This window comes from Callospermophilus lateralis, unplaced genomic scaffold (assembly GCF_048772815.1).
Source record: "Callospermophilus lateralis isolate mCalLat2 unplaced genomic scaffold, mCalLat2.hap1 Scaffold_43, whole genome shotgun sequence".
Classification (NCBI taxonomy): domain Eukaryota; kingdom Metazoa; phylum Chordata; class Mammalia; order Rodentia; family Sciuridae; genus Callospermophilus; species Callospermophilus lateralis.
This window is the reverse complement of record NW_027514380.1, coordinates 7509871-7654049: the sequence shown is the minus strand read 5'-3', so window position 1 is coordinate 7654049 and position 144179 is coordinate 7509871. Positions and strand designations below refer to the sequence as shown.

Below are 144179 nucleotides of genomic sequence, written 5' to 3'. Positions count from 1 at the left end.
TTATATATAAACATTCCAAAATCTGAAATACTTTTGGCATCCAAGCATTTCAGAGAAGGGACCACTCAATCTGTATATGAATCCTTGTGTCACTTGACACAGGGTCTTTGCAGGTAGACATGCCTGGAGCCTCTGAGCCCAGGACACAGCCTGGCCATAGCAGGGTTCCTTACATGCCTATGAAGAACCTCTATGGTTATAAGAGGGTAGAAGAAGAGCTATAGGGCAGGGAGTGTGGAGGAAGGGGTATTAGGGCAAGACCATTAAGAAGAGGGAAGAGGAGGTTGGGAAGCTTTTGAGACGAGCAAAAACACAAAGAGGAGATGAGGTTCCTTTCTTCTTTTATCCCCATATCACAGTTCTGTTTATTCTGGGAAGCAACCAGCTGCAACTCCAAAATAGATAAGCTGAGAAACGGCTCTAATGACAGAGAATGCTTCTGTAGGAACCAAGCTCAGAACACCCCTTTCCAAGGGATAGGAGCACAGAAGGGCCAGGAGAGGCGAGATGCTCCTGAGAGTTCTTTCTACTCCCACCCGCCCTTTCCCACTTTCTCTCCTCAAGGCAGTCCTGGTTTATCTTTCCAGAGCTCCAGGGAGCAAAGTCACTCCTAGAACACAGGGAGCCTGGCCAGCTGGTACCTCACAGGGACACCTTGGCCACGCAGGACAGGTGATGTCTCCACAGACCTCAATCTCCTTCCCAAGCAACTTTTCCGAGAGCAGGAGAGAAGATGGTTTGTGGAGCACCTGAGTTAATAGTTTATGTGTGTTGAGTGCACAAGAAATCACAACAGATGGAGTTCAATAGGAGAGGCTTTTTCAAGAGTATTACTAAGAAGCCAAGACTTGCTGGGGGGGGGTATTGAACTCCAACCACAGAGGAGCAGCTGGGGACTTAGAGCCAAGGGCAAGGAGGGGGAACCAGGATGGACAGTTACTAAGAGGACCTTAGTTAAGCAGCAATGATAGCAGGGTGAACAGGGTTAAGCAGGTCAAGGATGCGGTCTGGTCAAGAAGAGGAAGTTAGGACATGGAGGGCATCCTCATCAGTGGAAGGAAAGTAGAAAAAGCAGTGTGTTTGGGGACATAGCTCTTTCCCTTCCTCACACCACATGAGCATCAGCTCTAATGAGTCCCTAACTGTCATACGGTCACCCTGCAGCTGAGGGAAAGAATGACCCAAGGCTATGTGGCAGGTTAAAACAAGGGCAGCCTAGGCTTGCCAACCCGGGCCCAGAGCAGGCCCAGCCTGGCCTGAGTCCTCAGCATTCTATTCTGTAGGGGCTGCTTTGTCTCCTGGCTCCCGATGAGGAATCCGAGACCCTGACAGGAGTTTCCCCTGCAACACATTCTGTACTTGCAGAGGCCTGACTTAGGGTGCCTAGAGGGAGAGACTGTCTTCTTGGGGGCCCACAGCCTGTCTCCCTGGTGAAATGGATACTTGACTGGCTGGAACCATCTGGGGAGGCCCAGACACTTCCACACCTAGATTGTTCAGCCCCTCCTGGGCCCCAGCAGGTCATGAGGGTCCAGGAGCTATCCTGACATAGCACCTGGGACTTTTCCTTTAATGGTCGATAAAACCTGCCTTCCTAAGTCTGTTAAAGAATCTCTCAGGCTGAGGCTGCTGGGCAACTCCCCAAACCAGAAAGCCACCTGGTTCTGGCTCATGGAATAGATGAGCATGAACATTTTTTCTACATGAATCTATTCAACTCAATTTGTGTACGTGAGTGCCTGTGTGCCTGTGTGTGTGCATGTGTGCATAAAATTATTAATTGGTAAAAGTCAACATTTAAAATACATCATACAGTCTGCTGCCCTACTTTTGGCATTTCTTTTTCTTCTTTTATAATCCAGAGAGCCTCTAAAAATGAAAGTAGTTCAGACCTTTCCAGAACTTTCTGTTCTCAGCACTCTCTACCTCCTCAAATTGAGCTTGCAAATGCCAGGAAAGCAGAGGATGGCCTCCCTCCTGTTCTCTCCTCTCCGATCTGTTTCTCGGGCTGCCTGACTGCTTCCCTTTGTACATATCCCACCCCTATCCCTTCCCATTAGTGCCTGCTCTTGTCACACACAAACGTGAACATCCATGACATACTGGGAGCAGAAACCTCAGGCCCGGTCCTCTCCCAACCTCTACTCTGTGCTCTCTGTTTCACATGAGACTTCCTGTATTCTCAGGGGACATAGTTCAGTCCCAGGAAATTTGCATGTCGCAAAGACTGACCTGCACAGGACCCCTTCTCAGGAAATATCTGCCTGGGAGTGGAAGGTTAGCTGGTAGGGGAGAACTCAGTACACTAGAAGCTATTGCCAGGCCCAGATGCCTGCTCTGATCCTGGCCTCTGATCCTGTAGGATTTGGGGCAGAGCAGGATCTGGCTGGAGAAAAACTTCCCAGATTTGATTGGGTGAAGGCTGGCCTACCACCACAAGAACCACCAGCACTCAAATCTGGAAGCTGGACATTGCTGGGGAGACTGTGCTGTCCACACAGGAGACAAACTAGGTTAGCATAAAAGGAAATGGAAAAGCTATCCATAGCCCTGCCCCACAGAAGGAGCCACCACCCCTGGGATAAAGAGATGGAGGAGGGGGGTGTGAGAGGTGCTGAAGAGGCTGAAGCCAGGGAAGCTGAACTAACTCTCAGGTTGGGTATGGGATGGAGTCACTCCAAGCTCTGTGCCACTCGAAGACCAGAGAGCTATGAGTCACCTCTTGGGTTTTCAGACTTCCTTCCAATCACAGGAAGTAGAGTATCAGGTGGGTCGTGTCCTATTTGACAAAGAAAAATAGAGTATCAGATTGATCATGTCCTATTTGACAAAGAAGCTTGATTGGACCAGGGTGTATGTGGCAGAGGAGAGAAGTCACAAAATGCAGGCCAGCCAGGTTCCAATGTCTTGGCGTCAATGGAAATGCACAGAAACAAGGCATGATGTCCAGGCATGGTGGTGCACGCCTGAGTGCCAGGAACTCGGGAGGCCAAGGCAGGAATACTGTAAATTCAAGGCCAGCCTCAACAAGCCTTAGTGAGGTTCTAAGCAACTTAGTGAGACCCTGTTTCAAAATAAAAAATAAAAAGGGCTGTGGATGTGGCTCAGTGGTTAAGTAACTCTGGTTCAAGCCCCAAGAAAAAAAAAGAAAAAGGAACAAAGTATGATGCGTGTCATTTGGTGTCCTTCCCCAGGACTGTAAGCATTAAGTCCCTCATCATCTTGCTCCATATTCCAATCCTGAGCTTCTGGTTGGTGGAAGGAAGGCAGATTACCAACCAAGTGGTCCCCATCATCAGGGTCATCTCAAGCCTTTCTAGTTGTAAGCTGTGGGCCTGTTGTGTCTAGGAGTGGACACAGGCTATTGATAATAATAACTTTATGGTAATAAACATTTATTTTATACTTTTTTAAATGTGCCAATGGCAAATATTATTAATATATTTATTTCTCAAAGCAAAACAGAGATAGGTACTATTGTTTTCCAGCCATGATGCACATGGGGAAAATGAGGCATGGACAGATCAAAGGGACTTTCTCAACATCACAGAGCTATGAAATGGCAGATCTGGCTCTTCTATCCTTAACTGGCACACAATACCATCTCTGAAGGAGACATATGGCATCTACCTTGGATCATGAGGAAAGCAAGCAGGTCTTGGGTAGGTCCCTATTCTTGCTAATTGTTCCTTTTCCAACAACAACAACAACAATGACCAAAAAGCTTCCAAGGTTAAGTGACCTGTCTCCTCCTTCCTTCCCTCGGGTGGACTGGGGCTGAACTGCGGAGATTGAGATTACAATTAATTCAATAAACACTCTTGAGTATCTACCCAGTGAGTGGACAAAAGAGAATACAAAGACCAGGAAAGAATGACCCAGAAACCAACATCAAGGTGGGCAGACTTTTCCACCAGAAAATGCCACTCAACAGTGTGGAAAGTACAAGAGAGATACAGATTACACAGGGGGCTGTGCAAGTGCAAGCAGTTAATCTTACCTCATGGAGAGTGGCACTGCTTGAGCCCAGCCTTTCAGGGCAGATGGTCTTGTAAAGAAGAGGAGCAGGGTGGCAAAGCTGTTAGCAAAACTCAGAGCGAATGGGGACAAAGCAGCAGGAAATTCTGGACTTGCTAACAATTTTGTCAAAAGTGCCAGCGTTTACAAAGGTTATGGTGACTCTACTCACAGTAAGGAATGGACTTGCAGGAAAAGACCCTTGGGGCAGCATCTTGGTGGCCCATGCATTGATTTTAGCAAGAATAGAGTCTCACCAAGATTGGGGACAACACTGAAGAGAAATAAGGGACAGGTGAAGGGAGATTTCCAACGTGGAATCTACAGGAATCCATAGCTGACTGGGGGAGAAGCATCAGCCAATAAGAGGGACCAAGTTTAGGCCAGTCATCAAGTCAGGTGAGAAGTTAGTCTGGAAAGTTCTGTTTGGCGCTGGGGCCATCCATGGAAGGGCAGAGAAAGTGGGGAAGTCAATAGTGCTCCCTTAGCTCAAGAATTCATGGCAAAACTCTCTTTGGTCCCTCTAGCCCTGAATGCAGCAGCTTGCTCCCCTCACCCCATCTCTTGCCTGTCCAGTGCTCCTTTCTGCAAGTCCACCTAACTGTGCCACCTCCTCCCTGAAGTCTTTCTTCACACCCACAGTAGGATAAGCTCTTGCACCCTTTATGGTACAACTTGCAGATACGTTCACTCTGGGGCTACCGGTTTCTCATAAATTGGAATAGTATGGGACATACTTCTAAGTCATATTTGGCATAGGACCTGGAACATCCAGAGGAGTCTATCATTCACTGGTGAGTGTGGAGCTGAATGGGCCTTGCCCAAGACCCTGGGCTGTGCTCTTCAGGTGCATGGGACCCTCCTTGGATGCTCACTTCCAGCTCCTGTTGGCAGCTGGCAGCATAGACAGAGCATCCTTGGGGCAGGTCACAGCTCCACCCCTGGCCAGCCATGTCACAAGGCCTTTGCCAACGGTTTCAGGCTGGGCTTCCTCCCCTGTAACAAGGCAATAATAATGCAGCTGTTTAGGAGTCGTGAGAATTGAAAGCCAGCTGGATGCATGTGGGCCGTATGGAGAGTGCCAGGCTCTAGGACGCTTGGCAGCTTGCAAGCACCTGGCTGCTCTGCATGCAGGAGCATGTTGGGAGCAACAACCACCAGGCTATCTAATCTTAGCTCTGCAGCAGCCTGGCTATATCCTTACTTCCTCCTCTTCAGAGCAAGGGAGAGTAATCGTGACCCACAAGACTGGGGATGGTGAAACGACTGGTTAGAATTTACGCATCCATGTCCCAGAGATGCTAAGTGACCATACCAGCTCATCACAGGGCAGACATTCCTGGGGCTTCATCCAAGAGTCATCACATAATAACCCACCCCAGATATAGGCCTGGTGACACCTTGGCCTCTGCCTTGCTCAGAAGAGGAAGTCTGTGATGGGAAAGGCAGGGATTGGCTACAGGGCTCTGCTAGATCCCAATCAGAGTCACAGAGGCTCAGAGTGGAGAGGGCTGTCAGAGGTCACCCTGGCCTCACTTGAGCCCAGCACAGATCGGCATTCCCTCTTGGCCACTTTCTGCTTGAATTCTTTTGGTAACAAAGGGGACTCCCTATCTCAGCATTTCTGTAGCCTCTTCCATGGGCTCCAAGATCTAAGATTTAGGAAGCTTTCTTTAGAAAGCCCAATGTAGAGGACTGGAGTTGTGGCTCAGTGGTAGGGGGCTTGCCTAGCATACTTGAGGCACTGAGTTTGATCCTCCTCACCACATAAATGTAAAATAAAGATATTGTGTCCACTTAAAAAGCTAAAAAGTAAATATGCTAAAAAATTCCCAACGTATTTCTCTGTAACTTTCTGGGTCTGCCATGGGGACCAACATGGCCACCTAAGCTATGAGAAAGCCGCTCATCTTCTTTCCCAGTTTTTTTCATTCTGAGATGCCTCAAATCCCTCAAAGAGTTCTCACAAGATGTACTCTTCAGGTCCTTCACCTTTCTTGCCCCAAAGCCTTTCTAGCGGGTTGAAGAGGATCCTTCAGAACTGGGCCCAAGCACAGAAGTGCCACGACCTAACAGAAGGAGCTGGCCCTCGTCCTACATCCCAGACTCAGGGCCTTCAGCCAGCAGCAGGCACTGAGCCTTCTCCCACTTCCCACCATGAGCAGGGCAGAAGTTGATGCTATTGCAGGAGAAATACAAGAATTCCCAGCCCAGTCTGGCCATTTGAGGATCTCAGGTGTCCTTTGCCACCAAGAATTGGGACAATGCTCCTGATCTGCGACACTACAAAGCTTACTGAACCTCACTTCCAAAGCCTTGTGAGGGGCTGACTCTCTGCCCACATCTGACACTTTCACTCTGGTCTGCTAAGTTCCTTTAAGAGATGGCCAGTAGGGTACTTGGAAAACTGGTCCTTTTTCTCTTTCAGCATGGGCAGGCTGCTGCAATGGTGTTTGGGCAATGGCAAAGGGTTGCAGGGGAGCATTGGTTGGGAAACAGACAGTGCTGGGAGTGAGTGGGGTGGGGTCTTGGTTTGCCAAAGACTCCAGGTGTCAGGGAAGGAGGGATAGGTGGGAACAGGTGCCAAGGACAGGACAGATCCCAACGAGGATGCAACTGTCCAGCCCTGCTCAGGCCAGGGAAGTAGCAGGAATGGTTAACACTGCCATCTGTCTGTCATCATCTATCTCTCTAGCATAAGGAAATGACACATACCTGCCATGCTTATAGAGAGCTGCCTATGAATCACACCCCAGAAGTGGAGTGGGAGAAGGTTGCCTCAGGGAAGGGCTGGAGAGGAGAGGGGAGAGGGAGACACACGTGGCACAGGATCCTGGCCTTGCCAGAGGCTCTGACTTCAACTCAAGGCCCTGCCTCCAGGATGACAAACTGGGTCAGCAAAATGATCAGAGGCTCAGGGCCAGACCTGGATTAGGACAGGCTGCTGGGGATTTTTCAGCAATTTGTATGCATAAAAGGAAGTTCCAAGTGAGATCCAGGCTTCCCCTCCCATCATGCAGACCTGGCCAGGTTAGGAAGCCATAAAAACACTTGGCACGGGCCTTCAGAGAACACAGATTGCATTCTCTTGACACAATGGGGAGGGTGAGGCAGCAGGGGGCTGTCAAGCTCCAGGCCAGTCAATCCAGGTGCCAGGCCCAGGGAGGAGGTAACCCTGGGAGCCCTGGAAATGCAGGGTGCTGAGATAGAGGGTCCTTCCAGCCTTTGTATACCCTCCCAATTTTACAGAGAAGGTGGGTGCCCATGAACCCCACTCATGGTTCCATCACAGTCAGAGGGTGAGATCTGCCCCTCCCAGTCCAAGACTCTCCTGCCTCTAAAATCTCAAACCCTGCCTGACCTTTCCTTCATCACCTCCCTGACAATTCAAAGACCAAGACATTGTATTTAGAGAATAACTATGATTCCTTCTTCCTGATATCATATGGAAGAAGAAATCCTGAAATCTAGACCCATAGGACAAGGGAAATGGAGTCTTAACCACCACACCCCACTCCGTTGTCAAGGTTTGACAGGTTCAGCGCCCACAGAGTTTGCTCATGCTTCTGTTTCTTAACCCAGTGTGAGCTGTGTCATTGCTTCACAGAATTTGGGCTTTGTGTTGGGCCAGGCCTGCCCCCTCACTGACCCTGCCCCTCGGGACTTAATCACCCTGGGTTTCTTGTACCTGATCAGGGAGCAGGTTAGCTCCCAGGTAAAGGTGGGAGAGCTGGGAGGAGGAAGGGCCCTGTAGCTTGGCCCTCCTTAGCTGTGCTGGCCTCTGTGACCTCTCCCTGCCTCTTTCCTGACCTCTGGCCAGACCAGGCCTACCTGACAGCAGGTACTGTCTTGGAAGCATTTCCAGAGCTGCAGAGTTATATTTATTTAGGCTGTTGGAGTCAACTCTGTGTGCCCCTCCAGTTGAGGGGTTCTGGGAGGGTGGGGAGGATTCTGTCTCTTGCCTCATCACAGTAGCCCTAGGATATAGTTCCCTCAGTGACATTTGCTGCCTGAATAAATGAAGTGAACTTCCACCCATGGCATGTGGACATGTGTGGGTTACAGTGGCTTCGACAGATGGACCTTATGCAGACTGGGCCTCTCCCCTCCAAATGCATAGATGCTCAGGGTGGGGGGCAGATATAACAAAAAAGCCTTAGTCACAACCAAGTGGCACCAAGGAAATCTCCAGGTATCTGAAATGACACTCAAATTCAGTGGGTGGGTGATAAAGCTCGGGAGGCCCAAGTGGTATCAGAGGATCATCCCCAGGAAATGGGCCTAGGATTCATGTTCATGTAGAATGGTGATATCAGACTTCAGATCCCTGTGAGGCAGGGACAGAACACAGAGAACAAACAGCTGCCCTAACTCAAAGACGGGCTCTAGACACACTGATTGCCAGTTCCCCACACACGGGGAAGCCTGACCTCTGGCCAGGCCTCAGTTAAAAAAGAAAGAAAAAAAATAATAACCAAAGTCTGTGCTATTCTACTTAGTGCAGTGGGAATTCAAACCCAAGTAATTAAAACAGAAACAAATCCATAAATGGTGACAAATGATTCAGGCAGAGGAACAAGGAACACTCTGCAGGACATTTCCACAATCAAAAGTACGTGAAAAGTTCACTCCCTTCCTGGTTCACAATTATGATCCACACGCATCCTCTGCCAACCTTGAGGAAGGGACAGGGGACACAAGCCAGAGTTGAAAATCAAGAATTGCAGTGAGCAGAGCCATTGAGGACTAAAAATCAGTAGAGGATCTGGAGGGCAGCTGAGAGGTAGAACACTTGCTAAACTGAAATGAGAATGTTAAAAGGAAGGCGACACTCAAACGCTAGTTGACAATAGCTTAGAAGAAAGGGGCATAAAGGCTAGAGTCAAGGTGTCACCAAGCCATTCCACCTTGAGGAGGAGGAGAATGCAACTATCCCATGTTTAGACTTTCAATTCAAGTCCATGTTCAAAATCATAAAACCACCAAGAGAGTAGAACCAATAAAGGAGGAAATAATAACAATCGATCCAATAAAGGCAAGAGCATGGGAAGGTCTAATATAAGACACAGCTAATTGAAAAATGTGAAATAATACAGTAGAAATGTACTAAATATATGAGAAGTTGTCTTGGTCTATGCTGTGCTGCTATAATAAAACACCTAAGTCTGGGAAATTTATAAAAAAACAGATTTGTTCTCTTGGTTCTGGAGGCTGGGAAGTCCAAAGTCAAGGGCGCACACTTCATGTGGGAGAAGGCAGAGGGCAAGTTGGCAAGCTGCATGGGAGCAGCTACTTGAAGCCTCTTTTGAAAAGGCCTTAACCAGGGAATAAACCTCATAACCCAATGCCTCTTAAATGCACCATCTCTTAGTACTGCCACATTAGTGACAAGTGTATTATAAAGGAGATAGGGAAAGTTCCACTGTTCTGGGTATGGAGGAAACTCATCAGTCAGCTCCTCTGAGACAAATCCTGGTGCCTCCCCAAATCTCAGCATGCTTGTCCACTGAGGTTGGGCATGTGAAACTGTCTGTCCTAGAACTGTAGGCTTCTCTGGTCTTGATGGCTCCCAGGTCAGGGGTGGGAGCTGGTTAGGAGAACCCTTTCACAGAATTCCAGACAACAAGGAGGACCTGAGCCAGGGTGGGAATGGTGGAATTAGAAAAAAAAATTAAAAAACAATGAATACAAAAGATGCTTGGAAATATTCCCATGATGTGGAGACTACATGGCTTTGGGATTCCGAGGGAGTCATGGATTCTAACAGTGGGTACTTGGGAGACACTCATGGATAGGACTGCAGGGGAAGCTATTGGGGCATGTCTGATGCAGGTTGTAGACCTGAGCCTGCAGCGAGGGAGGGACATCTAAACAGAAAGCCCAGTGGCTAGGGAATGTTTGCTCAGAATCATCATTTTCCTTACACTTTCTCTGCCTAGTGATGCAGGCACCCTCCTCTCCCCACCAGGGCCTGCAACTTTGACAGCAGAGTGGATAGAAGGAAAAATGTTGCTTCTCCATGATGTAGGTCATTATCACATCTACAGGGAGCCATGGTAGTGTATTTTAGAGCATCAATATAAAATCATAGCATTCCTGACAGGTTTTCTAAAGGATAGGGGACAGGTGGAAATGTGTGACCTGTCACCTTCAAACCTTGTGGCTATACTGGACAGACCTAAGGAGACCTGAAGGCAGACCTAGTCATCTTGGGAGTTTCTCAAGGTCTCTATATTTTAAAAAACCCTATACTACTATGCTTCTTGGAGCTAGGTTTGGAGTTACAAAGAAGTTCTGAAGAATTGAACAACTACTGAAAACAATCTGAAATCTCCCTGAATTAGGTCCAGTAGAGATGAAGTTGTAGTTAACCCACATGGCCACATAGGGGCAGCACACACTTCATGAAGTGGTCCCATTGGCTTTGGTCTTAGTCCCACTGCACCATCTACCCTCCCACAGACTCTCAGAGCCTCACTCAGGGATCTAACTTTCTCAGCACCTGGCCTTCAACCCTCATTCTTGTATGCTAGGATAGGAGGGCCATCTACCTCCTGATGCCCTCTGGAGTCTCTGAGCTGTGTTGTCACTTACCACCTCAACGTCCCAGCACCTTCCTTCATACAGAATTTGTTTTGTTTTAAACATTTCTCTGATAAGCATAACAACTAAAATGTTAACATGATTCTACTGTGCCTTTGTTAAAAGAAACGCTTGGTAAATATTCAAGAGGTGAATATTTCTGAGAAATATCTTGTGAAAAGTTGATTATAAATCCACACAGATGGACATAAAAGAATCAAGGTAGTATAAGTATATGACACATATATTTCATGTTTGCCAATCCACACTACACACACACACACACACACACACACACACACACACAGATATATATATATATATATATATATATATATATATATGTATGTATGTATTTAATTCATTAAAATGTAATAGCATGTATGCCAATTTAAATTCATAAGGGGATATATATCCTTCACATATGTACCCCAATACACTGCGATAACTGAAAATTCAACCATGTGAGGATAAGTAGTCAGAGTCTAGTAGGTTATGGGTTTGTGTCAGAGATTCAATATTTCAAATGGCAAAACAGAAAATGTGTCTAATATATATGGGAACACGTTGCACATATAAATCTTCCACTGTCATCCACCACAATGCCTTGACATTACTATCACCCCAAATAAGACACAATGAGAGGAGAAGAGGACAAAAATCCGTGAATAAATATCTGTAATTGAAAATTCTGAGGAGCTCACAAACTTGGGTGTGGCAGAAGAGATCCCAAAAGTAGGGGACAGGGTAAACATTCCCCAAACATGGGAGCTTTGCTGGACTAATGACTTCTTGACTATCTGCCTCTGACATTTGTGCACTAGAAATATAGCTTTGTGCTTTAGCTTTCTTTTCAGTGAGACCATCAAAGCTTGGTCTGAGTCTATGTGAGCAGGAGGATATGGGTTCATATTTTCCAATATGAACAGGAGAAAGTAGAGCTGAATCCTCTCTTTGTAGGTAACTGTGGCGGTTCAGGTATGAATATGTCTCCCTGGGTGGACTGTGAAGCCTTTGCCTCGCCCTCCAGTTTTAAAGGCATTTCTTGCAGCTTCCCTGGAAAATTGGTGTTTGTTTTTGAAATACATAGAGGTCAACCGGGACACAGTGCTGGAGGGAGCTCTGTCACGTGGGGTGAGTCAGGGTCTGAAAGAAAAAACAGAAAATGGGCTGCTATCCCATACATCTTTCCCACTTGAGCATAGCAACTTGATTCTGAGCATTGCACCAAATCCTCTCCTCACAACAACATGCCTTTATATTTTAGGGTCTGCTGGCTGCACCTTGCCAGTCACATGTCATTTGGAAGCCAATGACAGAACCACAGGGGCCCACAACAGATGTTGGATCACACACCTGCACTCCATTGCTCCAGGCCCAGTTCCCTGCTGGCTCCTACTCACTGGCATCTCTGTTCTTCACCATGGTCATGAATTCCACTCAGTCAAAACCGGCACTCGCTGGTTCAATAATGATGAACAACAGAAAATCTAAAGGTTCTCCAGGGATTTCTGCTCATGGGATTCTCAAAAACTTCATGATATTGGCCTAGCCATATTTCAAGAATGAAGAAGTTGGCACTGTGGGCTTTGATTCATTCAGGAGCCATTAACTGTTGAGGAATCTGCTTTCAGTAAAAGCTCTGGAGATCGCATACAGGCAAGACATTTCAAGGAGTGGCGAAAGGTCACAGGAATCGAGGCCTATTGGGTTATAAAATATGAGGTTCATGTGAGTTTTGGCTCTCAACTATAGCTGAAAATTCTTTAACAGCAAAATGATGTGAAATCCTGGCTAAGATTCCCAGTGCTGTGGAGAAAGCCACCCTCGGCCTAGATCTCAGTTTCCAAAGGCTCCTCTAATGCCTGGCCTTGGAAAATCCCAACTCAATTCATGGCAATAGTTTTCTGAGATCAGTTAGAAAACTCAGTCTAATGGCATCACACCAGAGTTCAAGCTGAGTTGGACCCAGTCATCTTTTCCAACCACCACACAAAAGACCACAATTCTAACAAAAACACTCCAATATGGCCCTCATCTTCTTCCATACAGACACTCATCATAACATTCTGGCTGGGGGTTTGCATAGGGGGAGCAGTCTAAGATGGTGTGCAAAGCAAGCTCTCATACCCATCATATGCCAAATGTCATGGTGGCCTGGACACCCTTCCTGAGTAATAGGATAGATGAAATCAGCCTGTAGTTCATACTGCTCTGCTTCTCAAATTAGAGGCCTCCTTCCTGCCAAGGGTAGATTCTTTATGTGTACTGGACTCATTAAAAAACCCAAACACCTGTGTGCTAGTTACTGGAGGGCTTGCAAGAACTCATTTGACCCAGAGGATCCCTGTTCATATTTCATAGGGGTCAGGAGCCTGACCAGAGAAAGGCAAGAGACTTCATGCAATATTACACTTCTTTTTCACCCTTTTAGATTAGGATGGACACATGGGATTTTTGTTGAGTTTCCTGGGGTGCTGAGAATGTAATTCACACCACACACAGGGCCAAGAGTCTGATTCAGACACAGCTTTTACAAACCACTTTACCTCAAAGGCACAGATTAGGCCTCTTCATTTCCATTTGAAACTGTTTTCTTGAGGATTATCAAAGGAGTGCCCCAAGGCAAACACCTCCCTGATATTCTCAGGAACAGAACAATAGGGAAGAAAAAGCATGGAGAAAAACTTGGCTTTAATTGAACACTGTGGCACTGACAGCTCCTAATCATGCAACTTGGGTTGCTATCTATGCAAGCAGGGATTCTCCACAGAGATCCTTACCAGTCATGCTAATTTTTGAGTTTTCTGAGATGCTTGGCATTCCCTTCAGCAATCCAGTCCATGGCCATGTCACAGAGCTTGAAGGTGGTACACATCTTGGACAGAAAACCACAAACCCCTTCAGAGAATGACCAAAATTCTGTTAGAATACAGGAACTTAGGATCTTGGTAGGTGTTGTCCATCTACAAGGCAAGCAGCAGTCCATTCATAAATTGGCCATGAGGAGTCCTGCAAAGATTTCCACTAGACAGGACACATTCACGGCTGCATTCTTCTCTCTACTCTCTTTAAACACAAACCCAGTGCAATCCACTGACATAGAAAGACTCCCTATTCAACAGTCCATTTCAAACCACCACCAACAACAACAGAGAAACGTTTTTCCTTCATGTTCAAACCACCACCAACAACAACAGAGAAACGTTTTTCCTTCATGTTCTCAGAATATGAGACAAAATGACAAATTGAAACACACATCCACTAAGACACACAAACCGCACCTGTATTTGGTCTGCATCTATCCACTCTGTCCTCTGATTGGTGCCTGAAAATATGTTCCCCAGCAGTGGCCTATCCTGTCTCAGCTCTGGTCTCCTTGGCCATCTCTGTGTAGTTGTCAGGAGCCAGCAATGAGCCAACACTTCTTTCTCAGGAAAGGCCCCTATTCAGACCATTCAAGGCATTTGGCTATCCACACATCACTAGGTGCCAAGAAAGGATGACTCTTGGCTTGGAACAGACAAACAAGTGAGCCCACTGAGACTGCAACTGCCTCTGGGTGCCTCGCCTCCTGGATCCCAAGTTCAGAGAGTTCCATCACCAAGGAAGTGAGGTGAGGTCACTTCCTTCAGGGAAGTGAATGAGGTCACTGCCTTGGCAACCACTATGTCCTAACAGTTGTTTCCAAGGGTCCTATGAGATGCAGGGTGCCCCACCTTTCTGTGACATTTTCAGAAGACATAAAGCTCTATATATTCTAGGAGCCCTTGATCAACAATTCACACAGGCCTGATTGTGTCCATCTTCCCTGCATTGAGAAGAGAGAGGCTGATTCAGCCACATCCCTTCATCCTGACTGGGTTGTTGGCCATGGAAGATGACTTTAGACCTCACAGGTCCTACCAAGCTGCCTACACTTGCTCCAGGGATCATTCCTGCATCTACCTTTGAGCTTCTCAGCAGCTGTAGGATTCCCTACATACCTGTATGGCAAGATCAACTCAGGACCTGCTGTTATGTGAAAATAGATAGAGGGAACAGAGTATGGTTAAGGGTCATATCATGTTTGATTTGGGTGTTTTCAAAAACACATGAAATCTGGTATTCACATACAAACGTTCATTCCAAGTAGTCATACATCTAGTGGTAATATTGGTGTTACTATTTACAACAAATTGTGTTTGAGTTTTACTTCCAAAATGATGGTGGAATTCAAAAGTAATGTGTCATAAAGGAAATCTCATGAAAAAGCATGTAAAGCAATATGGAGATACACATGGGTTCTGAAACAGGGAGTAAATGAAAGTGAATCATATGCATATCAATTTGTGAATTGTGGATAAAAAGATATGATATGATAATAAGATGTATCATATCTGAAGAAATAGGAATATAACAATTTTGAATGAAAATTTACTTCAAAATACACATCATGTCTTATATGAATATACTTTCATAGATGTTAAACTGGGTCACTTACTGTAGAAATATTAGGGTTAGTACTCAATATTCTCTGAAGTTCATTTTTAGTAATCAGAAATGAATATATATATATGTCAAAAAAATGAATATTTCTGCGAAATATCTTGTGAAAAGTTCATTATAAATCCACATAGATGGACATGAAAGAATCAAGGAAGTATAAGTACATGACACATATATTTCATGTTTGCCAATCCAAACTACATATATATATATATATATATATATATATATATATGTAATATATATATATAATATATAATATATATTTATAATATATATTTTCATACATTCAAATGTAATAGTATGTATGCCAATCGAAATTCATAAGGGGATTTGTATCCTTCAATATGTACCCAAAATATTCATTTTCCTCTACATTGTTTCATGTATAAACGTGTTGAAGTATAAAGCACACCACAGGTTGAATTTTCAGTTACCGCAATGTGTTCGGGGGCAGTGATCAGGGATATTTTCAACAGGGGGATGGTTGAATACACTATCCTAGAAAGAAACAAGTGTATACTCACCATAGGATTGAAATTTGAAAACAATAGGCAAGGCAGACGTAGATGATTTTAGTAATCCATGCTGTTATTAAAATTAGGCTTCGGTAGAATCATAAGATAAGTGTGAATTTTGCATTTTGTGTCCAGAAGATGATGTGATGAAAAGAATACATGGAGCAGGTGACATGCGTATCCTCCCCCCTCCTCCTCTTCCTCCTCCTCCTCCTCCTCCTCCCCTCCTCCCCCTCCTCCTCCCCTCCTCCTCCTCCTGCTGCTCCTCCTCCTCCTCCTCTTCTTCTTCTTCTTCTCCTCCTCCTCCTCCTCCTCCTCCTCCTCTTCCTCCTCCTCCTCCTCCTCCCCTCCTCCTCCTCCTCCCCTCCTCCCCCTCCTCCTCCTCCTCCTCCTCCACTTCTTCCTCTTCTTCTTCTTCTCCTTCTCCTCCTCCTCCTCTTCCTCCTCCTCCTCCTCCCCTCCTCCTCCTCCTCCTCCTCCTCCTCCCCTCCTCCTCCCCTCCTTCTCCTCCTCCTCTCTCTGCTCCTCCTCCTCCTCTTGTTCTTCTTCTTCTTCTTCTTCTTCTTCTTCTTCTTCTTCTTCTTCTTCTTCTTCTAAGAGAACTCTCAAAATTAGTTAATTGGTGTCATTAAGAACCCTTGCTTGAAGGGTGGGTGTGTTGGTGCACACAAGTAATCTCAGCTATTTAGGAAGCTGAGGCTAGAGGATACAAGTTCAAGGTCAACCTGGGCAACTTAACTTGACCCTGTCTTAAAATAAAATTTAAAAAGGGCTGGAGATGCAGCTCAGAGGTAGAGTACTTGCCTGGGTTCCATCCCCAGTACCACAAATAAGCAATAAACCCCAACAGACTCTTGTTTAAAATAAAGCATTCCAAAGACATAAGACTTAGACCCAGGAAATAATCCCAGCTAGTCTCACACCAACTCAGAATTGTTCAGGTTTTAAAATAGGTATTTGAGTGAAAGTTAAGATTTCAATCAATTCTTACTAAGGAAGGCAATATATATCCCAATTTGGCTATTTAAGAAGGGAGATAATGATATGAACATCAACATTTTAATTATTTCTAAGTAAAAATACTCCACTAACACTCCGTTATTTCTAAGTAAAAAGACTCTAATATAGTTTGTGGCAAATAAATAACAATTCAGATACATAAAAAAAGAACCTTTTCAACTTTCATGGAGTAATTAAGAGGCCAGAGTTTCAGATTTTAATTCCAACTTTGCCAATAACTAACTACTGGCCTTAAATGGGTCACTCAATTTAACCAGTCTTAGTTTCTTAACTCCTTTAAAATAGAGATTAATTACTCCCAACTCTGATATTCTGTATTTCTTTCTATGATCATTGCTTGATTCTCCAATGAATGAATTATTCATCAATTGGAATAGAAAAGTTCAATAAACATTGCTTTGTTCCTTGAATAAATTCTAGGCAGCAGATATTTATGGGAGCTGAGAAATGGATGAACTATTATCAAAATATATATATTTGTTTTAGATGGGAGAGTTCCCAGTTTGAAATTTTTGTATGATTGGAAAATGACTTAGCAAACCCAAGCCAGAGTGTCTATCTGCGAATTTCTAGGTCATAGTATGAAAATTTCCATTGGAAACTGAGCAGTTCTTAAGTTGAAAAACAAAACAAAACAAAGCAAAACAAAACAGACCTTGAGTCCTAGTTACCACAAATGTAGCCACATTCACCAGCTGCAGGATGAAAGGTGTTGCCCCAGAGCTCAGATGTGCTGCAGTACAGCAGCCCTGGGCACCTGGGCACAGTGCTGCCTGGTAACCCCAGGCATGTCCTTTGTCTCATCATTGGGTGCATCTTGAATGACAGCAAAGGGCTAAAAGCCTGAGAAAACCGAGACTGAACTTTCTTTTTTGGGAAAACTAAGTACCAACTCAACCAGATTGGATATTTATGTTTCTTTCCTGCCACCCAGCAGGCAATAAAGACATATTAAGTGATAGTCAAAATCAAGGGTTTGCATTTCTAAGTGTTTTATACATTCAAATTGTAGTGTGTATAAAATTTGTGTCCTTGTTATAAAATGATATTCTGTTGTAGGTAATATAGAGACTGTATTTTATAGACTGAAACAGTCCCTAAATTCAATTTTCGAGTCTTAGTGAAGAGGCAGTTTTTATTGCACATTTTATCCTATTTGTCACTATAGGTCCTTTGTCTCCAGGCATATCAATCTGGGTACTATTCCTAAGAATTAGTACAACTTTTTGGAGTTAATAAAACTGTGTTCCCACTGGTTTCCATTGCTGTTTTGTGCACAGTTCCCCACTGAGTATTTGATGAATTTTTACTCCTTGGGGGCACCAATTTTTGTGTGCATATGCTGAGGATCCACATCTTGTCACAGGGAGGAAGATGATTTCCTCTGATATCATTCCCCTGGCACCTGTGGAACTTATCACAGCCCTTTATTTGCCTGTTTCTGTTATGCTGGCAAGAGTCCAGAGCACCGGGAAAGAAAAGGTTGTGCTTTTACAGAGAACATTTTATTCCCTCTTGAGAAAAGGGAACATGACTCCATGTCAGGAAGGAAAATTCTTCATACAGATAAAGAGAATGAACATCTGCCTCCCTCTTTTAATTGTTAAAACAAATTTAATGGTACTTTTGTGTTTTTATTTTCTTGAGGAGTTCAAATTGTTTTAGGAAATCTCTTTTCTTTCTTGCTTTCTTTTTTGGTATCTGGGATTGAACCCAGGGGTGCTTAACCACTGATCCACATCCCCAGCCCTTTTTCTACTTTTTTGAGACAGGGTCTTGCTAAGCAGTTAAAGGTCTAAGTTACTGAGACTGGCTTAGAACTTGGGATCCTCCTGACTCAGCTTCCCAGGTCACTGGGATTATAGGTATGTGCTACCACACCCAACTGGAAATCTGATTTCTTCAAATCAGACCAGTTCCCATTTTGGGTGAAGAGAGATTATTTTTTTCTCTCCTCCCAGAACTGAGTGGTGCAAAGGGATGAGATGGTGAGGGCAGATAGGAAGCAGGTTGTTGGAGGAAAGGTTTCTGAAGTAAAGGTTTCAGGTGGGATGCAAACTGGACTTTTTCTCTGCAGGGGGCCCGAGAGAGGAATGAGAGTTATCAAAGACTGATCAGGTGAAGTATCTGATCTATTGTATGCGAATCTTGCTATTAAATCATCACAAATTCACATCCTTTGAAAGGGACTAGGGCAAATCCTCAGTTTACCATCATCATATTTATCCTTCCTCATCTGGAAATCTGAACTTCTTTATGAAAACTATACATCTCCAAATGTAAGGACTGTTCTATTTTATTTTCTAAAAAAATTATTTTTTTAATTACCCAGAGCACTGGATATGTGCCTAGTTACACTATAGGTGCTTAATAAATACTTTATAAATTAACTGATCCACTTCTTGTAGATAGAGGTGCACTGATTCCAATTTTGCAGTTCATACAAGCTCCAGGAAAAACTCTGCCCACCAGATGAGGGGCAATATAATTTTTTGGCTTAACATCTCCATGATGAAAACACAGATTTATTTATAATCAAAGCAGAGAACAATTTGTTTGTTCTTTGTTTTCTCTAGACTGTTAGTCCAGATGCTCATAGTGCAGAGACTTGCCCTCTGATATCCATTCTCCATATTTATATTCTTTAGTAATTCAACTCCAACTTTTTTGTGTTTGTTTGCAGGACTCATGTCATACCATTATACACATTACAATCCCTAGCTTCCCTTATGATTAGATGTGGCCACATGATTCAGTTCATGTAAGTGGAAGTGTAACTTTTGGATAGTGTTCTGAATGGGAGGGGAAAAGTCTTTCTTCTCTTCTTTTTTTTTAATTTTATTGCCTGGAATGTGAATGTAATGGCTGGAGCTCCAACAGCTGTCATGGACCATTCTTTTTTGGAAACCATGCATGCAGAACAAGGTAGAAGAAGCTGAACATCCTGACACCATGGAGTTTCCATATTATCTCTGGTTTCCTGGTCTCCCTGCCTACGGACTTCTTCATTATAGGGATCTAAATATTTTGTTAATCCAGTTTTGTTTGGGGCTTTAATCTGGTCAGAATCTATTTTAACCAATTCTGTCCTCTGAACCAGCAGTCTGCTTCAGTTATCAACCATGAATATATTGTATAAAACAAGATGTACTTGCTTTATGCATCCCATAAATTCCTGAACCTCTTTTCAGTAAGTTTGAAGGTCTTTAAAATATAATTTTAGTGGTTGTACTTTAAAGAAGCTAAACCAAAAATTGTTCTATAGAGGATTTACCTTCTTTTGTTATGAGAATGTTTTATATGTCAAATCTAGGAACAGAAAAAAAATATTAGTTAAACTGTTAGGAACTGAATAAAATCTATAGTTGGTTATTAGTTTTGTGCCAATATTCCTTTCTTCAGTTTGATAATGGAACCATGGTTATTTAAAATGCTAATGTTGGGGGTAGCTAGTTAAAGGGTATATGGAAACTAGGTACAGTCTTTTATTATGATAAAAATACATGATTAATGGTTTACTATTCAAGATATTTTTAAGTGTACAGTTCTGTAGTATTAAGTACATTCACATTGTTCTACAACGATCACCACCAACCATTTCTTGAAATTTTCTCCTTCCCAAATAGAAAATCTGAACCTATTGGACCCTAACTCCCCAGTCCTTCCCATCCCCCAGACCTTGGCAACTGCCATTTTATGTCCATCTCTGTGAGTGGGACTACACTAGGCACCTCATATAAGTGAAACCATACATCATTTGTCCTTTATGTTGCTGGTTTACTTCTCTTAGTATAAGAGAAATCTTGAAGGTTCAACCATGTTTGTAGCATGTGTGTGTAAGAATTTTCTTTTTAAGGCTGAATAATATTCCCTTGAAAATGCATATTACGTTTTGATTATACATTCATCTCTCAATATGAAATGTATTTACTTATTTATTTTTGTGGTACTGGGGATAGAACCCAGGGACTCAGACATGCTATGTTGATATGAATGTTGAAGGACACAGATAGCATCCTTCCAGAAGACATTCAAGTTCTCATCTCTGGAACCTATGAATGTCACATAATATGTGGCAAAAAAAGGGATTTTGAAGATATAATTGATTTAAGATATTGAGATGGGGCAATCACCCTGGGTTTTTTGGATAGCCTTGCATGCAGTCAGATGAATCCTCATGAGAAGGAGGCCTAGAGAGACTTGAGGCAGGAGAGGAGGAGACATAGATGAGAGTGATATGGATACACGCCAAGGGATGCCCACAGTCCCCAGAAGCAGGAAGAGATGGAAGTGTGCGCTCCCCAAGAGCTTCTGGAGGGAGTGTGACACTTGATGTTGGTCCCTGACTCTGATTTTAGACTTCTGACTTCCAGAAATGTGAGAGAATAAATAAATGTTGTTTTAAGCCACCAATTTTTAAAAAATAATTTGTTATAGCAGCCACAGGAAAATAATATACAATAGAAAAATTAGTTGATGTTTTATTAACATAATACCAACTGTTCAGCTGATGAGATATAATTTACATAGACATATGATGCTTAAGACTAATTTTTCTTTATCTTATTTAGAATCATTGAATTAATACTCCTCAGAATGTCTGTGCTTGTTATAATAGTCTTAACGTATATTTTTCCTGACTTGAAAAATGATACATGTTAGATGTAGAAAACTTAAAAAATATGAAAAAGTATGAAGAATTAAATAAAACATCACCTATAATTTTAGCATCCTGTTCAGACAACACTTTTATACACTTCAGTCAAGTCTTTGTTTTTGATATACAAACTACATTTTTATCTTATGTATATAGTATTTATTTGTCTTTCCTCCATCAAATCCTGGACTAACCACTTTTCCCAGACTGCCTCGGGAGGTATAGGAAAAGGAATGAGCATCAAAGGCAAGATAAGGGAGAAAGAAAGTGAGGCAGAGACAAACTGCATTTAAATTAACAGCCCAAATTCAGCTTGTGTTTAAAATGCATTTATGGATAAAATGATATTTTATATATGAAATTATTGCCCATGAACTTTTGTGGGTATAGTGAACTGGATCAGCTGAATTCTGTATATGATGACTAAACTCACATGATGAAGAAAAATGTTAATTATTCCTTGTTTTCTGTCTCTAAAAATTTGTATTTTAGGTTAATTTGTGACAGAATTGTGATATCATGGTATATAATTACACATTTTTAAGGTTTTTTAAAGAGAGAATTTTTAATATTAATTTTTAGTTTTCAGTGGACACAACATCTTTCTTTGTATGCGGTGCTGAGGATCGAACCTGGGCTGCACACATGTCAGGCGAGCGTGCTACCACTTGAGCCACATCCCAAGCCCACATTTTTAAGTATTACTATTCTGTTTTTTCACATATCAGAATCCCTTTTCCATATTATTGGTACTTTTTCCTGAACATGATTTGAAAAGGTCATGTAATATTCTGATCTATATTTTAGCCAGTTCTCACATTTCAATTTTTTATTTAAATCATTTCCCACTTCTCATTGTTATAATCAATACTCTGGAGAATATCCTTGCACATAATGATTGTGAGTACATTCTGAAGTTTTTTTGTGAATTGTTCATTCTATGTAGTTCATCAATTTTTCTCTTAAGGGACTTATGGGTTTTTTTTTCTCTTTTCCTCTTTTCTTGCAGTGTTAGGGATTGAACCCAGAGTCTTGTGCATGCTAGGCAAGTGCTCTGCTATGAACTGTATTCCCACATCAGCCCCATGGTGTTTGGTTTGATTTACTAATTTATATAATGTATAAATATTTTAAATGTCAACATAAACAGATTTTTATCATTAATGTTTGTATAATTGTAGATATACTTGAACAGTATTGTGAACCAAAATGACAATTATATTGTAATAAATCCAGTTCCCTGATTACCTTCAAAAATTAATTTTGGTTTTATGCATGCAAGACAAACCCTACTCTTAGATGGATTAAATTTTTTTACTTAAGAATGATACAAAAACATTAAATAGTTGATAATGTTGACCATCACAACTTTAGTATTTTAGAAAATTTGTGTATTGATCTGCTTACATTACCCATTACCATCATCTTTCTTGGGCAATACTGATTTCTATTATTGAGATGAATGTTTAGGGAAAATTAGAAATGGGAGCTACCTATGCTGGAGATAGTAATTCTGAAATCGCACATATTGTTGGTTTCAAAATGATTCTATTTTCAGTTGAAGAGCAAGGTCTAAAAGAAGAGAAGAAAGCATAAAACTCTTTGCTCTTGAGCCCTTTGAACTGACAATATCTACTGAAAAATATTTTTAAAATATGTGTTACCACGAATAAATACAACAAGGGGTTTGCAGAGTGGAGTGGGGGTTTTTCAAAGGCAATGAAATGTTCAAGAGTTCAGGCAAGTGTTAGATATTTTTCCAAGTGGAGGCTGAGGAGAATAATCGTGGAACTAATAATCTTCATGTGAGGGTAGAAGGAGACCAGGAATTAATCAGATGCTTCACTGGAAAGCAGATTGCAACTCCAGCTGCAGAAGCGGGGGGATGGGGCTATAACTCCAGCTGCTGGAAGACACTAAACTAGACAAGCCTCTTCATTTCATCATGCCAACGTTTTATTTTGTTTGCATATTCAGGTTCTAATTGTGTGTGCTGCTTCAAGAATCTCTTGTTGATAGAGTTCACATTATTTTTTCTTCCTTTTTCAAAGTTAAAAGCTCTAGGGAGACCTCCTCCTCACCCCAGTCTGTGGGCTTTGGTCCCAAGTTCACCCCTGGAATAGTATAAGATTTAAGTATGCCATTTTGGTGCTTCAAAAGATATTATAAACAGTTTTGAATATAGTAATAAAGTTGAAAATGTACAATAAATAACTTTGTAAACTTATGACACTAGTAGAATTGAGAAGAGACACGTGGAGGATTTTTCTTCAGTGCAAGAAATTTAGCAGAGACTATTTTAAGGCTCCAGAATGGATATCCACCTAAAGTGATGTCCATAAAGTTCTTTCAGAAGCAGATGAATAGACTAAATGCTTTCAGAAAATCTTTATGTGATGTAGAGATTTGAAATTCCCCAAAAATATTGAGATGGTGTTCCCAGAAATATGCATGCCTTTATCTCTTTTAAAAGTTTGAATTAAACTATTATTTATAAAGGCCAATTTCAGAAATATGGAACGAAGTCACTTAAAATGATAAACACTGTACTATTTTTACACTTTTTTTGATTGAAGGGGTCATAATTGAACAACCTTTGATCAATTAATCAACACACATTGATTGGGCCTTTTTTTAAGAGGGAGAAAGAGAGGGAGAGAGAGAGAGAGAGAGAGAGAGAGAGAGAGAGAGAGAGAGAAAGGAAAGAGAGAGAGAGAGAGAGAGAGAGAGAGAGAGAGAGAGAATTTTTTTAATATTTATTTTTCAGTTTTCGGTGGACACAACATCTTTATTTTATGTGGTGCTGAGGCTCGAACCCAGTGCCCTGCACATGCCAGGCGAGCGCTTACCGGTTGAGCAACATCCCCAGCCCTGATTTGGCCTTTTTTTAAAAACATATTTTTTAGTTCTTGATAGACCTTTATTTATTTTTATTTATATGTGGTGCTGAGAATCGAACCCAGTGCCTCACACATGCCAGGCAAGTGTGTTACTGCTGAGCCCCAGCCCTCTTTAAAAAAATGCATTGTTATGTGACACATTGCTATGTGACACACTAGAATGCTTCACATTCTAGTAGGGGAAAAATGCTCCTACAGATAATTAAAAATAATAAGAGAAGTGAAATTAATTCACTCACTCATTCACTATTCCATTCCTTCAATATTGAAAACCACTCAGTCTGATTTTGGTTACATAAGCTTAAAGTATAATGGGGGTGGAGAGGGATGAAGCAAATAAACATATAATTAAGAATGGTGATCATTTCTATTAGTGAACACAGCTGGTGCTATGAGTGAGATTAGGAGGAGTTAAGTGAGGCTGGTGGCACGAAAACCTATCTGAGAAAAGTATTTCATCTGAGGACTGATGGCTGATAAGTAATAGACAAAGGGAAAAGGTGCAGAAGATCTGGGAAAGGGAGTAGCTTGTCCTGAAGGCCCTGGTCGGGAATAAGCTTGTCTGGTTCAAGAATCTAAATGAGGGCCAGTGTGGCCCGACCCTGGTGAGTGAGGATGAGATAATGGGGCTGAGGGTGGAGAGAGGCAGACTGAGCTCGCTGGGTCTGAAGGCCACATTATCTTCAGTACGGGGGAGTCTCTGGGGAAGTTTCTACAGAGGACTTACCAGATGGGTGACTGAGAAGATCCTCTGGGCAATAAATATTCCAGGAAGCAAGGGGTACATGAGTAAGGGCAGGGAGGGAAGTGTGACTCTGTGTGTGTGTGTGTGTGTGTGTGTGTGTGTGTGTGTGTGTGTGATGCTTTCATTGAATTATAAACTGTGAGACAGGGAGTGGTGTCAACTGAGTTGGGAGTGTAGGTTAAAGATCTCAGTGGGCCTCAGGGGATGTTTCAGGAGAGCGCACGCCTCGGGAAGTCACTGAATGATTTCTGAGCTGTAATTTATAGTACAAGTTGTAGCCATAGTACAGGAGGTGGCAGTAAACCAGGCTTGAATTAGGATAATGGCACTAAAGGTGGTTTGAAACAGAAAAAATGTAAAGGTAAAATGTAAAATGGCAGCCATTGGTGAGTGATCAGATATGGAAGGTGAGGAAGCAAAAGAAGTCAGGGTTGGAGCTCAGGTTTCTTGGCTGAATGGCTGGGTAGAGAATTCAGTCTGGGATGTGTGTGTGGGGGGAGCATACTGAACTCACATCTGTAGTCCCAGCAGAGTGGAGAAACCATATTTGACACAAAAGGTGAAGAAGACAACTGAATAGTTGTCTAATTTATGCAGGTACTCTTTCAAACACCTTACTTATTTAATCCTCATAACAACACTGTGGGTAGGAATTTCAAATCTCATTAGCACATGAAACCATGAAGTGCATACAGACTTCAGTTCTTTATGTGAAAGGTCATCATTCAAAAATGGGAAAGTAAATATCCCGGAGTTGATGAAGGAGATTATAGTGTGGAGGAAGTGAAGATGCATGCACAAACATGGTCTAATAGCACTAAACTCCAAGTTATATGATTATAGCAATGGGCGGTGAAGACACCTAAATGGGTAAAACAGAAAGATTTGGGAAGTCTTGGAGCGGCAGGTATGAGACCAGGTGGAGAACCCCAGGGGTATGGCAAATGGCAAAAGTAGAGCCTCTGGTTTACCTATTAGAACCACGTAGGGTTTAACTTTCTTCAGAGGAGTTGCATGACATCAGGACAAGTAAACAAAATCTAGACGTGGGTGTCCTTGGTCCTTCAGACTTCCACATGTTCTAGGCAAATATATAATCAGATATTTTTCAGAGAAAATCCCATTCCTTTAGCATGACCCTCTTCAATTTTATTTTATTGGTTATTTTTAGTTCCACATGACAGTAGAATCCATTTTGATATAATTATGCAAGCATGGACTATATCTTATTCTAGTTAGGATCCCAGTCTTGTGGATGTACACAAAGGTGAGATTCACTGTGGTGTATTCATATGTGTACACCAGAAAGTGATGTCAGATTCATTCCACTCTTTCCCTTTCCTATGTCCCCTCCCTTCCCTTCATTCCCCTTTGTCTAATCCACTGAAATTCTATTCTCTCCCACCCCCCTTATTGTGGATCGTCCTCCATATATCAAAGAAAGCATTTGATCTTTGGGTTTTGGGGACTGACTTATTTCACTTAGCATGATAGTTTCCAAATCAATCCATTTAACAGCAAATGTCATAAAGTCATTCTTCTTTATGGCTGAGTAATATTCCATTGGGTACTTATACCACATTTTCCTCATGCACTCATCTGTTGAAGGCACTTAGGTTGTTCCATAACTTGGCTATTGTGATTGTGCTGCCATAAACATTGATGTGGTTGCATGACTGCAGTGGAGCATGCCCTCCTTATTCTTTTAAAGAGCTTCAATTGCTCTCATCTAACACTTCTTGCAATAGAAACTGATCAACAGAGTTGTGCAGTGCAGTGTCCTGGACTAAAAAAATTTATAAGGTAATGTCAAAACTTAGCAGTAATTTATAAACACAGACCCAAGGCCATGGACCATGTGAAAAGTTCCTGCTCAACTACTCTTCTGATGGTGTTGACCTACAGCTGAGGGTGAGAGGTCACCTGCCCAACCAGCATATATACCAAATCTCATCAGCAGACCCACAGCAGCTGACACAAACACGAGGGCTTGACTTCCAAAGATGTCATTGAGGTAGAATGTTGGCACCATAGAGACACTTGGTATCCAAATTGTGAATTTTAACAAGTACATTTTATTTTATACATAATTGATAGCTTATCAGTTCTGGAATGAGTGTTTGTACAAATAAGAATATCAGTGACCTTGGTTTTTAAATGCTGGGATCTTAAAATTTAGGCCAGGATCTCTTGTAAGCTTTGAATCCTGACCTTAGAAAAGTCTATGTCCATCCTACACATTCTGAAGATAAGTAAAATTAAAGGCTAAAATGGGAAAAAGGTTTCTCCAAGGGTTAAGCCCACCTTGATTCCAGGTATTAGCTTGACCTAGATAAATTTGCTGTTTTTGTAGTAAAAACAGTTTGGGTTTCAGCAATTTCATGGGGTGCGACCCAGCAGTACTAAAATCCCTGCCCAAGAGCAGCAGCCAACACTTCTACACAGCTCCAGGGAAAGCTGTTTCACAACTTCCTCTGGCAGCCCCTTCTATTGTCTTGGAATTCATTCTTTCAGGAAATTCTTACTATTGACCTAAATCCCTCTTGAATTAATTAAAGCCATTTTACTTCTCCTGTCCAGAATGAACATTGAAAAGGACAGCTTGTCATTGCTTATTTGAACCCCCTTCATCATTTCCAAGACTGTACTCAAGTGTCCAGTCAGGCTCTTTTTTTTTTCTTTCCTAACTACAAGTTCCACTAGCTTCCCCACAAGGCCTGTTTACTTTCAATTTTTGGATGCTGATAGCAAGAACAGAGCAGGTAAGTGAACTCCAACAGGCACTTAATTTTTCCAAGTCTCAAATTCTCCGTTTGCAAAATGAGGATTTGGAATAAAATCAAATGTTCCTAATGCTCTGAAGATCATTCTTAGTGGATTTCTGGGAAGGGGCACTTTGTGTGTGTATGTGGTTTTTTTTTTTGTGTGTGTGTGTGTATGTCTAGAGAAAGAGAGAGACTGATATCTGCTCTACTATTTTTCTATATAATAATTTTTTTTTCTCGAAAACACACAGGCTGAGTTCTTTCATACCCCACCTTTCCACCTTCCCACTGTCCTTCACCTGAATTCACACACACACACACAAAAAAAAAAAACATAAAGGAAAGACTATAAAGAATCTATTATCAATAATTTAAAATTTTATATTTCAAGAATAATATACTGTGATCAATTTAAATACAAAAATTAAAATTCACCTAATTTTAACTAATAGAGAAGAACATTTATTGACAAAAGGGAAAACTCTTATTATAACCTCCCCAAATGCTGAAAGTGAAAGGGATAATTATTCTATTCATTCTTGATTTTAGAAACCTCAATTAAATAAGACTGGATGGACATTATTTTATGATCTATATTTATGTATCTCTACCAACGAGTGCCATATGACTAATGAGAAACTACTATAAATAGTCCCAATAATATAAAAAATGGGCAGAAATGTCCTGTTTTAATGTTAATAGGACTGAAAGTATGACTTAAATTCTGAAGGATAACAATCAGTTGAAGTACTTTGAGCAGCCAGATGACAGGTCTTAATATCAAGCTATTAAAATTAAGGAAGATACAGACATTGGAACAGAACAGAGACTATAGAAGAATATGGAAATCTGAAAAACCACAAAAGTAAGATTGCAGATCATATATAAAGAGTGGATTACTCAATAAATGGGAACAGGTGGGGTCACCAGATAAACTATAGAATGCCCAGTTAAATTTGATGTTCATAGAAGTAAAAAATAATTTTAATATAACTATTCAAAATAATGCATGGGACATACTTACACTAAAATAGTACTCATTTTTCATCTGAAATTTGAATTGAACTTGACATCTTATATTTTTGTTTCTAAATCTGGCAACCCTAATGTCAGGGCATCATTTGGACAAAAGTAAAAATGGGTGCTTACCTCATTCTCTGTACACAAAAGAGTACTAAATGGATCCTGGTCTTAAACATAAAATGGAAAAACGTAAAATATAAGGGAAACATTGTATGACCTCAGAATAAGAAAGAATTTCCCAAATAAGACTCAGAATTGTAAACTACGTTTTTGGATGTGGACGCTTATAACTATTTGAGAATAACACACTTCTTTTTCTAAAAGAAGAATTAAAGAATTAAAAAAATAAACAAATTTTTGGTAATATTTTATATTATTCAGCTTTCTGTTATTATAACAAAATGCCTAGGATGATCAAATTAAAAAGAGGATAGGTTTATTTTGGCCAACTGATTTGGAAGTTTCAGTCTATGGCCAGTTGGTCCCATTACTTTTGGGTCTGGGATGAGGCAGCACTTCCTGATGGGAGTGTGCAGCTGAGGAGGCTCATTCACTGCATGACTGGAAAGGAAAACAAGGAAGAAGGAGGTCTTACAATCCCCTTCAGGGTCACATGCTCAATAACTAAGATCTCACAGTAGGCCCCCTTTTAAAGGTTTCAGCACCTCTCAATAGCACCATGGACTGGAGACCAAGCCTTTAACTACAGCACACATATAACCATAGAGAATACAATTCAGACTATATCAAGAATTTCTAAAATCAGAAAGATTTAATAAATTGATAAGGTTTAATGATAGACAACCTCAACAACAACAATAACAACAACAACAAAAAGATATGAAAAGGCTTTTTTTAAATTTTATTTTTTGGTACTAGGGATTGAACCTACGGGTACTTTACCACTGAGCTACACCCCCAGATCTTTTTTATTTTTCATTTTGAGACAAGGTCTTGCTAAGTTGCTGAGGGCTTTGCTAATTTGCTGAGACTGGTCTTGAACTTGGAATCTTCCTGCCTTAGTCTCCAGAGTTGCTGAGGGCTTTGCTAATTTGCTGAGACTGGTCTTGAACTTGGAATCTTCCTGCCTTAGTCTCCAGAGTTGCTGGAATTAAAGGCATGCACCACCATGCCTGGCTCAGAACAGGTAATTTCTAAACAGAAGAAACACAAACAGCCAAAAATTGTGAAGGCATTATCAAGTTCATTCCTAATCAGGAAAATGCCAATTTGAGATACCATTCCATACCATCAGATGGCATACAGGGGGAAAACCCAAGAAATTTAGTTGTTATATTTTACAAGGTATACATGTATCAAATTATCACATTGTCTACTTTCAATAAATACCAACTTTATTTGTCAATTAAATATTTTAAAGCTAAACAAACCAGACAATACTATATTTTGGCAAGTATTTGGAATGATGAGAACATAAATATCTTTCTGGTGACTGTCCAAATCATCACAGTCACTTTGGGGAACATTTAACACAACCTGGACAAGTTGAAGACACATACGTATTCTACATATCAGAAGTCCATTCTCACGTGAGTGGAAAACTCTTGAACACATTCATCAGAATACGTGGTCAAGAATTTTCAAGGCAGCCTTACCTGCAATAAAAAAATACAAATGTTCAAGAAGAGCAGATGGAATAAGTCAATTGTGTTGTCTTATTACAAAAGAATACCATATAGTAGGAAAAGTGATAAAAATACAACTATTGCCTATAACATGGATGAATCTCAAAAGCATAATGATGAGAATTAAAAAATCAAACATGTCACAATGTATACACAGCATGATTCCACTTTTATAAAATTCAAAGCCAGACAAAAACAAAATTACACATACATAAACACTGGAATTCAAGAAAATCATTATTACTGCAAAATACAGGGCAGTAGTTACTTCTGGGAGGAACCCACAGGAGTTTCAAAGGAATTGGTGTTTATTTGCTTGGGAATACATAAACTTTTGTTTTATTTTTAAATTATTATTTAAAATGTACATATATGTTATAATATTATTTTTATGTGTAGTATACTTTAAAATACATAAAGAGCGACAGAGGTCAAATTATGCGCTATCTTACTTTTTGGAGATATGATTATTTTTAGAGGACTCCAAAGATTTCAAAAACCCTGAGAGCTCATTAAAGCTGGATAAAAATACACAGGCAACAATAATTGTTTTTGTTTACCAAAAACCCATTTAGAAACTATCACTTCAAGAATTCATAGTTGCCAATATCAATAAAATCCTTAATTTTCCCATGAATAACCTGACAAAGAGTGTGTAACATTTGCATGAACATCACTCATTTGCATGTGAGCATTTGCTACAGGGTGTGAAGTTCTGAATGTGTGCAGAGAAGTACTTGTTGACCTCTAGAAGTCAGCTCTGAACCTTCTGTCTCATCTGTCCTCCGAGCCTAAAGAGGAGGAACACAGATCTGGTTGGTGGGTGCACATGTACTGATTGTCCCTTTTTCTGGAGGGCAGGGCTTTTGAGACTTCATCTTTGTCTACAAGTGCCATGATATCATATAGTGACCCCAAGTCTTTTTCTCCCACTAAGCTTGGCCACTTCTCCATCTTTCCTTGGGCCCTCTCCTGCCTTAGCTGTCTTTACCTTAGATACCATTTTTATGATGGGTAAATGTGTTTTCTCTGTCCATGGATGTCCCTGGGGCCCTCTCCTCTAGTACTGGAGATTATGGCATTCCATCCCCCTGAAATGGCAAGCTTTAGTGTTTAGGGCTTGTCATGGTGGTGAGGGTGAAGGAGGGTGATGAGGGTTGTGGGAGGTGAGGGTGGAGGAGTGTGGTGGGACAAGGATGAATGAGGACTGATGATTTGCTGTAGGCAGAGCATATTATTTGATGCTTGCCACTTGTATATAGCATACAAAAGGAGATCCCCAGTGGGTCCAAATTAGCTTGCTAGAGTCCTGAAGATGATGTAGCTTCAGTTAATAATAAATTGTTTTTCCTTCTTTGATACCTTAAAGAAAAAAAAAAGAGTTAATTCTGCCAAGGCAGAGTTCTCTTCCACTAACATCTCATCCATTTTTTTTCTAGTGATTTTATGTTCCTGAATAGGAAAATGAACAATTGTAAAGATGTTCTCCAAATTAATTAAAAATTAAATGAAATTTTAGTAACTGTGCCAACCAGTTATGTATTTATCTTAATGATCTTACCAAATTGCTTATCTTGGGAAAAAAATGTAAAGTAATGTCCAGAAAGTACAGAGGATACAAGAAAGATAAGGGAATTTCGCTAGAATTTATCAGTTATCTACTCCAAATCCACAATAACTAAAACAGTGGTACTGGCCTAGAGATGGATAATAGGTCAATGAGCACAATAAAAGTCCTAGAAACTACACATTCCTATGTGTATTTAATGTATGATAACAGAGAGCATTTAAGATTAATGACAAATTTAAACAACAAATATCACAATTGGAAGACACTTGGGGAAAAAAACAGTTCGCATAACTACCTACAACTATAGTAAAAAAGAAATTCCAAGTAGTTAGCTGTACAGTCCCTATCAATTGAAGAAGGAAAAGCTAAAATGTATGTACAGTCTTAAAGCAAGGGTGATATTCCTTAGCATATTGCTAATGTCTGACTAGATGAGAGGAAAGATGAACAGATTTGACTTGACACAAATTAAAAACATATGGATGGAAAAACAGGCCAAAAATAAAGGTAAAGGTCCAGAAATAAACTGGAAGACATATTTATAAAGGGAGATAATGACCATAATGTATTCAAGAGATTGAAACAAAACAGAAAAGAAAAAAAGAAAGAAAAATAACCCATGAGGAAAAAAAGGATAAAGTTAATTTTCAGGCAAATCATAGTTTTGGGTAGAGGGGAAGATATGACCACTAGTATATTTATAAACTTCCCCAAGTGTTTCTTATGAACTCTCCACTCTCCATTAAGTGAGACTCACAAGGGAAGAAATTAATTATTCCTTTCATCCTCTTGACAAATGCTTCTCATTTATGTTCAAAGTCTTCAGAAACAGTTGACACATTGTCATGATTTTATAATCTTCATGCTGAAGACTTACCATTTTCTCCTCCCTAGGCTCCAGGTCTGTTAATACCAAATTTCTTGTCAACATTTTGCTTTGAATACCTTGTAATTATTTAAAATATGCAAAGTCCAATTCTTTGTTGACAGGATACTTGACATGAGTTTTCTATAAGTCAAATAAGGGTTCCATGTTATAATTGTTATTTATTGCTACTTAACAAATTACCACAACATTTAGCAGCTTAAAACACAGTTTCTGTGGGTTAGGAATTTGGATACAGCTCAGCTAGGTGCCTGTGCTTCAAGATGGCTCACTCACAAGGCTGAGGTCAAGGGACTGGAGCCGAAGTCTCATTTGAAGGCTAGCCCAGCAGGAGAGCATATGATGGCCTCCAAACTCACTCACATGTTTGTTGGTGGCATTCAGGTCCTCACAGACTGTTGGGCTGAGATTTCCCTCAGTTCTTTGTGAAGTGGGCATCTCTATAAGTCAACTGAACAGCACAGCAGCTGGCTTTCCTCAGAATGAATGAGAGCAGGAAAAGACACCTGAGGTAGAAGATGCAATGTTCTTGTAATCTACTACCAGAACTCATTTCCATCATTTTTGAGTATTCAGTTGATTAGAAGTGAGCAGACAGGTCTATCTGACACTCAAGGTGAGGGTATTCCGTAGGGCACAGATACCAGGAGGTGAGGGCCGTTGGAGACCTTCTTGGAGGCTGCCTATCACAGTGCTGAGGTATTCATATGAACTGGTGACTCAGGCATAATTTGGAGTTAAAGCAGATGAGTTGAGTTGGGCATTACAATGTTCAAAAGCATCTGCCAGAACAGTGCAGAGACAGAAACTCAAGGTCAAGGGTGACAGAGTGGGCACAAGTTGAAATTTAGGGTTCAGAGCAGCTATAAGAAAACAGTTTGTATGTTAAATCTAAACCAACATGAGAACCATAGCTCAGGCAAGCAGAACCCCAGCACAACACAGCTGTGGTTCGACTGATTTCAGAACAGATAAGAAAGGTTTATGGGCAGTGATTGGATGGTGTGGGCCAAGAGATACAAATAGTTCTGATGGAAATTGTGCAGGTGTTATTGTTTATCATAGGGATCTCTGTTCCTCATGAAGGGAATTTTTCAGAGATCTTATATTTATTATCTTTCCTTCTGAACCTAGTTCTTCATCTCAGAGTCTGAGTTTTTGAGAGGGGCATCCTAATTCTCCTTAGGGCTTGATTGGTTCCAAATTCTTTGGCTCTTCTCTCTCTTTCCTTCTCTCTTATTCACTTTATCTCAAATAATTGTTAGGAAAATATATATGAAAGCATCAGCTGTTATCTGTGGAACTCAGGTAGATTATACAATCATTCATTCCATAAACATTAGCTGTGCACCTAGGCAAATATCAGGTTGGATCTGTGCTGACTAGCAGGGTAGCCATAGGCCACATGTGGCTATTGAGTACTTGAAATGTGGCTGGTGTAACTGAAGGACTGAAATTTTAATTATCTTCAAGTTTTAATTATTTTAAGTTACAAAGGGTGCAGTGCAATGCATTTTTCTGTTAAAAAAATCTGTTGAAAACCAAAGCAAATCATTTTGGTAGGGCTACATTTATCATCTACATTTAGATATGCTCTAAGTGTAAAACACACTGGATTTTAAAGACAGTATGAGAAAATAATTTTATACTGATTACATGTTAAAATGATTAATAATTTTGACATATTGTATTAATTAAAATGTATTATTAAAATCATCCATTTCTTTTTACTTTTTAAATGTGGATACTGAACACTCTTTAATTATATACATGAATTATTATATTACTATTGGACAGCATAAGGTTGAAGTGTTATTTAGTTATAGTCTTAAAATTTCTGGGTGCTATAAGGTTTTTATAGTCTGAAAATATCTTTATAATCCCCCCACTCCCTTTAGGATATATTTCCACAGTTGTTAACTTAAATGATATCCATGATGAAAAATTTTGTTTAATGCTGAAAAGAACTTAGAAATAAAATCTTTTTAAATTTTATTTTATCTTTTAGATTTCTGTCTACTTCTTTAGAAATTCTCAATTTACAGCTGAGCATCAACAGGATTTTCTAATACTACTGAGGAGATGTGGTGGCATTTGCTACAGTGTAGAAATTGTGTTTGATGCTTCCTTCTTAACTTGCCAATGAATTTCAAGAATCATATGCTTGAGATTTGAACAAATTACCAGTAGATGGTGACCTTGCAACTTTTCCACAGCTAGGACTTCTAGACTGGCTTGACTTTTCTAAGACTATAAACTTTATGCTACCAAATATTGAAAAATTATATGTTGAATGGTTACAAAATTAAATTCACTTTGTTATTATATGTGATTATTGTCAATATTTTTCATGTGCCACCATGAAATCTGTGGCTTATGAACACACACACAAGTCTCTTTCTTCTTATTTCCCAGTTAAATGATACTTCTCTGTTGCCTTGGCCTCTCATTGATTCTTTGTGAAGACTTTGCTAAGCATCTGGCTCATCTCTGTCTAGTTCTAGGGAAGCCTGGGTAGTTCACCCTGCAAACTCTGTGCCTATCACCATGGTGGTCCCATGGAAGGCTTTCTGGATCTCAACTTATCCTTTTACCAACATCTTCCCTTCACCCTGTTCTCTCCATGGGAACATAGAATCTTTTGGGTTGCTTACTTGAGACTCGGGGGTTGGTCACCTCTCTTCTTTGGCTGTACCTCTGTACCTTCTTATTACTGTTGGTGCTGCCCAATGTTGGCACAGAGAACCCTGCCAGAGGATTCCTCCCAGGAAACCAAATGGGAAGTAAGGTAGGTACACATCTGCCTCAGCCTTCCTAGAAAATATGTGCTAACTCTTCACTGTCAGTCTGTAGCTCAAGTACTGGAGGAAGGACCCCAGGACTCATGTGTCCCATCTCCTCTCACCTTTCCTAACTTTTTCCCTGACTGCTACTCTCTTCACGGCCCCCAGTCCAATCTCTCTCTGGATGGAAGCACTTTGGTTTTGTGTTCCTTTCACTCTGGATGTTATTTTCCTTAAGTCATATGTCTGTCCTTCACAACCCCAGCATTATAGCTAAGCCTTAAAACAGGTGGAGATGGGAAGAAGACTGTTTTACTGCTAAGAGTAGTCAAATCAGTGAAAATTTTAAAAACATCACACATAATCCAAATATACTTTCACATAATTTTCTAAAGTGTGCAAGGAACAGAAATGTCACTTTGATCCCTCTTTGTGTGAAGGAAAGATAAGAATTTATGTCCAAAATAGTATTAAAAGAACTTTTAAACACTTTTTTAGTATTCACATCTGTGTGGTAGCTATAAAATTCTTTCTCTTGGTCAGTAGTATTTTGTAGCCTCTCTGCTGCATGAGGTCACAGCTTGCCCAAAGAATCAAAACCTTTCTTTTCAGTTTAGAAAACTAGATATTCAGCTTATCTAAATGGGCTGTCTCTATCCCCTACAGATATAATTATAATAAGATCTCATTCTCAGCTTTTCCTAAGTTGAAACTAAAATTGCAGTTCAAATATATTTCTACTTCTCAATCACTCTTTCTTCCCAAGACCTTTCTTTTTCTAGGAAAAAGATTGTGGGGCATGAATGAAATATACATGATGGCTCATGATTTAGACTGTGATCTCCCTATAAGATCCTATTTTCTCTGATTCTGTCTTAGTTAATGAATGCACACATGAAAACTTTGACTGAAATCTTCCATCCAGAAAAGTGGTTAAATCCCATAGCATCTACCAAAAATATTAGGGTTAAAATTGTTTTTTTTTCTCACAACATTAAGATATATTTTAAATCAGCAATAGGTTTCTTTCTAAATTTTATTTATTTATTTTACTGATGCCATTATAATTCTACATAATAGTGGGATTTGTTGTTACATATCAGTACATGCACAACACATAATTTGGTCAATTTAGGTGAACAATAGTTTTCTTCCATTTACCAGCATCACAGAATGAAACACGGCAATAGTAATACACAGTGTCTAGAATGAGCACTACTCCGGTTCTGGAATCAGGATAAAAGGATATAGTACAGTCCTGCCATCATTACAATGCATCTTTGAGCAGCTCATTTCATTTCACTGGGCTCCAAATTCCTCTCTCTATAAAATACAGAGTTATGTTAACATTTTTTCTAAGGTTTTTACTTTGATAGATATCTGTGATTCTAATATCTAGAGAAGAAAAGTGACCACATACTAAAAAAATACCCCCCCCCCAAACAGACAAGGAAACATTTCCACCAGCTACCCCCACTTTAACTGTGCCCTTATACATTTCCTGCCAAAACAACAAGGGATACAGACTGTCTGGCAGAGTCACTAGGACAAAGGATTAAAGGAAGAAAAAAGGATCCAGATGTTTCTATTTGGGGTAATTGAATTTTCAGACACATCTAATTCAGATGAGCTGTAGCCATGAACAATTGAGCCAAAGACAAAAAAGTAAATCTTATAATTCCACTGGGTTTTCATGACACCACTTCCCATTCAGTGGTCTAATTGATATTATCCCCTCACATGCCTGTGATGACATGGTAGGAGTCAAGGGGAAGGACACCCTTAATCAAAAGGCAAATTAAAACCTCTGGGCCCCCAGTGGTTTCACAGCAGAATTTATTGCATGCCCAATGAGTATTATTTTAAATGAGATGAGAAAGGGATACAAAAAATAAGGATTATGGTCTTGCAAAATGTTCTCGGTTTAGTTGAAGAAAACATGTGCACAATAAAAAAGCTTTATGAACTTTAAAAAGTCATACGAATAACAAATACCTTCACTTGCACATTAAATGTTTCCTTTAATCCTTCAAGTTTAGACTCATATAAGTTTAATGAATTCAACCAAAACTTGCATCTCCCAGAGAAAATTTAATCTTTATTAAGTCTTTTAAATGTCATGGTAGACTTTCAATTTTAGGAAATAAATAAGAAATCAGAGCCAGAAATAGACAGGGTGAGTATATAATTTATAATTCAAAACTTTTGAGAGTCAAAGGGGTGCTTTAAAAAAAATTTGTTTTAATTAGTTACACATGACAGCAGAGTGCATTTCAACTCATTGTATACAAATGGAGCACAACTTCTCTGGTTGTACATGATGCAGAATCACACCATTTATGCAATCACACATGGACATAGGGTAATAATGTTTGTCCATTCTACCATCTTTCCCACCAAAGGGTCACTTTTAATAATTTTAATTATAACAGGCTTAACCTGAGACTATTTGGGGTGAACTAGGAAATATGGCTGCCCTTTCAATAGGGAAAATAAATTGTCTAAGTTGGCATCATTGATATGAGCTTTACTGAGAGTCAGAATATTGAGGCAAAATGAGAAATGACATTCCATAACCTGCTTAGTTAAATGTTTCAGCCAAACTCCTCTCCTGCCTGGAAAATTTGAGGTGATCTCTGTCATCTACTTTTTTCTGTATCCATTTTCTTAGATAAGCCTTTGACCTCTGTCACCTACTTTTCCCTGTATCCATTTCCTTAGATGAGCTTTGTTTGGAAGGGTGTATATAAAAGTTTAAGGTATGACCGTGTTTAGGAATCGGTTGCTGGTGTTGACAAATGAACTTGAGTGTGATTGACAGTCCTTAGGTATGTCACTAGGCACTATGGGATAAGTTGCCAAATACATCATACAAACAGTGAGTTGAGATTTAGGGAGGGGGAGAGATCATGTTAGGATGGGGAAAGTGATAAGGCATTAAAAGTATTAGAAAAAGTAGTGGGATTCAAGTTGGGTGATGAGGTGGACATTGCAATTTACAGAGTAAATCTTGATGTTTTCCATCTCTATTCCCAGTGAGCAAATGACCAGATATGAAATACACAAACCAAGTAATAACAACAACAATAAAATAAACCTTGAAAATTGTTAGTCATACAAAGTGATACAAGCTCTATTTTATACATCCTTAAGAGAAGGATAAATAGCTCTGTGGAAAACTGGACTAAGTACGTGAAAAGGCAATTAACAAAAGAAAAATGACCAGAATATATTTGAACATTTATTTACTTAGTATGAAAAAAAGTGAAAGATACTTGACGAACAGGTGGAAATAAGTAGAGGTCTAACTCTTTTTTTTTTTTTTAAATCAGCTTTTCCATATGTACCAGTAAGTATATATTCTTTGGTTTCACAGAAATTCTTTGGTTCAGAAATACTACTTTTAGCAATTCATCCTAAGGATTTAATCAGATAATTGTTCAAAGATTTAAGTACATGAAAGAATGTTCGACATAATGGCATTTACATCTAAATGAAAAAGGTAGAACCTACTAGTGCTAATTAATAAAACATGCTCAGTGCATTTTAATAAAAAATAGTAAAAATTACTAATGGATATGTTTATTAGCTTGGTTTATGTTAATAGTTTATAGTAATAGATGTGTATCAAAACATCACATTGTACAACTTGGTTATATACAAGTTTTGTTTGTTTATACCTCATAAAGTTGAAAAATTCACATTTGTATGTAGTCACAGAGAAGGTTAATATGCAACAATATTTTTTGGCATATTTTAAATAAAAAAAAACTGAGCGAAAAATAGCATAATAAGATATATAATGTATAATAAGACTCTTTCTCTATCTGTATATAAATATATAGAAAGAATAACTTGTTGAGATGTTTGCCTAAATATTATCACATTTTAATTTTAGTGGTAATACTAGTCATTTGCATTTGGAGAGGGGGCTAAGCTCGTAAGTTTGTTTTCTTTTTATAATATTATATTTATTTTATATTTTGCTTATATTACATTTAATTTATATTATATTGTTTGAATCTTACTCAGAGAACATGTGTTTTCTTTATAAACAGATTATTCTACTAAAATAATTGAAAGTATTTTGCATTTTAGTATTCAGACCTCTTGCTGATTTGATAAGCCATGTTATGTTCACAGAAACACATTTTCAAGGTTCCTCCTTATAGAAATCTTCAACATAAAATACTGATGTTTATTTAAAGCATGATTTAGTGCAAGAAGTTCTGAGAAGGTCCTTGTCTTTGCATGTATGTCTTGATCCAGGGATCTACTTTTGACTGTCTAGATGAATGGATGTTTAAGCCATTTCCTCCAATATGAAAAAAAATGATGAATTACAGTGAACTCAAGATTATGATACTTCAGGACAACTTGGTGGAACCCATCTGACCTATGCAGATTGTTTACCATGAAAGACCTATGTCTTACTCATCAATCCTAAGGGTAGAATCAATATTCTTTTGTTGATGCTAAAGAACTTATTAATGTCAGGAGAAGTGTCTAGATAGAAGGCCACTCCTCCTCCTTTCTTAAGTAAAGACTCCTAAGCAAGACTGAGCTTTTCAGTAGAAGAGATTTTTTTTTTCTTTAGGGCACAAATAAATGCATGGTTAGGTCCTTCTGCCCATCGTGTAGCATTGCCAAAATAGTTTTGGCTTAAAATGTTCCAAGATGTTATAAACAAGATTGCCCTGGACAAACCACTAAACTCTCCATGAACTATATGTATAAAATAAATGGCTCACAATGAACACTGTTAATTCTGTATTTAATCCTCCCAAATACACTGTATTGGTAGGTAGCTAAATAAGGAAATAGGTTGTATGGTATGGTTATTTACAAAACAGAAGAAAAAATTTAAAAATAATCACTATATTTTACAATCATGAATCTGTGCCCCTATTTTCTGGCAATATTACCTAAGGTAGTCAGTAATTTGCTGAATTCATTGCTAATTTAAGATAGAAAAACACATTGTTTGCCTAAAAAGCAGTCCTTTCTGGTCTTTGTAGTTGCAGTTACAATATTGTTGGTCCAAGTAAGTTTTGTGAGTAAGCCAAGTAATACAAAATAAGACTATTTAAAAAATCAGGATCCACCCACTCTCAAAGATCAGAACTTCAGTCATATGGGAAAATGTTAGAAAAATCATAAATAACAAACAATTTTAGAAACACACACACACACACACACACACACACACACACACACTCACACACCATATTGTCAGGCTCTATATACTCTAAAGCTACAGAAAAAGAATCAATGTTTGGTGAAACCTGAAAATGCATATTTTTAAAACACCAGGGCAGTTCTGAGGGGCAGCCAGTTTGAGAACCATTGCTGTAAGGGAGAGCCATCTGGCCCCACTTGGCCTTCCTGGCAAATAAAAGGCAAGCCCTCCATTGTGGGACTTTTAAGCTAATAAACAGTTGAAACAGTATTGGGTTTGGAACTAACTATATCTTTGAACAAAATGCTCCATAAACCTCCAAGGTTGGGACTAGTCATCATTTTTTTAAAAAATATTTTTCCTTGGAAATGTTTTGCTGTTTTTTCCTTATTATAAAAGTAGTATATGTTTACTATAGAAAATTTGAAAATAAACTAAAAGAGAACAAAGAAGATGAGAAAAATTCCTGTACTTTTATCAACCAGATATCACCATAACAATGCCTATATCTCTTCACTTTTTGTATATAAATGGAAGTATATTATAGTACAGTTTTGTTACATGCTTTCTAAAATCAGCAATATAGGAGAAGAATTTTCCCATGTTAATATTCTTCTATGAAATCATGTTCAAGGGCTACAGGGAATGTATTTCATATTTAATGTTATTGCTTTTCCAGTTTTGAAAATTTTAGGTTTTTAAAAATTTGTTCTAATTGCATTTTGGCACATCATACATAAATGGAGTACAACTTCTCATTCTTCTGGTTGTACACAATGAAGATTTTAACTTTTTGATTTATGATTCAAACAATCCTGCAATTTGACTCTCCTTTGACTATAAATTTTGAATATTTTCTTAGGAGTGCTAGAGGTGGGGTTGTGAGTTAAAAATAAATATTTTTTATCATTTTATGCATATTGCTTAATTATACCTTGGAAATATACTAATTTATATTTCAACCCAAATTTATAAGCCATGAACTCTTACCAATATTTAGTATTTTTTAATTTTGTTTATCTGATTGGTAATAATGTATCTCAAGTTAATTTGTGTTTCTTTGAAACAACTTCTAAAGATCATTGATATTTCCTTCATGGTTACTGGTCATTTATATTTCTTGAGAGAACTCCTTTATCATATCCTATACTTATTTCTCAATTAGGATGTTCCCCTTTTCCGTCATGATGAAACCTATCTGTATTTCTCATGGGCAGAGTGTATTTTTTCTTCTAATGTACAAAAGTTGATAATTCAAACATATCCCTACCAAAGAGTAGGCTTGAAAAGTTCATCAATTTGATAAGCATGATGTCTACCACCCTATACTGATCACTTCAAGCTCCACACAAAGTAATGGCTATCAACTTATAATGTCTGGTTTAGCAAAACCAGACACCTGAATATGAATTTAAGCTGCTATTTCATATCTCACTTGTAGTTTAAGCTTTGCCTCTAGTTAAGTACCATACTCTGTTAAGGAAATTTTAGGTATTGGGGAACAGAGCAGAGAGGTAAAATCAATTCAGCAATGTTGTTTTGAAGAGGCATGATATAATATAAAAGTCACTAAATAACCACATATCCATCTGCCTATGTATAAGCACAGCTGTGCAAACATGCCATACTGAATATCATATTTTTGAAACTTCATTGATGTAAATGTAGGCCTTGTTTTATTTAATAATGAATATAAAATAAGATCTTGTGGCTATGTAGAACTTTACAATAAAAAAAGCATTCATACAATATTTCTTTTGATTCTCAACAATGGATAAGTTAAGTAGTGATCACCGTCACAGCTAAACTGGTGAGAAAACTGGGCCTTGGGGGTGTTAAATGATCGATCCATCAGCTCAGCTTCCTCAGTGGGGGATTAGTTCCATGGAGATTAAAGTGCAGGATGATACAATGCTTAGTGAGGAAACTTCTAGTTTTAAAAAACTCCACAACATTAGGAGAAGGCAAAGGTGCCAAAATAAAGTCAAAAGAAATAAGCCAGAGAATTTTCCAAAATCCAAGGGAAGCATGGGTGTGGTTGAACTTGAATGTAGCTGCAGATTTGGTGAAATTCTTGGCTTTCTTTTATTTTATGTATTTTAGAGCCTGACTATTAACACCCCCAAGGCCCAGTTTTCACAGTATTTTATTATCACTACAAGGGAATTTCATCTTCTGTGGTTAAGGAGATGTTTTTCTTTTCACAATAGCAATGTTGAAACATCTTTCTGTGTATCAAAGTTCTACACACACACACACACACACACACACACTCAAACAAACACACATATATATATAATTTATTTTTTGAGTTAGATTTTTTTTTGGTTGAGTAAGGCTGTATACCTGGATTTTAGAGTCTATATTCCATGCATGTTAAGCAATTTGCAAGACACAGAAATATAGAGTTACAGCATTGCTTCCCTTTACTAAGGGGCATCACAGAATGTATATACTCATGATACAGCTTATCTCTTTCTCCAAACTAGTGGCTTTTATTTGAAGCTACTGTGTTTTTTGGCAGAAGACTCAAAAATCTAATCAAGAAGTGGAAAGATCAATGGAGTTTTACTCAGCCATAAAGAATGAAATAATGACATTTGCCAGTAAATGGATGGAAATGGAGAACATCATATACTAAGTGAAATAAACCAGACTCTCAAAAATAAAAAGTTGAATTTTTCTCCTACATGTGGAAGCTAGAGAAAAATAAGAGGAAAAGGTAGTGGAGGGGGGATTAGATATCATAAATATGTAGGTAATGTAGTGAAGGAGAAAGAGATCAATAAGGAGAGAAGAAGGACAGAAAAGGGGAGAAAATATGTAACAAACTTAACAAAATCATGTTATATGCATTTATAAATGTACCACAGAGAATTTTACCTTTAGGTGTATGTAGAAAGTACTAATAAAAATAAATTTAAAAAACATGTAAAAGGAAAATAAGTAGAGGAAAGAGAATAGGGAGAGAGAGAGAGGAGTAGAAAAGGTAGGGAAAGTGTGGGAAAGAGGTATTGAAATCAATTCCATGCATGTATGATTTTGTCAAAATGAACCCAAGTACTATATGTCACTATAATGCTATAATTTAAAAGATGTGGAAAGGCAAAGCATATGAAAATGGAAAAGGGAATTTGGAAACAATGCAAGAAAAGAAACAAGATTAAATCATACTATGGAAACCTCAAGTTTTGTCTGGAACAGTGAAGAATGAGGGTCCTGTAATGAACTTAATGTGGAGAAAAATCAGGAAGTGGGAGAGTCAAGTATTCACCTGTTTACCAGTCGTCCACAGACTGGGGGCTTCTGAACTGTGTGATGTTAACATTTAAACACCTAGACAACGTAGCTTCTTGGAGGGGTCTCACTAAGGCTTCGACAGGACTTGTATCTGACATATGGCAGAAAAAGTGCATATTCTGTTGAAAAGAATCCCATAAATATGGCAAACAACAGCAAAAATAAGATCTAAGCCTGGTGTGGTGGTACATGACTATAATTCCAGCTGCTCTGGAAACTGAAGCAGGAGGATTGCAAGTTCATAGTCAGCCTCAGAAACTCAGTGAGGCCCCAAGCAACTTATCAAGAACTTGTCTCAAAAGCAAAGGGGTTGGGGTTGTGGCTCAGTGGTGAAGCACTTGTCTGGATGTGTGAGGCACTGGGTTTGATACTCAGCACCACATAAATAAATTGTAGATATTGTGCCCATCTACAACTAAAAAAAAAGTCTTATGAAAAAATAAAAAGGAGGGGGTAGCTGGAGATATGATTAAGTAGTTAAGGGCTTCTAGATTCAATCCCTAGTATTGAAAAAAAAAATCAGATCTGATGGCAGCACTAGATGAGATATTCTGAGTGATTGGAAATCATTACAGCTATAGAAATACTACCTGTGAGTTTAACCAGGTAAAAAGTGAAAGACGAGAGAGAAGGGAGTTGTTGTTCAATTCATCTATCTTGGATTAGTAGTGACATAGATGACATTTTATAACATAAGGAAAAAAGTTTAGGCACAAGATTCAGTAGACAAGATAAAGTCAAATATTTACCTGTGGCCTTTCAAACAGTCATATTAACTTTTTTTTTTAAATTTGAGACAGGGTCTCACTAGTTTGCTCAGGCTGGCCAGGAGCATGTAATCCTGTAGTCTTACCCTCCAGGGCGGCTAGGATCACAGATATGTGCCACAACCCCCAGTATAAGTTTTTAAGTCCCTTACAAATACACTTTACTCCATCACATTTCTTGTCTAGATGTGTTTAGAAAACACACAGTCATATTGACTCAGCTCAGTTAAAATCCTGTACCATGAGTATAGAAGAGCCATTCTATTCTTCCTGTCAAGACTTTTCCCTTTTCTAGAAATCATGAAATGTGGGTCCCCTGATTTTGTTCTTCTTTTTCAAGATTGCTTTGGCTATTCTGGGACCTTGCATTTCAATATTAATTTTAAGATCAGACTTCAGTTGAGATTTTTGGTAAGGCTTACATTAAATCTATGCATCAGTTAGGGGAGTATTACCATATTAATAATATTAAGTCTTCAGATTCATGAACATGGGATGTCTTTTCATTTATTTTTGTGAGTTTTTTTTTTTTCAGTGATGTTTTGGAGTATTTAGTGTCAGCTTTATACTTATTCCATTAAATTTATTCCTAAGTATTCTATTTATTTTGATGTTATCATAAATTATTACCTTCATTTTATTTTTGATTTTACATTGAGAATAAATAAAAACAGGATTGATTTTTGTGTGTTGCTCTTTTATTCTGCAATCTTACTAAATTCACTTATTGGTTCTAATTGTATTTTATTGTATTTAATTGTATTTTATTGGATAGGACTTTCTATACATAAGATCATGACAATATAGTTTAAAATTTGGTTTTCAATCTGGATACTTCTTATTTCATAACATTCATTATGCTCATTAGCCAAAGATTTGGGATTGGTTAGAAATAGCAGTAACTGAAACAGCTGTAGTAATGACATCTGGAGTGTAGATTTTCTGATAAAATATTATCCAATCACCCATGAAAGCCAAATTGAGAATTAGGACAACTAATTGTTTCTAGAGTGTAGTTTCAATACATTCATACCATTGTAACAACTCTTGGTGCTAAAGCATTTAAAAACAGGTTACAGACATTGTAACAATGCCAAATAGACATTTCTTACTTAGCCTGGTTGAAACAGAACTCTTATTTTTGTCTTGAAGATGTTTCCTCATGGGAATTTCCTATCTTCTTAAAGTATGCCATTGATATCACCATCTATGGCATGTATTTAACCCAAAAATCTAGGTGTTAGTCTTGCTTTTCACCTTCTACAACCAATTCATTATCATAGCTAATCTTATTATTAGACCTTTAATTCATATCCTAAAGCCATCTCCTTCACTGTCACTGCCTTAGTTCAAACCATCTTATTTAATTAAAAAAGAAGGAGGAGGAGGAGGAAGAGGAGGAGGAGGAGAGGAGGAGGAAGATGATTTGGCATGGGGTCTATGCCAGCTCTTCTGGTTATCACTTGTATCTTTTTTTTTTTTTTTGAATGTCCGAACTAGCCTCCTAACAGATGTGTGTGTGTTTGTGTGTGTGTGTGTGTGTGTGTGCACGTGCATACCATCAATTCCACCAGACTCCACTCTCAGAAGGGCAGCCAGAGAAATCCTGTAAACATCAAATAAGAGTTCATCATTTCCTTAATTGAAGCCAACCAATGACTTCCAATCACTGTTGGAGTGACTTTGTTCTGTGGTCTGCCTCCTGGTGATTTCTTTGACCTCATTTCAAACAACCTCCTCTCTGCCCACAATGTTCTGGTCAGGCCAGTTAAATTTCTGGTCCTTGAAAATGACAAAGTAATTCTTGCTTTGGGATCTCTGCATTGGCTGTTGGGCTGTCTGCCCTGGCCAGAAAGTTCTCCCAACCTTAAAAAGGTTGCCTATTTCTTGTCCTTCAGATCTCAACCTAAATGTCACCTTTTCAGGGAAGCCTTTCCAATTACACCTTCTAATCTGGATCCCTGTCATGCTCTACATCGATTTGAATTCTCTGCATTCCACATTTTTAGGCACATGTGTCATCTCCTTCTAATTAAAATATAAGCCCCATGATAGTGGAAATCTTCTTTGTGTTCTGTGACTTTGTAGCCCCATTGTGGAAAGCCATGCCTGGTACCAAGAAGGGATCAATAAATGTTTATCAAATGAACAACTGAAAATTTCAGAATAAAGCTGATATGGTGATAAAAGGACTATCAAAGTGTTCTGCTTGGCTGGAATTTTTTTATATCAAATTCTATTTAAATAAATAAGTATAATCTGGGGCTCAAAACTTCTTTAGGGACAAGAATTAATTGTATACTATTTGTTGTCATAGGAGATAATCAAGATCTACTTTTAAAAAATTGTGTACATTATTTGTTTAATTTGTACATCACTAAATGATTTACATCCTAATTGCACTGGGTAGTCCTGGAACTCATCTATTTAACTTTCCTGCAGTGTCTGATCCATCAATTTACCACCCCCTGCACATACGGCTCTTGGCCAGGATTCTAACATGAACAGAATCCCTTGTGATACCCCAGTAAGAAAACTCATCAGTATTCCTGATTTTTAAAAAAGGGAAAAATTCACATTGCCTTACACAAGAAATCTCAGGTGTTAGACTCTTTAATGCTTATTTTCTTTTAGTATTAATTTCTCTTTTAAAAAGGAAATTATGCCTCAGGTTGCATGCAGTTAGAGGAAGGTGGGGGACTGGAGTGGAGCAAATTCTGGGAACACCCGATGATTGCCCTGTGTGGAGTGCCCTTTGAATAATAATAACTTGAGGCTTTAACTGGCTCTATGTTCTTTTTCTTTTTCCTTTCTGCTCCCATTATTACATACTTTAGGACCATGAGATATGAGTCTGTCAAGAACCCCTGCAGAAATTTATCAGTTCAGAGCCTGGAATCAAAGCAGTGGTGTATTGTAAATATGCAACAAACATCTTTCCAGAAAAAAAGAGCCCTGATTTGTGGTGTTTACTTGTTTCCATAGGGTGAATACTCCCCTGATGGTTGATTTCTACCAATGAGATAACACTGAATGTGCATTTAAGAAAAGATGCTGATGATTGGCTCTTAGGAGCTAACCTGAGCTGGCTCCTGCATACTGCTGGATCAGAGATACAAATGCTTAGTTTCAAGTTCAGAAAATTCAAAACAGATACAAGACAGAAAAGATTGATAATAAATACTATAAGGTGGAAGCCATTTCACACCCCATCCAAAGACATAAAACAAAAAACCAAAACCAAACCAACCAATCAAATGAACAAAACTTTCAGCAGGAAAGAGAATAGAGATGTTTAGAGGAAATGCAATTCCCAGCAGCAGGTCCATGTTTTCACTGAGTGTGAGTCTGGGAGAATAGGCAGGGTGGGAAGGCACAATGGAAGCTGGACATGCTGGAGTGCAGGAAAGCTGTGTCCCTCCGGGGACACACTGCTCATACCACAGGTTCCTCCAAGAGCCAGAGGCCCTGGGTTCCATTGGTCCCACCTGGAACTCTGGGGACAGGCAGCCTAACCAACGCTCCTCTTGGCACAGGGGCAGAACTGAAGGACACGGAGGCCTATGAAGGTGTTAGAGCAGGCAGCTTTGCTAACAGCCCTTTGTCTTCCCAAGGCTTTAAGAGGTACCTGCTTCCCTTTCTCTTAGATCTTCCTTGTGCCAATGAGAAGCTGAGGAAAGGGTTGGGGAGAGGGGTATGGAGGAGGATGTGATCTTGAGGGCCTAATGAGAGATAAGAAGGTTTTATTTTCCTGCTAGAATAGTAGACATCTTACAAAAAGAAAAAAAAGAAAAAGAAAGAAAGAAAGAAAAGTAAGAAAAGGAGGGAGGGTGAGAGGAGTAATGGAAAAGAAAAAGAAGGAAGGAAAGGAAAGAAAAGAAAAAATAAAAAGACCTGCTCACATTTTCATTTCACACTGGGCTCTACAAATTTTTAGCTGATCCTGGACCTGGGTCCTTCAGAAATAGTTTAATCTCCTTTCCCCCAGGATTCTCCCTCATTGTAAAGGAGAGGCAGGACAGAAAAGAGCAGCCAGTAGTATCCTTAGAACAATGCTCAGGGTGGCCCCAGAACCATGTTCCCTAACTTTATTCCCTGAAATCCTAGCTCTCCAAGACATTCACATATTCTTTGGGGGAGGCAAAAGTCAGTGGGCACACAAACTCAGGAAACAACATCCTAAAACCTCATCAGCAGATTTGCAAGGTCTAGAAACACAGTAAAAGTTTTGATCTCCATGGTAAATAAGAAACTGTTTGGGGGTTGAGGATATAGCTCAGTTGGTAGAGTGCTTGCGTTGCATGCACAAGGCCCTGGGTTCAATTGCCAGCATATCCAAAAAAAAAAAAAGGATATTGCTTGACTTTGTTTAATGTTTGAATAAACAGCTGCATTTGTGCATGGGAAGATTGCTTTTGGACTCTTAATATACTGAAACCATTTCCCTTAACACTTATTTGGAGAGTGCTGCCTCAGAAAAGAACCAGTCACACCCCATCCCACCCCTAGTCCTGGATATAGGGATCTGACAGCCAGCCAAGCAGTGACTTTCTCCCTGTACCCCTTTCAGAAGTGATAAGAGCGAGTCATTAGGTTGTCATGGTATTTAACCAAAAGAAACCTCATACAGTGTATTTCAATTGTAGACAAGAGAGGAGAGGTACTTCAAGGTTAAATCACTGTTGTAAAGCAACAGATGCTTGCTGCCACCTAGTCAAGAGTTAAGTACAAGCAATAACAGTTAACATTTACAGGGTATTTACTATCCTAAGGGCTGTATCATACCCTTTTATTTTCACACAAACTATAGAGTAGATATTCAATGTGGCTCTGTGGAGAAGTTTCCCATGCTAGGAATATGCAGCAGCTGACTGGGCTGAGCTGTGGTGCCACTGTTTGGACAAACATCAGTCTGGATGTTGTGAGGATTTTTCTTTTCTTTCTTTTTTTTTTAGATAAAATTAGCATTTAAAGCAGTAAACTTTGAGTAAAACAAATTATCCTCCATAAAATGGCTGACTGGGCCTCAGCCAAGCAATTGAAGGTCTTGAGAGCAAAGACTGAGATTTCCTGAAGAAGGAAGAACTGTCCTCCAGACTACTTGAGTTTCCAGCCTGTTGCTCTGTCACATTCAGACTCAAGGCTACAACATCAACTTCTGCCTGAATTTCCACCCTGCTGGCCTGCACAACAAGTCACGGACTTGATCATCTTCGTGATCAAGACAACAATTCTTAGAGAAAATCTTTCTCATTCTTTCTCTTCTCTTTGTCCCTGTCTCTGCCTATGTGTGTGTGTGTGTGTGTGTGTGTGTGTACCCATCTGCATGTGAATGTATTTTATTGTTGTTAATTCTTTCTCCAGGGAGCCCTGACACGTACAAAGCCTGTGCTAGAGTTTTTGTTTTCCTCTTTAGAAGTTTCCTCTGTTTTCCTCCACCCTATCTGTAACCATAAGGGCATATCACTTGGCTACCTTGCTGTCTATCTTCCAGCTGGATTGGACCAATGGGAGGTTGCAGTAAGAGGTCAGAAGTCAGGAGAGAAATGGGGTTAGGAGGTTGGTCCTCTTGGCTTTCTCTCTGTGGGCTGTGAGTTAGCAGTGGCTGTGTTCCTTCATCTGAGGCTGGGGCTTCAATTGGGTGTCTTCTCTTATAGCTGTGGCTACAGCAGTAGCTGCAGGCTCAGGTCTCTGCAGGTTCCTGTAGCCACTCCCTTCCTTTGCTCCTCTTCAGACCTAGGTTGTAGGTATTACCCATTGTTGCTGGTCCTTTCCCTTCTATCCCTACCCATGCTTTACCAATTTTCATAATTTTCCCTTAATCCTGCCCAGAGCTCTTCAATTTGCCCATTTGAGTGTACCATCTGTTTCCTGGCAGAACTCTGGATAATTCCATATCCTTATTATTTTCATTTATGCTGGAGGAAACTGAGGACTAGAGAGATTTTGTGACTTCCCCAGGGCAAGGATTTCAGGACTCTGCTCCAGAGGCAGTATTCACAGTATGTACACTATATGTCAATTACTTTTTTGAAACACAGTTTCCCCATTTGCAAAATGGGGTCAGTACAAAAATTCCTGTGAGTTTTTAATTTTATGTGTCAACAGGCCACAGGATGCCCAGATGTCTGATTAAACATTATTTCTGAGTGTATCTGTGAGGGTGTTTTTCTGAAAGAGATTATTTGGTGAGTTGGTTGACGGAGTAAAACAGATGGCCCTTTCCAATACACACATACAGACTCCAATCCATAGAGGGTCTAAATAGAGCAAAAAGATGGATGAAGTATGAATTTACTCTCTTTCTCTGCCTGACTACTTGAGCTAGGACATCCATCTTCTCTTGCTTTCTGTGCTCCTGGTACTCAGGCCTGAATATTTGGACTCTAATCTGTATCACCATTTTTGAGTTCTTAGGTCACTTAATGACATCACCAGCTTTCCAGGATCTGTCAAATTACAGAAGACTGGTCATGTGAACCAATACCTTGTAGTAAATCATACAGGCACACACACACACACACACACACACACACACACACACACACACACACATACCATATATAGAGATATGCTTTTTGTTATAGTTTGGATGTGAGGTGTCCCCCAAAAGCTCATGTGTGAGACAATGCAAGAAGGTTCAGAGAGAAATGATTGGATTGTGAGAGTCTTAACCCAATCAGTGAATTAATCAACTGATGGGATTAATTGGGTGATTGAAGGTAGGTAGGGTATGGCTGGAAGAGGTGTGGCACTGGGGGCATGGCTGTGGGGCATATAGTTGTATATGGCAAGTGGAGATCTATCTCTCTCTCTGCTCCCTGATCATCATGTAAGCTACCTCCCTCTGCCACACTCTTCCTCCATGATTTCCTGCCTTTCCTTGAGTCCTGAGGAATGGAGCCTGCTGTCTATGGACTGAAACCTCTGAAACTATGAGCCCTAGATAAACTTTTTCTTCTCTATAATTGTGCTGCTTGGGTCTTTAGGTTGCAGAGGCGAAAAAGCTGACTAAAACACTTTTAGTCCAGTTTATCTGGAGAATAGACGTTGACTAATACAACTTCTCATAGAGTTCTAGTTAGCAGTCAGTAAGCACTAGCCATTGTTTTTGATTGCACACAAAAAGTACCTTAATGAAGATATAAATTTCCACTCACAGAGTTGTTAATAGCATTACTTGGCTGATAGGTGGACAGCACTATCACAGAGCCTGGCACACATTGGTTGCCAACATATGGCATAAAACTCTTATCACATCTATTGTTTCTCTGTTTCTTTCAATGCCACATTATCCTGGCATGTCCTTGAATTCTATGTAAACAAAATTTTAAGTTGAGAGGCAGGTGGGGGATGGTGACAGGCATTTTATGAATTTTTTCTCATGTAAATGACACAAAGGAACTAAATGAGTTCTGGTTTTGGAGATAAGGAAGTGGAGGGCCAAGTGGAGGGCATAAATGACTTATTTAAGGCCACTATTATATCTGGTAGTGAGGGATTCCAACCAGATATGTCTGATTACATATGTACTTGAGCCAAAGACAACTTGTTAATAGAGGTAATATTCAATTGGTCAGCACTGGTATAACAGGCTCTACTGTTAAAATATGGAAGTATTTCCCCTTGGTAAGTGACTGCTACCTCCAGTCTCCTGCATATATCCTGTTTACCCACTTCTTCCTCCCAACTCCCAAGACAGAAAGAGCCTTTTCTCAGGGGCTGGGTCCACACCTTATCAGTTATAATTTTCAGAATCAAATCCAGTTCAGGAACTAGAGGATCACATCTCAGAGAAGCAAAGAATAAACTATGTGTAAACTTTATAGAAATCCAAGAAGGAGGATGACATAGGTATTTTCAGAGCACTGCAGGCAATTCCCAATAGTGCCATCCTTGCTCCCCTGATTTCTTTGGAGAGATGAGCTTCAGAGGGAGTTTTAGAGTGAGTGTATGAAGGAGTGGGATTGTCCATCTCCATACTCCAAAAAGCTTAGTCTTGTTTCTTAATGATCCCTTATTTCAGCCTTGATTGTACCTCTATCCTGAGCTCCAAGTCTCAGTGATCCTTTTAGAATAACTTGACAGAAGAACACAGGTGTGAACATGTTTGCAGTGGGAAAGAGGTGGGTTGACTTCTTCTTGTGCTTTCAGGTTTCAAATCAATCACCTGGGTTTCCACATTTTATTTTAAAGAGCTATATTGGTGTCTCTCCTAGAGAGCATGGATACTCCAAATGTCTGTGTTGCTGAGTTGACAGCAGGCTGACATTCATCTTCACCTGTGGAGTCACCTGGTCTCCCTGGGTGCAGGCAGTCTGTCTCTGCAGGAAGAGGGGCTATTGGGCTTCCTAATGACTGAGGGGGACTTTGTGGGATTTGTGGAGAAAAATCCAAAATAGATAGTCACTATGGTCTAAATGTGTGTGTTCCACCCCCTCCCAATTCATATGTTGAAACCTAATTATCAATGTGATGGAGTTGGAAAGTGGGGCTGTGGGGAAGTGATTAGATCATGAGGGCAAAGCCTTTGTGAATGAGATTGGTGCTTTTGGAAAAGAGGCCCTGGAGAGTTGACTTATCTCTTCCTTCATGTGAGGATACAATAAGAGGTCACTGTCTATGAATCATAAAACCAACCCTCCTGGACAACAAATCTGCTGGCATCTTGATTGTGAACATTCCAGTCTCCAGAACTGTGAAAAATAAATTTCTGTTGTTTATGAACTACACAGTTAATGGCATTTTGTTATAGCAGCCTGAATGGACTAAGACAGTAGTGAATTTAGAAACCTGAAGCCATTCATCTTGGTGTAAGAGCTGGGTCTTGTGGGAAGAGGAAGGTAAGAGAAAATTAGTTGTTGGGGAATTTTGTGCCTAGGACATTTTCATTCAGATTCCTTTGAGACATCTCTGAAGAGCATCAAACTCTGTCTTGCTGTGAGGATTGCCAAGGTCAGCCCTTGCCCTTTACAAATCTCCTGTCTCTTTCTTTCTTTCAAAATGGACTTGCCCTGGATTAATAGTGATATGCAGGAGAGCTTCTTATCTCTGCCTGGAATAATGCTTCAGTAATAAAATTAGCCACAAACTTTAATCTAAAGAATATAAGAGACTGAAAAATAATTCACAGAGAAAAAGCAAACCTCCATAATTGAAAGAGATAGCATTGGGGAAGAAAAAATGACAAGAAGATACCAGGCTGAAAAATGGTAGCATTGAATTGGGGATTAAGTGGGCGTGGCAGTTCCAGAATGACAAGGGCCAACCTGAACTGTCTAATGGAAATTTTGATAAGGTCTTTCAAATACTCCAGGGCCATTTTCCCCCTCTGCCCCTATGTTTTCGTCCAGGCTTAGAAGTGAAAATCAAATAATCAAGAATGAGATTCTGGCTCTATTGACTTTTTTTTTTAAGAGAGAGAGAGAGAGAATTTTTTAATATTTATTTTTTTTTTAGTTTTCGGCGGACACAACATCTTTATTTGTATGTAGTGCTGAGGATCGAACCCAGCCCCACGCATGCCAGGCGAGTGCGCTACCGCTTGAGCCACATCCCCAGCCCTCTATTGACTTTTTCTCAAAGAAAAGATGGCAACAAGTTTCATGGAAAATCCTCTTGCCATGTAAAAGTCCTTTAAGAACAAGATTGATTATTCCATTTTCAGGGGTCAGTGCAAAATAAAAATGTGGTGTCCTTTGTTCCAATTATTAAAATATTAAGAAGACAGGGGAGCAGGAAACCAAATGTGGAACTCTTCTGAATCTGGGGACCCTGTGTGGCCACACAGGTCACATGCCCATGAAGCTGGCCCTGATTAGGTTTCTTTGGAAGTTCACTCTATTCTCATTTTCTGACTTTCTGCTGCTTCTTCCATTGTCAAAACACAGAGAGGTAGCAGTGTGTGTGTGTGTGTGTGTGTGTGTGTGTGTGTGTGTGTGGGTCCGGGCGCTTGCATGCTCTTACCTGCTATTTTCAGGCATTAAGTTGATTTTTAAAAGGTTTTTTAAGCAAACATTTCTAAAATTTCATTGATCATGTTAGTACTACTCTTAGATCAAAATTTTAGCAAGAGAGACTGCTGCTCAGGGCTCTACACTTTAGCAGGTTCTGCTCTGGCCCCTTTTAAGCTCAACTTGAAATCTGTTAAGACAAAGAGATGTGTCTACCCAGGCAAATGCTCAGGTGACTTAGACCCCACAATCCTTTGCCTAAATAGTCCTCCTTTGCTTCAGAGATGGACAGGCACCTTCCTTAGGATGCTTTCTTCCCAAGGGTGAACCTCATTACCATAATGGGTGCTCCATGGACTAAAAGTAGACCCAGGGAGAGCTACTTTGGAGAGGGTCCTATTGACAGAACTGTGAACTGGCCTGGGATGTTCTTGACTGTTTTTTTTGAGGCTGTTTGTTGTACTGGTGGGAGACAGAAGGAGGAAAATCTAGGGATGTGCTGGCCGGGCTGTTTTCCCCATACTGGCACATTTTACTAAAAGATGCCAAGGACACTGAGAATTTGAAATTATAACCTGGCTTTGCAGGTTATTGTAAAAGTATATTAACTAATGGAGGATCAAACATTTTATTTAACAGTTTGCTAGCTTGAATTACAACAATTTTAAAGTAACAGTATGTGGGCTTCCACTCATATTCTTGCTGTGGGTTCTATAAACTTTAGAGGCAGACCTGGATAGTGGGCAGCAAAAAAATGTGTGTATTTCCATAAGAAGTTGAATGCCAACTTTCCCATAAAAAGTTTTGTATTTCAGTTATTCTAACTTTGTGCAGATGTGCATATGTGTTTATATGTGTGTAATATTTATACATTTTGACAAAGACAGTTTTTATTTAATTTTTTTTCAGAGAGAGAGAGAGAGAGAGAATTTTTTTAATATTTACTTTTTAGTTTTCGGCGGACACAACATCTTTGTATGTAGTGCTGAGGATCGAACCCGGGCCACACGCATGATGCCAGGCGAGTGCGCTACCACTTGAGCCACATCCCCAGCCCAAAGAAAGTTTTTATTTTGAATGGTGAAATAGAGCATCATTTTAAGGGTGTAGTATATATACATATATATATATATACACACACACACTTTTCTACAATTTGCTTACATACCACAAAATAAATAATTTTATCTTTAATGTTGAACTTTTTATGAGCTCATAATAGCATTTGTAATAATGATAGAAATTTCATTTTGACAGAATGAATATATTTGGATTTTGTGAATTGAATAAGGAAAAGCAAATTTTTCTTGGAATTGATTTTATCTTTGAAGTATATAGGGCACTGGTTAAAAAAAAAAACTGGCCTTCTTTAAGTGTATATTTCTGCTAACAGAGCCAGCACATGAAGTTATCACTGCACTTTTTATATGTCCATAAGGAAGCTTGGAATTTAAAGTGGATGATGTAAATGTAGAACAACCATTTGAGTCGAATGGAAAGTCACCCTCCACCAAGTAATATGTGAAGGCATCTTCTGCAGAAGCACATGTTCAACAACCATTTTTGGACACAGTCTTAAAAGAACTTCTAACTTTGGGGATAGGTGGGTTTGTCTTTTGAGTTGTTCCTCTAGTTTAATGTGGTCAGTGGAATCACTCAACTCTCATGGGGACTGGCACACTGTTGATAATGATTCCTTGCAAGTTCCATGCTCACCATCAAGTTTATTGTGAATTCAAAACCTAGAACTCAGTTTTTCATTAAATATATGCTTTTGACTTTTTTGAGCTCTTGGCTGCTAAGTTTATTGCAAAAATAATAATACTGCAGATATTCATTTGTACATGGTTCCTGACTAATGATGGTTCCACTTGTGATTTTTCCACTTCACAAAAATGTGAAGGAAATACATATGCAGTAGGAACCATACTTTGAATTTCAAAATTTGATTTTTTCCTAGTCTATCGATAAGGGGTGTGATACTCTCTGCCAAAGCTAGGCAGCAACAGTGGCTGAAGCTCCTAATCAGTCACAATCAGGAGGGGAAACAACCAATACTTTACAATGTGCTGTGTTGCTGAGATATGATGTTCCAGGTTAATGTATTAAATGCAGTTTTTACTTCAGTCATTTTAAACTTAGAATGGGTTTATTGGGACATAACCCCATCATAAGTGGAGGAGCATCTGTATCAAACACACAAGAGATAACAAAACCACATAATGAAAGTACTCAGGCTGTTCTCTATGATATTGATGACAAGATGGCTTAATCTCTAGCATTCTGTCATGTTCCCCAACAAACTAATGATGTCCCACATTTCTATTGGCCATGTAAACTATGGCTCAGTGGTCTCATGCATTTTGAAGGGTGTGGTACAGGCCACAGCACAATTGGAAGACAGAACAATGGTTAGCAGGGGAAATGTTATTGAGTCTTTCTCCTACCACCATTCAAACTTCAAGAAATTAGGTTCAGAGCTCTCTCTTGTCTGAGCCTGCTGTGTTTATCAGCAAGAGCCATGATGCTACATTTGAAAGCAGCTGCTTGTTATTCTGATTCTGGATAAGATAGAGAAATGAGAGAGAGGTATTACTGGACATCTTTTAGATGTAATTACAAATTAATGTGAAAAAAAGTTTATTGCATGTACATCTCCATGTTACTAGGCAAGACACGGGAGGAGCTGAATATAAAAAGTTGAGACCTATCAATGCATCTATTAAAAATTATTCTTCATTAAAAATTTAAAAAATTGGGGAAAAATGTTAGACAAGTTGAGAAACCAGGATAGAAGGTGTAATGTGGAAATGTCTATCACAGGTATAGAAAAATAAACAAGTTTCACTTTCTTTTCTCCTTTGGGAATAATGTTCATAATTTTGCTACCTGATATATGAGTATACCTAAGTTTTCTAAAGGTGAAATTTCCTAGTCTGTTTTTCCTTTTTTCTATATTGGAGATTGAACCCAGGGCCTCATTCATGCAGGCAAATACTCTATCACTAAGCTACACTCTTAGTCCAAACTCTCCAAAGTTTGAGTTTATTTTAGCCAAGATCATACATGAGTCCAGGATACCTGTATAACCATTAGTCTATTCCTTTTGCATTGAAAATAATTTAAAAACTGCCTTTTGATTAGGCTGTCTTAGTCCTTTAGTTATAGGATAAAACTAAGAAGGCCAGGGCACTAAGGATCTGGCACTGATATGTAATCAATATATAATTCAATAAAAGAAGCCAGTGTTTGAGATGCTACAGAAAGCCGTCAGCCTCTCTGGACTCTTTTCTTTGTAACATCAATGATCTCAGATTAACTTTCATGGCTATGTGTTTATGACGGAAGAGATACTTAAAAGAAGTCTAAATAATCAAAAAGTAATTGTAGCAGCTTCTTGAAGGTCATCATAAAATGACCTGTAATCATTCAAAATGTCAATGGACAATTTCTCATTAAGGCACCAGAAATCACAAGATCTTGTAGGAAAGTTTATAGCAAAAAAAAGAGAGATCACTTCTCTCAGAATTGCTGAGTGAATCACTGGGTGAAGACCTGTCTATCACATTCTTCTGTTCCTGGAATGCTGACTACAGATTTTTCCTCTGCTTGACATGTGAAGCTAAGCAACTAAATGCTGATACTGATATTATTTGATGTCCTAATTAGATGCTCATTCAATAGAAGTCACTGCTGAATTTTGCAAAGACTTGCAGAAATTGAAATTCTAGTTGCTAATATCATTCTTAACTTGCTGCTTTGGTTCCAGAATTTAATTTGATTTTTATGCCCTAGGCTTTTAATCAAGTGGATGACGGGAGTATGATAGAACAGGGGTTAACAGTGGGATCGGAAGATTGTTCTCTCATTGCTCACTATAGCTTGCTTCAAACTTTTCTATTTTTTTTTTTTTGGCACTGAGGAGCGCTGATGTCATCTTTCCCAAGAATGTCATAGAGGGGCTAGATAGTTGCATTCTCTCAAAGGACATAGATACTTGTATCAGACATGAGAAATTTCTAGATAGTCCTTAAAGTAGTAGGATGTCCTTATATATTCTGGAATTTAGTTCTCTGACAGGATAAAATAGTTTGTGTTGCTAGGGCAGTAGCCGGTATGAGGGGGTGAATTCACGTTTCCACAGGCTTTATCAAAGTGTGTTCCATAGACCATGAATTACAGGAGCTGCTCTGTGACAGAAGGTTCTATTTGCAACACTTCACATCACACTTTCCTCTTGGAGATTCCCAATGTATCTTAGCCTAGTAAAGAATCAGACTGTGATCAAGAAACCATCTAAATTTATTTAAGCTGTAGTTTTCCACAGCTATTTATCATGAAACCTCCATTCTATGGTACTTTCTATTGGAACACTATGGTGGCCACAGGTTGCAATATCATTTAAGTCTTTTTTTTTTTCATTAATTGGGCTGACAACTTATATAGTCCAAGACATTATTTCCTTTTTTCTTTTCTCTATGCTAATCTAGGTTGTATTTTCTTTCAGTCATTTTCTGCCAACAGGCTATATAACCTCTTCAGATGCTCTTAGTGCCACATGATCTTATAAAACCAGTGACTCTCACTTCCTGGAGATGAGCTTCTGTTAAGGAGTCTCCTGTTTCTTTTATTCTTGATTTGTGTAGCGTTGTTGTCTTCTGGTCCCAATCAGAACCATTACAACCTACCTGGCTCAATAGGTCTTTTTTTTGTTGTTATTTTTTATATTTCCTGTTCCCATTTCTCTTAACCAAAATGTTCATTTACTCTCAGATTTGATCAGTACAGTAAATACTCATTTGTTTCCTCTGTATCTGTCACTCTAACAAAATGAGAGCCATCCAAATTATGGACATAATCTCTCAACAGACTAATATTGGCCTGATTCACATTTTATTTTCTGAATAGATTTGCTACACTTCATTAATTTTCTTCCTGCTCTGCAGGGCTCAGTACTTACTGAATGTGTAGAACCCAGAACCCAGCAGTCTCAGAGGGCCACCTTTATGTTCATAATAGGGCTGAAAATCTGGATTTTTGTTCAAGAAAAAGCAGTGGATGCCTTAAACATACTTGGCATTATGATGCAATGAGAAGCACAATGTGAACAGGTCCCTGCTTTCATGAAACATGCATTCTACTAGGGGAGGGTTTTGTCAGTGACTTCTGTTACAGTTTTTTTTAATGCTATATTAAGTGCTGTATTGTTCTGTGGCCCCAGTTAGACACTAGCCAGTTCTCCTTTTTGAATCCCTAAAGAAGCACAACATACCCTCAAGGACTTTTCTTATCTGGCACTCACATTCTGGGTGGGAGTGCACCAACTCTAATCACCCCAGGGCCAAATACCAGACAACTAAGAACAGCCCTATGCCGCTTGGGGCCAGGAAAATTATTCAAATTAGCACACTCACAGGGAGTTTAGGAAACCTAGCTCTCCCCCAGGCAGCAAGCTTCCTGCCACAACTCTAGTTTACAGCTACCCTTTCTCCAGGTGTAATTCTTCTGTGGCCCAAGGTAGACCCCTTTTCCTCCTTTGGAGATGCAAGCAAGGAAATTCTATGTTTCATCTACCTAAGTGTTGATATGTTGTGTCCCACAGTCAAAAGAAACTTTAAATCTTACAAAGCATAGCTTCAGACAAAACTTGTGTTTCCTCTCATTGTTATGAAAACTGCAAGACTTAAAATAGAGGACTAATTGGTGGTGAAAGGAGGAGGAATACCAGTTTATAAGAAAAGAAGAATTCTTTTTTGAAAAAGTGACTTGAATAACTTAATTTCCCCTCCAAGGACTCTAACATGTTCACATGGTCTATATATGCCTTTATTAATGCATACTTGTTGAGGATTTACCATGGCCCTGGTGTTATAATATTTTAGGAGATATATAGAAACAGGAAATGTGTGTCCTTCTCTTGAAAAACTCATAGATTAATTAAGAACATGTGACATGCACTTTAAATGATTAACAAGCAAAATCAAGTATATAATAGTGTAACAAGAATAAGAAAACCAGAAAACAAAACAAATATAAAAGAAACAACACCAGATAAAACAAAAACTAAAAACAAAAGCAACAACACACACACACACACACCAAAAAAAAATGCTAAAGAACTAGAGAAATAAATTTGCTTGCAATTTTCAGTAATAGCTAACTTAAAATAATTTTAAAATTTCACTATTTTGTTGTAGAAACGTTTGCATTTTGCTCTTTGCCTTAGTTCATTCTTGCCAGCTCTGAAATCTTTTCTCTGAAGCACACAGGACTTAGCTGTTTCTAACCTTATTATGAGAAACTCAGATGTTTTGGTGTCATGCAGCTTTTGAGTTGAAGCAGGTAACAAGTTTCTCCCAAGGGAAGGATTTTGGAAGATTGTGTTGGCAGCTCACATCAGATGAAACTATTTATTTTAAAACTTAGGTGTGTTTCAAAAAAGGAAAATGGTTTCAGCCTAAATACATTTGCAATACCAACCTTCCTGGTTGGGGAATTGAGTATTCAGCTAATTTACTTTTGATGGGTGGACTTTTGAGTGTTTTAAATGATGGTTGACAGGTATGGAAGTTGGGCTTCTCCATAATGCACTGGTGTGGGTCTTTGGTTTTCAAGGGAACTGACACTTTTCCTGGAGAAATGGGAAGTGGTAGTTGACCAATCCTCTGCCCTTTCTGTAGATCCATTCTCTAATGGCTTCCCATCATTATTCCTACCAAAACTTTCTTATTAAATATCTACCTTGTGTAATTAAATATCTACCTGTGTAAAAGGATTCCAGCAGCCTCTTCAAGGAATGTCAAACATGTCAACAGAGATAAGGCAAAGACTCTGTATGTAGCAGATTGTGAACATTGCCATAAGAGAGGTCTAAAAGAGGCAAGGAGTGTGAAATTAGGAATTAGGAAGGAGTCACTTCAAACTGGGGGATGAAGGAAAGCTTAACAGAGAAAGTAATACTTGACCTGGGACCTAGGGAACAAGTTTGATTGACAACCTATAACTTGAGGGCTAAATCTATTCCATCCGTCAGTTTTGATAAATAAAATTGCATTGGAACACAGTCATGCCCATTCATGTAGGGGTTGTCCATTGTTTATGACTGTGTTCATACAAAAAGAGGAGAGTGGGTAATTGTGATGGAGATTGTATAACTCTCAGATATTAAAGCTATTTGCTTGAGGGACTCCACAAATGGCTTCGATGTCAAAATCCACGACTTCAGTTGGCAGATGCTATGGTTTGAATGTGTACACCAAAAGTCCATGGATGGGCACTTGATCCCCAAATTCACATGTTGATACTATTTGGAAGGGGAGCCTTTGGGAGGTAATTAAGTTTAGATGAGGTCATGAGGTTTGTGCTCCCACAATGGCATTTGTAGCTGTATAAGAGGGAGAGAAACCTGAGGTCACATGGCTGCTCTCTCTGTTGTGATGCAGCAATGAGGCCCTTAGCAAATGCAAATCCTTGATCTTGGACTTCTCAGCCTCCAGATATGGGAGCTGCATAATCTTCAAGTGTTTATAATTTCTCATTCTGTTACATTCTGTTATTGCAACAGAAATGGACTAAGATAGTAGGCATTCTGGAGATAAAGCCCTTCTGACTCTTGGGACTGCTTGAGTGATGTGATGGCATTGAACTTCAGGACAGTGAGTATTGCAGATGGACTGTAGAGAGAGATGTTATAGGCAAAAAAAAAAAAAAAAATCAGAAGTTCATGTTGTCACCTAAGTAAAAAATAATGAATCTGGATTAGGAACATAGCTGTGATGAAAGAAACAGGATGTATTCACAGGTGTGAATAAAGCACTGGAAGTGTGGAACAAAAAGGGAGAATCAGGACAGCTCTGAGGTTCTGAGTCTTATGACTGAGGCTGTCAACAAACCCTTCTCTGGAAACACATCTGCCTGAACAGGATTTATTGGCTCTTCCTCCCACTCCACCCCAATTAGAAGGAGGGGTAAAACTGGAGCAGCCTCATCCCTGCAGGGCAGTTAGTATTGGAATGAGAGGTGGCAAGATGCTTCATTATGGAGGGAGCAAGATCCAAACCTTTGCTTATGGAAAAATATCAGTTACTCGATAGAAAATCAGGATACATTGTCTCTGAGACAAAAATACTGCACAAGTTGCAGGGGTGTCCTTATAATTTAAGTCACTTGGAGGATTACCAGATAGAATACACAATGCCCAGTTAAATTTGAATTTCAGATCAGCAAGGGATAATTGTTTTTGGATAAACATGTCGCCAATATTGCATGGGATGTATTTATACTAAAATTATTTATTATTCAAATTTAAGTAGAAATCATTTCAGATCAAAAATGAATAATTTTAAGAGCATGTCCCAAGTATGAGCTGTTTATACTAAAATTTTATCTATTATTTATCTAAAATTCAAATTTAATTGAGTTTTTTTGGTTTGTTTATATTTTTGCTAACTCTGAAAATCCTATTTATAGGGTAAGCAACCATTACTTTCATTCTAGAGAAATTTGAACAAGAATTTATGCACCTGCATTTGCTTTCCCACATAGACACACAGTTGACACCTCTTACCCTTCTGGAGCCCACAACTCAGTGGAGAATGGTTCAGTGAGTATTAGGCCTAAGTATTAGGCATTGCTTCTGAGTGCAGATAGAAGAGAGGCCCAGAAGATGAGGTGAAGGTCCCACTGGTGGTAGATTCATCAGTTAGCTGATGGACTTGAACAGACCAAAGAGGGTCTGAAGTAGAGAGAAGTTGTGAGTTCAGAATGGAAATAGATTCCTTAGAGGAACCTCCTTTCAAAGACCTAATTTGAGAAGGAATTTTCTTAGGACAGATCAACCATCTAACAACCATGCTAGATAAAGGTCCCAGCTTCTACTACCCTGACTCCACTGCAAAGATCTGCCTATCTCAGACTTCTGAATTTTTGCTATGTTGATGCATTAAATGGCTGGCAATTACCCACTCCAGTTATCTCATAAGACTGTGTGGTGGTTCATCTTATGTTCAACAGAGTACCCTGTTGTTTTGTCAGGTACTGGTTAAGAGATTGCTGGAAAAGGTATTTTCTTAGATGTGAATAACATTTAAATCAGTAGACTTTGGATAAAGCAGACCACTCTTCATACTGTGAGTGTGCCTAACCCAGTTAGCTGAAGTCCTTAAGAGAAAAGATTGAGGTTACCAGAAGAAGAAGAAATTCTGCCTTTAGATTGTATTTGGACTCGAGACTGCAACACCAACCTCTGCCAGAATTGTTCAGGCTGCTAACCTACCCTGAAGATTTTGGACTTACCAGCCCTTACAACTTCATTAGCCAATTCTGTCGACTCTCTCTCTTCCTCTTCATTCTCTAGAGACCCCTGATTAATACAGGCTGCCATTCAGATGATCCTGGAGTAGCGCTGACTCCCGTTCCACTCCTCCCTACCCAACCACATTTAGAGTGGGACTGTGTGGAGTTATTACTGTGTTTTGGCAGCACCAGATGCTTGTCCCCAAATTCATACTTGAGTGACAATAAAACTGAGTTTTCAGGTTGCCCACACAGGTCATAAAGTGAGGGGAAGGTGGGACCTGCTTCCTTTGGGTCACCCATCCTCGAGTGGTCATCTGCTGAAATGAATTTCTCCTCATAGCTGCATAAGCATGGCCATGGCCTTGGCATCTCGGGGAGTGAGACTCTGGCCTTTGACCCAAGACATGCCCCAACACAGCAGCCTCAATTCACTTGGCACAGAGTGTGCTCTTAAAATAGTGTGCTTAAGAAGACCATTTCCCCACATTTCTTTTAGTCTTTACTCAGCCGAGAGATGATGCAAACAAAGGCATGCAGGTTTATTTTAAAAGTCCTTGGTGGATGGTGTGTCTGTCTGCTCTCCTCCCAGCTCCCTAGCAACAGCTATATCATCCTTTTATAAATATCTTCATGGAAATTCCAGCTTTTCTGTGCAGGTTTCTGTCTCTGTTTTCTGTCTCCCAGTATCTTCCCCCCGCCCCTGCCTGTGTCTCTCTATTTCTCTGACTGTGCCCCCCCGACCCTGTCTCTGTCTCTCTCTGCATGTTTCTTTCTCTCTGGTGTGATTTCCCACATTAGCCACCGTCCACTTCTTTGATTCCTTCTTGGCAACGATAGCTACAGCACCATTATGCACCAAGCAGCCCTGCTTGCCTGCTACCTTAAAATAATAATGTTTCATGGTGACAAATGGATATAGTTAACAATGAAAGTAAAATGCTTAGCAGGCAGGGTGCGATCGTGTCAGATTTCTCTGCCTGGCAAAAAACAGAGAGCAGCCTGAGAATCTCTAAAGAAAGGAATATGCATGTGGGTAGCTGGCAATGTTTGCTGGGTGGACACCGCCACTCTTTTATTCTTAATTTAGCTTCTGGGGATCTTAGGCTAAGTTCTCAGAGGTAAACAATGGTCATTCTTAATTTACTAAGGCTTTGTCCTTGCCCTAGGAAACTTAAAAAGTAATGGCAGGTATTAAAATCTGGCTTTTCCATTAGCTATTTTCTTTTGATAAAAATTTAAAAACAAACATAAAAGCATTTGAATTAATTGAAAGAATAGAATCCTTTTCGGCTGAAGCTTCTATATTGTGTTGGAAAAGGACCAATTGAAGTTAAAAAAAATGAAAGAAAGAATGAAGGGAAAGGAAGAAAGAAAATGGGACTTTTAGCCTTCCTTTCCCTCCTCACTACTAAGAAGGAAAAGAAATCAGCACTGAAGAAATCTAACTGAATGCCTTCTGCGTGCACATGTGTGCACATCTGTGTTTTGCACACTGCCAGTGTGCCCTCTCCCTGGGTGCAGATGGCTACTCCAGGGGCAGCACATGTGGGCTGCAGATGTCTGAAAGTTGGCTAGCTTGTGCACATGGAAAGAGGAAAACAAGCGAGTGAGGTAGAGACCGCACAAGTCTAAATCAAAAGCAACTGTTCCACCATGAGGAAAGCAGGCAGGCCTTGCTCTGTGGACACTCCACTCTTTCTTTGCCGCCCAGACTGATCTTTGAAATAAAATAAAGAAGCGTGGCAGACTAACTAAAACATAGATAAAAATAATATATTTGGGTTTCAGAAAGAAAGAAAGAAAAAACCTGGCATGGCTTAAAAGACACTCATTTCATAACAACACATGTGCAAAGAATTACAATAATTGCAGTGCACACATCGGTAACAGACAGAGTGAACAATGAATATTAAAAACACATTCCTAGAGCGGCCCTGTGGCTTGGCAGCAGTGCACAGTGTGGAGACCTGTGAGGGAGTCAAAGGCCGCTTCTCTGCTGGCAGAGCTGTCAGGGTTTGGCAAGAGGAGGTGGGGCCCCTTGGAGTAGGAGCAGAGAGGAGGGAGGCAGGTGGTAGTGACTGTCACTGTGACTTCTCTCTTTTCCCCTGGCAGAGCTTAGGTGGCTTCAGGAGGGTTCACAGAGGAAGTCAGCCTCAACCCTTTGGGGCTCCAGCTCAGAGCTGAATCAGAGCCAGGCTGTGAAGGAGGAGGGATGGGGATGGAAAACCAAACACCAGAGAACAAACAGGCAGAAGGTAATGCTGGGAACACCCAGCCAGAGTCCTGGATGAAAATCCCAAGTTCTCTCTCAAGGCTGGCCTCCAGCATGACCTAGCATGAGGACTTCACTGCTGCAGAAATATAAATTGGGAAAGTGTTTATGTTCTGTGGGTGAAACACATTGATCTGCCTTTTCCATTTCAATCTTTGTTATGCAGTTGGGGGATGAATTCTCCCAGTGGTGTGTTCCAGAACCTTCAAAGGCATATTAACCAAACATTACAGATACATAATGATCTTTTCACAGTGAATCTCTTTCATTGTCAGCAAAGACAAAGGCCCTTCTCTTAAGTACAGCTTTGGCTCTGAATGTTCAGCTTTTGCCTCTTGTCATTGGCAAGAAATTGATTCTTCAATCCTTGCAACTTTGGCAATGATAATGGACAGAGGGTGGGAATCTCTAACCAAAGAGAGTGTTTCACACACTGGGAATTGAGGTGTGAGGATTCTTAAGCTGCAGGCCATGAACATTCAAGGGTTGGTAAGGTAGAATTCAGGGAGCTCTATAAACTCAAATGGGAAAAAATTACCTCTTTAATTTTGCTCATGTCTGAAATTTAGCATTCCCTTAACTGAAAGTGCAGGAAACAAGCCACATCATGCTAGTAATTCTTTTGACTTTGTCACCAGTATAAGTCATGGGTATTTTGATGTCACTTCACTGCTGTTTCAGATATTTATGATGATTATACTCAACACTACTTTGAAGTTATAATAATTATTAGGCCTGCTACAAGATCTTGTTATTTTGAGCATAACAAGAAGTATCATCAAAATAAAACATTTTGATGACTGTTTCAATATAATGGATTTCTTTGACATCTTAGATACTGTATTTTATTCTTAAAAAAAAAGATTACTTTGAGGAGGAGTGTGCAGACCACATGGCCATATTGCTGGTGGATTTAAGGCACACATGGCATTCTCCAGACCAGGGAGAAATCCAGACTCTAGAGCAGTCATGAGATGCTGAGTCCTACACAGAGAATTCCACAGTGGTCTGGCTCCATGTGTCTCTACACATGGGTGAGAGAACGCAAAGCAAACATGTGCCTCCAGACACAACTCCAGGGCCTTAACAAAGCAACTTCTTACTAGTCTACTCCTTAGATATATCCAGCAAATGTTAGCATTCACCAAAATGAACTTTGAATTTTCTCAATCATTTGCAGCAGAACTTCAAAATCGTTTTATTTTAAAAAAAATAACAAGAAGAAGAACCCCTCCAACAACCAGTTTCTCCAGATGGCCAAGAATGTGTGCTGCTAAATCACAGCTGATAAGAATGGCTAAGGGCTGATGAATGGATTTGACAGTTGCTGCATCCAGTAGAAAGAAAGAACATCTGTAAGAGGGATGATGAGAGAATCAAAATTATGGGGTGACATCTCTTAAATCAAGGAGTCAGTTATGAGAACTGACATCCATATCTCCACTTGCCCTAAGGATAAATAAGAGGAGTGGTTAATATTTGGAAGTGATGATTTATTATATTAGCCAGAACCTGAAATTCTGCAGAAAATATGAAAAATATTAGCAATCTTCACGGGCAACCTCAAAATAAAAAGTTTGGAAAGAAACTGAGTATTTTTACTAGAGTTTCTAATATAGCTATGTAGGAAAGTCAGGAGAGAGGGAGAGGGAGACGGAGAGAGGGAGAAAGAAATGTTTGATAAGATCCAGATCAGTAATATATCAGATAGTACATTAGTTTTTTATACATTTATTTATGTCATGTAATACTTTCAAGATTTTGATAATGTATTATTAACCCGAATCTTTCAGATGGGGGCACCGAAGCTCAGAGAATGAAACAAGTTGACTAAGGTCACAGGATAGTCAGTGGGATTTAAACTCAAGTTTTTTGACCCCCCGGATCACTTATCCCATGATTTTAATCATAAAAAAATTATAAAAATCTCTGAATCATTATAATTCAAGAAGTAGTTACAGGACTGAAGGATCAAATTTTAAGTTAAGAACATAAATAGCAGTGTGGTAACAGGTTACTACATATTGTTAAAAGTGATATTATGATTTCAAATAAAATTGTTTCTCATATGTATGTAGAAAGCAAATGAACTTGTCCCTCATTTAATCATTAAACAAATATAAAAGCAGCACTTGGAGTCAAATAGCTCCTTGACAATCTACCCATTTGTCAACACAATCCTCCCTATGCCTGTTGTCTAACATAGAACTTTCATTTCCATTCCCTGTTTATAGGAAATAGGAGAATCCACCTGTGCACGAGAATGACCAAATTTCACTCTGTTCAAATTGTGTTTCTGCATCAATGCTATCTCTTACCTACTGCATCTATAGGGAACCTAGGGTTAGGGTAGCTACTATCAAAAATTGTGAAGAAAGCAACAAAAGCAAATATCATGTTCATGCCAATGAAGAGCACGTCACCATCCATGTGCCTCCTCTCATTTCAAGCAAAACCATAATGAGCCAGGGAACATATTTTAGGTCCTTCTCGAAAGCATTTCTCTCCCCCATATCACAAGATATTGTGGCCTGCAAGCTACAGACATCAGATGATACTTTGGGGTCATCTCAAAGGCCTTGTCCAGTCCCAACTTTCCATGATTCCAGAAGGTTTAACAACTGTAAAGACAGAAAAGCCTCCGAGGGTGTCTTTCATAATGTGCTGTAGCCATCAGAATGCAAAGGGTTCTTGATTTAAGTTTGCTTATGTGAGACTACCCCTGAGCATTTCATGCTGCAGGAGTTATTCATTCAGTTTGAATAACTGGGGCAAGTTCTAGGATTTCAAAGACTAAGTAAATAACCTACGATCAGAAAATTCAATTTGTTCGTGAGGTGGAGAAAGGCATCCTGCCATTAAGCAGTCAGATGGAAAACATGCAAACCACAGTTTGTAGAACAGAAAAAGAACATTGAAAGCCCTTGCCCAGAAACACAGACAGTGCAGGAAACATACTCAGCAGAGCCAGCATGTCTATTGTAAATGTAGGAAGCAGGAATCTCAATCCCAATGAAATTGCAAGCCAAGTAACCAAGCACATCACTCCCAGACCACCCCCTCCAGTGGGGAGCACAGGGGAGCCTATGGGATTCACTCATGCAGAGAAGGGATTGGAAAAGATTCTGGTGGAGCCAAATGCTCTCTGGGTCAACACAGCTATTGTGGCAAATAGCAGTGATAGGCAAATATGGTGTGTGATTTGATAAGGCCACTTCTTCATTCGTAGGAAAAAAGAAATAAATTTCGAGGCGGCTGCTTCTCCTCTCTTGGCGGCGTCCCAGGCGCCAGCCACTGCGCGCGGAGCAAGCCAGAGAGAGGGCGCGAGCCGCGGCGCTGCCTGCACCCTGCGGCCTCTGGCAAGCCGGGGAACCAGTGCGCGTGCGCGGCGGCGGCCTCCGCGGCGACCGGGGAGCGGACGGGCGGGCGATCGAGCGGTGCGGGGCGCGAGGCGAGGCCGGGCCTAGAGCGACATGGGGGACCGGGAGCAGCTGCTGCAGCGGGCGCGGCTGGCCGAACAGGCGGAGCGCTATGACGACATAGCCTCCGCCATGAAGGCGGTGACAGCGCTGAATGAAACTCTCTCCAATGAAGATCGAAATCTCCTCTCAGTGGCCTATAAGAATGTGGTTGGTGCCCGGCGATCTTCTTGGAGGGTCATTAGCAGCATTGAGCAGAAAACCATGTCTGATGGAAATGAAAAGAAATTGGAGAAAGTTAAAGCTTACCGGGAGAAGATTGAGAAGGAGCTGGAGACAGCGTGCAATGATGTCTTGGCTCTGCTTGACAAGTTCCTCATCAAGAACTGCAATGATTTCCAGTATGAGAGCAAGGTGTTTTACCTGAAAATGAAAGGTGATTACTACCGCTATTTGGCAGAAGTGGCTTCTGGGGAGAAGAAAAACAGTGTGGTAGAAGCTTCCGAGGCAGCCTACAAAGAGGCCTTTGAAATCAGCAAAGAGCACATGCAGCCAACACATCCCATTTGGCTGGGCCTGGCTCTCAACTTCTCTGAGTTCTACTACGAGATCCAGAATGCACCTGAGCAGGCCTGCCTCTTAGCTAAACAAGCCTTCGATGATGCCATAGCTGAGCTGGGCACATTAAATGAGGATTCCTCTAAGGACTCCACACTCATCATGCAGTTGCTTCGAGACAACCTCACCCTCTGGACAAGTGACCAGCAGGATGAAGAAGCAGGAGAAGGCAACTGAAGATCCTTCAGATCCCTGGCCCTTCCTTCACCCACCATTCCCATCATCACCAATTCTTCCTTGCCACAGTCACTAAATATCTAGTGCTAAACCTATCTGTATTGGCAGCACAGCTACTCAGATCTGCTCTCCTGTCTCTTGGGAAGCAGTTTCAGATAAATCATCATGGGCATTGCTGGACTGATGGTTGCTTTGAGCCTACAGGAGCTCCCTTTTTGAATTGTGCAAAGAAGTGTGTTCTGAATGAGGCATTTAACTATGCCTATTAATCTATGGAAAATCTAGGCAAAAGTAATTGGGGAGTTTAGAGAGGAGAATTAGCCAACACAGGCTATGGTTGATATTTAAAACAAGCTGATAGTGTTTTGTTAAGCAGTACATCTTGTGCATGCAAAAATGAATTCAGCCCTTTCACCTCTTTCTTCAGCTAGTGGAAAACTGTTAAAGAAAGCTGATACAGAGAGACAACTTGCTCCTTTCCATCAGCTTTATAATAAACTTTGATGTGAGGTTTCAGTAGCACCTTGTTTTGCCTCTTTAAATTATGATGTACACAAACCTTTTAAATGCAATGCATCTAAAGTTTTGATATGTGTAACTTTTTCTTTTTTCTTTTTTTTTTGGTTGCAATTGTTTAAGAATCATGGATTTATTTTTTGTAACTCTGGCAGTAGTCCTTGTGTATCTTGACAGCACCATGTGTGTCAGCCCATGTCAATCAAGACAGGTGATTATGAAATCCCAGACCTAAAATAAATGTTTTGAAATTCAAAGGGTAAATAAATGCTGCTTTGGGGATATTAAAAAAAAGAAATAAATTTCTCTGAAAATAGAAGGAAAAGCTCATGATAAGCACAAATTAATTATTGTAAAGGATCTTGGAGAATTGCTGTGAATGGGGTGACAAAAATTACCTATATTTCCAAAATTGGATTATTACTAGTACAAAATCTGACTGTCTTTTTGTTCAGGGGTGCCCTCTTTTCCACATCAAAGAAATTGTGATGTATAAAATCAGACCCCACAGTGCTTATATTGTCTTGGGATCTACTGCACTGTTGGAGTAGTATAACTAGGGTTATTGCTATCTAGCCTATTTGCCACTTTTGTGCAATTTTGAAAAAGATCTTCCCCTTTTTCTAGTGGATGCAGTCCACACCAGAACACGCATTTTGGTAAGCAGAACTTGGGCTGGATTTCAGCCCCACTCTTACCCTCAGCTGGGAAGACCTGGTGCAGTTCTGGGTGCAATATTCTCTCTGTCACTAAGGGGTGGGTTTTGCTGGGTATTCAGATCCATCATACATCAAGGAGTACAACAGATGCTCCTAGTGCCTGGCTATATCCCCTCACTCACTCCAGAGGTCACCTGCAACTTCACCTTTATGTGTAAGCCAGGACTTCTCACCTCAACCTTCTTTCCTCTCTGCTTGAGGACTTTTTATCACTTTAGGAGCATATTGATGGACTCAGAGATTAATGCCCAGGAATAGTCTTCAACCAAAGAAGAGTAAGTAATCTCCAGTCTCTTTGCCTCTGGATGGGTCCATCTTAGTTGATATTAGTTGCCTGCATGGTGTCCCATAGGGTCCTCAGCAGGATGGAGCCTCAGTTGCCCAGAGTGGTCATCCGCTCATTAACACACCCTCTTTTGATTTTCTTTTCTTCCCTTCCTTTGACTGAATTCACAACCCCAAATGTGATGGTGTTAGGAGTGAGACTTTTGCAAGATAAAAAGGTTCTGGAATGGGATTAGCACCCTTATCAAAATGACTAAAGAAAGCTCTCTTCCCCTCTTTTTCCCCATATAAGGACACAGCAAGATATCAGCAGACTATAACTCAGAAGAGTCAAACTTGACCACGATGACATCTTAATCCCAGAGATGAGACTCCAAAGCTGAGAGAAGTAAATTCTTGTTGTTTGTAAGCGACTTGGTCTATGGTATTTTGTTACAGCAGTCTGAACAGACTAGAATCCTTTCTTACTCCTTCTTCATATGTACTATGAAATCCTTACATACAAATTCTTGTCTCAGTGTCTGATTTTGAGGAAACAAAATGAAGACACTGGGCTTCCTTGCTGCTAGAATTCTAACACTTGGCTTGATGTACAGCATTTGGAGTTTTAAATCTAATTTGGTCAGGATGTGAATTTCTTCATGAGTCGAAGTACTATTTCACAAGACAGATAACATCAAGAACGTAGCAAATCACACCATACAAGGAGAAGTGGAGTGTTCACTCAGAGAACTTACAATGGGAAAAAAAAATTTCTATGACTGTATTAAAGTGAATGTACTTAAAGAAAAAGCAAACTGTAGTTCTGCAGTTAGCAGAGGGGAAGAGGAGGGAGAAAACTGAGTGTCTGTGCTTGTTAACATCTATGCAGTATGTTCAGGTTTAGTGTGATCATCTTGCTTGTGAGGTAGGAGGATTGAATGAGGGATGGGAAAGAGATTATTTCTTTGACCCTCACTGCAGGAGCTTGCTGGATGCTGCCTAGAAAGAGAAGTAAATGTTTATGAGCAGAAACACAGCATGGCACAGTTGCTGTTCATCTGTCCATTGAGTTTTAAAGTTAGCCTCCAAATCTGGTAACCCAGTTCAGGCATCCACGGAGCTCTACATTGACATATGCTCTACATATGACATAACTCTGTGGGAACCAACAGTACACAAGCCCTGTTCTTAAAGAAATTGCAATCTGATAGAGGACAGAAGACATACCAAGACAGTTGGCACAAGTAAAACCTGCCTCCAAATTCAAGATGTTTAAGACTTTAAGCATTTTCAGAACAGGATTGCATTTTTTTAACACATGTATATGGCCTACAAGAAGTGCCATGAACACAGCTGGAGCTCATAGGTGGTGTTTGAATTACCCAAGGAAGAATTTTATTCTGTAACATAAAGTTCCTTGGAAAAAGAGAGAAGACACGAACTCATTGTGAATAGGGTAATAAGGAAAGGCTATATGGAAGAGGTGACTTTGAAGCTGATTGACAGTTTCACAGTAAAACATACCCAAGTAAAATGGGTTCTATGAAGTTCCCCTTTGCTTGTCAGTAGAGATCTGGGCTCCAGTGTGGAGAAATGTCCTTTCCCCCATCGGTGGTAGTATCCCAGGGATGCATATTCAGTTCTGACTTATTAATATATATTTTTAATGGTTTACTCTTGAAATAAAATCTCAGCCTTTCCTTCTCTTGACATCAATGGAGAGGTTTAATTTCACAGCTTTCTCTGCAGCGAAGGGACCAATGTTAGTTTATACTTCCTTGTTTTTCAGAGACATGCTTATAAGTACAGCACATATTTGAAGATAGGAAAGAAAAAAATGAGAAAATGAATGCTATTTGGGAGAACTGAGCCTCCCAAAGAGAAAACAAGAGGCTGCTAAGTAGATTTGTGTTTTAACTTGTAATCCTTCTTGCTCCCAGCTTGTAGCCACCTCACTCCTTCACACCCTATCTTGATTTTCCTCTGTCAGGGATCATAACAATGCCCTCAGGGATGCTTCATGTATGTCAGGGGAACAGCAGCAAGAGTTTATATGGAAGACCTTTACTTAGGGAAACCCTTTGACAGGCAGGGTTCCCCCAGTGATCAGAAGGTACAGAAATTAGCTTTTCATTAACTGGTGAGCCCTATGAAATTGCCATTTTTGTGGGTCAGCAAATGGTTGATTAGCAGCAATTTTACATGGTTCAAGCCAATAATTTGGTAGGACAATTGACCTGTCCCCCAGGAACATAAAATAAATCTTGAAGGTTTTCATTTATTTCCTCTTTCCTCTTCCCTGATTTTAATTGCAGCATGTCTCCATAGTAGATGTGCTGCATGCAAACTCTTAGTGATCTGCAGAGGTCACCACAGAAAGAGTAGACTGATTCTCAGTCCATGAGATGGATCATAGACCATGCATATTCTTGGATCTGTCTCATGGTCATACCTCTATGAACCCTTCCCCTTGGTGCTGCCAGAAAGTTCCAAGTTTCTGCTCCTCTGGGATCAGTCATCTTCTCCCTCTCTGGCCATTCCCTCTAGATCAGGAAGATCCTTTAATTTTGGTCTTTTCCTAAGCTTTTCCAAAACAACTCTGCTTCCGTCTATAAACTTCCCTTTCCTTTATTTCTCCAGTGAATTTACTGTGTTCTAAAACTTTGTGTCTTTGGAAAGCAAAAGCCAGAAGTTCTTGGAGGTTTTCTACTTTCTGATTATAATACAAACTCCCCCTGGGGCAAGGTAAAGCAGAGCCTACTTAAATGGGACAAGCGCAGTGGGAGGGAAAAGTGGAGGAAAGACATAATTACCATCACAAAATATTTAGCCACAAGGAAAATATATGGTAAAGTGGTAGAGTTAGAAATGTACAAGGACATCATATTCTTAATAATTTTGTTCAGGCTGGACTTTAATTTTTCTGATGTTGTAGAGTATTTAAGACACAAAGAAGAATTCATGCCATCATTTTGCTCCAGACCTTCCTCCTCAGGGGAAGCAAATTAGCACAGCCCCCCTCCCTCGAAGGATACAGGGCTGATGTATGTTTGTGAGGTGGATTTGGGTTGATTTCTACTCTGTCTGAACTGGTTTAGTACAAATAATCCTAATAAAAGCACAGGAATCATTTCCAGACACTGAGGATGAGAGTAGGACAGGCCAAAGGAACTTCCTCTCTCAGCCCTAAGCTTATAGCTCCTCCTTGCATTTTTTTTCCTCCTGAAGCCATTCAAAATTTTTGTTTCAAGCCAGCTTCAGGCTCTTTGCCACCCATTCACACGTGGGTGGCACTGGTTTTTGCTTAAAAGAAAACTTTTTTTTTTTTTTTTGCTTGACTTTCTGTTTGCCTAGTTACCGAGGTGATCGACTCGGCTATTTTGAAAGCTACTTTTCAGAAGCCTTACATTTTCTATGCACCACTGATAGCAAATATTTCATGCCTGAGTCAGGGAGCCGAGGTCTTTGTTGAGGTCACCATGTGGTGCCTTGACTTCATGGTGTCCTCGAGATACTGCCAAAGAGGCCGCACACCTGGTGAGCTGGAGGACATGTCACCCTTTAGAAAAACACATCTGTTCAAGAGTGGCAGTGCCAGCCGGGGCCTTGAGACAGGCTGAACAAAGGCAGACTTGGGGATGATCTAGAGATGACAGTGAGCAACAAACACTAAAGGCCTGGCTGACACACACTGCCCCAGAGTTTTCTATTAAACCCTGTTGTTTTCCAACAACTTTGAAAAAGAGATGCAAGGGCCACGCAGGAGGAATATATCTCAATGAGAAAAACCATTGTGCCAGATAAGAAATGAAAATGAGATATAATACTAAAGATGGACTGAAGTATCCTGTGGTGTCAGCAAGTAAAAAAATGTTTATGGATGAATTATTATTTGGGGACAAGAGTTTGAATGCCAAGTGGAGGGAAACAAAACTGTTGTTTACTGAGTCAAGACCCATTCTCTCATTAGTTCCTCAGTGTGTAAAAGGAGATTCCTGACTTCTCATGTGGAAAGAAATGGGGGCAGGCCTAGGCTTGTTGAGGAGGCTGAGATGTGAGCAGATGAAACCCAAACCAACAGTGGCAAGGATGAAAGGCTCCTAAATGGCCTCAGAAAGACATGGGATGTGGCCCCATGTACTCTCTCTCACCATATAATCCAGCATGAATTTTCTTCTGCTCTGGGCAAAAAGTAGTACAGGTTGAAAGACAGCAGTGAATGGCCGCTTTGCTTCATGACTGTGGCCATGAAAGGTGCTGAAAAACCAAAGGAAAATCTTTTATTGATATTGATTCAGTTCCACAATTATATAATTGTCAAATTTGAGACCTTACAGTTAGCAAGTTTCTCCACTTATAGGGAAAAAAAATGTTACTTGAAAGGAATTTAACTTTTTTTTTCCTCAAGAGCTATTTTTAAAATTATTATTATTATTATTATTATTATTATTATTGATACTGGAGATTGAACGCAAGGGCACTTAACCACTGAGCCACATCCCCAGCCCTTTTTATTTTTTATTTAGAAACACGGTCTCACTAGGTTGCTTATAGCCTCATGCTAAGTTGCTGAGGTTGGCATTAAACCTGTGATCTTCCTGCTTCAGCCTCCTGAGACACTGGGATTACACTGCACCAGGCTTCCAAGAGCTTTTAAGGAAATATTTTTTCATGACCTCAGATATTCTGGGGCCAGTGAATAGAACTTACTTACTGTCCAAAGATGGTGGAATGGTTTTCCAATCACACTATCCCAGGTAGGGCATAATTATTAACACTGCCTCACAGCAGATAAACTGATCAGAAGGGTAGGAGGAACTTGTCTCTAGGCCTGGGAAAGAACAAGAAGGCTAGATGCCCACAACCAAGCACAGAGCACAGATCTGTGCTTCAGTCCTTTCCCATCTCTTCTCACCTTGACATACCATTGGAATTTTGAACAAAGACTGACAGGTACTGAAACTTTCTTGGGGAAGATTAGCCTCAGACATTGATAAGGCATCATAGGAATGCAGCTGCTTACTATGGAAAGAGCATGACCCGGCAAAGAAAGAAAATGAATAATTGTGAAAAGAATATTTTTATACACAATATGAAACTAGAGACTTTTTCTAAGTTCATTTCTTTCTTTCTTTCTTTCTTTTTTGTGCAAAAACGACAGCTAGACATATCCATCAAAGTTCTGGCTGGACTAGAAGTATATACCTGAGAAATGGCCACTGACAGGTCAGCCTCCTCTCATGGCTTGTCCCCTTCCCACACAGATCAGTTCCCAACCCAGTGCTTTGGTAGCACAATGGAAGAGTGGGAAGAGTCCCGAGTTTGCAAGCTGTGCTTATAACCACATTATGTTCTCTATCACGAAGGGACTTTGTAGCCTTGGAAAAATCGTTCAACCTTTTTTGCACCTTGGTGATCTTCTCAGTGAAAGGGGGTGCTCCTACTTTCCAAATGCTAACGGTTTGTTGTGAGGGTCAACAAGAAAAGACAAAGGAAAGAATGTCCAGGGAGAACTGAAAAGTACTGTGCACACCTGTGAGTTCTGTAAAACCAAGCTGTAAGGTGGGTGTTCTTTAGAACATGGCTTCCCTGCATAGAAGATCCCACTAACCACAAATATAAAGCCACAAGTGATGACATGTTTAAGAACTACTGAAGAGTGCGTGCATTTCTACTCTCTGAGGGGCCTCCTGGTGAACATTTGATTCCTTTCAGCTTTCTCGAGGAGGGACCACATTTTCCTGAATTCTGCCATTTTTCCTCATAAAAAGTCCCCTCCCCCTCTTTATGCAACATGTGGTGATATGAAGGACAGTGAGGGTTTGACTTTGCGGTCCCTCTGGATATATTCCCCAAATTAAGATTTTATAATTACTTTCATCAAAGGTATGTTGTCAGAGGCAAGCAAGACAAAGTACTGGATTTCCATCGAGAACTGGCAAAATTTCATAAATCCCAAGCCCTGAATTCTTCAGATTTCAGAGTCTGTAGATCAATTTCAGTAAAACAAAGAGGCTAAAGAGGGGGGAAAACTGTATCACCTTGAAACCATTTTGTATTATGCTGAACTAATACAGAGAACTTTCCCCTGTTCCACCACTTAAGACTTAACATTCTTTGCCCTTGTGCCAAATTTAGGGTTTGGGGCCAGGGGGTGTAGGTGGCAGGGAAATGTATATTTTTTTAATATTCACTCAAGACTCTACTTCAATTTTTATTACAGGCCCCTGAACTCCCTAGGCAGGAAGAAATTTTGAATGAACTCTGCTTTTAGTGACCAGGAGTGGAGACATAAAAGAAGCTTTTCAGCCTCTCTGGTTACAGAGATAAGTACAAAGGGTAACTGGCATTAAGTCTGTAGTAATAGCTGCTATAAGTACTGACCATGATTTGAATCTCTCGATAACTGATTCTGGGGAGGCTGGAATATTTATCAAGCCATTAGGAGAAGCTGTTTCTTGCTGATAAGATGCCTACAACTGATGAGGTCCACCTGAAGACAGGAACCAGGCTGGGCTGGATTTACAGCCATTTGTAGAGAGAGCAAAAAAAAGTGTTCTCCTTAAGTACAGCACGAGAGATTCATCAGCAAAATTATGCAATCTGTCGCCTAGGGCAAGCCTATGGAATCCTAACGACGCAGAGTTGGAGGGCACCCTCACATAGAAGGTGACTGGATACCACACTCTGACTTGTCCACCAAGTCACAATTTCACTGATTTGGAGGCTGAGTGAGTAGGGAGGAAATGGGATGAATGAGATGGAAAAGCTATTAATCTGTGGATCTCACCTTTCAGAAACACTGAATTATAAGGTGACAGATGTATGATTATCCTGGACTTAAAAAACAACAACAAAAACAACAAAATCACCCATTTTATACAAACCGAGGGCCTTAGTGTGGGTTATTACTATAGCAGAAGAAGCTGTCGTGCAGAAAACATTAAAGTTAAAGACAAACTGTAATAAAGCAGTTCTTACATTTTAGTTTCCCTCTTTGTAAAGTTTATATCTGGGTGTAACCTTGGTACCAGCTTTTATACTTCAGGGTTTTTTTTTTCTTTTTCTTTTTCCATTTCTTTTTCTCTTTCTATATTTTGCTTTAAAGAAAACAAATTGACTATCTCATACTTAAAATTATGCATTTAGTTGTCTTTAAAAATTGGAACTTGTTTTTCTAGATCGATTCTATTTTTAAAAATAAAACCTGGGCTGAGAGGAGGCTACGCTGACATACCTGCTGGGTGGACTCTCCTGCAAGCCTCTAGGCCATCGCCCTGAATGTTTTTAAGGAAACAATATCATTTTTACCTTCTCAGTTAGTTTTCGAAAGCATACAGGTTTGCTTTTAATGAGGAAGATAACTTTCCCTTCTTTCTAGGCTCAGACTGTTCATTGCCCAATATTTGCCTACAGGCTACTCATGAGACGTAAGTTTATGGAGGATTGCCTGGAAGACATGCAGTTAGTTTATTTGACTGAATATGCTATATTTTTATCTCTGGATCAAACCAAGCCATCAGAGAAATGGTTATTTGCATCTTACTGGCTTTTGTTCCTCTCGAAGAAAAATCGTTTTTACTGAGTTTTTCAATTCACGTCTGGTCCTTGCAGTGTTCGGCTTTCAGTCGGCTGTGAAGACTTCCTTAATAAATAGCTCTATGTAATTTGCTGCTGTCAGACTGGCAGTGGAAGGTGTCATCTCTTGCCTCTCCCCTCTGTTCCACGAAACCTCTGTTTTAGAAGGAGATGAACTCAGTTCTTCCCAGCTGGGTAAAGTGTGTGTGGTGTGTGTGTATGTGTGTGTGTGCATGTGTGTGTGTGCATGTGTGTGTGTGTGTGTGTGTGTGTGTGTGTGTGTGAGGGTGGTGGTGGTTCCCTGCTTACCTTTGGTTTCATCCACAAAGACCCATAGCCCCTCTGGTGGCCCCTTGAGCCTGTGTGGTGACTAGTGCTTACTCTCTCTCTTTTCATCTTGTTGGCCACACAGTAATAGCATGGTTGTTAACAACACAGACTCTGGAGCCAGACAGCTTGGGTCTAATGTTAGTGTAGCAAACCATTGATCAAGTAAGTGAATGAATTTTTTAAGGATGGGCCACCTCTTGAGGCTGTATTGTTTGGGGCAAGTTTCTTAAGCTCTCTATGCTTCAATTTTATAATCTCTCAAATAGAGATAATATTAATATCTGTGTCCTAGAATCAGGATGAGGAGTTTAAAAATTTAAAGTGCTTAGGAAAATTCTTGGTACAGAATAAATTCTATATAAATGTTAGTTATTATTCTTATTAGCAGATTGGTTTCTTCAAAAAAAATCTTTTATTACATGGATTGGAATCAGCCACCTCAAATTATTTTGGGAAAGGAAAGGAAAAAATAATTCTAGAATGTGAAAATTAAAATGTAGGATCAAAGGGACTTCAATTAAACTCAAATAATATGCTAATTTCTACTTTAATTATCTGAATGTTTGGGTAAAACTGCTTCTTTACCTGGATTGTTCTGGATGACTATGGCCATCTCTCTACCTCTTGTATTTCTCTCTTAAACACTGAGCTCAGAGGTAAAGCAACTGAAGCCAAGTATGGCTTAAGTGAATGTTAGGACTGATTTTAAGAATAATTTAATCCTCGGTTGCCACTCCTGGAGCATTTTCCTTTCCATTTTACTTTAAATGTATGTAACCCAAGTGCTTTTGGCATCTTCAAAATGTCAGTGAGATCCACAACAAAACCATATTCTGATTCAAACTCCAGTTCTTGCTGTTCTGCCACTCTCCTGGTAGCCTGTGAATAAAGGACCATTGGCAATGTACCAGGATCCCGGCTCTGAGCAGCAGCCTGGGAGGCCCTTCTCCTGTACCCCAGCCAGGTGGCTGTGCCCCGACAGAGAATCCTGGCTCCCAGAGGGCTGGGCTTTGCTTCAGAAGCAGCAGAAGCCAAAGAGAAAAATGGTTCTGTTCCAATGTGCCTTGTCCCTGCCCGGTTCAGTATCTTCCTCCAGCACAGAAATTTCAGGCACTAGCTTCTCAGTGTGGGGCTTGCTTTAGAGCCTAGACCTTATGCTGGGGCTAAGCAGATAAAATATTAAGCACCAGTGCACTCCTAGAATCATTAGCACTGAATTCACAGGTAATGAATTTGACCCGAGGCTATCTGGGGCCTATTGCTTTTATTTCCCACCCACAGCATACACCTTTCAGTAATGAACTCTCACTGCACAAGTTGGGGGTACACATACTGTGTCCTCAGAAGGCTTCAAAAGACTCTTCTACCAGACACTGCAGCCCTGTGGGCTCCAAACCCTCTGCCAGGAGCTGAGAGGAAGAAAAGACAATCACATTCCTGTCTTGTTTCACTGATGAGAAAACTCTACTTCTTAAGCCAAACTACTAATTTGAAACAATCTGGAGGTTTTAAAAAAATCTATGAAAATGGATTAAAGTTAAGTGGTACACCTTCCCCCCTTTCCATAATTATTTTAAATTGCTTCATTAATTGACCAACATCATCTTCTTCCATTGATCCTGGGAGGCTGGTAGCTTTGGTCTCATCATCTCTGAGCACCCAATAGAGCAGTCAAGTCTTAGAGAGGAGAGAATCAAATCTCAAGCAAATAGAGACAGGTTTTGAAAGTGGTCTCAGATGCTGGACCTGGTGTTGAAGCTTCCATGTTTTTCTTGTTGTCTGAACTTGGTCTAAACTGATAAAGTGGGGAATGGCAATCCCCAGCATCCCTCCCCAGAAAGAAATGAAGTGGGGAGTGACAAATTTACTTTGCATAGGGGCTACCCAAATATTTTTAACAAAAGAGAGAAGCACATTTCCAGTCTAGAGAAATTATCAGCTAGTTTGATAAGTTTTGTAGCCCAAAGTAGATTGTGGAGCTGCAAGACTTTGGAATGGAGCAAATTACATTCATTAAACTGTCAAAGAAACTTTGTTTCATGTATAATTGTGATCACAGGCCTGGGGGCGGGGCGGTTGTAATATCAGACTTTTGCTCATTGCATTTTGGAATATAAAAATTACACAGTTTAAATATAAAGTATTATTTGAAACTTGTTTTTCTGTACTGGACTCCTGAAGTCAGCTACGAGTTATTTCCTGTCTGGCATTTATGAAGGCTCTTTTGGTCTTTTAATACAATGCTCTGAATCATAGTGAGGGATTGTAGAGATTGTGTTCAGGAAATTATCTTCAAATATGCAAAAGAGTAAGTTAGTGTGGGATAAGCTTGACTGTCTGATCTTTAAATCCAGAAGAACGCTGCAAGAAAATAGAATAAGAGGTTAGTATGGGGAGAGAAAATAATTCTAATCTAATGTACTGCAATGATAAATCTATTCAAGGATGAATATGTTATGGCTAAATGCTGAGCTGTGGCTAATGTAGTATTGCAAATCATTGAACAAGTTAATGAATGAATTTGTCTTCAGTGATTATCAGGCATAGGGACTGTTTCTATTGTATGGAAAACCCAACCCAAAATGATTCGAGAGGAAACTTATTTGCTGATGTAACTAAACATTCCAGGCATATCTGGTTTCAGGCAAAGCTTTACTTAGTAGGGATATCAGGACCAGCCTAGGTACTTGTTGACATGGCTCTGTTGTCTGCTATGTGTTGGATTAATCCTTAGGCTCCACACAGGGTTTATAGGTGGTTAAAGCTGCTATTTACTTTTGTTATTCAAAGTAAGGTTCAAAAGTTTCATTAAGAGTTTCATGACATCACACTAGTTCTGATCCCTTTCCCTGAACCAATTGCAGTGGCCAGCAGATCCTTAAGTTCTGATTGGCTGGCTTTAGGTCATATATCATGAATGGAGTTAAGGTTGGGGTCAGTTCTGCCATTATTACTATGGAGTAATATGGAGTAATCCTGTTATGGTTCAGTCCTGCCAAGGGAGTCTTCTCCCAGGTCTGTAGCTTTCCTCCAATTCTGGTTACAATATTCCATCCTCCTATCCCTATAAACCTAGTGGCACTTATATTTTGTCAATATTCTTAGTTACTGTGATTCATAGTATCTTAATGATTCTCTTATTCTTGATCACATCTTGGGAAATAGTTTTTTTCACTGTATTTTCTTTAATTAACCCTATAAATCTACCATTTCTGGCCTGAATTTCAACTGATACAGACTAAGTGGTTGGGAGTCATTCATCTCTACTTTGTTTAATGGTTTTCTTCATTGTACTTCAAAACTACCTTATTTTAAAATGGAATATATTTTAATATATGTTGTTTAATTGTGAATATAATCCCTATTCTCTTGTTTGATATTTAAAATCTACTGGATGGGAAAAGGTTTGCAACAAATCTTTAAATGGAGATACATCTAAGGAGCAAGAAGTGGCTTTGCATGAATTGCCAGCATTTTCTTTTACTCTGGGGGAAAGCTGACCTTTCCTCAAACCTTTCTCTACAGGATGACATTATGAAGTAAGGCATCTTCCGCCTCAAAGGTCACTGTTTGGTCTGGGCTTCATTCAAAGTGTATAGAGTCCAAGATGAAAGTAAATCTGGCACTTTTACCAGAGTCATTTGGGGGAATATGCCATTTAATCTATTGGATAATAATGGAAGAAGTCCCAGAGTCATTTCCTAGAATTAATGAGAAAATGGCATGAGGGCACAGCAAGTTCCTCCCTTATTTATTTTGCTTAATTGGCGTACATGTTTTTTTTGGGGAACTTTAAAAAGAAACTTGGCAATAGATATGTGAACACATCAAGTAGAGTTTGGATTGCTTACTCTTCCATGAGAGTTAAATCTGGCAAAAACACTAAGTTTATTTAAGAGCAATTAGTTGAAGGCCAACAAAGAAAATAAACCTTCCTTTCTATCTTTCCAGTTTTGTGTGTTCCCTTGCTAATAAGCCTCAAAGACTGCCCTCCAGACAACAACTTAAAATTTTAAATTATGTTATTAATGTAATTAAAGTCACATTTAAATTCTGCATGGCATGTAATAATATTTCTGAGAGAGTGATCTTGATGTGATTTTTTCAATGAATGTCCTTATCTAAGTGGCAAGCATCTGCTAAGAAAAAATATACAATATGTTTTTGATGCTTAGCTCCTCAGTAGGAATCAGGTGTAAAGTTGCAGAGAAATTTAACATAATAAATTTAACATCATAAATATAACATACATACATACATACATTATTCTTACTACAAGTTTGTACAAATATGCAAGGGAGTTTTTGAAAGGTTTTCTCTTAGCAGCACATTTTATTATTATCAGAATATTCAGGCATGTTACTAAAATGTAGGCGATAATTTAAATAATTATCAACAAATTTGCTTTAATGGCCAAAGTTTCTCTGCTTATATATCTAACTGAGCTAATTAAATCCATAAATATGAGACTGGAATAATAATACTACTGGTTGAGTTTTCTGGTGGTATGATTAAAAGGTTCTATGAGAGACTAACCTTCAGATATTATGCTGGGGACAGCCTTTCAAAGAAACGATAGCGATAAGGCTTCAGGAGAGAGAGACAACACTGGAATAAAAGTTCAACATGCCCCAAAGGATTCTGACAGTGCGTGATGACTGGAGGCCTAAGAGCTAATAAAAGATAAACTTTCTACAGAAGAGCTGTCAAAAACAAAAGAGAATAAAGAAAAAGGAAAAAAAAATGGGGGGCGGGGAAGGGACTAAGAAATAGCCCCAAGAAAGAAAACTTGGGCAAGCTCTCTTTTTACAGCAGAACAGACAGAAAAGATTAAAATGAAGATACATTAAACTATCATACAATTTTCTGTCTTTTAAAATGCATTTCTAGAACTGACCTTTATAAAGTTTATTTCTACTTTCTGGCTGAGTGGAAGAATGAAAGATCACTGATAAAACTCTCTTAATCCTTCAGTCTTTTGTGAATGAGTGAATAATAAGAACGTTTTTCTATACCTAGTCAGAAATCACATTTTTCTGAGGCCACAGAGAAAGGGAACAGAGTGGGTCAGCTGAGGGTTAGATTATTCTCTTTCAGTACCTCTTGGTTGGGCCAGGCCTGAGTAAAAAAAGGGCTGGTGGCTTTTTCTCATCTAGGTTTACCTTTCCAGAACAATCAGATTAGCTTAATGTGGAGGAGATGTGGATGGGATGGAGAACCCTTTTTTAGTCTCTTGTATTGGAAATACGAATTCCATGGGAAGAAGAATCTATCCTCTGCTAGTAGAATGTAGGTACAGACAGGACCTCAGAAAAGTTTGCATTTCATTTGAGTGAGTGAGGCTGGCCTGGTGTTCCTAGGTCAGTGGAAGCTAAAGCTAAGGCACAGCAGGGCAGAGAGGCCACCCACCTTCAGGCATCTGCAACCTTTAATGGGCCCCCTGTTTGGAAGGTCCCCATGCTTAATTGAAAACTCTGCTCTTCTTTGTTTTGAAAGTCTTAACACTTTTTGAATGGTGGGCCCTGTAATTTCATTTTGCACTTGGTTCTGTAAACTGTTAGGCATAAGCTTAAGTATAAACTTCCCCTAACTTGGAATATCCAAAGCATCCATAACTGTTTAAGAGGACTTTCTTTCTACCTTTCAAAAACAGCTTATGGTTGGTCTCAGAAAAGTAGAAGAATGTGGCCCAAACCTTCACACTTCACTCAGAGCTTCAACATCCAACACTGCACTGGCCAAAGGTACATTGGACCATAAAAATCTTTAGGTGCTTAGAACTAAACCATTGGTTCTAAGTCATTTGCCTTTTCTGTATCACATTGCAGTGAGTATGTGATAAGAATCTGATAAATCACAACATCCTCAGTGCAAAGTCACATTCCTCTAAAGCTAAATGAGGGAAGAAGCAGTCAATAAGAATTCATCGATCCCCATGGGCTGTTCAGTAGTGTTGTAGTAAGTGCTATCTCTACCTGTTTATACTTCTTTTTTACTATTCCCTCTTTCACATGAATATTTTATGGTTCCATAAAGATCCCAACCGACAATAAGACAGTATAGCATATTGGTTGAGAGAATGAGCTCAAGGCTGGAAGATTTGAGTAAAATTCCTTAAGCCAGCATTTCCTAACTGCGTAACCTTGAGGAAATGCTCTTTTCCCTGGGTAAGGGTGTCTTCAGACATTAAGAGGGTAAATATGGGTACCTACTTTATTATTTTCATGTGAGAATTAAACGTGTTAAACTAACTGCATTAAAAGTGTTTTTTAAGTATTTCCTAATCTTAAAACTATTTGTTTATGGACATTTCAGACAGGAGTTGTGCATGTTTTTGATGCCCAAAAGTATGTACATGTATAGGCCTAATCTTCCCCTTCCAAAAAAAAAAAATCTCTGGTGGCAAGATTAAGTTAGAAAACATCACAATTCTTAGCGCTTATTACAATTTTAAAGAAAACCATATATATTGAAATTTTTAGTAGCTTTAGATGCAGAAATTAAAAAGTTATAGTTCGACAGTAAAGTTAATTCATAGGCCTCTACAAGAAAAAGAAGAAATGTGTCTCTTTCACCAGTCAGTGGCCTACAATTGATTGTAATTACCAGTTTGTACAGGACTGTATGGGTAGGAGGGTCAAAGATTGCCAAGAACTTTCCCACTGCTCAGCAGCTAATGGGACACAGCTGCAAGGGAAATAAAACAGTGTAATTAAAGTTTAGTCTCTTTTGTTCCCTTCTTTAAGAAATACAGTTCCAATTTTCATGTCACCAAAGAAGTAGTGAAGAGATCTTCATGTGCTGTAGGGAGAAAGAATCCTTTGTATGACAAAATCTTATTTATCTAGGATTCTTGGACTGGCCTTCGCCATCTTCTTAATGATTAAAATCTGACCTCAGCTAACAGTTCTGTGATTGGGAGATGCTCTTTAGGTACATTAATATTTAAAAGGACTAAGGAAAAGGTAAAGAAGAAAAAGAAAATCTGAACATTCCAAATGATCCTCCCTTTCTCTCGCTGTTCAGCTTGCACATTATATCTAGTTTCCACATTTCTTTGATTTACAGAATCAAAGGTAAAAGGTCTATATGTCAGGCAGTTTATAAATGTTGTCTTATTTTTTAAAACTTACAAGCTTCTCCAATATCATGGAAATAATTTCGGTAGAAAACAGTTTAATATCTCTTTATGACATTACTAATTAAAACACCTATAGTCAAGCAAGTCAATTTATAATTCACTAGTGATCTTTATGAGTTTATTTTGCTTTCATACTCATACATATGATTATAAAACAAATAAGTTAATATCTAAACTCTGGTTGTATTGAATGCTAATTTTATAACTATTTTTTTCTTATTTTAACAATAAAAATACATTCATTAAATTAGTCAGGAGTTCTCTACCCATTATATCAAAAAAGGGTAAGGAAAGTCATTTTTTACTTCTCCACCTAGAGAAAAGCATTTTCATGGATGGATATGTAGAATTATTTCTTCACATACATATGTGCAAACTCAAACATATACAAAGGTATAAATACACATATACACATGCACACTAACACACAGGATATAGGGTTTATGACATGCATATATTTCAAAAGAACATATGGTTTTCCAATGTATTATTACACATCCCATTATGATAATTATATACTGTAATAATTATGATATATTACAAGAAAATATATACAAAGAAATATCTAATATCTATGCCAATTATGCAAGCAGAAATACAAATTACATAATTTCATTCTTAAAATAGAGCATCATGAATTGTTAAATCTGTCTCGGTAGTGTTTCAATTGGTGTTAATGTCTTTACAGGTCTAGCAGTTTAGGAAAAATTCATTTCCTTGGAAATTAGGATAAATTATTAGTGAAAGTAAAGTGACTTTTGTCACATCCTTAATCTAATATTTTAATCTAGTTTTTTCTTTTGACTTTACAACTCAGCCCTATACTCCATTTTTTTTTTTTTTTAGGAACATCGTGATTACATTTTCTCTTGTTTTCCCCAAATTCCAATGAAGTCACACCTGAATTCCTACCAACTTTCCCTTTAAATAGTATGTATGCTTATTTATCTCTAGTCTTTCTACATCAAAATTTACCTGCTCCTTTTCTTAACCAGTTATCTGTTGAAACATAATCCTGCCTAATAAATATGTACTCTTAACTGAATTGACAAAGTGATGGGTCAAATGCTTTGTGGGGTTTCAGAAATAAAATAGGTGCAATTTATAAGCTTATGGTATGGATAATTATAATAAAATAAGGGACACGATCAGGGTAAATAGTGGAGGACAAATACAGTTCCAAAAGAATCATATGCCAGAGAGTGGGAGAGTGGTAGTGGGAGGTAGTTCCATAAATGATGTACCATTTCACTGAATCACATCTGGAAAAGGACAAACAAGGCACAACATCTTCCTCTGAGGTTCAGGCTTTGACTGATTTTCAGAGACTATTTCTTTATAGATGTTTTATGTTCACAGCAAAATTGAATAAAGGGTTTTTTCCATGTGTTATCTGCACTGTAGCATTCACAGTCACACCGGCTACCAGCATCCCCCTCCAGAGCAGTACATTGGTTACAATTGGTGGTTTGGGGATTATTTTAAAAAATAAAATAAAGAATTAGAATAACAAAACATCCATTTTCATATCCAATGACTCTCTTAGTACAACTGATCACAAAATACTAAAAATTGTCCCAAGGTGAATATAAATGTAAGATTCCTCTAATAATTCTATGGAGACTCAAATGCCCAATTGGCTCTGTGCATCATTATGATGACCATTTCCTCTCACTCTCCATAATTCCTAACGCCCTACATCTCGACCCTTTGGAACACAATGACAGTCCTTGTTAACCATTCCCCATATGTTCCACCTAAACTATGTAAGATTACTTTATAATATTTCTCTTATGAGAAAACTGACTCTCCCCAGTGGACACTTCTTTTCTGGGAGCTATCTCAGATGGAGAAAGATTTCCTTTATCTAACTTGCTTCCTTTGCCCCAGAGACAGGCAAATCTCTACTTGACTTTCTTTATTGCTCTTTCCCCATCATTATTTTCTTTTCCACAAGTCCCAGATTTTATTCTCATGTCATTAGACATGTCAATACACACTGTTTTGTAATCTTGAGATACCAAGCCCTGGGTCACTCCTGCCCCATTCCAGTGCTCCTGATCACTGTGACTGTATTCTTTCATAATGTTGCCTTAATTCTTCATCATGAAAATCTTCTGGGTGGTAGTTCTAACACTCCAGGTCCTCATTCCCTTAAACTTCTCTCCTCCACTAAGATTCCTCTCCACCTTCATTAGCTACTATTTCCATGGTCACCCCAGCTCTTATAATTTAAATTTCTAGCTTCCTCCTCTTCCTCTATGACCTTCAAATTTTTTATACCACACTCTCTTGTGACACCACAACTGCAATACTTCTACATCATTTGTCCTAACTTAATATCATTCTTACTCTCCTCATCTCCCTCCTGTCCTTAACTCCATCCCTATCCTGCTATCCAGGTTAATTTCATGGTGATCATTATTATTGCACTATTTTGCTTCCTTGTGAATTTCTCTCTCTCTCATTTTGTTGTACTTGCTTGTCAAATTCAAAATGGTATTGTAAATAAAGCCTCTTCTATTCTGTGCCTAAGTCTTTCAGCTCAGTTTGATTTGGAAGTGTACCTCTATACTGATTGATCTCACTCTAAATTCATGAATGTTCAAGTGGGCCATTAATATTACCCAGGATGGACTGTATTTCCCTAGGTGATTTATTTTCTCTCTGTTCCTATTGTATATACCTATTTACTCAGACTTCACATTCTCACTAGCCCATGCAGAAATATGTTAGCCATTGTAGTAGTTCCACATGCTGTAGGCATTACATTTACCTCCCAACTCTGATTTTATTTTCATTACTATGAATTGAATGTTGATGGTCTCAGTCAGGGACAAACCCTTCACTTATTTTCAGGAATCTTTCTTCTCCCCTTTTAAGGATATTGTTCCTTTAATTTTTCCCTCTCCTGTGTCATCAATTCATACCTCCAGACTTGATAACCCCAATTTAATATGTACATACATTATTTTCCCATGTTTAAGAAAAACATAATCAAAACTCTTCTCCTCATCCAATCTCTTCATCACCTATAATTTCATTATATCAAAACTCCTAAAGTATTTACCTATTCTTTTCCTCTCTAGAGTCAATTCTCCAATTGTTTTTTCAACTTATTAAAGTGAGACTTAGAATTCACTTCTCCATCAAAACTGTTTAATAAATTTATTGATGATTTTCATGTCATTAAATCTAGCAGCTATTAATTACTCCTCATCTTGTTGATCTTTCAGTAGCATTTGCTTTAGATCAACACTTTTGTTTTCTTCATCTGCATAATCATTCTTTTGGTGATCTCACCCAGATTATAGCTTTAAAGAGCATTTCTGTAGCCACATCTTACAAATTCATAGCTGTAGCCTTTATTCCTATGACAAATTATAGATTTCCACTTAGCTTCCTATTTTACACTTTAATTTGGGATTTTAATGGTCATTTCATTTAAAAAAAATTAGTTGTAGTTGAACACAATCCTTTTATTTATTTATTTATTTATTTATTTATTTATTTATTTTATGTAGTGCTGAGGACCAAACCCAGCGCCAAGCACATGCTAGACAAGTGCTCTACCGCTAAGCCCTAGGCCCAGTCCCAATATAATGGTCATTTCAACTATAACATATTGAAAACTGAGCTCCTGATAATTCCCTTCACACCTATTATACTTAGAAACTCTATTCTTCCTGTTAAATAGTCCAAATCTTTTTCACTCCTATCTTTATTCAAAGTCATATCCAGTATGACAGAAAACTTGTTGAATTTAGCTTCAAAAGCTATGCAAAATCTGGAAAGTTCTCAATAATTCTGTTATTCAGGTTATCATTGTCTCTTGCTTAGATTACTGCAATAGTCTCCTAACTTTTCTACCATTGGATCTTTCCCTGGCACATCAATTACCGGGATAGTAACCAGAATGACCTTTAAAAGGGGAGTCAGATTATATCATTCTTTTTTTTTTTTTTTTGAGAGAGAGAGAGAGATGGTGCTGAGGATCGAACCCAGCGCTCTGTGCATGCCAGCCGAGCATGCTACCGCTTGAGCCATATCCCCAGCCCAATATATCATTCTTTTACTTAGAACTCCTCAGACTTTCAAAAGCCAATTCTTTATATGTTGCTTTAACGATCCTGCATTATCTGCCCCATCACCTCTCAGACCTCATCTCTTAATAATTTCTAGCTTAATCCATTTCAAACTGCAAAAACAGAAGACTGATTTTTGCCTCAGAGCCTTTCCAATTTGCACTAATTTTGGCTGATATTTTCTTTCCCAAATAAACAAACATATGGCTCACTCCCTCTCAAGTCTCGAATTTTTGCTCAAATGCCATTTACCTCAACATTCCCCCCTTATCATTCTAATTAAAATTACAACCTTCATCTTCTTTTCCTCTTCCTGACTTTATTTTTGTAGATGGTAACCAACATGACCTCACATACTTTAGCAAAAGTAGATTATTTGATTACACTTTTATATACACAAGAAAAAATGTTTTTAGAATATAGATTATATTATAGTGCCAGAATTATGTATGATTTGAATGTAGAATTAATTCATATAGGAAGAGGGTTAGACACAGAAGGTCAATAGTTTTAAACTGGAAAAGGGGAGTTAAAATTGGATTATGGGATGCCTAAATGATTTGATTTTATTTAGTACTCATTAGGACACAGGAAGAACTATTAAATAAAATGCTACTTTAAAAATATGAGCACTTACCTCTAGTAATACACCCAAACCTATAAAATGATGCAATGCCATTCTTCCAGAAATACTTTACAGAAAATGTTGAGAAATAGACTAATGCTGACATTTCAGCTACTTTATAAACTATTGAGAGACACTTTGAGAAAGTGAGTTTCTGACATCCTTCAAGTCATATCTTCATTCAAGAAAATGACAAGAAAAGGGATGACGCTCATGGTGACAGTCCAGGAGCTGAGTATTCACCTCAGGGTATAGAACAGCCCTGTTCATATTTGCACTTGATTCCAAACATATTTACTTGGTCATGTTCCACTCCTCAGGGTGTACACCAGAAATTCTGTAAGCACAATGCTGTGTTTAGCACCACCCATCCTTGATATGATTTGTTCTGTATGGATCAGCAGAATCAAATTTCATAATTTACTGTATATCTTTTCACATGTACAAAGTGGCAAATTGTTCTTTCTTATGAATTTGCCTAAGATATTCAGAATTGTAGCCCTGACTTCTGCAACTTCTGCTCAACTTCTGCTGAGCGACACGTACACCTTTGCTGTGCTAAGAAAAAATTGGGGTAATGGAGTAAGTGGTGAGGATATTTGGGATTCTTACAGTTAGTATTGGTGTTGGGACTTAGACTTTGTATTAGTTACATAGTAAGATGGCAGATCAGAACAAAGAGCACAAATCAAGTACTTATAACACATTGCAATTGAAGGGATTTTAGAGATCATCTCCAGTATTTCATTGAGGCCTAGCAATATAACATGATATTCAAGGCCACTAATGACCCAGGTACTTTTAAGGCAGTACTGAAAAACAGTGTTCTATTTCTACTGAAGCACCATATTTTTTTTCCTGACTCCAACAGATATGCCCTTGAGATCCTAACACCTCTTTTGAAAAGAATGTAAATCTGTAGTGTCAGAATATGTTCTGGGGTATAAGACAAGGTTGAATATCCATATTTAAGAGAATGATTGATGTATTGGTCTGTTATTGAGACAATAAACCATCCCTAATCTTAAGGAATTGCCCCAAGTATGTATTTTTAGAATTTATGTGCAGGGCCAGTTGTAGGAAATCTGCTTTTGTGTATGACCCAGCTGTGCTTGTTGGGAGATATTCTGGTCTGTTCTATGTGCTTCCTCATTCCTCATTCTCTTTGGACCAGATACTGCCAGGTACATGTTCTTCTAAAGGCAGATGGCAGGAGCACAAGAGAGTGAGTGGAGATGTGCATTGTTTAAGAATACACATTGCATTGTCCAAAACGAAACATACATAATTACTTTATAAAAATCCAATATCTCACAATCTGTTATTTGAAATTAATTTTAATTACTTATACAATACAATAACTGAAGCATTTTCTCTTACCTATGAACTTAATAATTTTTCTGTTTACCACTCCTTATTTCATTCATAGAATGGAATTCACTTTCCCCTTTTATGAATATATCAATTTTATGTGTAAAATAAATGGATTTGTAATGTAATTTTAGAATATGCATTCCTATTACATTGCCTATTTTAAGAAGAATGATTGGGCATAAATCCTAGGAAATCTATAAAAAGTTTCATATGCCATTGAAAGAATATTTTCATTTTCTACTAAGTGTGTCTTTTATTCATTATTTAACAAGGAATAATTCTTATTCTTTAGGCTATAATTTCTTCCAATTTTATTACCTTACCTAACTTTTTTTTTCTTTTGAAAAAACTGTCTCTTGACTTTGCCTACTTTCATCTCTCATCTAATTTTCTTAGAAAGTTGGTTACTAAATGGAATAGTGCATAGAATTAGTGAGGCCACAGCTATATTTAAACCTTCACCTTGAACAACAAAATCTATTCTAAGGTCACAGTTTGTATATCAAGACCCAGCCTGTTGTGCTAATTGCCCACACTTTTGCTTCTAAATTAGGAATGATTCAATCTCAACACAAACATATGAAAAGAATGGAAAATGAACACATTCATTGAAAACAGATTAAAGATATCACCTATGGAACCAATTGATTATGTATTCATTATTTCTGTGATCATACCTTGCAACATGTAATGGAAATTTATCTTTCTGAAGCAAGATTAAGTCTCTATGTAACTCATGGAGCACAAAAAAGAAAGGTTGTCTGAGAGACACTGTCAGTGCTCTGCACACAGATCCTTGAATCCCCAAAACATTTTTAGGCATGATGTACAATGGTGAGCTCATTTTATAAGCCAACATTAGTATTTGTTAGGAAGCTAGAAACCACATTACCTTTGTCCACAGAGAGTCAAATTTGCCTGTAAATTTACATATCATTGGTACTTTTAACCCATACCTGAGGGAAATAAGAGTGTGAACAGACAATCTGGAAGTGAAAACTGCACTGTTTCCATAGCTCCTCTTTCAAACTGAGCCAAAGTTAACAAGTAAAACTTCACCTGACAGTGTAGTCATTCACACCCCTTCTCTTCCTATACCTATTCCTCCACTCCTCTGTAAGTAAAATTCCCTGAAGGTCCATTCTCAGGCATTCTTCCATTCTTTCTGTCATGTTTTTGCCAGGTCCTGTAACTCCTTCAATAAATAATACGTTCATCCTTTTAGCAAGTCTTATCTTTCCTAGTAGTCCTGCTGAAACTTGACCTAGTTATTGAATTAATAGCCAGAAAGAGCAGATGTCAATTACTGAGAAAGAAAATTATCAGCTTGCAAGGTGTCTGCCCAGTTGAGCCTTTTGTATGATTATCAGACTAGAAGCAATGCTATACTACAGCAAGCCATTCTGACCAACAAACCAGGTCCAATATTCTTTTGTGAATACACTCAGTTAATCCTACCCCAAATCTCAGTGTTCTGATAGTTTCATGTCTAAACTGTAAAATTAGTATAGGAGATGTTTTTTTTTCTATTTTCAGGCTTTGCACCTAGCCCTTTTTGTAGTTCTGCTTCTCTTTTCACCAACTCTATGATTGATATCATTGATTTGGTCATAATACGCCATTTGGGATGACTCTTCCAAACTTGGAAAAAATGATGATTCATATTAAGTGAAGCAGTGCTGCCACAAATGCCCTACTGACATATTGTAGAAGGCTCATGAAGGTGGCCTAAGAGAGATAGATATTCTAGAATGATCCATTATGAAAAATCCAATGACCTTGATATCTTGCCCCAGTTGTCATTTGTCTCAAATGGCTCAGAAGGCATTGGCTTCACTGAGGTTATGACACTGATTGTGAGGGGACAAGATCAAGCATCCCAGAGAAGCTCAGTATGAACCATTCCTAAAATAATATGGATTTTAATGAGAGACGTAGCATTTATAAAACTGGACTCTCTAGCAAAGAGGATTATAAGAATAATGGGGTGAAGTGAAAGTAATGCTCTCTTTTTTTTTTGTATCAGGGTTTGAGCTCAGAGGCACTTAACCATTGAGCCACATCCCCATCCCTATTGTGTATTTTATTTAGAGACAGGGTCTCACTGCTTGCTCAGTGTCTTGCTTTTACTGAGGCTGGTTTTGAACTCGTGATCCTCCTGCCTGCCTCAGCCTCCTGAGTTGCTGGGATTACAGGCATGTGCCATTGCACCTGGCTGGAGTGATGCATCTTTAAAATAAAGGACATCAAATTTCTGTAGAAAATTATGGGATACTAATCCCTAGATGGTTCTAAGATGTACAGCATCATTAAGTGGACAATGAATATGCATGAGGAAGGCCACTAATGGCAAGTTATATGGCAGTAATTACTTCTGTCTTTCCCTAAAGGATTCTATGGCCATTTCCAAACACAACTGTTTCAGATATGGCATCCCTACCTGAATGGATGAATCTGATCTCTGATACATAGGGTACAAATTAATCTATAAATGTGTGTTCTTTTTAATACCTGTTGGGAAGGAAAATAAAACATGGTTTGAATACACATTAAGTGGACACGTACACCTATTTATTGACTTTGCTTGATATTTCACATTTATCTGGTTTCATTATTTTCCAAGTTTCAATCCCCCTCTTTCTTACTGTATTCTTGAATACTTTTGAATATGTCACTTTTCATGAATATTTATCTTAGAATCTGTTTCTGAGTAACTCAACTTATGACATGTTTCATTCCATGTGGGTCTTTCTGCAAACTGGTCGCAATCAATATTGAATGAAATTGGCCAATGACAAAAAAAAAAAAAATTAAAAAAATATAAAAAAAACAGCATTTCACCCTAAGTCATGAGATAATTCTGCTTACACAAATTGTATTCAGTGAAGTCTTTTTAATAGAATACTCATGTTTTGGTTTGTCTTTTACCACAATGTCTCAAAATATAGTCCCTGAGATCCAAGGAAAAAAAGTCCTAGTGTGCCATACCTTATATCTGAAGGGAGTTTATTTCCCCACATGCTTGCAGAAAACAAAACAACAGCAAACAAACAAAACTACAGTTTATCCATTAGTGGGGTTTTTTTTTTTTGTAAAGGAAGAAATAAAATCCCATAATTTCTTACCTTGGAGTTTATGAGGCTTCATTTGCCAGTGTAGCTTGTTTAAAAATTTTATTTATTTTATTTTTGAAGTCCTGAATATCGAACCCAGGACCTCATACATTCTACACAAGTGTTCTACCACTGAACTATATCCTCACCCTTTCTGAGGATTAATTCTAAGCGGAATAGTAAAACAAAACAAAACAAAAACATAAAAAAGAAGATATTGGTAATGACATCCCTGTGATCCACAACCACTATGACTTTATCTGAGCAAAAGGTTCATAAGAAGTCAACTGACTGTGCCTAGAAATTATCTGAACAGCCCCAGCAGAACACTGAGCAAAAGCTGATGGCTGGCCAGGGCTGAGGAGCAAGTGAATAAACCATTTTTCTCCCATCTTCAATTCTTCCTAAACCCTTTATATGCCCTCAGAGATACCCTATTAACTTTCATTTGAACCAGTAAAAGAGAGACCAAAGTAAGGTAAAGGACTATGTAGATGAGACTGAAGGGGGAAATTATTTGTTATCTTAAAGAGATTTGTATAAAAGGATAAGTATACTTGGATTTTAACAGAATGTATCATTTAATTCAGAAATTTCTACCTATCTTTCCTCAAAATATCATGCATATTATAATTGGGACTTACTGACATCATTTAGTGACTAATGAGTTTTAAAATAAGGTAGAAATTTTGCATTCTTCTGAAAGGTCCAGGAAGAAAATAGGGTTACAGTTATTTTTTATGAACCAAAGCAAATTTTCAAAATTAGGTATTCTCACATTATACCTAAATGTACTCTTGAAGTCTTATGAAGACTCTTGATATAGTTCAAAGAATGCTTTTCAAAATACACTTATTTCTCTCTTTTTCTCCAGCATAACCAGCATAACTAGCTTGTTATAAATCTGCAGATCCAGGTTACATAAAATTTTAGTTTCTGTGTCTGGCATTTGAGGAGTGCATTTCAACTGAATGAGACCTCAGACTTGCATAAAAGCTTGCTGTTCTTTTTGTGATTTGAAGGTTCCTTTCTGATTCAAAAGACAAATGTGAAGATTTACCCAGGACAGTAATGGCAGCATTAAATGCACAATAAAATTATTCTATCCTTTTTGTCATAAATAATCATTTTCTCATGGGAAAGAAAATCCTAGTGTATTTTCAGCTTTGATAAACAAATCAATTTTGGGTTACACTTTATATTTACTTGTGTTCAGAAATATGAAATATTGGTAACTGGGCATGAGGTTTCCTTTGACAATAGCAATTCTTGCTTCCTGGGAACTATTTGTTATGATTTCATTTCACTGTAAATTTAAGAAGAAGTTTTCATATTTTTTTCCATTAGTTTTGAGAGTAATGATCATCAGAGGAAAGGTTAAAAAGGAAAAGAAAAAAACACCCCCCAAATAAAAAAGAAATCAAAACATAAGCCCTTTATTTGTTTCAGTTATAATTTCAGCTACTGCTTTTGTCAGATAAGAGAGCAACCTCTGATATTTAATCAAGAAGTATTAAAATATTTAGATTCTGTATCATGCAATATTTACATTCAGACTTAGTTTAGTTTTTGCTTTTAGTAAAAGCCCCTTTGCATTCATTACCTTATTCTCATAACCTTGTATGCAAAATAGTTACATCCATATATCAGAAGAGTTTGTGCAAGGCATGCTAATCAGCCATGAACAACAGATAAGAAAGAGGCAGAGCATGTGACACACTCATCATCCCTCTCCCCAAAGCAATACCCTGCTTCTATATGGAGTGGAGCATCTGCCTCTACTGCAAAATGAGTAAAAATATCCAAGCAAAAACTCATCTTTGTTTTCCTTGCAGATTGCACAATTTATCTCCAATAACACACACATTCATCGTCACCAAAGCTCAGTGGAATAATTACGAGTATTTACTGAATAGACCATGCAAAGCCATATGCTGTTGGTGGAAAGAATGTTGAAGAGATACTGAAAACTGGCACAAATAATAAGACTGCAAAGTCAGCCACTTACAGTAAAGCAGCATTTGAAAATTGTGTATGCAAGGAGAGTGGCCTAAAGCTATAAATAAATTCCTGGATTTCCATGAAGAGTAGTACGATAGGGCAAGATAGGAACTTCACAATTTCGGTTACAACACACAAAATCTTTTAAAAAATAAATTATTGGAATGGAACATTAATATAAGTTATAGATATACACCTATATATCCATAAACATACACACACACACACACACACACACGCGCGCATATATATATATATATATATATATATATATATATATATAGAGAGAGAGAGAGAGAGAGAGAGAGAGAGAGAGATCTGCATTTCTTATAATGTGCAATTCTGTAGGATTTAAAAGAAAGCAGGAATCTGAGAAAGTGGTGGAGAAAAATTCTATGAATATTAAGACTAGCTTACAAGCTACTGTGAAGAAACATGGCAAAATGACAATCTTTTATATTTGCATTGGGTTTTGCAGTCTACAAAACTCTTTTCTCATTTTGTTCTTTTGATAGCTGTTGCTAGATATTATTGTTCTCATTTTATTGAAGTTAAAATAGAGTCACAAGATTTTAAAGTATTTGTCCATGTTTACAAATACATAAATGGAAAACAATGTCTAGGAATCATATCTCCATGCTTTTATCTAGATTTGGCAAATGCATAGTAGCTGAAATATAAAAGGAAATGAAAACTGTTAGAATCACAGGCCTATATAGAATGCAAATCAAAAATCTTTGCTTCACTAAGCTAAAAAATGATGGAAGACAATAGAACATTCTAGGAAGGAAACCACAAGATATTATGTTGAGGTTAGGGCCCTAGAGAAACAGATATAACATCCATAGCCTGAAGCAGTACCATTGTTACATGCTTATTTTCTATGTGAATTCATTAAAAAATTATAAGTTTTAAATGTTTTAATCACATTTTTTGCTGCTCTTACTAAAAGACTGACCAGAACAATTTTGGAGGAGGAAATGTTTATTTGGGGACTCATGGTTTCATAGAAAGCTGGCTCCACTCCCTAGAGCTCAAGGTGAGGCTGGATATGATGGCAGAAGAATGTGGGGTTTAGGGAAGCTCACATGATAATCAGGCAATAGAGAGAGTCTCCACTTGCCAAATACAAATATATAATCCAAAACCACGCCCCCAAATGCCCCATTTTCTCCAGCTACACCCTACTTGCTTTCAGTTACCACTCAATTAATTCCATTGGGTGATTAATTCACTGATTGAGTTAAGTCTCTCCTATTCCAGTCATTTCTCTTCTAAATCTTCTTGCACTATTTTACACATGAGCTTTCGGGTGACACCTCACACCCAAACCATAAAATTAAGTGCTTTTTCTTTTTCTTAATTTTCAACCAATCCCATTTCATTTCAGAATTTTAAATCAAATTATTTTATAATAAATCAGGTAGCTTAAGAAAACTTAGCTTTTGTGACACATATCCTCTCTTTTTCTGTCACTATCCCCCCTATTCACCACACTTATCACTACTTCACTCATCCTTTTATCTATTATCTGCTCCTCAAACTATGATGTAAACACTATAGAAGACAAGAAGATGTGTGTTCACCATCACTGTAGCAATGGTACCTAGAGTTATGTCTGATATGAAGAAAGCACTTATAAATTATTTGTTGAATTTGTTTATGAGTAAATATATGTTTGAATTGAATTCTAATTTCTCCTCATCACTTTCACTATACCCTTTACTTTTTCTTGGTGGGAGTGGGGTGGGGTGGCGAGGTACAGGGGGATTGAACCTAGGGTCACTGGAGCACTGAGCCACATCCCTAGGCCTATTTCGTATTTTATTTAGAGACAGGGTCTCATTGAGTTGCTTAGCGCCTTGCCATTGCTGAGGCTGCCTTTGAATTCACCATCATCCTGCCTCTGCCTCCGGAGTCACTGGAATTACAGGTGTGTTCCACCACACCTGCTGGCCTTTCACCTTTACCAATTTCTATTCCATGGAGATTCTTTAAGACAATTATTCTGTCTTTTCCCTCAAAGCTAATTCAAGATTAATTCTAATGCATTTTATCTGCATTATCTTTTTCATTCCTATTGGCAACTCTTGGTCATGCTCTATTATCACAAATTCTTTATTTCCCTTCCTAACTTTAATCTTTCTAATTATTCAATGCAGCCTGCCATCCATTCCCATACCACTGTTCCTTAGAATGCCATTTGACACTCACTCATTGTTCAAGAATGGCTATTGCTTCCTGAATCATATCAGATGGGCTGCCTTTGAAAGAAGAGAACATGCCATGGCCTTTCTCTCTGACAACACAAACATCCTTAAAACATTGCAGACTTTTCCAATTCACAGATACAGGGAAATATCCTTTTTTTACAGAAGCAGGAAGTCACCACTGGCTATGGCCAAAGTCAATATAAATGGTTCTCATTTCCCTCCACCCAGGATTCTAATTCTAATCTATGCATACAGAGTTTTGGATAACATTGTTCACACAATGTAGGCTCTTATGAGGACTGGAGTTTTCAATTAGTCTGTGGGACCAGGAAGCTTACAACATGATTTAAGGACTCTTTTCATTCTTCAATGAAGCTAAATGCCAGCAAGGTCAAATCCAAAAGATTTCCCCAGATCTACTGAATAATGTATTTGCCTTCAGCTTTCCTGAGTTTTAGAAATTATATTTTCCTGCATCACTATATTTTCTATATTTCCCAGTATAATTCTTGCACTCTACAAAAAGAAAAAAATCAAATATTTTAACCTACCTGAATTTTATTGCATTATATTTTTCAATGATATAAACCAAACTTTGGAGGCATGGGGGAGTAGAGAGAAAAGTAGGGAAGCAAAACAAAAAGAGAAAAGGATCCAAAACAAAGGTGTTATGGTACAGATATTAGGTGTCTTCCAAAAGCTCATGTGAGAGATAATGCAAGAAAGTTTAAAGGTGAAATGATTGGGTTATGAGAGTTTTAACTTAATCAGTGCATTAATTCCCTAATAGGGATTAAATGGGTGGCAATCTTAAGCAAGTAGGGTATAGTTGACAAAGGTGAGCCATGCTGGGGGCATGCCATTGGGGTGTATATTTTGTTCTTGGGGAGCACAATTCTGTTTCTCTGCTTCCTGGTGCCATGTTTTGAGCATTATTCTTCTGTTGCGCCCTTTCACCAGAATGTCCTGCCTCATCTTCCACCCAGAGCATGTAGTGAGCTGTCTATGGATTGAAACTTCTGAAACCTTAAGCTTCCAAATAAACATTTTCTCCTCTAATTGATCTCATCAGGTGTTTTAGTCACAGCAGTACAAAAGCTGGCTAAAACAATGGCAACCCAAATTAATCATGTTTCTATCGTTACTGTAATTTCTCATTTTGCATGATTTTAAATAGAAAATAAAATTATCTGTTATTTTCAAAGCATTTAAAGTTGTTTCTTTGATTTAAACATTCATTCAGACATGTAAGAAGTATGTTTGCATTAAAATTTGGCAGTGGATTATTAGACAATTCTTTTAGTCACCTTTTCAGTGCTAGGACTAACAGACCTCACGAGAAGAAATTTAAAGGAGGAAAAGTTTATTGCAGAGGTCTAAGTCCATAGACAACAAGCACCATTCCTCAGGGCTCAAGGTGAGGCTGAATATCATGGCAGAGAGTGTGACAGAGGAAAGCGTCTCACATGATCATCAGGAAGCAGAGAGAGAGATTCCACTATTCAGATACAAAATGTGTACCACTAGCCAAGCCCCCAGTGAACCACTTTCTCCAGCCCCACCTGCCTCCACTTACCATTCAGTTAATCCTATCAGTGAGTAATTCACTGAATAGGTTATGACTATAACCCCAAAATTTCTCCTTCAAACCGTTTTGCATTATCTCACATGTGAGCTTTTGGGGAACACGTCACATCCAAACCATAGCAATGAAAAATTCTTATCCATTGTTTGTTGTTGTTGTTGTTGGGACAGGTCTATTCACTCTCAATAGTCAAGTTCAATTATTTGTGTATTTCATACACTAATTTCTCATGATAATTTATTTGATATATGTTGAGAAAATTCTTATAAATAATGAATTTAACAACAGTAATGAATTTATATTTTCTAGACCTTGAATTAATTGGTGACCCACACTCTTTCTGCATTTGCTGCTAATTTTCTTTAAACCTTGCTTTGTTCTAGGAATAAGTCATATTCATCTATGAGTACATGAATTAATTTTTAGAAGAACTATCCATCTCATTAAGAAATACATTTCCAGTAAAATTTTATTTTTCATGTTTTAATCAATTAGGTACTATTAATAATTGTAAAGTAATTCAATATAAGGAAACTGTGTTAACAGAGCTTTGTGGGAACTGAAAAATCAATTTCAAATTATAAATATAATTTACTTTAACAGAGTATGTTAGAGTGAGCCACAAAATATGTTCATGCATAAAGTATAGTATAAGATGATACATTTATGTGTAGGAAATGCCACTAATATGCATTGGTGAGGAATGAAGCAGGAATGATTGACAATGACCCCAAAATTCCCACTTCTGTTATATTACTTGGATTATGAACTCTCTGGATTTTTTTCTTTCTCTTCTTAGGAGAGGCAATAACAAAAATGCATATACAACGAGATTAAAGATTTTTTCCTACCTCTAAGAGGGTTGTATATTTTCTTATTATCTTTAATACTTCCAGTGATGAGCAGTTGGTATGACAGATATTTTCCATTACATCTAGGCATGCAGGTGTGCAAGCTATCCATGTGACTCTTCATCAGTAAGGTTGCTCTCAGATTTTTCTTAATAGAAAGGAGAAAAATGGTAAAGATTGTCCCTCGACTGAAATTCAGCCCTAAACTGCATTCTGTCCTTTCATTGAAGCAATGGGAAGATAGGGACCCAAAACTTATTTCTTTTCCAAACAAAATCTATAGTTAACTCACATCACAGATTTTCAAATCTTTGCACAACAGATGGGACTTTACATGGAATCTTTTTTGTTTAACATAGAAAATAATATAATACTTCTGAATAATAAAATGTAGCAATGTAATTTACATTTCATGGATAACTCACTTGAATACATTTAAAAGAGTGAAAACAGTTTTATTCTACAATTTCAACAAACAAGTGATCACCCATTTTGCTACCATTAAAATTTAGACTGAAAAAAAAATTAGATTTTCATAGATTTATAATTTACCAAAATTGTTTTAGGAGATAAACAAACAAAAGTAAATCTCAACTGCCAATAATTCAGATATATCATTTTAATTGATTATGCAAATAAGAGACATTTATAAACCTTGCCAAAAGTCAAAAATATGATGAGCCACATTTTCATCTAAAGCATGAATCAGAATAGAACAGGTACCCCCCCAAAAAAGATTCTAGACAATTATTTGACTGTGCTTTGTTCCCTAGTATAAAGAAAATGTCTTCTTTCAGAATTTACAATCCTCAAGTTGGTAGCACTCCAGCCTCCCCAAACTGTTTACTTTTAAATCATAGAATATTGGTGTTCAAAATGAGGAGGCATTATATTAATAATCAAGAAAAATATCTTAAATGATGCAATTTTTAAAAAATGGAAATATTTGCATCATTAAAACCAAATACAAAAGAATCCAAAATGAAGCACGGATATTTTTAAAAATCTGAAAACCAAAAAAATTAAGAGAGTATCAATGACCTAAGGTAGAGTGTAGGGTTGAAAAATAATAAAGATTTTCATCTACAGATCAAAGAATGTTGGAAAACTCAAAAGCATGAATTACCATTAAAAACAACATTGAGAAAAATATAATGAAATTGTTCAAAATTAATGACAATTTTTTAAAAGAAACCAGAATAATAAAGATATTCTATGTTCAGAGTAACAGAAATAAAAATGACAAGATATTTCTTGATAGAAAGATAAGTGAAAGCAAAAAGACAAGAAGGAAACCTCTTTAAATTACTGAGACATAAAAACTATCCACCCTGAATTATATACTCAGCAGAAATCTTTAAAAAATTATGCAGAAATAAAAGCTTACATATATAAATTTGGGCTTTATTTTATATAATACTAAGCGAATAGGAAAAATATAAAGTCTGAGAGAGAAACTGAAGAAGCAGAATTTTATAAGCTTTTACACCATATATGAAGTGGTATACTATCCTTTGAGGGTAGACTGTGGCAAATCTAAGATGCATGCTATAAATTAGTCATATCCAGCCCTTGACAGTTTTTTAAAAATAAAGTTTTATTAAAACACTGGGATACCCATTACTTATTCATTATTTATGGCAGCTTCCATGGTGAAGGAGTATTGAAATGGTATAGTTACGCAGTGACAGAGACTTATAACTGTATTCCATGTGTTCCAAAATTTCAGCAGTGATAGAAGATAAATGGATCAAATCTAACTTCAAAAGAAAAAAACTAGAAGGACCAAAGATGAAACAAATAATGAATGAAGATAATGACAAACTTGACACTACAAAATATTTAATTGGAAAAACAATACATTCATCATTTGATCCAAAGGCTTGCCTACCACTGCAACAATCAGTAGATCAACAACTAAAAAACAACAAAAGTGTCAACTCATAAATCAACAGAGGTGATAAAATGGAATTATTAAAAAGCACTCATCTAATCCAAAAGGAGGCCAGTAAATATTAAAAATAGAATAAAGAACAGATTTGACAAATAGAAAATGAAGAACAAGATAGATAAATACCAGTGAATAATCCTGTTAACTGTAAATTTTATAGATCAGGACTTCCAACCAAGATGAAGTTCCCAGGGTTGTATTCACTCTCCTACCTAAAAGAAATAAAATGACAAGATTTGTGAAACAACATTTTCCAAGACACTGAATATTAAATAAAGGACAATGACTACTGAAAGACAAGCAATAAAGGTGGTGAGCTCTATGATTGCTGTGGTGTTTTTCTTAAAGAGGGTTTCCAGGCCTTGGACCAGGGAAGGAAATCAGAGCAGAACTTGGCAGATTCCAGAGCTAAGAATCCAGAAAGAACAATGTGGAAAGGTACAAAGTATTATCTCCTTGGATTAACTGAGTTTGACAGAGTGATGAAATATCATTATACAAAATCCACTATATTTCTATACCTTATCAATGATCAATCAATCAGAAATTAAATTTTCTAAATACAGGAGAATTCAAACTATGTAGGAACAACTCTGACTAAAGATGTGCAATATCAGTACCCTGAAAAGTTTAGATATTACAAAGAAATTAAATAAAACCTAAATATAGAGAGATGCCCCATGCTCATAGGTCAAAATAAGCTGTGTGTGTGTGTGTGTGTGTGTGTGTGTGTGTGTGTGTATTTGGAGGGGTACCAGGGATTGACCTCAGGAGCACTTGACTGCTGAACCACACCCCAGTCCTATTTTGTATTTTATTTAGAGACAAGGTCTCACTGAATTGCTTAGCAGCTCGCTGTTGTTGAGGCTGGCTTTGAACTAGCGATTCTCTTTGCCTCAGCCCCAGCAACCACTGGGATCACAGACATGCACCACATCGCCAGTCCGAAAGAAGCAATATTGATAAGGTTAATTCTACCTTAAATGGTCTAGTTTCAGTCTAATCACAATGACAACCATAGCAGGTTCTTTTGTTGAAATTGATATGCTAACTCTAAAATTTACTAGAAATGCAAAAGCAATAGGTAGCCAATACACCTTAGCAAAAATAAAATGGACAATTTTAGAGGATTGAGCCCAATTGCAAGGTTTCTTATAAAACCAGTAAAATGATTGTGAATAGAATGAAATTAAATAAAACTAGTAAAATGAATGATAAATAGATCAATGGACCATGAATGGTGAATAGAACAATGGAGTCCAGAAGCACACACACGCGTGGGGCACACACACACACACACACACACACACGCACACACACACACTTGATTTTTTTGACAAGTGTAAAATTAAGTCAGTGGGAAAGATAATTATTTAAATGATTTTGGAAAATTTAAAAGGCCTCATGCAAAAACAAACAAAATGTCCACCTTAGTTCACTCATATCCTATGGAGAAATTGACTCTAATGTGAGACCAAGTGTTGTGAACATATAGAGGAAAATATAAGAGCAAATATCCTTGGTTCTGGAAGGAAGTTCTTCAGTACAACACAAAAGGTAGGAATTATAAAAGGAACAGTCAATAAAAGTATATAAAAATCTGCATTTTGTGAGATTATAATAAAGTTTTAAATTTATTTTTAAAGAGAGAGAAAAAAGAGAGAGAGAATTTTTTTGATGTTTATTTTTCAGTTTTCGGTGGACACAACATCTTTATTTTATTTTTATGTGGTGCTGAGGATCGAACCCAGAGCCCCATGCATGCCAGGTGAGCGCATTACCACTTCAGCCACATCCCCAGCCCAGAGTGGCATTTGAGTCGAATCATGTATTGATTTTGTGGAGAGGTTTATGAGGGGTTTGAAGTGAGGAGATCAAAATTTTATACTCTTATTTTCCCACAATGACGAGTTTAAAATAATCAGACTAATTCCAGAAGTTTTTATAAATTTCCTCTCCCCAATCTCATCAGTCGTCCCAATTAAGAAATGTTGCATTGTGTTTCCCCAGAATGTATTCATACTAAAGTCTTAGAACTCTTAAACGTTTTCACATGCTTTTCCAGCCTTCATTCCCACAACTTACCCCTTTAATGTGAAAAGCGATCATGTTTTAAGTGCTCTGTATTTCAGAGAATTACTTTACAGGGAGAAACAGAATTTCTCTTAAAGCGGTAAGTAACAGTAATAAACACGGCATGTATGATTCAGTCACTAATAATCATGGAGCTTCAAAAAATAAAATAAGGAGAAGAAAAACCTACTAAACTAAATAAAAAAAATGTAAATTGTTTAAAAGTCATTTAGAAAACCATGTCTGCAAGTGACATGAGAATTCAATCAAACATTTCCTTAGATAGGTGCTAAAGCACTTAAATAAACAGAATTAGGTGAATGTAGGGGAGCCTCAAAGAAGAGGTGTTACTATTTAAACATCTTCTTCAGGTAATTTATTTAAGAGAGTTTTGCATTATGGAAACATAGAAACATATATAATGTTTAAAATCAGGCACTGCTCACTTATTGATAGTAAGTCAACTTTAAAGATTTTTTTTCATGTCATTAATGACTTTGGGGATGGCTAAAGGCATTAAAATAGTCACATTTTAAATCTCTAGTAAGCTTCCTAATTACTTCTGTTCTCTAAATTGTTGCACTTTTAAAACATATTGTAGACTCTTCACTTTTACAATGCTGTCATAAAATAATGTGTCCATGTCTAAAAGGGAGTAATGAGAGAATAGATTTATGTTTCAGTTAAGCTAGGAATTTTATTTTAAATTACTTGAATTTATCACACAATTTCTAAATTACTTTATACACAATTTCAGCAAATGTCATGCCAGGAGCCTATCTTGAATTTTTAAGTTAAAATAATATAAATGGCAGGTTGAATGTTAAATGAGAGAATTCCAGTGGCCATAAGTATTTGGGACTTCCACTATAATTTACAGTTATGCAGTGGAGTCATTTGAATTATACCTTTTGAATGAATGCTATGGCTATCTTTTTATATGATTCCAAATAGTGTGACAGTCTATCTTTTGTCTCAATAAATTGTTGGCGATTATGACTGACAAGGAGACTGCAATAAACTCAGAAGCAGAACTATCTAATAATCTAGAACTATTGCTAATGAATATGATTGTTTAGTTTCTAGGGCACCACTGACCCAGGACTAGATGAACAGATTCAGGAGTTCGGTGAGCATGAGGTTCATAATAAAAGCTGTCAGTTTGTTATTGCATCTGGAGGCATAAGCTTATTTTTTCAATGACAATATCTCTATGTAATATGAAATGTTATATAATAAAAATAATAAATAGCTCTGTTGTCTTTGTATTACTGGGTCACTTAGCAAGAAATAAAACCAGATAATAGAAATCATGTTGTTTCAAAGGTCAGCATAGTCTCCTTCATTCTCTTTCAAAATTGCTCATATAGAAATAAAGTTGATTTGTAGGATAGCTGTAAACTTCTTTTAAGGAAGAGATTAAAGCTATCCTAAAGCAGCTTGTTTGAGCATTTCCAATGCCTTCTTAATATATCCATATTTTATTTCTTGATTAAACTCACACTTTTCCATCATTACCTATGGAAGATAAACATTCTGAAGATAGTTTTGAAAAGGTCAGTGAACTAAAAAATTATTGCAGCATTTTCACTATCATCTCCTCAAAAACATTTTGTAGTTCTGTTAACCATTTACAGAAATATATTTAAAGCCTAAATATCATGCATTCAAAATTTGATAATAGAATATATTAAATCACATGAATACCTGTCATCCACACATCATATGTGTGGCCCCAAAAAACATTTTAAATAAATTTTCAACAATTATTGGTAATACAAATGAGTACAATAAGGAATAATTATGTCTTTGTAGCACCTGTAATATTTCTAAAATAACTTACACTATTTAATGCTTACCTTTTTCATTAAATAATCAGTTTTATAAGGGCAAAACAGTGCATCTTTGGTCACAATGTGCTTATCACATGACATAGTATATGAATTGGCTATTAATATATCCTTAAATAAATTTATTGTTATTGGATAAAAATTAATTTCTACTTGCTGAAACTTCATTATGAGCAACCTGACCATCAAGTTTTACCTCTTGCTTCTCAGACCACACAATCATTCTGTGAACAGAGTATTATAATATGGTCGTGGGTGTATATTGAGTAGAAATTATATAGGTCAGATAAATGCCCAAAATCCATAAGGTACACAAATATTCTTTTTAGTAATGGAAGAATATATAACACAACGTGAGAAAAAGTAGTTTAATATAGAAAGGTCATAAACCTGTTCCAGCACAGTAATCTAGGTGTCTTGCACATGATGCATTTCATCTTTGGATTATGAACCTCCAAAGCACATGTAAGTTACTTTGCTTTAAAAAGAGGCAAGGTATGAGTTTAATTTTTAAAATAACTCAGTGTTCTGTGTAAAACTTCAACCATGTACAAAAACATTAAATAAATTTTCAGTAAATGATTTGAACAAACTAGTACAGGGTGATTTCAGGGAATTTTCAGATTTTAAACAGCTTATTGTAAAACATGAGCTGTTATATTTCATCCTTGTCTGGACCAAGCAATGGTCATGATGTAGGATTCTATGTAGCCTTGGAGATAAACATACATCTATCAAAGATCAGCTTTCTTGCACCAGGTGAAAGCCATATCTGAAGGATGTCTTTCCATGCTTGCAAGATGTCATTTCCAAGTTAACACTGCACAAGCTCCTTCCAAATTGGTTCCACTGCACTAATAATCTGGTCGTTTGGGTTTGTGTGGCACTTAATAGGATCATGAAGTCTCATGGTCAAAGCACACATTAGCCTCATTAGCCATAAAACAAATGTTTGTCTCCTTGGTCCAAAGTGATTTTATGTGGTACTCCATTTCAGTGATTCAAGTACTGTGTAAATTCTCAAATAGTGTTCTTACTTACCATCCTTGAAATGATTCTTCAATAAATTTGAGTTTTTGCTACTTTTCATTCTATAGTCACATATTTAGGATAATTGTTTTTGCTTTGTCCTCTTGGTTTTTAATCTTATAGTAGCTGGATTTTGTCCATTTTGCTTAAAGAGAAAAAAATATTTTACTTATTTATAAGATTTATAAAATCTCAATACAATGTGCTTAATTCATTTAGTGAGACAAGTCTTATGTGCCAATACATAGTCTACTTTTCTCAATAGAAATCATTTAAATATTTAAATATATTTTTTGGTTTCTTAAATATTAAGAAGTAAGAAATTGTGTTCCTATGATTTGTTTTAAGGAAGCATGGTCTGTGCCTAAACTTTCTCTGTAACCTGTGTCTTACATCTTTTTACCACTCTTTTGTAGCTCTAGTCACACATAGTCACACACCAAGTGGGCTGCTGTTCTCTGGCTGTTGCACTTGCTGTTGTCTCTAGCTGAAACATTCTTCCTCCATCTATTTGCCTAAATAGATCTATCATTTCATCAGGCCTCTTCTGGAATGACCTCTTGTTAGTTTCACTGACAACCCTGTCTGAAATAACATCTCTCTATCACTCTTCAACCCCTCAAACCCCTACTCTGCCTTTTTTTTTTAATTGATATATTTGGGGGAAGGTCCATGACAGAACATTCTTTGGTGATTTGCTAAAAGGATTCAATAGTTAAGAGTAGCTATTCTTGGAGTCATAATTTATTACAAAAAGAGGTCATATATAGGTCAGGATCAACAATAAAAAATGCACTAGTGCAAAAGATGCTCATATTGCTTTAGCAGTGAACAGCAACAATGCATACAAAATGTCTGCCCAGGGAAGTCAGTTCTTGTCTCAGAATCCACATGTAGCCTATGTAGATGTCTGCTCACGTAGGTATATACTACCTATGTGACAGTTATGATTACTGAAACTCTAGACCTAGAAATAAAGCAGATGTTTACCATACATCATGTTGTTTCTACAAACCATGTGGGGCATTGCCACAGACATACAATACAACCTTACCAAGTAGTGACATAGGGAATTTCCCAAAGGCTAATTTCACAGCTCCACCCATGTTAGCAAGCCCTCCCCAATGCCCCCTGCCAAAGATGGGAAAGATATGAACAACTGGAGGTCAGCTGCATTAACTAAGTTTTGCATACTAATCACTAATCTTTTGCATTTATACTGATCTATGGGCTTTAGCTTATCACTGTAAGTTCCACAAGGACCAGGGCTTTGTCTCCCTCCTTTGTTCATTGCCATCTCTTAGCCTCATGTAATGACTGTTATAGAGAAGTGATTTCTCAATAGTTGTTAAATGCCAAAAGGAATGGCACTTATTGACCTGTGCCTTCTAAGCCTTGAGTATAACAGGGCAAAAAGGAAAGGGCAAAAGGGCTGCAGATGAAAAATATATTGGAAGTGGTATTTTAGAGGTGTTGAGAGTGACATATGAGTATTCATTCCTCATTTTCTCCCCAAAAAGTAGAATAGAAAATGCAATGACAGAAAGTAAGTTAAATAGAGTGGGTGACAATAGCAAAGTGCTAGGAAATTTAAGGTGATTATAAAAAGAAAGGGAACATCTGTTCACCATAGTTTCTGAAGTGGGAAAATGGGCTTTAATTGTGAGCTAAATTCATATATAACATAAGAAAGATAGGCATGTCAAGCAGCTAAAGTAATTACTGTGAAAAGCTTTGAAATCTTCATAGAAACCATCACAAAAAGAAAAGATCACTTTTTATGTTGAGTTCTTTAGCTCTGATTTTACCCCATTATGGAACACACTAACAGAATCTTTTCAAGGCCTCTTCCCCACATAAGGCTATGCTGACACATTTGCTTTCCCTCCTCTCCCAGCAATCACACTAATGATAAATGTTGTGCAGGGATGTATGAGGTGTTAGAAAGCAGAAAAAGGAATATTTTGTCATACTTTGAGATAACAAATAATTAAAAATTCTTTTCATGGATACTTCCTTGCTGTTTCAAACTTCAGTGATAATTTAACTTCCCTGAAATGAAATTATGAAGGATCTTGAGTTTTAGAAGTTACACTGTAAATGATGGAAGAAACTAAATGATGCAAAATAAAGATGAAATTAATAAGAATCATAAGTACCTCTAAAAAAAGGATCATAGAATTTAAAAACATACTAAATTGCCAGTGATGAAAGGATATAAGAGTCATTATAATTAGTATACTTGAAAAAGTTATATATTATTGTATTTGAAGGATTTTAATGTGCACAATGAACATTTATTTATATTGATATTTTATATATGCATATATATTTAAAATATATATAATGTGAGAAATTAACTCACTGAAATTTTATGCAGAAATGTTTGAAATAACCCATATTTAAATAAAATAACAATAAAAATCAGCTATTAAAATAACTTAAGAACATAAAGATTTTGTTATCTAGCTGGTGGATTTTTCTGGAAATCATTAAAAATATAATGAAAACTTTATAAACCTTTAACAAAAGCATGCATTAGAAGTGATAAAAGAAAATATCCTTGAGCTATTTTGAAGACATATCTAATATCTGAATGCAATGAAGCAGAACAAATGAACTTTCAGACTTTCTTCCAGAAGAATAAATGATCAATGAGGAGTAAATTTCTTAGAACTCACCTTAGTAAAGGAGTGAAGATTGAAAGATGCCAATAGCTTTTAAATATTTACTCCCTGCACTTTTTATTCATTATATCTTCTTTTTTGTTCCTTTGGTCATAAACACAATTTAAACCCATTTCTTAAAAAAAAAAAGTTCAGTGTCTAGGAAGATAGGAAAAATAAATGTAGATTTTCTAATGAAAAAAATAGAACTTTCTTTTGTCCTGTCCAATGTTGTACACTATGTAAAGATAGTGAGGGTTAGAGTTGCTGGAATGCGCTTTATTGGTTCAGGCTGTCTCTTTAATGTTAATTAGAATAAAATTGATTTAGAAACAGACAAAAAGATGTATGCATGTTTTCTGCTTCCATGCTCATTAATCCTTAGGTGCTACGAAGACCAAACCTGGTCAGTGTGAGGATAAAATGTAGATTATAAAAATACCTAGACTAATTAGACAAAATCATTTCAGGTTCCTAGAAAGGACTATATTATTCTAAATTGTCTTATAGATAACATGGGAAAACCAAATATGCTTGATTATGATCATTAAAAACATTATCAGATTTCTCATGAGAATAAAGTTTTGCCTCCTGGCTTAATTCTAATGAGAATAATTACATTCTGCATACCTAAAATCTCTCTCTGATTTCAGATTGGAGAAGTCATTTATTTTCTATTATGTACTGCTGTTCTAGGCTCTGAAACTCTAGCTGTCATTTAACCAAGAGTTAATTGCATTTCAGTAGTCGAAAAAGTATTATACTTCATATGATACCAAGCAAGAAACTTTCATATGACAATTTTATCATAAATTTGCATCATTAATATGGATAATTGATTCTATTTTCTGGCATGATATAAATAAATATGATGTATTTACTACATGTTGAGGAAATAAAACTCAGCTGAAGTAGCAATATGGTGAATATTTTACAACTGGTATACATATCTGATTTAACTAAAGTAAGTTATATAAAGAACTACATTAAATACAAGTCATTTCCTTGACAATTTAATATATTAATTTATTTTATGACATTTTTACTAAAAGAATAATGCATCATCGGCATAGTATCATGTGTCAGTGGCCTGTATCTATATTTTCTTCCTTTATTTAAACTAAGGTAGACTTCCAAGAGAAAAACAAGTTTCTCCTCTCAGTTGTACTCTCTGGCTTTCCTTTGTACTTAAATCATCAACTCTCATTCTCAGCAAAGTTAAAGCAAATGGTATGAAAAAGTCTGTAAAGTATATTTTCTTTGTACTTATGTGTACTAGTGTTCTCCAAAGAGACAGAACTGATAGAGAATAGAATAGGTAGATGGATGGATAGTTAGATAGATGGGAGATTAACTAGGGGTAGTGGATCATGCAATTGTGGAAGTTGAGAAGTCCCATGATAAGGCATCTACAAGATAAAGATAAGGAGGAACAAGAAGCTCAACTCATTCCAAGTAAAAAAGCCTCAGAACCAAGAGAAGCTAACAGTGTAACTCTTAGAGGCTGAAAGTATGAGGACTCTGGGGCTGAGGAGGTGCCTGCTAATGCAGGCCTTCCTAGACTCCAAAGACAAGAAAGCCTGGGGTTTTGATATTCAAAGACAAAAGAATAAGGATGCTCTAGGTCCAGGGGAGAAAGCAAAAATTTGCCTTTCCTCTACTGTTTTGTTCTTTTTCGGCTCTCAGAAGATTGGATGGTGCCCACCCATATCAAGAGCAAATCTTCCTCACTTAGTTCACTGGCTTACAAGCTAATCTCTTCAGGAAACACCCTTGAAGACACTCTCAGAAATAAGTTTTACTGGTTATCTAAACATCCTTTAATCCAGTCAGGTTGATACCTAAATTTAGCCAACACATGACTCAGGGTAGCTTCCATTATTTTAGTGACTTTTCTATCATTCAAACTTCTATTACTATATGACAAGGTCTAGTTATGACTCTTTCCTGCCTGAAGTTCTTTGTACTACTGAGCATGCACCTTATGAATATGTTAGTGTTACTCAATTAATTGACATGAAATAGCTCATTAGAATGATTGGCATGATGAAACTCTGGTGGGAATAATGGTAACTGGGAAGGCCCCAAACACAAACAACAGAGTGCGTTGTCTTACCTTCACACTTTTCACTTGCATCCCAAGAGGAATAGGGGGGTGGGCCACTGACACGCCTGTCTCCAACTGGACTAATTATCTAGGGGTACCATATAAAAAATGGCTATGGTTCTGTTATTTATATGAATGTAATTAAATGAAAGCTTGTGACTGTACTTGCTATCCCCCCCCACCGCCAAGAGCATTACCCCTGTGCTATTGCGTGCCTGAGAAAGTCATCACTGCATGAAATTGCACTACGTTCTTAATTCCACCAATGTATGTGTTGTCTAGTTTCAATTTCATTTTGCTTTGCATTTCAGTTTCATCTAAATCATAGGTTAAAGGGAACATTCAAAAGAAGTTTTATTATATTTCTATATTTCCAACAAGGTTAATGAAGTTCAACACTTCAGTTGAATCTGAAAATTAAGGGAAAAAGGATGATTATTGTAGCTTTATTTTGAAACCACTGCATAGTACTAGGCAAAATCATTATAATATCCATGTCTATAAATAAGCACATGGTTATTATGTGAAATTCCTTCCCTTTTAAACATTTCAGTATGCTTTTATTTAGTGCCTACTGTCCAGAGGCAAAACAGTCCCAAATGTGAAATGTATTGCTGAATAAGATGCATGTTCTAAAAAAATTATTCAGAAGCACAAATAATTGTCCTCTCTCAGTTTTATTCAAATCAGTTTTTTAATGGGATCTCTGGAGATAACTACTGCTCCTACATTTGTGATAGAATGTATTTTTACTTAATGAAACTATGATTTTTTTAAAAATTAGAAAATTCACGTACATATAACAAGTATTTCATAATATGAGTTGGAAATCAGTTAAGAGTGGCTTATTCTTTATGGACAAATTTTTAAACAGTAGGATTCATAAGGGTATTCATTAAAACTCTCACTTTCAAAACCCTCATGTTGGATTTACATAGTACAAATCTTAGGGGCAAAGAAATTGCAAAGTGGATAAGCCATTTCACATCCTCTAGTTATCAGCTTAGTGAGAGCCCTAAATATCATGATATAAATATCACAACAGATGTTTCCTTCTATCATGATTTCTGTTCTTGTTTTTTTGAGAGATCAATAGAACTAGAACTTTCATGATGAGTCCCTTGTAGCAGAATTTGAATGACAATGATAAAGGTTGATCACAGGTTCTAATCAAGAGGGTGTGCAAATGAACACTTAGCCTATTTCATTCTTGCTGGTGTGACATAGCAGAATGACATGGGAATACAAAAGACCAACCATATAATTGTTACTTGCCTTTGAGAAACTATCATGGGTTTTGGGGTGATTTCAAATGCCCTCCAAGCTTTAGCTAAGGCTCTGTTATGATCCACATAAAACATTGGTGGATCACTTTGTTCATATGACCTGAAAGAAACTTTCTTCTTTTGTCTAAAACATATTACATTTTATTTTTCTAATAACTCCTTTATGATCCTTAATATTTATAAATAATATGACATATGTATGGGCTTAGCTTCTAAATAATAGAGAAAGGAGAAGTGGGCAATATTGGTTGTGGGACAGCGCTAGCCATAGGTTGATATATGTTGGGCACAAGGAAATGCTTCCTACTATTCTTACTTTTTTTAAATGTATGTTTGAAATTCTCCATTAAAAAAAGCATTTAAAAACATCATCTGCCTTAATGGCTGCAAACTGGCATTTTACAGACTAAATCCAGTCAGTCAATATTTGATCCATACAGCACTTGAAAACTGAGAAAGTTTACATTATAATCTGAGTTTCTAGATTTTGTTGAAAAGCCAGAAGATGTGACAGCATTGAGACCATGGTTCTTGAACTAAACACTCAGCACACAGAAGCATCTTCTTCCTGTGATTCCGATAGGTGTTGGCTTGGCCCTTGAGCACCCTAATATGCTAGGTCTCACTGATATCACTGACTCTTTTTACCTCCCTGACTTTTATAACTTTCTTAAAGATTTAAGTTACAAAATGGTTTTCACTTTCATACTAAGATGCTACTACTTGAAACCATTGTCCTTTATTATGTAATATGGGATCAATATTGTCATCTTCTGATTTCTCAAAATATCTGGAAATGAGATTGTGAAATTTCCCAATTCACAAATACTTTTAGGGTCAAATGTTGTTTAAAAAATTGACCAATAATTCAGAATATTTTCTAAAATTCTTATAGGCACACCTTCTCATATAAGGACTAATATGTATATAGGGGTGTGTGCACACACATATACACACATACACACACACACATCAAGGAGATATGAGCAAAACCTTTTTAGCATCCAAGATTTACATCCAGAGCATATGAGTTTTGTATCAGTTATTAACTCATTTAGTATTGTAATAATTGAAGTTTTTTATTCCTGAGCTCATATGTTAATCTTGTTATGCTTCAGTCAAAATCTGATCTGATACTCTGACTGTGGTGATAAAATCACATGCATACACATAACACAACATACATTACTGCATATTGAAATATATTTTCCATTTTAAGAAATTCTGAATAAAGTGTACAGAAGTGAAAGCAGAAGATTGAAATATAGTGCTGTTGCAATGAGCAGAAGTAAAAGAAGAAAAAAATGAGTTATGGATGTCATTATATATCATCCATGTACAAAAGAATTTTTGTAACATGAATATTCAATTTACAAAGACTTGTTATAAATCAGCCATCATCACTGAGAGATATATCTTACTTGCCTATATGCGACAATAGCTCAATTCTTTATATGGAGAAAACTATAGTAAATTGTTAAATTCATTAAAAACTTATATATTGCTGCATAGGAAAATACTGATTTGATTTATCACTGCTAATCCAGCTAACATTCAAGGCTTCCACATAGAGATATTTTAATGAGCTTTTATTAAATATTCAGTTGAAGTTACAAAAGATGAACTGATGACATAGCAGGTTAACTATTTGCGAGAGTTTGGAGCAAAATATTTTTTTTTAAAAGGGAACACATAAAAAATGTTTTCCAAAATTTGGTGATGAAGGTTTTTATCCCATTCACTCTAAGAATGTAAATGTTGTACATGAAATATTAGCCCTGATCTGATACCCATGTACACAAGTCTCACATTTGGATTTGGTGTAATAACTGTGTATGTTCAGTCTTGTCCTCTGGCCTTTTGAGTTCAGGGAAACAGATTAATACCTTGATATGGGAGGCCAGTGAAAGAGCTACAGGGCAGGTTTCTTTGTATTTATTAAAAGAAATAAATAAAATGCCAACCTTAAAAACTTCCCCTTCCAGTTTACACAGTACAAATGGCATTTATATGGAGATATGTAACCCTTTTTTGAATGTCATTCATATTCCTCAACAGATTTTTAAAAATACGTTTCATTTCAAAACAGTTAATCTCCTTTTCTAGGCCAAAGAGAAAATATTTAAAAATTTATGGAGGTTAAAATATAAATGATGATTTTGTATTTACTTGGAATTGGATCACTACTATACGTGTGTTATGACTACTTCTACCTCTCCTGGAATATAGAAATCAGGAGGAGACAACTGGCAATGTACCTATGAGGGTTAAATTAGTAAAATATAAAATATCACTTTGTAATGTTGCCAATTATAAACAAGAGGGGTCACTTGCTCCTCCATAATAAGTTTTGTATCGCCTTAATGAGAGGTTCAGGGATCTGTTATGTATAAGGGCAACTTGGAAACAATTAACCTTCCAGAATGATGTGTGTTTTTGTTTTTTTCTTAGTTTGGGGCAACCAAAACTACAACTGAAAGAAAGGATAACTAGGAGTCAAAGATTATTACTATGTTTGCTTTCTCCTGTTTAATTTTACCACTGAAATTTTCATCATTTCTTCTGCTCAGCAGAGGAACAGGCCAATGTCATTCTTTTTAGCTGGTTATCTGCCACAGTCTCTGGCTGGGCACAAATCACGAGTCTCCACACAGCTTGTAGATTCAAACAGCAATTCTTTATTCCCGAACTCACACTGGCCGTCTACAAACACGTTCTGGGGAAATCCACGTTCTCTGCCCAAATCCACTCCGCATGGGCTTCTGTCTCCCAAAATATACTGTCTGACCCTAAGCACTCAAGAGGAACTCAGCAGCAGGATACGCCCTATTCTAAAGGGGGAACACCCTAATCTCCTATTATGCTAAACCGCCCTATTCTAAAGGGGGAACACCCTAAACACGGATCCTGCCCTGGTCCTTGAGCAAGGTCACCTTTCAGAAGTCCTTCCACTAGACAGCATGGGAGTAAGCTGGCAAGGAATTTGTCATACCTACTTGGCTGATGGCTCCCAGCAGTTATCAGGGTGGTTAGGTACATTCATGGTTGTCCAATAGAAACAGCACATTTAATTCTCATCCCTTTCCCTTTATCCTAGAAAAAGAGAAGCCACCAACGACAGAGATCCAAAGATAAGGACCATGTCGCATAGTAAATTTTTCATATATGTTTTCTGTTACTTTATTTTATTTTACAATTCTTTCCAAAATAAATTAACGTGTGGGCCCCATCTTTTGTGGAAGATACTGTTTAGAAGGAAGGTTGCTTTTCCAAATCAGAACTAAAAGTGCTATTGACAGTAATTTGCTGGGTACCAACAAGCACTGACCTGGGAAAATATTAACCCATTACATCTTAAAATGGACCAAGAAATTCACTACATTACTAGTATCTGGGGACAGTATGGGTTTGCTGTAGTTATTTGTATCACATTTCTTCAGCCTGAAAATATCTGACCTACTTATGTGGTTAATTAGTCAGAAAATCTTTTTTATAAACTTGAAAGAGATTTTTTTTTCCAACTTTGGCCCCTAAATTTCCATTTAACTGCCTCATGCATTGGCTTTTCACAACTTTCTAACCCCTGTGCCTGAAAACCCCAAAGCTCTATTTCTTTAAAAAAAAAATCTTTCCTATACTCTATAAATAATGTCATGTTGTCTAATTAAGAAATTTCTTTAAGTTAAAGTGTAGAGACTATAAATGTTATATAAGCTCATGTCTTTTTTTTCTCCACAGGTCTGAAACACTAAGAGTTGAATGATTATTTTTAATTCAAAATTTTAAAATGCAAATTTATTCATTGGTAAGGGTGCTGGACCAAATAATATGGAAAAATGCCTAAAAATATGCCTTGACTACAGATAAGCAACAAAAACAACTCTCTTACTCTACTCTTTTCCTTAAGCATTTTTAAACATCACTTCTGTTTCTCAGACATTCCTATTTGGGTATTTGTTGAGGTGAGGTCAGCATTAGCAAGACGGAATAATGGTTGCTGCTGTTCTTCTGGGAACTCACTGATGGGTTATAAACTACACAAGGGTATGGTCAGGGGCCTTCTCGTGTTCATGTATTTATCACCTAGCATAGTGGTTGGCACATATCAATCATTGAATGTGAATTGACTTGACAGTTCTGGAATAAATGAATGAACAAATTTCAAAGAATAAATTGTTAGACCTTTTCAACTTTATTTATTTAACTGGAGGAACACCATTATATATATTTATCACATACATTACATTTTGAAGTATATACACATTATAAATCATTGCCTTTAGACAAAAGCATTACCTTGAAGATACCATTTCTGTAGTGAGAACATTTAAAACCTTTCTTAGATATTTTCAATAATATAATTATTGTGGTGTGAACTAATAAATACAATCAATAAGAGTATAAGTTATATGTTATAGATTAGTAAAAATATAGATTATAGATGTAGGATTTTGATAAGTGGATAATTATAAAGCAAAAATTGTCATAGACAAGCCTAAGATTCCATTTTGCTGCTTTCTATATAAAAAACTGTTACAGGAGCTGTTTCTGAGAAACTGAAATGAAAGTTGTTTCCTTATAATATATTGTTTTCTGTACTTTGTACCCCACAAAATGTACTCAACCCAAGATATGGTGGCTTTGATGACTTAAGACTTTGAAGTAGATTCTCACCCCCGCTAACCACCTGCATGGACTTAGGATATGATTGTCTAACACTTCCTGGACCCAAGATGCAGTTAACTGAATTGGAAAGCTGATTGCCTTTTTTCTAGCTTCTGTACTTGCTTGCTTGCTAACTGTAAAATTCCAGTCCTGCTTAGGGCTCACAGGTCCTACTTACTATTTTTTTTTTAATTTCTGTGATTGGCTTGCTTACATGATGCTAAGGACAGCCCCTGAGTTGTGGTTTTCATCTTTAAGTTCCCAGGATATTGGAGCAGGCCATGAAAATTGCTGTTCTCCCACAGAGCTTCAGTCTCTATGGGTGGGTGACATTCCTTGGCCAGGTAAATAAAGTTCTCATTGATTTAAATTCCAACTTAGAGTGTTTTCTGAAGCAGTTCCCCATAACAACAATTTTCTCATTATTAACTATTACAGTATTTTTAATAGATCTCCTGATTGCTCTTATATAACTGTATTTATATACCTGCTGACTAAACTCTTTCTAAACTATTGTTGCCCCAAATGTTCCAGCCCTCCTTCATTAAATTTATTCCTAAGTATTTTAGTTTTTGTCTTTCACAAATGGGATTATGTTCTTAGTTTCTTTTTTCCAATAGTTCCTTTTTTCACGTGTAGGAACACTATTAACTTTTTTTTATTGTTGACATCTTATTTGTATGAAAAAAATCATATTGAAACCACCATTCCTTGAATTAAGTTATTTTTGCCATTTGGGGACCATTTTCCTATAGCAATATGTTTTAATAATCTAATAAAAATTATCCTAAGGTAAAATGCCATGCTCTTTTCTTTTTAAAAATAATTATTATTTATAATTTGATAAATGCATGATATTAGCACATATTTATGACGTACGAAATGAAGTTTTGAGTCATGTATACATTGGCTTGTGATCAATTAAGGGTAATTAGTGTATCCATCACTTTAAACTTTTATAATTTCTTTATTATTACTACATACAATTTATCTTTCCTAACTAGAGATATACAATGCACTATCATTAATTATATTCACTCTGCTGTGCCTTAGAACAGCAGAACATGGAACAACAGCATTATACCCATGGGGTTGGGGATATGGCTCAGTTGGCAGAGTGCTTGCCTCCCATGCACTAGGCCCTGGGCTCAGCACCACAAAAACAAAACAAAAACAAAAACATTGTACCCATTTATCAGCCTCTTCTCTTTCCCCCTCCCCCATACCCATCCTCCTCTCTGATAACCACAATTCTTCTTTCAACTTCTTTGAGATCAACTCTTATGATTCCATTTACTCTTGAGATCACATGTGCTTGTCTTTCTGCTCTTATTTAACTTAACCTGTTTTCTGGATACATCTATGTTATTATTGCACTTTGCATCCCTCAACTTTATCAAACATTTTAATTTCCTCTAACAGTTTTTGATTGCAATTATTAGGATTTTCTATATGTAAAGTCATCCATTATTTGCAAATAGTGACAATTTTACTTCTACCAATCCAGTTTGGTTGCCTTTTATTTCTTTCTCTTCTCTAATTTCTCTGCCTAAGACTTCCAGTACTAGCTAGAAGAGGTGATGAAAAAATTTCAAATTTCAGAGAGAGCATGTACCTGCCAACATTTTGGTTTTGGAAACAAAAACTTACAGAATCATAAGACAATACTTTCTGTTAATTAAAACCATTTGTCAGGCAACACTAGAAAAGTACTATTTTCCTTCAAGTTTCCAAATTACTCTGGTAATTTTTCCCTGACAACATTTCCCCCATATCAGGGGCCTATGATGTCCTCTAGGGTATTATGCTAAAGTCAGATGCCTATTAGGCTCTCAATAAATCTAAATTGAATTAGTTATAAAATAAATAATTGACTAATTATTGGAGAAGTTGGAAATCCTTGTGTAAAATATTTGTGTGCCAAGTCAGTCTTATCAACCATTTGCAAGAAGTCAAGGATGGATTGCACATGAAGAAAATGATATTTCCACAAAATTAAGCTATAATTTTAACAGGTACATTTTGTTACATATACTTTAGTTAAATAGAGAAGTAATCATATTGCCAGCCTTAGTGTCAGTGGTGAAGATTAATTTTTTTTTAGTGGGGGTAGTTTATAAAGGTTCACCTCAATATATTTCAGAGAAACAAATCATAAAGTTGAAAAAGACATTGCCTGAAAAATAAAAATAAAGATAGTATTGATGTTTTATGATAGTATAGCAGGTGGAACTCCTAAATATCTTGTCTGTATAGATTTGAAGAATTTGATTTATAAATCATAAATAAATCATATTTAAGACTCACTGAGTCTTTTCTTGAAGAAATGAGAAACAGTCTCATGCTGCAAAACCAGATAGAAACTTGCATTTATTCTAGACTGCCCTAATTTTTTCTTATAAAAGATTGAGGAGCAGAATACTTGAGACTCACTCAGGAGATAAGTAAATGAGGGTTTCTAGGCTGAGCCATGAGTCATTTGAGTCCAAACTATATTTTTCATGTCACATTGTTTCCTCTTCTAAGATGCCCTATGTTATATCACAAGACACAGAAATCTTGTATCCCAAATAATCTAGTACAATCTAGGACACTCAGTTATCCTATTTAGAAGAAATTAGAAAGCAAATTTATTTCTAAGGGATTTAAAAAATCATTATTTCCCAATATGTCTTAATTATGTCCAGTTTTCCATCTCTGGTTGTCATTGTAGTCTAAGATAATTATTTCTCATCTTATTTTTTTTTTTTTACTTAGTCTGACTGCTCTCACTATTGTCTCTACCACACCCAGCCTCAACTCCAATCCCATTGTATTTTTACACACGAGCCAATGTTCTTCCTGAAATTTAAAACTGATGATGTAAATGGCTTTGTTAAAACTCTCTCCTTAACATGAATTGAGTCTTCATACATAGATATAGGCATAGAAAAAAAAGAGAGCTTTCAGTAGATAAAGTAGTTCAAAGTTACAGATTCATAAAAGGGAATGGCTACCTCAGAAATATAGATTAGTTTGTAAGGGTTATTACAAGCCAAATCAGATACTCTTGATATAAAAAACGAAACTAATATAATAACATTTACAAAGACAAACACACTGCCATTTAGAATTTGTGATGTACAAGTATATTTTTAACTGATTTAATAATTTAGTTCTTTTTCCTGATAATTCTAAGGAAGGTTACCTGGTAATTTGAAAAATATCTATCAATAAAAATATTTTAATTAGTATATACAGGAAACTAAAAACTTCAGTCTTCTAAATTCCATGTATGAATTATCATGCTAGAATATAAATTAATATTAAAGAAATATGTATAAAAGTATCCCTTGTGTTCTTCAAAATCATAATGTATTTACTTTAGATGGAATGCCACCTAGTTATAGAAAATTTACTTTTGGTAGTCATTAACCTACAAATATATCTTAATTATTAACTTGAAAAGATTCTATAAATAACATAATGGATGTCCTCTAAATCTTCTCAAACTTAGCTATATTTTTAAATACCTAGAAAGCTTTAAATCAACTGATTGCAGATAGTATATATTTCTTGTGTTGATTGGAGGTTTTAAAATTTATTTCAGAGACTAACAGTAAACAATAAAATCCATACAATGATAATCTACTAACATTGGGTAGAGATCAAGATATACTAAAAAAACTTATTCTAACATTTTCTGAAAAATAAATTTTCTCTAAAACCAGAATTGTGGTTGTACATTATGGTCAGCTTCTTTCAGTTCCATAAAGGAGATGAGGTACTTATTTCTACTTTTTTTTTCTTTTGGTGGGAATATGAAATAATGATTATTTTACAAATTTTAAAGAAAATTGTTTTGCACACCATATTTTGCAATACCTCAGTGTTGCCAAATTACTTTAATTAAAGGATTAACCTTCAAGATTTTTTTAAAACATTTTAAAATGCACTGATGTCAATATTTAATCATACAATAAAAAGCATGCAGGAGCAATGACAAATTATTTTCTCGGAGTATTATGAAGTTCAAGCTTGCTACATGTTATTATGCTTGAGGTTTTGCCTTGATGTGATGTTTGAGTAGATTGCTATGTTCTGGAGTAAGAATCACCCCTAAAGAGAATGTAAAGAAGTTTTTATATTCAACTGACCTCCCTTTTAAAAGTAATTATAATTTAGACTTAATCCTTTGAGCTTTATCTCCTCCAAAATTCTAAGCAGTTTTCCTATTACTAGTAGTGGTCATTTTAATTAAATACTTAATAACCACAATAGACTCATATTTTCTGGTTTAGAGAGAGAGGGCCATGTTGGGAAATTTATTTAAATTGTAAATAATAGTAAATAGTTGTATATATGTTGCTTTACATTTTGGGTCTTTATTTTTCTCTTTTGCCTAGTGGGAATATATTTTCCTCTATTTCACAGAGCTACAATAAAAGTACAGAAATACACACACAGTAATCTTGAATAATGTGGTATCTTCAACACCAATTCACTTGTTATCCACTCATTCAGTGAATATTTTTGGTTATATTTTGATGATTAAAATCTTGGCTTTGAAATCATATCCTATATTTCTTCCTAGATTCCTAGTTGTATGACCTTTTGAAATTATGTCTTTCCAATTCCCAGTTTTTTTTTTAACTAAAAGTTTGAATCAATTAGTAACATATCCCTCAATAAATTGTTGGGGAAACTTGGTGGGACACACTTTTAACACACTTAGCTTGGTATAAAATTATGGGGTGGTAATTAGTAAAAAGGGAGTAGAGGAAAGAGAACATAGCAAGCCCTGGGCTGGCTTCATGAACTTGGAGTTGGAATGTTCTGCATTGATGTGGTTGATGTAACCCCCACTCTAGACATTTTAAACAGATAATGTGATACATGTTAAACCCCTGTTCTCTTTATAGAGATCTCAATTTTGATAGTCATGCCTATGTGAACAGAGCCTAAAGAATCCCTGGATTCTGAGTCTCAAACAAGCTTCCTGTGTATAAACAGTGTACATCTCCTTGGTAGAAGGAGAGCAATGTGTATGGACCCTGTGAGGAGAGCATAGGAAGGTGTTCAACTGCCTTTGGATTCTTTGAGCCTTCTAGCAAGTTGGCTGATGTGTGGCTGGTCTTGGGACCCCACCCTAAAATAGTGTCAGTGGTGGGACTTACTAGAATGAAATTGACTCACTAAAACATGACAGTAGTATAGTTTGAGGAAAAGAAGGAGGGAGAGATGTGGGTTCTGAAGCTCTGAGGCCTGGATGTCTATAGAATAACCTGAATATGAACTAGTAGCTGAATTCTGGTCTGTTATGAGAAATAAAATCTCAACAAAATTTTTAAAATGGTAAATCTTATCACAGAAGAGTTGGCTCAATGGATATATTCGTTTCTTTTGGCTAAGAAACATAATTGTAAAATGTAAATGTAAAGTACATGAATGTAAAAAATAAAAAAAAGAAGAAGAGAAAGGACCCAGAAATTTTCAATTTCCACATTATAATCTTGGAGGTGTAGAGAAATGCCTACAATGACCCCATGTTTTCTAAAATTAACTTAGTATTAGTTAAAGTAGAATTTTGATGACTAAATGTATATTGTGATCCTTATAATAGTCAATAAAAATAAATTAAAAATGTGGGAAATAGACCAAAGTATTAAAATGATATACAAGATATCTAATTAACCCTATTCACATTTAAACATCTACCCTCTGGGAGATATGTCTGAACATGATTGATGTTGTAAGTGTTTAGAATTATGAAAATATTAACACAAAACTGAATTATATGAAAATTCAACTGTAACATGTAGGCCATAGAAAATTACTTAGTTATTCCTTGTCAAAAAATTCATATGACAATCAAACAAGACATATATCTATGTTCTTTCATAATATATGCATAAATTAATAAAATCGAAATTACCATTCAAACAAATAATGCTGCAACTTTAAACTGCAAAGGTCCTTAACTACAAGTTGTAAATTTGTAGGTTGGACTGTCAGAGACCGTCAGAGTTCTGTTAAAATCAATTTGCCGCACTCTGCTACTTTTTCCGGAAAAAATATATGCACCCCTTGTTTTACAATAAACAGATCTATTAAAATGTATGAATACATAATTTATTTTTAAATATTTTAATGCTTTTATTAAGTTAATATCTCATCAATAAAATTCTTCATGCCTTAGGCTGTTTGCCAAACGGTTAATCATACACAAACACCTTGACTACTAAAAGAAAAAAAAAAAAGAAAAGAAAGTTCTTTTCAAATAATCCTTAGAATTTTTTCATATTGAAAATAATAAAACCTTAATATGCTTGTTTTATAAAGTTCATATTTTATGAATTAGATTGAAATAGTATGTCTATTTAGCACTAAGCAAATGCTAAATACTGGCTGTGACTTTTGAGCAAAGTCTTTAATAAGTGACATTAATCTAGAACTCATCAAATTACCTCCAACAATTTATAGCATTTTTCACCTTTAAGACTTTTTGAGAACTTTAATTAAAATATAAGTTGCCCTTTTGAGCTATATCTGCATAAGTGTTCGTAATTTGAACTTCATGAGGCAAGATAATTTGGGGTTGGTGTGAGGAGTCGTTTGTGTGAAGATATACTCTTGCTCAGGCTCATAATAAAACATGATTGAGAATGTGTCAATTTCTTCCCTTACAAATCACGCGGTTTCCAGTGTCATCCTTCAGGTAGATGACACTGTTCAGTTGGATTATCACTCATGCAGCTTCCTGCCAAAAAAAGATTGGTTCTTGAGAGTTGTAAAGTTCAAGAGGCTGAACAAAATACAAAAGGTGAAAAGAGGAGAAGGTAAAAGTTTTAGAGTGTTTGTGATGTCCTCTCTAGGCAGCTTGGAGGCACACAGGGCAAGAAGTATGCATTTCACTGTGACTTGAGATAAAGAGGCTTTTCCTGGTATCACTAGAAAATGTGCTCATGAATGGGGTGGGCTGCTCTCCGCCATGCTGTGATTACTGATTCTTTAGCTTGTCTAATCATAATTTTTAGTCTTCTACATTAAAAGAGATTGTCAAATTACATTTGTATTAAATAGGTTAACAGAATCCATCTTTAAAAACTTAAAGATTTCCAACACAGAAATATAACTGCTAGGAGACTTTCATCATTATATTTATTGCCAAACTTGCAACAAAATATTAAACTCAATACATCAGGACACCTGCATTGATGCTTTTGTCTTTAAAAACAGAAGGAATTATAAAGAGAATGAATATGTGGGGAAGCATGTTAGATGTCATCTTACTCTTCAAACTATTTACTCGTTTTAGATATTGAGGTTGACAGAGAAAGATACAGAGTCAGAAAAAGAGAGGGACAGAGAATCACAGAGACAACAGAGAGAAAATAAAAGAAGAATTGAGGGGCTAATTGAGTTTCTCAAGATGGCACAAAAATACTCCATATAATTTCATGATAAAAGAGCATTAACTGGCATTCATATACTCCTCTTTGGAGGTAGAATAGTAAAATAAGACTGATATACCTATCAGATTATGATTTCTTAAATCCAGTTTATATAAAGAAAAGGAAAGATTAAACAAAGTGAAAATTTATGTTTACAATGTAAGCAAGTAGACACAATTAATACACTGGTGATATTGCTAAAATGCTAGTACTTTTTGATCAGTAATTTTTCTAAGATAACGCAGCTAAGGTTGACAGTATTTGCATATATACATGCATCAGCAGCAGCACCGTTATTTTTAGTACTACTGCTCTGATTCTCAGAGTGACTATTTTCAACTTTGCTTATCCATAACTGAAATGTTAAAAGTTGAGAATAGCAGGTTTCTTATCTCTCTAAGGTATTCCTTCCCTTTCTTCCTCCATTCCTCCCTTCTTTCCTCTGCCCCCACTCCTCCCACCTTATTGAAGCATAATTGAAAAATAAAAACTATTTATATTCAAGCTGTATAATTTCACATTTGGATACACGTATTCATTTTAAGATGATTACCACAATTAAGCAAGCTAATTAAGAGATCTATCAAATCACATATATAATTTAGTATTTGTGGTGTTGATACTTAAGATCCCATATCTTAGCAAACTTCAAATATGCACTACATTGTGATTCACTATAAGTCACCATGTCACATCTTGAATCTCCAAAAGTTATTCATCTTGTAATTGCAAGTTTGTACTCTTAGATTGACATTTCTCACTTTCCGATGCACCATGTCTGGTAATCACATTTCTCTTTGCCTCTCTGAGTTTGAATTTTTAAAAATTCCACATAAATGTAACATAATGCGATATTTTCTTTCTGTCTCTAGTTTAGTCAAATGCATTTTTTGTATCTATTAAGATAATCATACTATTTTTTTTTGTTCACTTGTTTAATGTGGTGTGTCAAACTTACTGATCTGTGTAGGTTGAAAACCCTTATATACTAGAGATAAATACCAATTAATCATGATGTATGATCATTTTAATGTTTATTAGAATTTGATTTTATAGTATTTTGTTGAGGATTGTTGCATCCATATTCATCAGGGACATTGCCTTTTAATTTTATTTTCCTGTGGTGGTCTTACTTAGTTTTAGTGGTAGAGTAATTAATGGTTCATAAAATAAGTCTACATAGTTTTTTTTTCTTTATGTTTGGAAAGCACTGGCATTGATTTTTTAAAATTCTTATTTAAATGTTTTAGACTTTAGCAATGAAGGCGTCAGGTCTTGGGCTTTCCTTTGATAGAAAATTTTATAAATGATTCTATCTCCTTGTTCTTTATTGGTATGTTCATATTTTCTATTTCTTCATGATTCTGACTTCTATCTAACACAGTAGGTTGCATGTATCTTGGTAATTATCCATTTTGTTCATGTTTAATTGTTCATAATACTCTTATGTGGTCTTTTGTATTTCTGTGGTATCAGTTTTAATGTCTCCTTTTTCACTTACTCTTTTATTTAGTTGAATTTTTTTAGTTTAACTAAAATTGTTTGATTTGTTTTTTTAAAAAATACAACTCTTAGTTTTATTAATATTTCCCATTGTTTTTCTAGTCTCTAGTTTACCTATTTCTACTCAATATTTTGGTATTCCTTCTCAAATTTTGGGCTCAGCTTGGAATTTTTCTCATTTCTTGAAGTATACTGTTATTTGTTTGAGATCTTTCTTCCTTTTATTTTTTAATAAAAATGTTCACTGCTATAAACTTCCCCATTATAATCATAAGATTTGTATTGTTGTCTTTCCATTTTCCTTTGAAGAAGATTTTTAATTTCCCTTTTGATTTCCTCTTTCACCCACTGGTTGTTCATGTATGCACTATTGAATTTCCATATCTCTGTGAATTTTCTGAAATTATTCTTTTTACCGATTTTTAGTTCAATATATGTGTAGTTGAAAAAGATTGCAACTCTTCTTAAATTTGTTGAGACTTGTTTCGTAACACAGCATAATCTCTTCTGAAGAATGTTATGTGGGTACTTGAATATTTTGCTGCTGTTGGATAGAACATTTTATGTATGTCCATTAGGCCCATTTGATCTAAAGTCCAAATCCAATATTTCCTTGTGGACATCTGTCTGGATGATTTATGCACTGTTGAAAGTGGACTATTTAAATTGCCTATTGTGATTTTATAAAACTCCATCTCCATCTTCACATCTATTCATATGTCTTCTTATATCTAAGTGCTCTTATATTGGGTGCCTATATATTTGCAATTATTATATCTTCTTGTTGAATTGACCTCTTTATAGCTATATAATAGCCTTAACTATTTCTCTTGAGAGTTTTAAACTTAAAGTCTGTTTTTTTTCTGACATAAACATGCTACCCTTGCTTTCTTTTGGTTTCCATTTGCAAGAATAAAACTTTTTCCCATCATCTTCAAGTTCTGTTAGGGTCTGTAAACAAGTCAGGATGGTGCCTGGCAAATGTTAGAGTCTGTAAACAAGCCTGGATTGCGCCTGGCAAAATGCCAGAGGGAGTGGTTTGTGAAGTAACAAAATCGAGCTATTAAGTGTGGAGATTCCTTATTGGTTGACTGCTGTATCTAGTTTATGTTAATTAGATAAGCTCTGTGGAATGTATAAATACCTCTGTTGTCTTACATCTGTTGTCTTACAATATACAGGCTCCTACTCCTGCTGTATCAATCTACACAAGTTGTTCATCACAACCCCCCCCCCCACAGCCAGACTGCGGCAAAGTTCAGTGGATATATGTCCTTAAAGGTGAAGGAAGACTTTTGGAGGTAGCCTATATTTGCTCTCTCTCTTTATTTTTTTCTTTTTCATAATCAATTCTGTCACTCTCTATCTTGGATTGAAAGCTTAATGCACTTTAAGTAAAGGTAATTATTGAAAGACTAAGACTTACTATTGATGTTTTGTTAGTTTTTGAAGTTATCTACTATTATTTTATTAAATTTTCTAGAAAGATCTATAATATATTTACAAAAAGTCTTTATCTCTTTTTCATTTTTAAACTACAACTTTGTTATATTCACGATAAGCGGCTTTTTCTTTAATAATTTTGAATATATCATTCCATTCTTTCTTATTTAGCAAAGTTTTTGTTTAGTTTTACGTGGGTTCTCTAGCATGTGAGGAAATATTTTTCTCTCTCTGTCTTTGGAAAGCAGCCACTGATTTTTGATAGTTATTAGTATCTCTTGGTAAAGTCTTTGGTTGAAACAGATTGGAGAATTTTGAAGCACCTAGACATTTTTACCTTTGCCTTGACTTGGGAATTTTTCAGCCATGTCATTAAATGAGATCACTTTTTACTCTCTCCTCTTCTCCCGCTCTTATCATGTGAATGTGGCTCTCTTGATGGTGTCCCACAAACTCCATAGGCTTTCCTCATTCCCTTCCATTCTTTACTTTCTTCTCTCATTGAAGGTTTTTCAAATGAGCTGACTTTGAGTACTCAGATTCTTTCTTCTGCTTGATCAATTCTGCTATTTATTCTCTATTGCATTTTTAGATTTCATTTATTGTATTTTTACGCCCTGAAATTTCTAGTTGGTTCTTTTCTTATCTCTATTGAAACTCTCCCTTTGTGTATTGTTTTCATGATTTCATGGTCTGTGTCCTCTTGTAGCTCACTGAGCTTCTTTAAAACTATTATTTTGGATTTTTGGACAAATACTTCATAGCTACACTTCCTTATTGTTAGTTTCTGAAAATTTATTGTGTTCCCATGGTGTAGCATATCCTTGGTTTTTCCTGTTTCAAATGCCCTCTGTTGATGTCTGTACATTTGATGAAACAGTCACTTCTTCCTGACACTACACATTTACATTGAAGGGGGGGTGCTTCACATATGGGTGACTGTGAGGGCATCTAATAGAGAGGGTGTGTGACAGGTCTGCCTCCCGGGAGGGCACAGCAGTTTGGTCTACGTGCAGCTCCATAAACTTAAGTCAGCATCAACAAGGATTTCAGGGGTCCTCAGCAGCCAACTATGTAGTTGTCCACAATTGTAGACAACATTCTTGCTATAGTGTCACTAAAGAATTAACATCTATGAATTCTGTTGAAGAATACATAATAATCATTTTCAAAGAAAGCTCAGTGAGCTACAAGCCAGTTCAAAGTGATGTCAACCAGGAAACTGATGATAAAAGTTGGGACTAGGTATACAGGCACACCTAGAGCTATGGTAGCTCTGGGGTCTGGGGCACAAATGTTCTCACTTTTGTGGCTCCATCCTAGACAAGAATGCTACAGGAGCAGTCATGGAATTTGATCCAGGGTAGTAGTATGTACAGGGTTACCCCTGTTCCAGTGAGAGCATGCACAGAGCAATGTTGGCACTGGGTCCAGGGCATGGGCTAATTCACTGTGACAATGATCTTATGTCTGAGACATGGAGGTCACTGAGCAATGGCAGAATCAGGGTCAGAGAAACTATGAGAAAAGTGATAAAATTAAAGACTTGTTAGATTAGAGTTTGTTTAAACATTAGTATTCAACTGCATTTATTTCATTATGTAATATACTATTGTGTTAACACAGTTCTAACAATTCTCTATGTTGTGTCTTAGATAAATTGCCATATATTGTTGAACAAGAAAAGCAGTGGAGTCACAAGTAAACTACTTGAATTTTTCAGTGTCGTAAATCGTTCAAAATCCAAACTTTCTACAAGTAACAGGAGATCATTCTTACCCTTAAATTTTAAAGACTGCCATTATTTCGCTAATTAAAAGTATAGGTACTACTAGAGAAGGTTTATATTTAAATTTAAAACAAATTTTGAAATGTATCTTTCTCTGATTTTAGGTCATCTATTTCAAGTTATAGTTATATCACTTTAAACGCAGCCATGTGTATTCATAATAACCATTCCTCATAATTTTCTCTATGCACACATTTACTCATTTGAAGATTTTGCTAGCTAGATAGCTAGAGAAAAATAAAAAGTGTTAAGATGGTTCAAAAATGATGAAACGGAAGCATCTGTTTGGACACTTTGAATTAAAATTTGGAACTTAATCCTTGGCCCAGATTTCTGTGTTTGGTGTCTTTGGCTTCCTCCATTGAGCAAAAACTTCCTGCTCTATATTTTGTGACTAGTCTCTAGGCCAGTTGTAAGCAAATGCTTGTATTGATCTTGGTCTTTTATTCTTGGCATCTCCTGAATGTCACAAAATTGGCTGGTATCGATAAAGATAAAAAAGCTCAATATTTTAAAATATCCCTTCAGAGGGTCTATTATCATACTCAATTGGGAATTTTGTGAGCACTGAAAGATCAATGGAGCTTAGATCCCTCATTTCTAGTTCCTAGAACACAATTTAAATTTAGACCCAAATTATTAAGTATAATTCAATTTAAAAATCAAAAAGTTTAAAAGCCAAACTGTTATTTCTTTTAATTCATGAAAACCTGAACTCAACTGATATGTGGCCATTAGTACTAGTAGTTGAACATTTATTAAATTTCATTATGAGAAACACCTCATACCTGACTGGGAATGCTACAGAGTATATGTGTTTTATACTGTCTTTATAAAATTAAAAATCTCTAAATCCTAAAATATACACAATGTGAGGTTTGGGATGTCATAATAAATGCATAGACTATAACTATTCATACATTTCCCATGGATTTTTGAAGAAAAGCCTCATTTTGGTGAACCTGCAATCCAGACTATGGCTTTCTGTTCCCACATCATACTATTTGCCTATTTTAAAAATTATATCGGATATTTTTAACATTTAAATACATGTCTTTGCAATATGTGAGTAGTGACAACAGGATGGTAGACTGTCTAGATTGACTTGCAATTGTAAATTTTCTTTATATAAAAGCCCCAGAGGAAAGTCTCTACCAAAACCAACTTTGTGGGAAATTAAGGTGCAGGAGAGGTAGAGTAGCTCCCTTTGCCTACAAGCTATTGTGTCTAAGCTCAACTTGATCCAAGTTCTCAGACTTCATGAACAGCTGACTTGTACCCAGGTTATAAACTTTGCTCTGTTAACTCATATGTACGAGTCACTTCTGACACTTGCCTTACAAGAAGGTAGAAAGGGTGAAAGACAGGTTTTCTCACCATGGAGTTTAAACTACCTTATTGCCACCAAGAAAGGCACGGCTCAGCAAGAGGATCCATTAGAGTGATTGAGCACCACAATGCTGCCTTATTTAGATATTTGGACAGAAGCATGAATAAAAGATCAATATTAGTGTCAACATGTGCTTATTGCTTTGTTAAAGAAACCAGTCACAAAAATAATAGGAAGAACATCTTAGTTTTATAATTTAGTCATAAATACTAAATATGAAGTCATCATGTGCTTGATCCTTTCATGAGATGACCTCCTTCCACCTTAAAATTTGCTATTGTAATATGTACTCTGACTTGTGTAACCTGTGTGGGCTTATTGGCCAAATCAATATATTTAGTACATTTAGTATTCTTCTGTAAGTCATAATTTATATAATAAATGTACAATTCACATATAAATCCATATAACTTTGTATGAAAATTTTATTTGAATAAAAATACCATCATATTACCATATTTCTATTTTTAAATGCTCACTTTCAAAGAGATCAAGTTTAGAATTTATTCTGCATGCATATAAACATTATGTTTTACTTTTTAAAATAAATTCATTCTCTAGTATTTTATGAATGACAAAAATTCTAATATCATTTATTATTACACAGTTGCACATATTTTTGTAGTGGCATTCCCACTTCTAATCTTCTACATTATTATTTGGTCATTAATTTTGATAAAAAACCAAATTTCCTACAAGCCAAAGAATCTGTCCGCCTCATTAAGACTACACCTATGAAGTTGTTTCAAGCTTAAGGCATTTCTGAGAGTAGACTGATGATAATTTTGTGAATATTTTCTGTATGCAGTCTGTAAATGAAGTAAGATATACTTCTTCATTATTCCTAATTAGAATTTCTCTGATTATTGCTTTGTGAGTTGCCCTTATAACCCACAAAATCAACAAAATCATCTTCACAACAAACAAAAGGAAGTCTACATTTCTCACTTATTGCAGACCCCTGCCAGACACTGGACGTAGCCTTGTTATAAGACCAGAACTGGACTCATCAAGTTTTCCCTACTTGCCTTTATCTCTGACATCTTAGGAGGCAATCCAGGCTACGTTTGCTTTTGTAAGGCAGAACCCATTTTGACACCTGAGGTTCTTTTCTGGAGATTTTCATGTGAATATGAGGATGAATATGAATTCAAAAGAAAGAAGACAGTTTACTTTATTCTATACACAAGATATATTTGAATCTTAGATCTAATCATGTAGTGAATCCTAAAACACTGACGTACATTGACATAAAAATATAATTCCTATCTATAATGTCATTGAGAAGTGACTTTAAGGCATTATAACCAAGTTACATACCAAAATTATAGGAATCTCTTTGCCAGACAATGTTCTTTAGATCAAAAATAGACAGAAACATTTTGAATATTCAAAACAAAATTTTATGGAAGGCACCAAAATACCCAAATAAAAATCTGAAGAGCAGAGAGTAAGTTACAGTAGATAAATGGTAGAACCAGATTTAAAACCTAAGCATTTTAGTGATAGAATATATACTTTTTGTCATTTCATTATGCTAATTTACAATATATGCAAATTTTTATTACAACAAAAAATATATGATGAACAGTGTGGTAGTCATCTTGATCCTAAAAAAATAATTCTAGATTCATACCTTTAGGAAACATGGTAGGATTGCATTCTCTGTGAATATAAAGCTAAGGTTTTCAGAAGAACCCACATCTACTATTAAAGATCCCGCAGATTGACCTCAATTGAGTAGACCATCGTGGTTGTAGAGAGATGGAATATTGCAGGTCATGAGCCAAAATTATCTGGGACTATTTTAGGAAAATAGTCATGTGCTTTTCACTTTTGTGTCTGACCTAAAATTCTTACAACTAGTAAGTAAACCTTTTGAAATGTGTTGTTAAACTTGGCAGATCTCTTCCTCCACCAACCCTGAAGCTAAGACTGTTACAAGATAATATGAGAAACCTGTAGAAAGATTTCCTCGCTTTGCTGTAACCCATCTATGTATTTGTAACCCACCAAGGTATTTGTTAAATGTATTGATTTATGACCTTATTTGTTCTGTGGTTATAAGTTTATGTAACCTCTTCCAGGGTTGAGCATACCATGCAGGGTAACTTGAGTCCATTTTCCTGAGACTTGGACATTAATATTTGGCTCATAATAAATTATTAATTTCCTCTGAAGCAGAACTCTGTTTTGTGTCAACTTAAGTGTGTGTTTCTTCCATGTAGTGATGGAAAGTAAGTTCTGTGCACTACTTTTAGACAAGATATTTAATTTTCTGTGTGAGACTTTTTGATAGAAGTATACACGATGGCAGATATCTGTGTGTGTGGGTTCTTATTAACTACAGTTAGCATGGATTCCTCTTCATCTGTGAAAGACAGTTACTTTCTTGCATTAAGGAACCTAAATTTAGAAGTTTATTATCAATATTAAAATCTAAACACATTACATGTTTCTGACATGAGAAAAACATAAGCAATATATGCTAAATAATAAATATTAACACTCTAAAAACTTTTTATCAGAATACAAAGAAACATGGATATTTTACCATATATCACTTTATATTAATTTCATATGTTTTGGTATTTTACTAGCAAATAATCTATTTTTTGCCATTGTTAAGTATGACTTAAATATATATATATATATATATATATATATATATATATACATAATATATATTAAATATATATATAAAAGCTGATAAAATAGGATATATAAATAGTTTATTATAAATATAATAACTGACTTAAAATAGTTAACCTAATTCTATATCCAAAGTATACTTGAGTCTTAGATCTAATCATGCAATAAATCCTAAAATAGTGACATACACTAATATACCTTCAAACATTGATATACATCCAAAATTTTTATATTGGAACAATAAAGCTTAATCTATATATAGGTGTGTGTGTGTGTTTGTGTGTGTGTATATATATAAATTCTATAAATAGGTGTATTTAGATGTATAATGTATATATAGGTGACCAATATGTCTATTATTGCTGGTCTAGAAATTAAGACTGATTTAAAATCGATTTTTAAAAAGTAGACAGAAATATTTAAGATTTTTCAAGTAATATTTTATATATAGATATGAGATATGATCTCTCTAACATTAGAATAACAATTTCTGGACTCAAGAAATCCCTTGCTGCAAACCCAATGACTCCATGCATCACTGTCTTTTGGGGAATCTTCTTTCATCTATTCCTGAAGGAATCTGTCAGTTAATAATTTGTATGGATAGAGACAATCCAAGCCATGTAACTGGTTAAGTTCTGCACAATATATTTATCCAAATATGATAACAAGTTTACTTTTCCAAGGGAAAATTGCTGGCAAGTAAATACCATTTGTACCAGGCTTCCCAATCCCCCAGGGAAATCCATTACCATGTTTATTGTGCAAATATCATTTCTCAATTCTCACATGGCATGGTTTTCATTTGGATGCAAGGGCTTCATGTTTTGTTAATAAATCTCTCCTCACCCCCCCTTCTCTCACACGCGCGATCGCACATACACACACACATACATTTACTAGAAGATAATCATAGTTGAAAGGAAAATTATAAGCAACTTGAAAATGAGGTCTGAGATGAAGTATCCTCCCTAATCCTTTTTTGGAGAAGGCTTTGACTTATTCTTTTTGTTAATAGTATAACAGTGTCTCTTCTTTCTTTTTTTTTTTTTCACAGACAGTATAAGGAGGAGCAAAGAAGCAGCAGAAAATTGATATTTGAACTGTAACTAGAAGTTGTTTGGAGACAAAAACTGGATGGGGGGTTCATCTCTATTCTCTATTTCAATCTGAAATTTTGTTTTTTTGAAAATTGTTATTTTTGTAATAAATGATTTCATCCATCTCATTTGGATTTCTCACCAATAAATTAAAATACATAACAGGAATATTTGTCAAATATTATAAAATAAAAATTTATAATGAAACAGCTAGAGAACCTGTCTCCCATCTGTGCTTTTTTGGGGGATAAAGAAAAGAACTCAAACTTTCTTCCTCAGAAGAGCTTCAGTAGTATTAGATTAAAAAGTGCAAGATTTTACACAACCAAGGACTAACATGGGTTCCTCATTGAATATAATATAGCAAACAGCGAAATCTTTGATCCCAGAAATCTTATTTTCTTGGGTCATTTCGCCACTATTTCAATCTAATATTCAATATGTATGGTATCTTGATTAAAAGAATTGGCTTTATAATCATTCAAACTTGAATTTAAGAACCAGAAATATCACTTTCCAGTTATACAAACTTGGATATCGTATATCCTCCCTATATTTTAGTTAGCTCATCTACAAAATGTATATGATGATAGTATGCAATGGATTTTTTTTAGTTTTGAAGAATCAAATATTAAAATAATTGTCAAAGTATTTAGCCCTGTCTTTATATTCTAATAGATATCCTTATGTTTTTATGATTAGTGAAAGATGACTTTCATTTACTACAGACTTGATTTCACTCACCTGAGTCTTCCGTGTGTATGTATATGTGTTAGAGAGAGAAAAACAAGGGAGGGTAATTTGCATATTTGATCACTTCAAATTGCATAATGATTTAAACATTTACGCATAAGTCAACAGTTGCTCCTTAAGAAGCACTTCCATTTTCAACCATTTTCTCCAGATATATGCTGTCACTTGACCAAAGATGGCCAGATACATGGTGTATTAAAGAAATTTTCCAGTGAAGAATAACCAAGGCAGGGGGTGGAGAATATGAATGAGAGGATGAGAGAGAGAGAGAGAGAGAGAGAGAGAGAGAGAGAGAGAGAGAGAGAGAGGTATGTAAATACAAACTTTCCAAACTCTATAATTGAGTCTGCTGAAACAAAGAGGAGAAAATGCACACAGACTTATAAATGTGCAGTCATGGGAGCCATACAAAATATGAAATGCAAAGAAGAGCCAGATGATTGAGGTTTAAATAGCCTTTTTATAGAAGAGAGGAAAGTGATGGTGGTAGGGTGCTCTAGACAATTTTGGAAGAGAAGTAACTGATTTTTAGGAAACAGAATGAGTCCAGAAAACAGCCTGGTAGAATGATCCTCTGGGTGTAGGTACAGAGTTTGATTTTCAGTCTTTTCCTCTGTAATATGAATTTAATCTTCCTTGGTTAATGAAATTCCAGTAAGAAGATTCAAAAGCTATTGTTTCCCTTTGTGAATCCAATTTTTAGGTAGAATTCTCTTCCTTGCATTTGCTGTTTTTCTTCATTTCCTTCTGCCTAGGTGCTCTGAATTTAAAGTTCAAAGTAGGCCATGTTGGGGTGTTGTTTCTTGAGTTCTATTATCTATCTATGTATCTATCTGTCTACCGATTGATCGATCTATCAATCTATCAATCTAGATTGATCATAAGTGATTGGCTCACAAGGTTATGAATGCTAAGCAATCCAGTCCAAGGAGAGCTGATGATATTGTTCTAATCTTAGTCCAAGTGGGATGACAGAAGAAACAATGACCTAATTTCCAGACAGTGAAGCAGAAAGGAAAAATTCCTCTTCCCTTTTATTCAGGACTTCAAAGAATTGGATAGAGCTCATGTACATTGGTGATGGCAATATGCTTTAATCAGCCTACCAATTTGAATGTTAATCCTATCCAGAAACCCTCACAGAAATAATGTTTAGCCAAAATTATCTAGGCATCTCTTTGCCCAGTCAAGTTGACACATAAAATTAATCATTACATGATAACTGGAAACCCTATGTATTCTGTTATTTGCTTCCTTTTCCCCTGGTTTCTATAATTAAGACTTATTTCTCATAAGAAACTGGTCATTTTGAGATAGTCTCTGTAATGTTTGTTCCTTTGATGTTGTGTTCATATTTAGATTCTTCATTGCTTCCAATGTGGTATTTCTATGGTGGGGTGCTCTTTCATAGAAGATAGTACAGCTTTGGTATACCTTATCTGAAATGTTTGTGACCAGATATGTTTTAGATTTCATTTTTTTTTCAATTTTGGAATATTTTCCTATAAATAATGAGGTATATAGGGAATAGAAGCTAGAATCTAAGTTAAGAACAAAACTCATTTATGTCTCCAGTACATTAACATCATATATATATATATATATATATATATATATATATATATATATATATATATATATAATAGAGATTGTTTTTATATGTTTTGAAGACAGTCTGTATTTGGGTTGTGATCCCTTACATGATTTCAGGTTTGTAATATTTTATACTTACGGTATAATTTTGGTGCCTAAAAAATTTCAGATTTAGGATAATTTTGGATTTTATATTTTTGTTTAAGTTTTCTCAACCTGTATTTGCAATAATCAAAGGCCAGTTAATTTATGAAGGTACATTTCATTGGATGATTATTTGTAATATATTTTCATGGTATCACTGAAATAACACATCATAGCTTAAAAAAACGTTTCAACATCTTAGAAAAAACAGAGAATCTGGAGATAATTTCTATTTTTATTATATGTAAAGCATTCATCTTTGGGTCTTTCAGGAAAAAAAATTACATGCCAAATAGTTATCTTTTAAGTTATCAGATATGAAAATATAAAATGCTGACTTAAGAAATGCATGTGTAATTGATATAAATAGGAATAAAAATGTAGCCAATTGAAAATTCATGGATTAAAATTTTAAGTTACTTAATTCTGAAATAGTAGCAGAGGTTTCTTTCAATTCAAACTTATAATGGTTCACATATGAAGTGTCCCCAAAAGAATCATATACTGAAGGCCTGTTACCCAGTATAGAATGTTCAAAGGCAGGACTGTGGGGAAATGATTGGATGAAAACTCTGACCTCATCAGTGGATTTGTAACTTCATAGCATTATTGTGAGACAGTGGAAACTCTAGGAGGTAGGGCCTAGTGCAAGGAGAGATCCTTGGGTAGTGACTTTGGCAACTTATCCCTAGAACCTGACTCACTCTCTCTCTCTCTCTCTCTCTCTCTCTCTCTCTCTCTCTCTCTCTCTCTCTCTCTCTCTCCTGGCTGCCATGTGCTGAACAGTTATCTTCTACCACACCTTTCTGCCATGATGTTTTGCCTCACCTCAGGCCCAAGACAAAGGAGCCCACCATGGCCTGAAATCTCTGAAACCATGAGCCAAAATAAACCTTTCCTCCTTAAAATTTGTGTCAGGTATTTTGGTTATAGCAACAAAAAGCTAACTAACACAAAAGTACATATTTTACATCAATTATACTTTACATATCAACATGTATTTTTAGTTAGTTTTACAAAATTTTAAAGCTACATTTGAAGGGACTTCACTGGCAATACAATTTAGTATACTCATTTTACAATAAAGGAGATAAGCCTAAAAGATTTATGAGATGCCCAAGGTCATACAACCATTTTGGACAGAGCTTGAACTATCACCTAGATCACCTGAGTTCCTATTCTGTATTCCTCTATTAGGCAATACACAAAATAAGAGGACGGAACTAGAAACATCTTATGTTTTAGAAAGGACAGTGATTCCAACATAATTTCATGATTCCCAGTCATCAGTCTCACTTATTGCCAGACTTTTCAAAGAAATTTCTATAAATGGAAAAAGCAATTATGGTCAGAATGCCAACTGTAACCACAATTGTTTTTCAGAAGAGATGGAAATAGTACTTCCCACAAGATACAGCCATTACCTAAGATTATTTAAGAGGATTGCAATGTTATCAGAACATTTACTGGATTTCAAGTAAAGCCTGAGTTCTTAAATTAAGTTTTCTGTTAGTCATTTTGTTTATCATCTTTTTCCTCTCAAGATAGTTACCTGAGAGATTCAAAGCTGTCAGTATAACAAAGACATGATCTAATTAGTATACAGTGGCTCAGACATCTGATATTATAATCATATTCACTAGTTCAAGAGTTTTGAGTTAAAAATGGTCTAGTTTTTATATCCATTATCTGTGAAAGTAAAAATTCAGTTATTTTTCTTATTTTTTTGATGGAAACTTTTCTTACTATTTCATACTCTTTTCTTGATTTTATGTGACTTTGTAAAGAAGAATATATTAGAAATTTTATTTTTAATTAAAGTTGGTAGTTATATAATTTGACATCAAATACTGTATTTTTTCTGATTCTCATTGTGCAGCATAAGACACCTTTAATTTAAACACATTTATCAAAATACCATTAACCTAAAAACAGGTTTTTCCCTATAGAGTGTATAAATGATTTTATTAACAAAAATACTCATTTTTTTGAAAATCTTCATCCCATTCAGCCTTTCTTGGTAGAACCTTCACATACATACATACATACATACATACATACATACATATGTTCATCTACTATCTATCTATTCATCAATAAGCTTGTTTTTCTATAATTGTTAATATACTACTGTTTTCAAATTGCTTCAAATACTCACTAATATAAAGATGGGAAAAAGAATAAAAGGACTAAATGAAAGATAATTTACAATGGGGTGGAAATGAGAAATGGCCAAAGTTGAACAGAATGTAGAAAATGAAGAGGGATCTTAGCTTAGAAATAAAATCTAAGAGTACATGTAAATCAGAAGAATCCCATGCATGATCTCAAAATGTTACCCTACCACAATTCAAAGCAGAAGGTTTTAATCTTTCTTTATTGTTTATTGATAGAGTATTGTTATTGTTTAGATATGAGTTGTTCCCAAAAAGCTCATATGTGAGGCAAAGCAAGGAAGTTTAGAAGTGAAATGATTGAATTTTGAGTCTTGATCTTATCAGTGTGTTAATCCACTGATATGGATTAACTGGGCAGTTAACTATAAGCAGGTAAGGTGTGGCTGGAGAGAGTATGTCACTGCAAGCATGCCTTTGAGGATTACATTTTGTTGGTGATGAATAGAGCTCTCTCTGCTTCCTAATTTCCATGTTATGAGCTGCCTTTCTCCTCCATGTCCTTTTGCCATCATGTGCCACCACACATTGTTCCCAGAGTTATGAAGTTGAACAATGATGGACTGAGACAGCTGAAATTGTGAGCCTCAAGTAAATTTCTCTCCTCTAAATAAAAAGCACTTTTTATTCTTGACAAATCTTTTGGTCACATCAATGAAAAAGGTAACTAAAACAGATCTTTGTTTCAAACTTTTATTTGTGATGTTTATCAATTTCTCAAATAAGGAAACATGCCATTAAGCTAACTGAAATTTACGTTTTTTTTTTTTTAAAAACACCCTTTTTTTGGTGACTTGATCAAGATGATCTTTTCTTTTTATTCACATGATAATAGATAATGGAATGATCTTTCCTATATTTGACATGTATAAGGTAAATAAAAATTTGTTAATCTTCATTTATTTCAAAGCCACTAAACACAAGTATGTTTAAACAAGAATGTTTTTTATTTATTATAACTAAGCAAATTTTATTACACCTCACAAGAACTGTGTTTTAACCCAAAGTATTAAAATGTTAAGGCAACCAACATAGCAAATATTTAAATAGGGAATATTTTATGGCTGGGGATCTCTATGTGGTTCATTCATTTACTTTTTTATTCAAAAATTATTTGGTGAAAGTCTATTATACATCGACTGATATAGGAAAAAAAATAACATAAAAATATTTTAAATATATACACCAGGAAGGCATGGAGGAGATTATAACAGGGCAAGAATTCCTTCCTGTTAAAATCAGGGAAGTTTTTTTAAATAAATTTTGAGGCTAGAAACAATTTCAAAGAGTTAAAGTAAAAGTCCCAGGCAAATTAGAAAAATAAACATGTAAGCTAAAATATATAGACAGTAATGATTAAAGTTTGCCTACAAAGTAACAGGGGACAGAGATTATAGGAATGGGAGGCTAACTGGCTCAATTTCTATGTATACATAACAGGATCTTCACTGACTATGATTGTCTAAATGTGATCTTGTGGGGTTTTTTTGTATTTTTTCTGTTTTAATTCATGTTATCTTGATGAATTTTTCAATATCAATATTTCAAATTTTTCTTCAATTCTTGCAAAATTTTAAGTAGTATCCCCAAATATTTCC

General features: G+C 37.0%; 1 pseudogene; it reads left to right on the top strand.

The window, feature by feature from the left end:
* Nucleotides 1-69841: 69841 nt before the first annotated feature.
* Nucleotides 69842-71024, top strand: LOC143389008 (14-3-3 protein eta pseudogene; annotated as a pseudogene).
* The last annotated feature ends 73155 nt before the right edge of the window (nt 71025-144179 follow it).